The sequence below is a fragment of the Mustela nivalis genome (assembly GCF_964662115.1).
Source record: "Mustela nivalis genome assembly, chromosome: 5".
NCBI lineage: Eukaryota > Metazoa > Chordata > Mammalia > Carnivora > Mustelidae > Mustela > Mustela nivalis.
This window is the reverse complement of record NC_139024.1, coordinates 122,348,517-122,492,695: the sequence shown is the minus strand read 5'-3', so window position 1 is coordinate 122,492,695 and position 144,179 is coordinate 122,348,517. Positions and strand designations below refer to the sequence as shown.

The following is a 144,179-nucleotide window of genomic DNA, read 5'->3' as shown; positions in this document are numbered from 1 at the left end:
TCAGGGTTTATTTTTTATAAAAAGGTAACCAGGCAACTTTAATCCTTTTAACATCTCTATCAATAACTCCTTCAATGGTTTACCTCCTTTTTAGGGTCTTATTATTCTTTTTTGGTTACAAGTGATTATCATAGAGACACCCATCCCACATGACCCACCCCATACACCTAGGGCAGGGTGGTTCTCCATCCCACATGCCTAGATCAGGGTGCTCTTCCCTGGGGTAGGGTGGTCCAATTTATCTATTTACTCTGGTTTTCCCACACCACATTTTGGGGATTTCTGAGAGCCTGTTCACAAAGTTCCCTATGGATCTCTTCCTCCCTAGCCCCTCCTGTCTGTTACTCATTTTGAGAGTTGATATTACCATAGTACTATAATTCTAAAAATTTCTGAATTAGCTGTATTATTTCTTTTTAGGTATGAAGTTAACTTCCAATTATATGAATTTAATATTTTTGTCATTGTTTTCTATTTTATTGCCTTATTCTTGGAAAATATAGCCTGATATTTAACTCTAGGAATTTATTGGCATATACTTCTGGCCTAAATAATGGCCTGTTTGTGTAAATGTTCAACTTATGCTTATATACTTACTGAAGAATATTGTTTTAGGGTCAGGATGGCTACATTTATTAATAGATCAGAACTATTATATTCTCTAAATTTGGATGTCTCTTAATTTAATCTAATTAAATTATCAGTTAATGAAAGAAGTTAAATTTTTTATGTACTACTGCATCTAAACATATCAAAGTCTTTTGCTATAATTAGACAAGTATGTCATCCTGTTTTTATACCAAGTCTTACATTTAAAAAAATCATACTATCTGAAATATTATTTCTTTATTATTATTTTTTTTTTTTTATTTTTAAAGATTGTATTCATGGGGGTACCTGAGTGGCTCAGTTAAGTGTCTACCTATAGCTCAGGTCATAATACCCGGGTCCTGGGATAGAGCCCCACAGGAGGTTCCCTGCTCAGTAGGGTGCTTCTCCCTCTCCCTCTGTTATTCCCCCTGCTGTGTGCATGTTTTTCTTTTCTCACTCTCTCTCAAATAAATAAGTAAAATTTAAAGATTATCTCTCTCAAATAAATAAGTCAAACTTTTTTTCTCAATGGGAGGGAGAAGCAGACTCTCCACTGAGCAGGGAGCCTGATGCAGGGATCAATACCAGGACCCTGGGATCATCACCTGAGCTGAAGGCAGACACTTGAACCGACTAAGTAACCCAGGCACTCCAGTTGCTCATTTATTTATTTATTTTTATTATGCATATGTTTTATCTCTCTTTTCTTCAAGTCTTTTTTTCAATCTTTTTACTTTTTTCATAAAACTGAATTATTTCAAGATGACTTGGTCATCCTCTTTTCCCCCACCCCATAGGTCATACAGTTCATTTTAATTGTTAAAATAATATTCATATTTAAGTGCTGCCTACACAAATTAAGGCAAATTATCTGTGGTCTGCATTCCTGAAAATATTTTTTTTATTATGCCTTCCTATTCCAATGACATTTTATAAGGATCTAAAAGTTAACAATTGTGATTATTTTTTTCAAAATAATAAAGCTATTTATTCTTTTTTATATCTGATGTTATTTAAAACTTTTCTGTCAGTCTGATTCTTGTTTCTTTATTAATGAATTGTTTTTCTCTCTAACACTTATGATTTTTTTTTGTCTTTGGTATGTATGCCCTAGTTTGGGATTCATAGAGTCAACTATAGTTATGAATATTTTCTTTCTTTTCTTGTATGTAAGTTTTAATCCAGTGTCTTGACTATTTTATGCTTGAGAAATAGATGTACATTAATATTCAAATATTTCTTTCCTTTTTCTTCTTTCATTTAAAAAAAGTCATTTATTTTATTTTATTTAAAAAATATTTATTTATTTATTTGGAGTAGAGAGAGAGGGTCATGAAGAGTGGCTGATTATATACTTTCAATTTGGGAGGAGGTTAGGGATAGCACAAGCCTCCAAGGTATTTTATAAACAAGGTTTCCAGGACCTTGAGGGGGCTAGCTATTGTTAGGGAAAGGTCATTTATTACTATTTAGTAAAAACTTAGGGAAGAGACTCTTCTGATGTCTATCAGTGGGTATATGCTTTGGAGATAATTGCCAATGTATATCTTGAGGGCAGGGGTGGGAAGTAGAGATAAATAAGTTTCCAAAGTAAGTTTTACATGTGAAAGTAGATTTTCAGTATCCTGCGGGGTGGACTAAGAATCCTTTTTGCCCTGAGTGGACGTGTCCACATTGAAGCAGATGAGTCCCCAGAGGAACTTCAAGGACTTGTCAACAGGCTATGAGTAGTAAGGAAATCTAATTTTTTCTCTAGCTTTTGTTCCACACACATCACCTACATCTTACACCTCTTTTATATTGATAATTTTAATGCTTTGCTGGTATCCAGATGACTATATCCTTAAGTGACTTCTTATCTCTATTGAATCCATTATGTATTCTATCCATTGTATTCTTAATTCAACTAGATTACATATATTTAATCTATTAGTACCACTAGGATCTTACTCTTGATTTTATTTCAAAATATTTCCTTATTTCCTTACACTATTTATTGGGTATATTTTAAATCCCTGGTATACTCACTTATTATATATAAGCTGTCAACCTTATTCTTATTTTGAGGTAGCTATATCTTTTTGGGTTTTAGGACATCATACCAACAATGCCAAATAATTTTCAGACAACAGCAGGATCTCCAAGAATTCAACTAAATTCTGACACTATCTACCTGAACATAGCATAAGATTTCATCAGTAAAGGGATCAGTCCTCCAAGACTATCTCCAACCCCACCTCAGATGCCAGTCTCACTGTAGGCCCCAGGTTATTACCCGTGCTTGTGACTGAGCAACTACAGGTTGGAGGTCCCAGTGGCCTACTTCTTACGTTCTTTTGATTTGCTACAGGGACTCACAAAACTCAGAAAAATACTTAATTTATGTTTGCCAGCTTATTAAAAGATATAATAGAAGATTTAAATCAATAGATAGATAAAGAAGTGCACAGGACAAGGTATGGAGAATGGGCACAGAGCTTCTATTACCTTCTGTAAGACTGCCACTCTTCCTGCCTTTTCATACATTTAACAAACTAAAAGCTTTCTGAATCCAGTCCTTTCAGGTTTTCTGTGGAGGCTACATGACATAGTCATGACTGACTAAATCATTGTCATTTGCTGATCTAATCTCCAGCTCCTCTTCCCTCCCCAGATAATCCTGAATTCGGGGGAAGGGGAGGCATGTTGGGCAAAAAGTTATAAAGGCTTTCACCAAGTGGTTGGTCCTTCAGGCAAACAGCCCTTGCCCTTGAGTGAGGGCTGAAGGTCACTTCATTAACATAACAAAACACACCTCTCTCACCCTTATCACAGGAAATTCCAAGAGTTTTAGGATCTGTGAGTCAGTAGCCATGGTTGAAAACCAAATATTCAGATGACCAAAATATATTTCTTGTAAACCACTATATTACACTACATGCTTAAGTATTTAATTATGTGATCTTTTAAACTCATATTTTTCTAAGAGTATAAACTGTTCTGTCAGTAATCTGGATTGGGGAGTGATGTATTGCCAAATTTCTGTTGTTTTAGTCCAGGAAGTCAAAGAGAAACAACAGGAGAGCCCCTTAGGGCAGGAAGTTCAAAGTAACAATGTTGACTACTACAACCTTTTCTTGTTTCTTTTTTTTTTTAACAAGCAAATCATCTCTTCAGAGTTGCAGTTTAAAGCCAAGAACATGCGAAATTGGAGAAGAAAATAGTTAAATTTGGAGACTTGCAGAGGTAGAATCAGAGTAGTGAAAGCCATTACAGTAACGGAACTAACTGAGGTCAGTCTTTGGTGAATCACAGAAACAGGTTGAGTTGTCAAACAAAGGAATCTTTGTTTACAACATACAAGGAGATCACAGGGAATAAGTTCCAAAGCCTTGACTGTTTAAACAGGAGAGAGATTTTTATTTAGTATTTAAGATGAATACTCAGAAGGGAGAGTTTTATTATCCCGTGTATGGTTGGTCATAAGTTGTGGATGCATGCACATCCACATATGTATTTGTGCAATATGTATTGCATGTTCACCTGAATGAAGCTTGTATTCCACCGAGGGCAGAAACTTCAACGTTAGAATAAAGTAGAGGTAACTGTTGGACAAGGGAAAGGGACTCTGCAGGCTTCAAGAGCAGATAGAAACTAGATGGGGTCCTGGGCTCATTTTCTGGGACAAGGAATGCAAGGCCTTGATTACTTTTGAAATAGCACTAGGAGTTTTACCACTGATTTATTGTCTCAATAGCTTAGGCTATTTCCTGGTCTGGTGGTGACTGTTAGTTTTCCCATTGCCTTGTTCCCTCAAAATCCTTAACTAGTGAGATTTTTGCATTTCTTTTTAAGAACCTCCCAGGAAGTTTTGGAAGAAGTGTGCTTGGGCAAGTACACAGGTGGGGTATAGATCATTGAAAATAGCTGGGGACCAAAAAATGACTTTTCTTATGTCAGGAAAACTATATCTCATCTTTAATTTTCTGGGAACCTCTAACTCTTTCTGCTGATGTTACCAGCAGGCATCTGAGATATTACTGATTGTTCTCTTGAACCTAAGGAAAAGGAAATGTAGAAAGCAAAAGACAAAACTTTAAAATCTATCCTGCAACTCATCAATTCACAGCAGCCACCTCTCTGTCTTTCCCTTTCTCCTTTTCTCTCTTTCTCTTTCTCTCTCACTTTCTCTCTCACATACGCACAACACACGCAAATCAACTTAAAACAATTTTTAATTTTCCCTATTCCATTTTAATATACTTGAGGCATGATCATTTTCGTAGTAAATACAAGAAAAAAAAATCTAGGTTTCCATCATTCTGTGTGATTAAATTATTGAGGAATTTACTTCCAATAGCACTTATAAAAACCTATTTTATTTAAGTAATATTATATAATCAGGTGCCTCCATTTTTCTTATTCTCCAACTAGTGTTATTTGTCAATTAATATTTTGTCAATCAATATTCCCCTATATCTGAATGTGTGGACAGTGAGAGATGAGTTAGAGGCAAGGATGGTGAAAAATGGGTTACATATTAGAAGACTGAGGGCACAACCTTCCGACTTTGTGACTTCTGAGACCCTGGGCCTAGCAAACCAGGAGACACTGGTACTGAAAATGTTCTCTCCTCTTCTACCTCTACCCCAGAGTAACCCCTAGATCTATCATAATGCATTTGTATTGCCATCCCCATGGAAAAGAGTTGCCATGATGATTCCAGAACAAACCTTTTAAGGTAAAAAAACAACTCTTCCCACCAGGCTCCCTCAAAAAAATTGAAAACTCCAGAATAAACCAGCTCTCTTTACACCTTAAAGACCTGGAGAATCAACAGAAACTAAGTCAAACCCACATGCAAGAAGGGAAATAATCAAGATTAAAGCTGAGATCAATGAGATAGAAACTAGAGATACAGTAGAACACATCAATGAAACTAGAAGCTGAATTTTGAAAGAATCAATGAGATTGATAAACTATTGGCCAAACTAATCCAAAGGAAAAGAGAGAATACCCAAATTAATAAAATTATGAATGAAGAGAGAAAGATCATGACTAATCGCAAGGAAATAGAAACAATCATCAGAAATTATTATCAACGGTTTTAACAGTTATATGACAATAAGTTAGGCAACCTAGACAAAATAGATGCATTCCTAGGAACCTATAAACTTCCAAAACTGAATCAGGAAGAAATTGACAACCTGAATAGACCAATATCTAGTTAGGAGATCGAAGCAGTCATCAAAGACCTCCCAAAAAACAAGAGCCCAGGACCTGGTGAATTCCCTGGAGAATTCTACTAAACTTTCAAAAAAGAAATAACACCTATTCTTCTGAAGCTGCTTCCAAAAATAGAAACAGAAGGAAAACTTCCAGACTCTTTCTATGAAGCCAGCATTACTCTGATCCCCAAACCAGGCAAAGACACCATCCAAAAGGAGAATTTCAGACCCATACCCCTGATGCATATGGATGCCAAGATTCTCAACAAGATCCTAGCTAATAGGATCCAACAGTACACTAAAAAGATTATCCATCATGACCAGGTGGGATTTATCCATGGGATACAAGGATATTTCAACATTCACACATCAGTAAATGTGATAGAATAAATCAATAAAAGAAGAGAGAATAACCACATGGTCCTCTCAATTGATGCAGAAAAAGCATTTGGCAAGATACAGCATCCACTCCTTGATTAAAACACTTCAAAGTACAGGGATAGAGGGAACATTCCTCAACTTCATAAAAGCTATCTATGAAAAACCCACAGTGAATATCATCCTCAAACGGGAAAAGCTGACAGCCTACCAATTGAAATCAGGAACACGACAAGGATGTCCACTCTAAACCCTGTTATTCAACACAGTACTAAAAGACCTAGAAACAATAATCAGACAACACAAAGAAATAAAAGGTATTCGAATTGGCAAAAAATAAGTCAAACTCTTTCTCTTTGCAGATGACATGATACCTTATATAGAAAACCCAAAATACTCCACCCCCCAGCTACTAGAAGTCATAACAGCAATTCAGTAATGTGGCAGGATACAAAATTAATGTACAGAAATCAGTTGATTTCCATAGAAAGGGAAATTAGAGAATTGATTCCATTTCCTATAGCACCAAGAACCATAAAATACCTTGGAATAAACGTAACCAAAGAGGTAAAGTATCTGTACTTGAGGAACTACAGAATACTCATGAAAGAAACTGAAGAAGACATAAAAAGAATGAAGATCATTCCACGTGCATGGATTGGAAGAATAAACATTGTGAAAATGTCTATACTGCCTAGAGCCATCTATACTTTCAGTGCTATCCTGATCAAAATTCCACTGGCACTTTTCAAAGAGCTGGAACAAACAACAACAAACAATTCCAAACAATTTGTATGGAACCAGAAGAGACCCTGAAATGCTAAGGGAATGTTGAAAAAGAAAAAGCAAAACTGGGGGCTTAATGTTGCCTAATTTCAAGCTTTACTACAAAGCTGTGTTCACCAAGACAGCATGATACTGGCATAAAAACAGACATGTAGACCAGTGGAACAGAGTAGAGTGCCCAGATATGGACCATCAACTCTATGGTCAAAAAATCTTTGACAAAGCAGAGAAAATTATACAGTGGAAAAAAGACAGCCTCTTCAATCAATGGTGCTGGAAAAATTGGACAGCTATGTATGGAAGAATGACACTCAACCATTCTCTTATACCATACATAAAGATAAATTTGAAATGGACAAAAGACCTCAACGTGAGGCAGGAATCTATCAAAATCCTAGAGGAGAACATAGGCAGTAACCTCTTGGACACTGGCCACAGCAAATTCTTTCAAGACATGTCCCCCCAAAGACAAAGGAAACAAAAGCAAAAATGAACTTTTGGGACTTCATCAAGATCAAAAGTTTTTGCACAGTAAAGGAAACAGTCAACAAAATGAAGAGACAACCCACGGAATGGGAGAAGATTTTCACAAATGACATTACAGATAAAGGGCTGATATTCAAGATCTATCAAGAACTCCTCAAACTCAACACACACAAAACAGATAATCATGTCAAAAAATGGGCAGAAGACATGAACAGAAACTTCTCCAAAGAAGACATACAAATGGCAAACAGATGCATGAAAAAATGTTCATCATCATTAGCCATCAGGGAGATTCAAATCAAAAGCACATTGGGATACCACCTTACACAGTTAGAATGGCCAAAATTAACAAGGCAATAAACAACAAGTGTTAGAGAGGATGTGGAGAATGGGGAACCCTCTTACACTATTGGTGAGAATGCCAGTTGGTGCAGCTACTTTGGGATACAGTGTGGAGACTCCTTAAGAAATTAAAATTAGAGCTACCCTATGACCCTGCAATTGCACTACTGAGTATTTACCTCTAAGATACAGATGCAGTGAAAAGAAGGGACATCTGTACCCTAATGTTTATAGCAGCAATGACCACAGTCATTAAACTTTGGAGAGAACCAAGATGACCTTCAATGGATGAACGGATAAAGAAGATATGATCCATTTTTACAATGGAGTATTATGCTTCCTTCTGAAAGGAAGGATACCCAACTTTTGTATCAACATGGACGGGACTGGAGGATATAATCCTGAGTGAAATAATTCAAGCAGAGATTGTCAATTTTCATATGGTTTCACTTAATTGTGGAGCATAAAGAATAACACGGAAGACACTGGGTGATCAAGAGGAGAAGTGAGTGGGGGGAAATTGGAGGGGGAGACAAACCATGAGAGACTGTGGACTCGGAGAAACAAACAGAGTTTTGAGGGGAGGGGGCAGAGGCTTGGGTAACCCTGTTAATGGGAGTTATGGAGGGCACATATTGCATGGAGCACTGGGTGTGGTGCATAAACAATGAATTTTGGAACCCTGAAAAAAATAAAATAAAAATGGCAACAACAACTCCCCTTCCCAAACTGTGGTAGGAGTTCCCCAAATGATTGGAAGCAGCCTCCATTAGAGATCACTCCACTGCACGTCGAAGCTCCTCCCACATCAAAAAGACCAAGAAATATCCAATCCCAAAACAAAGTAAGGGCCAGCTCCACCTCATGGAATATCACCTGCTCTCCCTTAGATAGTGTGCTGTTGCTTTAATAAACCTGCCTTCTGCTTTCACTTTGGGCATTGATCTATAATTCTCACGTGCCAACAATAACAATAATGATGGGTTACCATTACAATTCATAGAAAAGGAGGTACAGGGAAATTGAATGAAAGGAAATAACAAAGTAGGTTCATAAGTCCATCCTCCTTGTAAAAAAATTAACCTGAAAGTGTGTTTCTGCCACCTCTCTCCTGTTTGATATGATAAAGAATGAACACGATACATGAATTATAGTCGTGGTTTTGAAAAGCATAATAGCTTTATACCAACACTTGAGCTTTTATTTATTTATTTATTTATTTATTGCTAAAAAGGTAGCTTGATTTGATATGCGGTTCCTGACAACCAACCTCAGAAGTAATTCCACCTTCATGAGAAGTCAGAAAGAACCACAAACCAAACCTCAAAATAGATTCAAAGAGAAAATACACTTAAAAAAATTTCCCTTCCTGGGGCACCGGAGTGGCTCAGTGAGTTAAAGCCTCTGCGTTCTGCTCAGGTCATGATCCTAGGGTCCTGGGATTGAGCCCCATGTCTGGCTCTCTGCTCAGCGGGGAGCCTGCTTCCACCTCTCTCTCTGCCTGCTCTCTGCCTACTTGTGATTTCTGTCTGTCAAATAAATAAATAAAATCTTTTTAAAAAAATTTCCCTTCCTATCAGAAGCAGACCAAACCACTAACAAATTCCCCAGAAAGCTTCATCTAAAAGGTTGTACTTTCTTCAGACACCCAGCAGGACCTTCTTCTCTGGGCCTGGTATTTCTTCAGTGGCCTATTCCAGAGAATAAGACACTAAACTACTGAGCGCCATGGGCCTCAGAACCACGAAAGAGATGATGAGGTGCACAAAGCATGCCTCTGGTCACCAAGAGGGTATGGAAACGTTTGCTGCTTTTCTGCATTTTTCAAAGCTGAGTTTTTAGCTGGAGGCCGCTCCTTTATGATAAATTGCTGATACCATATAGTAAAAGCTATTATATGATCTTTTACAAACCATTTCCTATCTTTGCATTCTCATGTGCCAAGACAGACAGGGATTATTTAAAACCCTGAAGAGAGTGCTATTGCATTTAAATTGCCTGTAACCTTCGTGTAATAGATTTATGATTGATGATAGATTTAGTTAAAATGTAACTATTTTACATATTTATTCTCAGTAAACGATTTCAATCTATGCTCATTTAAGGAACTTGGTGCATAATCCCTTTTCAATTAAACCTTAGTGCAAGGACCAATGCCGCGCTTCCGAGAGAACCCCAAGCTCTTTTTCTAGAATGGCCATATGCGTATGTATCAGGCGTCCTCTTTTCACTCCCTTTGTGGAGCACCTACCATGGAGGTCATGTAATAACCAAAGACCAAAAAAACAAACAAAAAACCCAAACATCCAGGTCGAAGTGATTCGGGGGTGCCATCATGCAAGGGCGGACCCTGCCTGGAGACGAGGAGACTGCTCAAACAGATCACAGGCAGGCAACTCCCCCTGTGCTGGGGAAGCTGGTTCCCGGCTTCAGGCGCAATCAGGAAGCCAGCGAAGTGACCCGAGAATGCAGTCGGGGATTAGGGCTGATGATCTTTTCGCAGCCAGGCCGCGCGCAGACACCCGCTCCGGGAGCCAGGCTAGGAGGCCGCCCAGCGCAGGCGCTGGCCACGCTCGCAGGCCCCCGGGGCTTCCGGGGCCTGCGCCTCAGGAGAGAGGGGGGCGGGGGTGGGGGCAGGGGCGGGGGCAGAAATGGCCGGGTGAAGGGGCTTTCCTAATTGCCTAAGCGGGAAGTGAGCTCCCGGAGGACGCGGCTGAGAGTCTGGGAGGAGGTGGATGGGCTGGCGGAGGAGAGGCGCGCAGCGCCGCGTTGCTGTGCTGCGGCCCAGTCGGGACTGCAGGACCCACCAAACTCGCGGCCCCTGCGCTCCCGCGCTCCAGCCCAGCCCTGAGGCCGCGCTGCCCCTCCCCGCCCCATGCTTCTCCGGACGACCCTCTGCGCGCAGGTAAAGTGACACCGCGCCGCGCCCTCACCTGGAGCAGAAAGCGCGGGCCGCGAGCCCGCGGGGGTGTGGGTACCCAGCCTCCCGCAACCCCCGGGGCACCGGGACCACCCCGGACTCCGTGCCGCACCCGGGTCCCCACGGGGTCGGGCTGTGGACGGCGCCGCGCGAGGTGCCCCCTGCCAGCAAGCGCGCTATCACCCCCATGCGCTTGTGCCGAGGACCTCCTTTCCTGTCCCGCGCCGTGGCCCCGCCGCTTTTGTTCTGGACTTGGGATCCCAGGTGGAAACTAGTCCCTCAGACCTCCCTGGCAGCAAGGAGCCCAGGGAGGGATTCTCAGGTTTTCCGCCCTGGCTCTTCCTCTGTCCCCATTCACATGCCTTCTCGGGTCCCTTTCCTCTCCTCATTGTCACTTTTATTAAATGCTTTTGTTCTGCATGTTGACCCCCAGAGCGATTTCATGAATGAATATACAGGAAACTAAGTCGGAACCCACCTGTGGAGGCCTTTCATTAGAATGGTCTCTGGTTCTAGCCTCAGTTCAGAATACTGCGTGTACCTGAGGGCCGAGTCCAGATGTTTCTTTCCTCTCTGACTTGAATTTGAAATCCTCCTCAGACTTCAGCTTCCAGGATTGCTCCCGTCCTTGCTCTTCCACTGTCTTGGTGGGGATCCGCCATGAGTGTTCAACACAGGAATGAATGAATGATATATACCCCCAGGTCGCTGGGGCTTTTTCTTGTTTTGCTGAGGTTGGAAAGGCTTGGGAGAGACCCCCTGTATTCAGATACAGAGCTGCATGCAATTGCTTAGATAAACGTGTTCCCCACTTAATTGCTTGGGCATTGAACATTTCGCCCTTAACCTGTGGCTTGAGCAGTTAGGAGGAGACAATCTGGAGTTGAATCAGAAGATGGCTGAATCCACATGGTGGTGGGCAGGTTTGGGAGATTTTCCTGGAGATTCAAAAGAAAGATCTAAATTCTTCCAGTGGGGAGTGGTAAACATTTTATCAATGGGAGATGGAAAATAAATTGTCTGGTTAACCTTTCCCTCCCCCTCAAAACCCATTATTTGAAAAAAACAAAAAGGGAGGTGAAGGGAGAAATCCTCCCACTCCCGTCACCACTCACCTCCATAGCCACCTCCTCTTCCAAGAACCTAACACACAAGGTGCCAAGAAGTGTTAGGTACCAGCAGTGGTCTCAGAGCTCATTTAAAGATCATGGTGAAAGGCATTCAAAGAGATTGTGGGGGTACAGGGATCCAATTAAGGGGGACAAGTTTAAGGTTTACCTGGTCCCCTAAAAATTAATGGCACTAGAGAAGATGAGCTTTGGGAACTATAGCTTAATGGATACAATGTGTAAAAAGCTTCAGTGAGTCATGGTGGGAAGAGGCCATGAGGGCAGCAAATACAGTCTTAGATGATGTTATTAATAGCACTACAGGCTCTAGATTTCCTGTGGTGGTGTTCTTGGCAAGACCAGCCCGGCCAAAGTGGATACCCACAACCTGGAACAGAGGGTCTTGGAGATCCCAGCACCTGAGGTACGATGAGAGGGTAAAATGATTGGAGATGTCCTTTGGAAGGACTGTCTCCTTGACTTTAAAAGGGAGAACCCAAATCTGTAGGTGAAATCTTTTTGGCTACAAAGAGGGCCGAGGCCTCCTAAGGTCAAGGTCTCCTCGTCCCTTGCAAAGATGTCGAAGAACATATTCAGACATTTCAGAGATGTCCTCATGTCCATCCGTTCCCACTCTGGAATTCTATCAATAAGGTGAGAGTTCCTCTAGTTGAAAAAAAGATCTAAAAAGACTTCCCTTTCTCATGTAATTTCTGTAACCTCCAGGACACACCCACCTCTACCTCTTCCAGCTCTGTAATGAAGCCACAGCTGGTGCCAATTTGTGGAACTCGTTAAAGGCTATTTTCCCTTATATACCCCTGGACCAAGTTCCCATGCTCCCTCACCTGATTTCCTGCACTCACATCCAACTTGGTGTGTTCACACCTGCCCGTGCCTTCTATCAACCCCTTTGCCAAAAGGCAGCCAGAGTGACCTTTCAAAGACCTATCAGTTCCTGGCATTTATCTTCATAGAAATCTGCACTTATCTTCTAACAAATTCTCAGTCCTCCAAAGGCACCCATAATCCTCCCACCGGTCTCTTCCTACCCCTCCAACTGACTGATGTCTGTTCTGCCCCATCTCTCTGCCCTTCAACCACGCTGCCTCCCTCTTCCTGTGGAGACCCCTCATGGAGCCTGCCTCCAAGCACAGGTGATTCGCATTGATGGGAAGACCCTCTTCCTCTCCCCCGTCTCCCCACTCCAGTTACTCCCGCTTATTCGTGAGCTCACAAGCCCCATGGTACACACTCTCCATGCAGCCTGCTCTCTCTTTTCTAGCACTGGCCTCCGTTTCTAGCTGTGGTTGTGTCATGGATGTCCCTCCCCAGCCAGCCTCCAAGCTCTCCTTCCCTTTAGCTCCAACACCTGACACAGTGCCTGGCATGTAGTAAGCCCTGGCTAGCTTCTAAGAGCCTCACTGAGGGACTGAAAGCATTTTAAAAATGTCACCACGTAGGCTCCACACTGTAGGCAGAAAAAGCTTTGCCTGGATTGACATTTTAGAAACATATTCGTCAAGTTAGATGTGTTCACTGACTTTACCTTGTAAAATTAAAAAAAAAAAAAGGACCTCTGTATACAAAGATAGGAAATGGTTTGTAAAAGATCATATAATAGCTTTTACTATACAGTATCAGCAATTTATCATAAAGGAGTGGCCTCCAGCTAAAAACTCAGCTTTGAAAAATGCAGAAAAGCAGCAAACGTTTCCATACCCTCTTGGTGACCAGAGGCATGCTTTGTGCACCTCATCATCTCTTTCGTGGTTCTTTTTTTTTTTTTTAAAGATTTTATTTATTTATTTGACAGAGAGAGAGATCACAAGCAGGCAGAGAGAGAGAGGAGGAAGCAGGCTCCCCGCTGAGCAGAGAGCCCGATGTGGGACTCGATCCCAGGACCCTGAGATCATGACCTGAGCCGAAGGCAGCGGCTTAACCCACTGAGCCACCCAGGCGCCCCTCTTTCTTGGTTCTGAGGCCCATGGCGCTCAGTAGTTTAGTGTCTTATTCTCTGGAATAGGCCACTGAAGAAATACCAGGCCCAGAGAAGAAGGTCCTGCTGGGTGTCTGAAGAAAGTACAACCTTTTAGATGAAGCTTTCTGGGGAATTTGTTAGTGGTTTGGTCTGCTTCTGATAGGAAGGGAAATTTTTTTAAAAAGATTTTATTTATTTATTTGACAGACAGAAATCACAAGTAGGCAGAGAGCAGGCAGAGAGAGAGGTGGAAGCAGGCTCCCCGCTGAGCAGAGAGCCAGACATGGGGCTCAATCCCAGGACCCTAGGATCATGACCTGAGCAGAACGCAGAGGCTTTAACTCACTGAGCCACTCCGGTGCCCCAGGAAGGGAAATTTTTTTAAGAGTATTTTCTCTTTGAATCTATTTTGAGGTTTGGTTTGTGGTTCTTTCTGACTTCTCATGAAGGTGGAATTACTTCTGAGGTTGGGAACCGCATATCAAATTGAGCTATCTTGTTAGCAATAAATAAATAAATAAATAAATAAATAAAAGCTCAAGTGTTGGTATAAAGCTATTATGCTTTTCAAAACCACGACTATAATTCATGTATCGTGTTCATTCTTTATCATATCAAACAGGAGAGAGGTGGCAGAAACACACTTTCAGGTTAATTTTTTTAAAAGGAAGATGGACTTATGAACCTACTTTGTTATTTCCTTTTATTCAATTTCCCTGTACCTCCTTTTCTATGAATTGTAATGGTAACCCATCATTATTTTTATTGTTGGCACGTGCTTTGTGAACCATAAAGTGTACGCTATAAATGGGAGTGCTTTTCTTTTTTTGCAGTTTACGAAAAACTAATTTTTTTAAATTTATTTTTTATTTATTTTCCGCATAACAGTACTCATTCTTTTTGCACCACACCCAGTGCTCCATGCAAGCAGTGCCCTCTATAATACCCACCACCTGGTACCCCAACCTCCCAAACCCCCGCCCTTTCAAATCCCTCAGATTGTTTTTCAGAGTCCTTAGTCTCTCATGGTTTGGCTCCCCTTCCAATTTCCCCCAGCTCCCTTCTCCTCTCTAACTCCCCATGTCCATGAAAAACTAATTTAAAAACATTCATCCACCAGAGTACCCAAAGGGTTCCCATATAAACTATCTGTCGTTACATTATGCCATTCTGCTTTCGCTTTTATTGCTGTCCAAACAATGTTTTAAAACATTCTTTAAAATGGGCCTTTAACAAGATTTTTACAAAAGATTTTATTTATTCATTTGTCAGAGAGATAGCACAAGCAGAGGGAGAGGCAGGCAGAGTGGTAAGCAGGCTCCTGGTAAGCAAGAAGCCTGATGGGGGACTCAATCCCAGGATGCTGGGATTATGACCTGAGCTGGAGGTAGACAATTAACCAACTGAGCCATCCTTGTCTCCCTGAAATGGGCATTTTTGACATTTCCTGATAGCACCTACACACTCATGAATCTCAGACTCATGATATATGGGGCTAGTGGACTTGACAATCATGGAGTCAAGCATGCTGGATTTGACTCACGGGCCTGTCACTGTGAATTTGGGTGGATTACTAAACTTGCTACATATAAACCCAAGCATGTAAGAATTTGCAGGATTGTGACAGTTCAGTGGTATAATGTATACATAAAAATACCTAAACCAGTGTCTCTCACAAAGTAGGTACAAATATACCAGCTCCCTTCCTGCCTTCATTCTGTCCTTGGAATTCCGTCTCTTGGGAGAAGTTCCTACTGCCTTTGTTACAAGAAATGAACAATATTTACTACACTGTTGGTGCATAGCATGGATCAATACATTGAGTAATAGTATTAACATACTTCTTGCCCCCCAAGCACCAAATAAAATGTCATGCTCTGGGGAAACTAAAGTGAGAGTTCCCCAACTTTTAGGAGTTATGGACAGGAGAGAGATGCAAATACTGTGTCAGTGTAGAACTAGTGTAACTAATGTTTAAAGCAGGAAGAGAATGTGTGTGGAAGAAAGGCAGTGATGATGTATAAAGCCATTTGGCTGGGTGGTGACTACCCTCAGATTGACAATTTGCCATGAAAGCTTCCAGGCAAATTTGAGATCTTTATTAGTGACAATATGGCTATAGCCTTAAGGGGAAGAAAAAAACAAAAAGCCAAAAACCAAAACACACATACACACAAACTGTTGGTCTTGTGTCTTTTCACAAATAATGACAGTTATCAGAAATTTTATCTTTAAATGGCGAAAACAGCAACTGAAAATGTATTTCATTTGATTCATCACAGAATATGGTGTTTTTGTTCATTTCACACCATTTTTGCTAAGTTTTATTTAAATTAATGCAATCTGAGATAAAATGTTAATATTCCTGAGGGTATGGACATTGTATACAAATGAACCCAGCTAAGTGGGCTCCTGGACAGGGTCTGATCTATTTCTAGAAGTAGCTGGAGCTAAGTGGTTTGTTCCAGAAGAAGAAAACTCCTTCCCTCCATTGCATTTGCCTTCTACAGCCTAAGTGGGAGTTAATACGTTCACTTGTCTCCTTAAATTTTGTCCAGAGTGTGTTAAAGCAGTCATAGGGGACCTGGGTGGTTTTGGCGTCTGCCTTCTCATAACAATGCCCCAGTTTTCTCCTGGAGAATCAACGTTCCCGCTTTCAGTCCATGCAGTTAGGCGGCGGCAACTTCACCCTGGCTCCTGACTCTAGCAGTTGGCATGTCACCCACTAATGGCCTTTGAGAACATCACTGAGTGAGCTGTGAGTTTAGTAGATAGATGCACGAGACCTTTGCTGGGTCGGTGAGGAGGTGGGTCTCTGAATAACTAGCCCGAGATCCACTTGTGTGTGGTGGATCAAATGAGCAGAGTGATGTGTTGGCCAGAGTGCCCATCCTAGAGAGCCCTGAATGCCAGACAAAAGCATTTGAGACTATTTTTTTCAGGCAACAGGAAGCCAGGAAGATAGTTTTGAAAAGCAGCACATGAAAATTGGTTTTTTTGAAGGATTAGTCGGGCAGCTGTGTGTAGGATAGGGTGGAGGGAGGAGAGAACGCAATCCCTGAGTGCATTTAATCTTTATGATGCACTGTAATTTATTATGAAGTTGAATTTGCATCCTTATCCAAATGTGAGGACACTCCTGTCCAAAACTGTAAATTTTTTTGGTTGCCTTTTTTTTTAAAAGATTGTATTTATTTATATGACACAGAGAGTGATCACAAGCAGGCAGAGAGGGAGGCAGAAAGAGAGAGAGAGATTCAGGCTCCCGGCTGAGCAGAGAGACTGATGCAGGGCTCGATCCCAAGACCATGAGATCATGACCTGAGCCAAAGGCAGAGGCTTAACCCACTTGTGATCTTGACAGACAGAGATCACAAGTACACAGAGAGGCAGGCAGAGAGAGAGGGAGAAGTAGGTTCCCCCCTGAGCAGAGAGGCTCCAATGCAGGGCTTGATCCCAGAACCCTGGATCATGACCTGAGTCGAAGGCAGACACCCACTAAGCCAGGTGCCCCTGGACTTGCTATATTAAAACCTGAACCCCAACTATCTAAAGTCCGCCAGAGGAGATTTTGTTGTTTCTGCTGTTAGAAGAGAATAGAGAAGAAAACCCGGTGTTATCAGTGACAAGCTAAAGCTTGTATGGTAAGCACCTCACAGTTTAGTTTCCTGCGTTGTGTACCCCCAGAATGTGGAACACAGGCTGAGGTTGCTGACTTGGATATCTACAAGGTCATCCATCATTAAATAAGTTATTTTAACTACTTGTCGTTTAGAATTTATTCTGAGCTTAGACAATAAGGTAGGCTTAGATCCACGTGAGTCAACTGAGAAACTATTAGAACATAAGTGAGTTCATTTTGGAGGAGAGAGAAAGCTCAACAAATGGAACCCCAACAGCTTTCTTATAGACCAGCCATAACCAAGGGGGGAGGGGAAACAATCCCATTTACAGTAGCAAATAAAGGGGTTCCTGGGTGGCTCAGTGGGTTAGGCCTCTGTCTTCAGCTCAGGTCATGGTCTCAGGGTCATGGTCTCAGGGTCCTGGGATTGAGCCCTGCATCAGGCTCTCTGCTCAGCAGGGAGCCTGCTTCTCCCTCTCCCTCTTTCTCTGCCTATTTGTGATTTCTCTCTCCATTAAATAAATAAGATTTATTAAAAAAATTTATACAGTAGCAAATAAAGCTATAAATTTATTGGAGATAGATTCAATAACATTGTTTAAAAATTGCAAGAACTGAGATGCCTGGGTGGTGCTGTTGGTAAGCGCCTGACTCTTGGTTTTTGGCACCAGTCGTGATCTTGGGGTCGTGAGATTTACCCCCACAAAGGGCTCTGTGCTCAGCATGGAGTGTGCTTGGGACTCTTTCTCCCTCTGCCTCTGCCTTTAAAATAATAAGTAAATCTTAAAACAAAAATTGCATGAACTACAGAGCTTTCCTGAAAGCCATAAAAAGGAAATCTGACTAAAGAGAAAGCTATACCAGTTTCATAGGCAAGAAGCATCAATACTGGGGCCCCAGGGTGGCTCAGTATATTAAGCATCTGCCTTTGGCTCAGGTCATGATCCCAGTGCCCTGGGATCTAGCCCGGGAGCAGGCACCTGGATCAGTCTGCTTCTGCCTCTCCCTCTTACCCCCAACCCCCAGCTCATGTTCTCACTCTCTCTCTCAAACTAATAAATAAAAATCTTTTTTTTTAAAAAGAGGCTTCAATATTATAAAGACACTCATGATTCCCTAATGAATCTATCGAGTTAATAAAACACAACCAAACTAATAAGATTTTCTTAGAGCATGAAACTGTTTGCAAATGTATATGAGAGTGTGAATAAAAGAATTTTGAGGAAGAATAACAAAAAGGGGGGATTTGCCCTACAAGATAGCAAGATATTATAAAGCAACAGTAATTAAAACAGTTGGTGTAAAAAATAGATTAATGGGAGCAGAAAAAATTTCAAGCACAGACTCTTGTATCTTTTGGGAATTTGCTGTATGACAGATATTTAAATGGTGAGGGGCACCTGGGTGGTTCAGCTGGTTAAGAGACCAACTCTTGGTTTCTCCTCAGGTCATGACCTCATGGGTCTGTGTGGTAAGCCCCACCTCAGGCTCTGTGCTCAGCAAGGATTCTGCCTGGGTTTCTCTCTTTCTGCTCCTTGTCCCACTCACATGCATGCAGGTGCACGCTTTCTCTCTCAAAAATAAATAAATGTTTTTTTTAAAAAAAAGTGGTGAGAAGATGGATAATCCAAAAATAGTATTAGAATATTTGGATTGAGATGAACAATGCAAATTATATCCCTCCCTCACCTTATGCACTAAAGTAAGTTTCAAACAGATTAAATATCTAACTGTAAAGCATTTAATTTTAAAATTACTAAGAAAGACTAAAATTACTAAGAAGGAGAGAATGTCTTCAGGAGCAGGAAAGGCTTTCTTTTAAAAAAAAATTATTTTTTTTTTGAGAGAGAAAAAGAAGGGTGGGTGGGGAGAGGGAGAGAGAGTCTTAACCAGACTCTGTACTGAGAGTTGAGCCCAACGTGGGGCTGGATCTCTTGACCCTGAGAACCAAAGCAAGAGTCAGTTGCTTAACTGACTGAGCCACTCCGCTGCCCCAGAAAGGCTTTCTTAAAGCCAAAAAATAAGCAGACATAAAGTCTAACTGAATATAAATTCAAATTCTGCACCAGAAAACAATAAAAAATTATAAAATGAGGATGTTTTTAGGAAAAAGTTTCTATGTCTGGGGTTGAAGAGGTTGCTGCCTGTTTTCTCTTCAAGGATTTTGATGGATTCCTGTCTCACACTGAGGTCTTTCATCCATTAACTAAGGGGTTTCTTGGGAGCTGGGAGGGGAGAGATAGGGTGGCTGGGTTATTTATACTGGGTAGGGTATGTGCTGTGGTAAGTGATGTGAATCATATAAGTCTAATGATTCACAGACCTGTTCCCCTGAAACAAATAATATGTTACATGTTAATGAAAAAAAACAAAAACAAAAACAAAAAATTTTAAAAAATTTATACAATAAGGGCAAACTTAGAGAAATTAACTATGTAATATTCTATTTTATAATTAAGTAAAATATAAAATAAATTTTTTTTATTTATTTATTTGACAGACAGAGATCACAAGTAGGCAGAGAGGCAGGCAGAGAGAGGAGGAAGCAGGCTCCCTGCAGAGCAGAAAGCCCGATGCGGGGCTCGATCCCAGGACCCTGGGATCATGACCTGAGCTGAAGGCAGAGGCTTAACCCACTGAGCCACCCAGGCGCCCCATAAAATAAAATTTAAATATAAAACACATTTCTTTTCTAAAATTTTTTTAAAAGATTTTATTTATTTATTTGACACAGAGAGAGAGAGATAGAATTCGCAAGCAGGCAGACAGGCAAGCAGAGAAAGAGAGGGGGAAGCAGGCTCCCTGCTGAGCAGAGAGCCCAATGAGGGGCTGGATCCCAGGAACCTGAGATCATGACCTGGACCAAAGGCAGAGGCTTAACCCACTGAGCCACCCAGGTGCCCCTAAAATATTATATTTCTAATTATAAAATAGAATAGTATATAATATATATTTATGTATATAAAATGAAAGGCGAGGATCAAAAGTTTTCAGCATTCATTTAAACAAATTAAAGTATGTTAAAAAATAATATAAGATTAGATAAAAATTAAGTAGAAAATACCTAGGAGAAACCAAAATGACCAATAAAAATATGATAAGGTGCTCAACCTTGTAAAAATAAGAGAAATACTGGGGCGCCTGTGTGGCTCAGTGGGTTAAAATGTCTGCCTTTGGCTCAGCGCATGTTCCCAGGGTCCTGGAATTGAGCCCCACATTGGGCTCTCTGCTCAGCGGGGAGCCTGGTTCCCTTCCTCTCTCTCTGACTGCCTCTTGGCCTACTTGTGATCTCTGTCAAATAAATAAATAAAATCTTTAAAGTAAATGAATAAATAAATAAAATCTTTTTAAAAAGTAAGAGAGATACAAATTAAAGTATTAGTGAGCTAGCAGACTGGCAAAACGTTAAAAGCTTGGCAATATCAAATATGAGCAAAATTGCAAAGAAACAGGTCTTCTTACAGTGTGGGAATGTAAAGTGATAATGGTCACATGGGAGAGCATTGGCCTAAAATTGCTAAGTTTGCTAAAATTGACCTAAGATATCTGTTACATGTGATACAAGGAGGAACACATAAGAATGTTGTTTGCAGCATTGTTTGTAACAGCAAATATTAGAAACAACATAAATGGCAACCAATAGGAGGATGAATAAATATATAATATAATCATGCAAGATAATATTTTACAGAAGTTAGCAAAAATAAGCTAAAAATTTTTTAAATAAAAAAAAAAAACCAAGTTGCACAGGGATATGAGGGGTAGACACAAGCCAATCTATGTTCTCTATAACTACATGTACGATTTTTTATAAAATGGATGTATGTCAACTTTGCCTTATGACCAAGGTAGAGTAACAGGAAGCAGATTTACCCTTTTACCTGAAATAAGAACAAAAACCCCAAGTAAAATATATGAAACAAGAGTTTTTAAGGCACTACACAACAGATAAAAAATGTCAATGATTTCTAAGAGCCAGGATATAAGCAAGATGATTCTTATAATTGTCCCAGCTTACTGTCTTAAGGGAATTTCCCAGTTGCAGTGCAGAGAACGGGAATGCAGACAAATCCCTATGACTCCCTAATGTGAAGAGATGAAGCTAGAAGTCACAGGACAGAATGCTATAGAGACTTCACAGAAGGTTCCTCAGAGATCCATGGAATGTCCCTCTTGACTACTCAGCATAACATTTACTGATGGAGGCATTCATGTTGGAAATGACCCAGAGTTGGAGAAAGGATGATTAGAGGGATGATGTCAGACAGTTAGAGGGGACAATGAGTGGTGCTCACTCAGAGCCATGAATAGTGCTTAGTCCTACCAACAGGACTAGAAAAACCTTCTATTTCATAGGAATTTGGCAGAGTTCACACAAGAGTCTTGCCTCAGTGGTAGAGAAGATTTAGGAGAATAATTATCCCTGGACTGATGGAGCACTGCCCCATTTCCACCCAACAAATCTTAAAAGCAAGACCCAAAAGGATCAAACTCTTTTCAAGTAACATAGCTGCATCCTGAAAAACTCAATAAACACAAATATAAAATATAGAAATACAAAAATATCCAATACCCAACAAGGGACATGCACAGACTATGACATAAATATGAATGTAATAATTGATTTTGTTTATCCATTTTACACAATTAACTGGTGGTTAGCATATTTGAAATAGATATGAGACTTTTCCTGTCTGAGGTTATATAGCAACCATTCCTTTGTGTCACACTGTTTTGATCTCCTTTAAAAGGAAAATAGTTTCATGCTATTGTCAATTATTTTTTATCCAATCAGGTTTTCTTTGGGGAACTGGGGAGCATTAGGAAGAGAGGAAATAATGAAGAGGAACAAGGAAGTGCACCAAGAGGGAAGGTAGAGGGCACCAAAGGCAAACACAAGTACAGAGGACCTGTGCATGAGCCATCTCAAACCAACATCTGTTCCAGCAGTTTCAGGGGAAGAAACGTCTACTTTTTTTTTAATTGAAAAGCCAATTTTATTTCTATGATAGACAAAACATTATACATAATAGGATAATATAAGGCAAAAGCTGCCTTTTGATAGTTTTGCTGACATTTATGTGTCTGAAACGTATACTTTTTTATCACTAAGTTACAGTTGACACAATTAGCATGGAGAAAAATTTAATTCAGTTGAAACAAAATTTAATTAAGTTGCACATTGTAGAATATAATTTCTCATGGATTAACAGAATTTAATTGACCTTCCGTTTGTGATTATTAAGAACTTGCATTTTAGAAATGCATATCACCAGCATTTCCATACAAAATTTCTCAGTTTCAGGACTCCTTACTTCTTCTTCTTCTTTTTTTTTAAAGATTTTATTTATTTATTTGACAGACACAACACAACTAGGCAGAGAGACAAGCAGAAGGAGAGAGAGAAACAGGCTCACCGCTGAGCAGAGAGTCTGATGTGTGACTCAATCCCAGGACCCTGGGATCATGACCTGAGCTGAAGGCAGTGGCTTAACTGACTGAGCCACCCAGGAGCCCCAAGGACTCCTTACTATTCAGTTGAGAGAAATGGGTGTCACTTAACTTGTTTCAACAGGCAACTCCTTATGATACTCAGACATTTTCCATTTCAATCAGTGCAAAGACTTGGAAGTGTTGAAATAGGACTAGTAATCCTCATGTACCTCCTCCCCCAACCTCCTTTCCCAACCAAAAGATCCAATCAGTCATGAATATTATAGTCATTTTCTTAATCGATTTTGGGAGTAGGGGTTTATAGATGTGAACTTGGATATAAAAAGAAAATAATCCAAAGAAGAATAATTTCAAGTGCGTGAAGATAATCATTTCAGCTGAAGTATAACTAAGAAATAAAGGAAGAGTAGATGCACCTTCATGTTCAATAATAGAGTGGTTGAATTATGATACCTTAATGATGATCACAAAAGTATACTGATACAACAATAAAATCATTATTTTGCTTTCAAATACTTAAAGCTTTATAATGGCCAGCATGGAGCCTGAAAGTCATCCCCACTCCTCTCTGACAACAAGTAAGAAGCTCAACAAACTGGAAAGTCAACAGCCCTCCTTAGATCCATCAGGGAAGTGGGGTCACAGGGCAAAGCACTGCCTTCAAACATTGGAGAAATCAACAGGCCCGTATAGAAGATTACAATCAACCAGAACAGAAAGCCACACACAGAATCCTTCACTGGAATTCGTAGGAAGGCAGGAAAACCTGGACTGTAATTGTTCAATTGCTGAAGGCTCAGTGTGGGTTTCTGAGAAATGAAAACTCCAGGGGGCTGGGGGATGGGGAACCACAAATTTTTTGGAATTTTACCTCATGAGTTTGACCAGGTTCTCACAGTGACTATCAGTAGCAAGAAGTGAATTGGAATCATTTTGAAATACTCAGAGCATTCTGTTATTAAAAAGGCTTCCCTCTCAGAGGAACTATTCTACCAGAGTCTAAACTACTGGTGTTTTATCACAGCCTAATCAACCCAAAGGAAGGAAATGTCCTATCTCAGCTGGCTCTCACCTTCCACATGGGGGAAAGGAAAGACCCAAGTCCAACCTACTCTAGCAATTTTGTCTCATCTCAGGGCAAAAGTGGACTGAGAAGCATTTGTGAGGTTCACAGTCCAGAGACACAGACTCACCAAAAGACTGAAACCAAATAATAGGACTACAGAATGCTTCCTCACCCCAACACTCACCACCACATTGCTAAAGGCTGGTGTATGAGAGGCCTATGTGCCACAGTTCCTTTTACCTGGTACATCATGTCGGGCTCTCAAGAAAAAGTTACAAGACATACTAAAAAGGCAACACAATTTGAAGAAAGACCAATGGCAAGATTGTTGGAATTATCAACCAGAGAACTGAAAACTCTGAGCAATATGGTATGGGCTCCAATGGATACAGTAGACATCAGGCAAGAGTGGATTGACAACTTAAGTAGGAAGAAGTAAGTCCTCAAAAGAAAAATTTTTTAAATGCTAGGGGGAAAAAAAACAATGTAGCAGAAATAAAGAATGCCTCTGATGGGCTCATTAGCATATGGGCTATGCCTGAGGAGAAAAATTCAGAGCTCAGGATAAGACAGTAGAAAATTCCAAAATGGAAGAGAAAAGGTAAACAAGATAGAAAAAGAAACTAGAACAAAATATTCTGGAACTGAGATGTAGCTACAAAAGTTTTAACATACATTAATGGGAATATCAGAAGAAGAGGGAAAGAAACAAAAGAAATATTTGAAGTGAGGGGCACCTGGGTGGCTCAGCGGGTTAAAGCCTCTGCCTTCAGCCCAGGTCATGATCCCAGGACCCTGGGATCAAGCCCCGCATCGGGCTCTCTGCTCAGTGCAGAGCCTGCTTCTCTCTCTCTCTCTGCCTGCCTCTCTGCTACTTGTGTTCTCTGTTAAATGTATACATAAAATCTTAAAAAAAGAAATATTTGAAGTGATAATGATTGAGAATTTTCCAAAATTAATTTCAGAGACCAAACCACAGATCCAGGACTCTCAGAGAACACCAAGCAGGATAAATGACAAAAACCAAAACCAAGCAAGACAAACAAAACTATACTAAAGCATAATATATTCAAACTTCAGAAAAGCAATGATAAAGGAACAATAAGCCAGAGAATAAAAACACCTTAGTATAGAGGAATAAAGGTAAGAATTACATCAAACTTCTGCTCAAGAACCAGGCAAACGAGAAGACAGTGAAGTGAAATATTTAGTGTTGAGAGGGGAATAAAAATGCCAACCTAGAATTCTGCACCCTGAAAACTTAAACTTTGAAAGTGAAAGAAAAGTAAATATTTTCTCATTTTAACAAAAATTGAGGCAATTAATTGCCAGTGGACCTGCCTTACAAGAAGTGTTAAAAGAAGTTCTTTAGAAGGAAAAAATAGAGGTCAAAAACTCAGACCTCCATAAAGAAAGGAAGACCATCAAAGAAGCAATACATCAAGGTAAAATAAAAGCTTTTATTTTTCTTACTTTTAGTTTATCTAACAATAATTTGTTCAAAATAATAATAGCAACAATGTACTTAATTATGTGTGTTTATATACCTATCTATGCTTAGTATGCTTATTGTATAAGTGAAATGAGCAATGATACAAGGGATATATTGGAGGAATTACGATTACTTATGTTATTATATGGTACTTGCACTACTTGCACTATTTGACAATGGCTTGTATTATTATATTGCGCAAGTCTAGGACAGCCACTAAAAAAGTTTTGGTTTTTTTTTTTTTAAGTAATATAACTGATATGCCACAAAAGTAAATAAAATGGAATCCCATAAAATTCTCAATTGAAACTACAAAAGGAAAAAATAAAAATAAAAGAATAAAACTACAAAAGGTGGGGCACCTGGGTGGCTCAGTTGGTTAAGCATCTGTCTTTGGCTCAGGTCGTGATCCCAAGGTCCTGGGATGAAGACTCACATCAGGCCCCTTGCTGAGCAGGGAACCTGCTTCTCCCTCTGCCTGCTCTGCCTGCTGCTGATCTCCCTGCTTGTGCTCTCTCTCTGACATAAAATATTTTTTAAAAACTACAAAAGTGAGAGGAAGATAAAAACAGGAACAAAGAACAAAGGCACTAAATGGAAAATAGTAACAACTATGGTAGGTATCAATCCAAAAATATCAATAATCACTTTAAATGTTAATTGTCTAAATATACCAACTAAAAGAGATTATTAGAGAGGATCAATAAACAAGATCTAACTATATTTTATCTATAAGAAACTTATTTTAGGGGTACCTAGGTAGCTCAGTCGGTTAAGTTTCTGCCTTCAGTTCAGGTCATGATATTGGGGTAATGGCATTGAGCCCTGCATCAGGCTCCCTGCTCAGTGGGTGGTCTGCTTTTCCTTCTCCCTCAGCTCCTCCCACCATTCATCTCTCTCTCAAATAAATAAAACCTTAAAAAAAAGAAACTTATTTTAAATATAAAGACACTTATAGAAATTAAAAGTAAAGGGATGGAGAGATATATACCATGTTAACACTAATAAAAAGAAAGCAGGAATAGCTACATTAATTTCTGACAAAGCAGACTCCAGAGCAAAGAAAGTTGTCAGAGATAAAGAGGGGCATTACATAATAATGAAGCAGTCAATTTTCCAAGAAGACTTAACAACTCTTAAAATATATGTGTCTAACAACAGATGTCAAAATGCCTGAGGCAAAAACTACTAGAACTACAGGGAGAAATAGGTGAATTCATTATTACAGCTGAAGAATTCAACACCCTCTTCAGAAATCAGAGGATCTGGGTGCCTGGATGGTTCAGTTGGTTAAGCAACTGCCTTCGGCTCAGGGCATGATCCTGGAGTCCCAGGATAGAATCCAAGGATCGAGTCCTATATGGGGCTCCCTGCTCAGTAGGGAGTCTGCTTCTCCCTCTCAATTCTCCATTCTCATTCTTTCTCTCAAGTAAATAAATACAAATAAAATCAGAAAAAAAAAAAAAGAAATGGACAGAGCCAGTAGAAAACCAATAAGGACATAGTTGAACACCATTAGTCAAGTAGACCTAGTCAACATTTATCAACTATTTCATTCAAACACAACAGAATACACATTCTGGATAAAGAACATATACAAAAAATCCCCCATAATTAACATTACACTTAATGGTGAGAAACTATAAGTTGTCCTGCTAGATTAGGAACAAGACAAGAGTGTCCCTTCTCAACACCATATTGGAGGTCGTAGGTAATGCAATAAGACAATAAAAGGAAATAAAAATTATACTGATTGATAAGGATGAAATAAAACTGTCTTTGTTTGTAAGTGACATGATCATTTATGTAGGGAACAAAACTGTCAAAAAATTCCTGGAAATAATAAGCAATTATTGCAAAGTTCCAGTATACAAGGTTAATATACAAAAGTCAATCACTCTCCTGTATACTAGCATGAAAAAATGGAATTCGAAATTAAAAGTACAATACCATTTACATTAGCACTCCCTAAAATGAAATGCTTAGGTATAAATCTAACAAAATATTTATAACATCTATATGAGGAAAATTATAAAGCCCAAAGGTAATATGTCAGAACAACTAAATAAATGAAGAGATATTCCATGTTTATGGATAGGAAGACTCAATATTGTCACAATGTCAGTTATTCTCAGCTTGATCTATAGACTCAACAAGATCCCAATAAAAGTTCCAAAAAGTTATTTTGTGGATATCAACAACTGATTCTATAATTCATATAGAGATGTCAAAGACTCAGAAAAACCAACACAATACTGAAGAAGAGCAAAGTCTTACTGATAAAAATCAACTTCAAGACTTACTACAAAGCTACAGCAATCAAGACAGTACGATTAGCAAAAAATAGACAAGTAGATCAATGAAACAGAATAAACAGCCCATAAATATACCTACATAAATATAGTCATATAGTCAACTAATCTTTGACAAAGAAGCAAAAATATTCTTTTCAACAAATGGTGCTGGAACAACTGGATAACCACATATATTAAAAAAAAAAAATCTGGGGCGCCTGGGTGGCTCAGTGGGTTAAAGCCTCTGCCTTCGGCTCAGGTCATGATCCCAGGGTCCTGGGATCGAGCCCCATATCGGGCTCTCTGCTCAGCAGGGAGCCTGCTTCCTCCTCTCTCTCTACCTGCTTCTCTACCTACTTGTGATCTCTCTCTGTCAAATAAATAAATAAAATAAAATAAAAAAATCTAAGGGCACCTTGGTGGCTCAGTGGATTAAGCCTCTGCCTTCAGCTCAGGTCATGATCTCAAGGTCTTGGGATTGAGCATCAGACTCTCTGCTCAGCAAGGAGTCTGCTTCCCCCTCTCTCTCTGCCTGCCTCCGCCTACTTGTGATCTCTCTCTCTGTCAAATAAATAAATAGAGTCTTAAAAAAATTAATCTAGACAGAGCCCTTACACCCTTCAAAATTAACTCAAAATGGATCATAGACCTAAATATAAATCCAATTATAAAACAGATGACAACATTGGAGAAAACCTAAATGACCTTGGATATGACAAAGATTTTTTTTTCTTTTACATATACACCACAGGCACACGCCATGAAAGAAAATATCAATAAGCTGGGCTTCATTAAAACTGAAGGCTTCTGCTTCACAAAAGACATTGTCAAGAAGATAAAAAGATAAGCCACACACTGGGAGAAAAAAAATTGCAGAAGACATATCTGATAGAGGACTGTTATTAAAAATATATAAGAGATTGGGGAGGAGTCAAGATGGCAGAGAAGTAGCAATCTGAGGGGTTTGAAGGGGAGAGGGGTGGGAGGTTGGGGGAACCAGGTGGTGAGTATTAGAGAGGGCACGGATTGCATGGAGCACTGGGTGTGGTGTAAAAACAAGGAATACTGTTATGCTGAAAATAAAAATTTTAAAAAAGAATATAAATTGACAAAAACATAAATAAAAACATTTAAAGTAAAAAATGTATTTTTAAAAAGGGATCTGTTAGGGCTGTGAATTGTGTAAACCTGGTGAATCACAGACCTGTACCCCTGAGGATAATAATATACTATATATTTATTTAAAAAAATAAATGAAATAAAATAAAAAATAAATTAATTAATTAATAAAATAAATAATGATCTAAAAAGGGATGAAGCAAACAAAATGCAAGATAATGGGCAAAAATTGAGGGGCTCAGTCATTTAATGAAATGTCAATGGTTTCTATACTCTAAGGAAAAGATGAAATTGGTTAGATTGCATCAATACCCACATACACACAGAATGATGTGCTGCTTCGAGGAGATACAGAATCAGCTCAAGAAGGCAGAAACAACATTCCGTAGTATTGAACACCTAAAATTGAAGAACTCTTCTATCAACCTAGAAGGGGACGTCCTAGCGAGTCTAAGAAGGGATGGAGGAAACACTGAAGGTACAAGAACTGGAAATAATGAGTGAAATTCGTATAGAAAATCATCAGCCAAGAAACACATGTAAAGATTCCTAAAATCCTCAGTGATCCCAAAAAACCAAAGGAAAACACAATATGTTACTGTTAATCCAGAGGAGGCAGACCCCAAAGAGTGTTGCTTCATCCAACGGATTGAATCGTGAAAAACGGATTGAATCATGAAGTGGGGCACCTGGGTGGCTGCTTTCTGCTAGGGTCCTGAGGCCAGTGTCTTAGGATCAAGCCCTGCCTGGGGCTCACTGCTCAGCAGGTAGACTGCTTCTTCCTCTCCCAATTCTACTGCTTGTACTCCCTAACTCACTGTCTCTGTCTTTCTGTCAAATCCGTCAATCAATCAAACAATTCCATAAATTCAAGAAGTAAAAATCAAATGTTGACGCATGGGGTCCTAATAAACGACAAGAGTATGGAAGGTTGTTTGAGGGCAAGAGCACTCTTGAGTGGGGGAGGGGGCAAGGGCAGGACCCAAAGAGAGACCTAGTGGACTCTGCCCTGAGCCCACAGCTTGCCTCAGGGCTCAATCTCAAGAGCCTGAGATCACCACCTGAGCCAGAACCCAGAGTTGGGCACTTGACTGAGGGTGCCGACCATGTGCTCCTCAGCTGTTGTTGACCAATTTCTGGAGACGGGCACCTGCGTGGCTCTGTTAGTTCAGCCACTGCCTTGGGTTCAGGTCATGACCCTGGACAGGCAGGATCTCATCCCTCCTCGGGCTCCCAGCTCCTTCGGTAGTCGGATTCTCCCACGGATCTTCTCCTCTCTCATATTCTTTCTCACTCATTCTCTCTCAAGGAAAGAAAGACAAGCTTTCCACTAATTAGTCTTGAGCCTTCTTTGATGGGCTTGAATGTGGTTGATCTCCATGAGTTTTCTCATCGCATGCAGACACCTTGAGGATAGCCATGTCTTTCTAAAAGGATCCTTTGTCATTCAGAAATGTCTTCTTTCTCTGTTCATGGATCGGGTGTCCTTCCATTGTCCCTTCTCAAGACCTGGGAAAAGCAGCCTTTGAGGATTCGTTTGGGTACGATATAGCCCTTTTCATACTTTTTCTTTCCACAAAATCTATACTACCCTCTGCTTCCTTCTATGTAGAGTGTATTTTTTACTGACCTATTGAGGTCTTTTCTTTCAATAGAATTTCAGTCATTCACTCTGAAGGTCATTGTTGAAATGTTAAAGTTGATGTCTACAATCTCGCTAGGTGTAATTTCTTTTTCCCATCTATTCCTTCTTCCCTTTCCCTTTGGAACTGCCTTCCTTTCCATGACCTGAGTCCTTTGGAAGCTACTCTCTGCCTTCTTTTACTGGCGGTCACATAGGCAGTGGGAGATTAGGAGGTAATTCTGACCCTTTATACAATTGTTCTCCTCCTTGTTTAGGGAATCTGTAGAGTCAGCTTTCTTTGAGGGATCATTTCATCCCGCTCCGAACACATGCTCCTTACGGCGTCTCTACTGAATATTCTGACTTAGCCAGAAGAACTCTTCCCTCCAATGACCTCTAGTCTTGTAGGAGTCTTGGCAACCATCTTGTTCCATTGCCTTGACTCTCTGTTACAACCTGGAGCATTTTCTTAGACACACACTGCTTCCTATGTCAAATGAGAGCAGTGAAAGTGGACACACTTGTCTTTTTTCTGATCTTTGAGGGAAAAACTTTCAAACTTTTTTGATTGAATATAAGATTAGCTCTGGGCTTGCAATATGTGTGTTTTTTTTAATGGATTTTTAAAATTATTTTTTTAATTATTTTTATAAACATATAATGTGTTTTTATCCCTAGGGGTACAGGTCTGTGAATCACCAGGTTTACACATTTCACAGCACTCACCATCACTCACCATAGCACATGCCCTCCCCAATGTCCATTGTCCATTGTTTATTTACCATTACCAAGTCTAATTTTATTTACCATTTAAAAAACTTTCTAGTTTTTTAATTCTATTTTTCATTTATTTCTGCCCTAATTTTTATTTTTTTCCTTCCTTTTGCTACTTTTAAGTTTACTTTGTTCTTTTTGTAGTTTTTTTGAGCTGTTATATTAAGTTCTTTATTTGAAATCTTTTTTATATATACATTTATAGCTATAAAATTTCCTTTTATAACTGCTTTGCCTCTTCTCATAATTTTTTGGTATATATATTTTTTATTTTCCTCAAGATGTATTTTTATTCCTACTTTGTCTTCTTTTTTTGATTTTTTGTTTGTTTAAAAATGTGTATGTTTGTGTATTTGTAAATTTTCCAAATTTCCTTCTGTATTGATTTCTAGTTTCATATTATTTTGGCTGGAAATATATTCGATATGCTTTCTATATTATTGATTTGGGGGGGACTCTTGTTTTGTGGTTTAAAATGTGATCTATCCTAGAAAATTTTCCACATGTGTTTGAGAAGAATATCTATTATGATACTATTGGATGGAATATCTTGTAAATATGTTAGGTTCATTTGACATAGTTCTTGTTTGTTTGTTTTGTTTTGTTTGTTTGTTTGAGAGAGAGCAGGGCAGAGAGAATGAGCAAGGGGTAAGGGCAGAGACAGAGTGAGAAGACCCCCTCCTGAGCAGGGAGCCCAATGTGGGACTCTATCTCAGGACCCTGGGATCACGACCTGAGCCAAAGGCAAAGGCTTAACTGACTGAGCCACCCAGTTGTCCAGGCATAGTGTTTAAATTCACTATTTTCTTATTGATTTTCTGTCTGGATGATCTATCCATAGGTAAGAGTGGGGTATTATTGTCCCCGGATACTATTGTATTGCTATTTTTTTCTCCTTTTTGTTTTGTTATTATTTGTTTTATATATTTATGTGGCTCAATATTAGGTGCATGATATTTACAATTACTGTATTGATGAATTGATGACACTTTTCTTATTGTATAATGACTTTCTTTGAGTCCTGTGGTGATTTTTAGCTTATATAAACCCTATTTTGTCTGTTATAGTTATTGCCACCCTTGTTTTCTTTTGTTATCATTAGCTTGGAATATCTTTTTCCATCCCTTTACTCTCTGCCCATGTGTGTCCTTAAAGCTAAAGTGATTCTTTTATACGCAACATATTGCTGGATCTTGTATTTTTTGTTTGTTTTTTTAATCTATTCTAGCCTTTCTATGTCTTCCAACTGGATGATTCCATTCACTTACAGTTAAAGTAATTATTGATAGGTAAGGACTTAACTATTGCCTTTCATTCTTTTTATATTTCATAATTTATTTAAATTTTAGTTAATATATAGTGTAATATTAGTTTCAGGAGTAGAATTTAGTAATTCACCATTTACATATAACATTCAATGCTCATCACAAGTGACCTCCTAATAATTATTACTGACTTAGCCCATTCCCCTGCCCATCTCCCCTCCAGAAACAGTTTGTTACTTATAGTTAAGTGTATTATGGTTTGCCTTGCCCTCCCTTTTTTTTTAAATTTTTTCTTTCCCCAGTGTTTATCTGTTTTGTTTCTCTGTTAATTGTCTGCTCTTTTGTAGATGCTCTGCTTTTTATTTCCTGTCTTGTTCTTTTTGTTTGTAATCTGATGACTTTTTGTGGCAGTATGTTTTAACTTCTTTATCAAAATCTTTTGTGTATCTACTACATATTTTTTATATTTACCATTAAGCTTATATAAAATACATTAGTTATAACATTCCATTTTATGTTGAAAACAACTTAACTTCTCCTATAACAACAGTTTATTGATGTTTTTACATTTTAGATCATTTTTATATTGTACTTTCAATAACAAATGATTGCAGTTATAGTTATTTTTAATAGGCTTGTTTTTTTAACATTTAAACTAACCTAGTAAATGATTTATATATCACCATTACAATATTAGAGAATCTGGTTTTGACTATACATTTACCTTTTGCAATAAATTAGGAGCCATCCATACATCCATGTTGCCATCTTGATGACATCACCGTCCCCAAATCTCCAGTAAGTGTTACTTTATATTTATCTTTTTTTTTTTAAGATTTGATTTGTTTATTTGACAGAGAGAGAGAGAGCTCAAGTTGGCAGAGTGGCAGGCAGAGGAAGATCAAGAGGCAGGCTTATTACCCAGCAGTGAGCCCGATGCAGGTCTTAATCCCAGGACCCTGGGATCATGACCTGAGCCAAAGGCAGCTGCTTAACTGATTGAGTCACCCAGGGACCCCTAAATTTTACTTTAGTTAATATATGACTATTTTTTATTTCTACTAATAGACATATCAATTTTATTGCTTTTAAAATTAAGGTCTTCTTCACATCATCAATTTTATAAGTGTTGTTTACATTTGTGGTGGTAAGTATGTAATTCATGTATGTGGTGGTATGTAAGTAATTCAAATGTGAATTTTAAACTCTAGATCATATGCTCCATTGTGGAAGATATTTGTCTTATTCATCACACCCACAAAAAATTAGTACTAAATAGGTCTTTGTTGATTGACTGAATGAATTAAGTGTTCTGACACTAGCATAGCTGACCAAACCAGAGAAAAAGGAGAAAATATAATGATTGTCAAATGGGTGAACCTGAGATAAAAAGACACTTTTAGCTTAGTTAGTTTGATATACACTCTGGATAACATTCCAATTTTGCATGGATTTTTGGAAAGCAAACAACTGCTCTCCTAAATAATAAATTTATTAATTGCCTTCTTTATGAGTCCTGACAGCAGTCAGCTTTGTGGGTTTCTGATTCCATTCCAAGAGGTTGAATGTTTGTTTGGTTTATGTAATAGGCAACAGTGTCATGAGGAAAGACTTGTAGGATAAAATTTCTTAAAGATGGGAACACAGATGGCTGCCTATGGACTGTGAGGTGGGTGTTAATGAAAATGCATTGAGCAGTAAGGGAAGGGCAGTTCACAACCATAGGAAAGGTGCCCTGTGTTTTTGTTTTGTTTTGTTTTGTTTTACAAACAGATACCATTTCCCCTCTCCATGGAAATTTTCAAATTTACTTTGCTCTAACAACCACAAATACTTAGGATATTATGAACACAATATGGGCATTAAAGGATAAAAATAAACAAAAATTTAAGTAAATGTTATGTGTTTATCATTATTTCAGCCATGTTTTTCTATGCTTAACTGCTCAAAGAAATTACACAGGTTTCTAAATATTATACCAGGCTGTTAAACTAATGCAAAGGGTTTTATGGAATTTTCTATAACACCATCTCGATTTTCTACATTGGCTGTCACTCCTGAAAATTCTCAGTTTATAAATGTGCATATATTTACTATAATAATATTCACTGGTTATTTACCTGGTTTATTACTGTATTTTGATCCTTTCTAATTGTTCACTTTCTTCCATGTTTCCTTCTTATTTCTACAAATGTCAATCCATCACATGTTATGTAAAGTGAAACAAAGAGGAACAGCTGTTAGTAGAAAGGATTAATAGATGATTTGATGTTACTCTGTGAGATATTAAGTACTAGGCAAGGTATTTCCATATCATCATTTTAATATATTTCAGGAATACAGCATAGTTGTTATGCTTTAATTAAACCTTCATTAAGTCTTTATATATATATTTTTTCCTAACTCACAAGTCCGCCCTTCATGTCCCATTCCAAACCCACTCATTTTATGGAATAATTGTTTTATCTTCCCAGTACAATCTTCATTTAACTTATTGCTCTGGTGTGCTCCTTTGGCAGCACATATATTAACTTATTATTCTGGGTATACAAAAGGATAGGAATGGAATATTTTGTAATATGATATTTTGTCCTTTCTACACTACAGAGTCTGTGTAAGCATTCTTTGATCAGAGACCTAAGGAGGAGGTCCAAACTGAAGAAAAACAAATAGAAAAAAATAAAATGTTCTCAGTCCTTTCTTGTAGTTTTATTTGCAGGAACCACAAGGGCAAAGACATTAAAATGTTTTTTTTCTTATTTTTTAAAATTAATTTTAAATTTTTTATTGGATTATGCTCCCTTAAACTCATCTGATACCATGAATAGAAAATCAAAGCAATCCACCAAACCGTGGGCTTGCCACCAGGCGCCCGGCCCTGAACTCGCAGAAACAGCTCCTGGAGGAATGGGCAGTCAGATGCCATCTTCCTCCAGGATGTGGAAGCATTCGCGGAGGCACGGGGTGTCCGGGGATGGAGTGGGGACAGTGCCCCACAGCTTCCCATCCCAGTGCAAGGGCGGTGTGCAGGGATCCTGTCGCCTCTCCTCTCTTTTGGGGAAGGCATTGGCCTAGTCCCGAGTCCGCCTGAGCGCCAGAGCAAAAGGCCAAGCCTTGCCTACACCAGGAGATGATATATATTGCTGATCCACTTAAATAGACTTAAGATTCCAGCTTCTTTTCTATGTTAGAACTTCTCAAATGATGCTTCTCAGAGTTATCCTGATCTGAGCATACCACGGAAACAAGCTTCTTTAGCCATTTTAATGCAAGTTGAAATTAATTTTGTTTTACAATGCTATTGCCTTTTGGATAATTCAGTTTGATTCTGACATTAGCAACATCACCGTATAGCCAGTAACTCTGCAAAAGATGGTTTTCTTAGCATGATTCAAATAATATAAAAAAACAAAGGGAAGGAATGTGGTTTGTTACATAATTTAGAATCTGAATCATTTTCTTCATCCTTGGAAAGTGGTAATTCCCATAGAATTGATTTACGGATTCAGGTCCCCCATGTCAAAGAGGAATATGTGAAACAGCCTTTGGAATAGAATGTGTTATTCTAAATGAGTACAGTTAAGCCAAATGCCTGTGCTGCATGGTTTTGCCTGGATGCATAGACTTTAGGCTTAAATAGGCATGAAATTTACATGGACATTTTACATCAAGCTTTCCATTTAATAACCACATTGCTGGTTTATAGAAACTGCTTTCTTTGGAGTTCTAGTTCTGTAGAATAAAGGAGGTAAAGTGTTTTCTTTTTGCTAATATGACAGGCAGAAGAATTTATATGAGAAAAGGTCTTTGAGGTCCAGTCTTACACTCAGTGTATCTAGAGCCATGTTATAGATTGTAATACTGCTGTCCATTAAGTAGTCTGCTTTCCATCCCTGCAGCCCTCCTCTCTGTGGCAGCTCAGGGGTTACTTCTGCATAATTTAAACTACTCTGCCAGATACAAGACAAAAATGCCATACTAAAACTTTTATAAAGTTAAAGGAATACTTTATCAATTTGAATGGCTCCCCCCGAACTCAAACTTTTATCTAACTCAAATTTCTCACTTTCTTTTATAAACTTATATTTTATTTATTTAGCTTTTTAAATGTAGACTTCACACCCAACATGGGCTTGAATTCACAACTCTGAGAATCAAGAGTTGCATGCTCTACCAACTAAGCCACCCAGGCGCCCCTTATAAACTTATTTTTAAAACTGTTTAGGATTTACAGAATGATTGAGAAGTTAATTCCTATATGGCCCACATCAGTTTCCCTTATTATGAATACATATTCGTCCCTACTACATTTTTACATGCATTTTCCTTCCAGCTAACCTTACATGTTTTATTAATCAACATATAAACTGTGCGTGCCAAGCATTGTTTTTTAAACAAGATTTTATTTATTTATTTATTTGACAGAGAGATTGTGAGAGAGAGCACAAGCAGGGAGAGCGGCAGGCAGAGGGAGAGTGAGAAGTAGACTCCCCGCTGAGCAAGGAGGCTGGTGCTGGACTCCATCCCAGAACCCTGGGATTGTGACCTGAGTGGAAGGCAGACACTTAACTGACTGAGCCACCCCGGTACTCCTAGGCCAAGCATTTTGAACTTACTAATTTTATGTTGATAGTCTTCAAAAGTTTTGGAAAGAATACACAATGGAATTAAAAGATGTAGGGAGCCACATTCTATCTTCCTCCAAAAATCGTCTGGATCTTTTTTTTTTCCAGTCAAAATACCCTACATTTTTTCATCATGGTCCTCTTATTAACCATCTTACAAGTTATCACTGATAATAACATTTTCTAGATCACTGAAGCTCTAAAACCCTCGATATTTCATTTTTTCCTCCTCCTGTTCAGTCACTATGAAATTTTTCTTTAAATTACAGTTCAAATACATCACTTTTTAATTATTCTTATGGTGATGTCCATAATATCTAAAATGCTATTTAGGTTTTTTAATTAAACACACACAGAGGTAATGTGTAAGTGCTCAGGCTGCCATAACAAAATACTACAGTCTGGGTGGCAAGCGAAATTTCTCACAGTTTTGGAGGCTAAGAAGTTCAAGATCAAGGTGCCCATCAGCTCTCCCCTTGCCTAAGAAGGCTGCCTTTTAGCTGTATCCTCAAGAAATGGAGAAATAGAGGTCTCTACTGTTTCTTCTTATGAGGGAATTAATCCCATCATGAGGGCCTCACCCTCGTGACCTCATCTAAACCTAATACCTTCCACAGGCTCTATTTTCAAACACCATCACATTGGAGGTTAAGGCTTTAACACAAGAATTTTAGAGGGACAGTATTCAGTCCACAGGAGGCAGCAATGCCCAACCTCAGCACTAGAGAAAGTGCTGCATTAAGAGGAATTGTGAGGCCTGAGCTTAGATTTGTCTTATGGAGGACGAATGCTAGCCTAAAGGGCCACTGGGTGTTTCATCAAGGCAGTGCAGTGGTGAAAATTGTGTTTTAGGAGAGCAAATCTGGTGGTTGCTTATGGGATGAATTTTACTGGAAGAAATCACAAGTAGGAAAACCATTTGGGAGAGTAATGTAACAATCTCTGAATAAAGACCCACATTATGATGACAGCACCTTAAATGCACCAGACATGAAGTTCTCCTGATGCTTCTACAAGAGGGGATCTCTTCCTTAAATCTACATTTTTCTTATGTTTAGGGGTTGCTCTTGGAACTCTTAAATTCCGCACTATATTGTGCTTGTTTCTGTACTTAGCCCTTCCACTTGGCAGTTCCTCTGGTAGGTAGCAAAGAGGCGTCAGAGCAATGCAAAACCCAAGCCAGAAGGTAGCCATCGTCGCGATGGGCCCGGAGACCCAGACTCCTACCCAGCAGGATATGCTGCAAAAACTTCGTGGACTTGACCACATCGTTTGACGTCCAGGGGGTTTGCTCAGCACTGAAAGACCCCCCCCCCGTCGTTAACTAATTAACTGCTCTTTTGTTGTGTAAAAGTACCCCTCCTCCCCTTGCAATGAAAAGACCTTTCCCCCAGGGTTGAATTCAATGTAACTGCTCTTTTGCCTTTCTGTAACCGCTTGGCTTTTAGGGCATGACACTTGACTCCTGTTTGAACAAGATACCCTCTCCTAATAGCCGGGGCATGGTCCCGTAGGTCACGTAGGCAAGGGGGCTGCATGGTCATGTAGGTCACGTAGACAGGGGGCTGCATAGTCAGGTAGGCAGGATGTCTTTCTGCTGAGTAATAAGGTCAAACTTCCCCTCTTTGTTTCCCCTTCCCGCCTTTCTCTTCGCGCGAGGGGGTCTTCCAAAGCCAATCCTCTAACACCAAGTATGCCTTTTTTTAAATGTTCAAATTGTCAGCCAATCGGCCCTGTCCCATCCGGGACTTGTTTGTACCTGTCTATAAAAATCCTGCACCACCCCAGCCAGGTGTGCTCAGCTAGCAGGAGCTGCTGACCACCCGCAGGCGCGCGCTGACCACCCGCAGGTGCCTGCGTAACAATAAAGAACCTCTTGCTGTTTGCATCCTGTGGAACTGTTGAATTCTTGGGTAAGGGGATCCGCGGGTCTTTCAGCACCACCAACGGGATCGGCCACCCCCCACCAAAGGACGCTCTCTGAGCTTCCTGGGTGGCAACTCTCAATGACTGCGCTTAGCGGGCTCCAAAAGCTGTGGAGCGGATGAATAAATTGCTATCAGTTCATTTCCAAACTGTCAGGGAAAGACAAGCTACCCGTCCTTCTCCGGGAAGGGATGGCAGCCTACCGACGACTGAGCGCGCCTCCTTTTCTCTAACAGGGCTTGGACTGCTCAGTAGGGCCCTCCCCACCTTGGGATTCCACGCATCCTTTTAGCAGTAAGGAAAGACATAAGCAATAATATTCAACAGCCTTGGAGGACAGATTACATCAACACATATGCAAATACAGAACTAAAGGAAATGGTTTTGTTGTTGAATGCCAGGCGCCTACCCTTTAAGAACTGGAGTCCCATCCGGTGCAGCCCGCCCCCTCCCAGGATGCCCTGCGCGGTCGTGAATCTCGCCCCCCATACCAGGGTGCCTTGCCCGTGGGCTCGCTCCCGGTGGGATGGAGGATCGCAGCGGGAGCCCGAACGTGCTCTCGGGTGGTTGCCCCACCCACCTCGGCCTTGTCTTTTCAGCCTCTAGGGCTTGAAGTTCCCGCCAGGTCGCGGTTGGGCAAGAGCAATGCTACCTGGCCCTCCTTGGCTTTGAGGAGAGAGGAACGTCCAGAACCCCAGCAGCTTCCTTTCGGCGCTGAGCCCTGGCAGCCATGTCCACGGGGTTCTCCTTCGGGACTGGCATGCTGGGCTCCACCACCGAAGCCCCTGGCGGGACCCGCGCAGGCGGCGGTTTCTCCTTCCGGACGGGGGCATCTAGGTAACAGCGCTTCTGCACCTTCCCGGCGCTGGTCCTCTCCGTGAGACTCCGGTGGGTGGGCCCGTCCCTCTCCCTTCACGCTGGGTTCCTTTCTAGTGGGTCTGGGAAAAAGACAAACTTGCACAGCATCAGCCTCATAGTCCTGCCTTTGGGGGTCTTGTCGGGAGGATGGTCATAGGGTTGTGAGGTCCCAGAATCCGCAATGGTTCACCCAGTGTCCCTGTCCAGTGGGGTCTGGCTGGGTGAAAGGGCCTGGGATTTCACGCTGAGCCCTAGCAGTGTGGCAGTCTGAGGCAGAACGAATGAACGACATTGTGGGTCATTCTGGGGTTTCAGAAAAAGACAATAGAAAAATGTTAAGGGGGACAATTAGAGTTTTATCGCTGATAATTCAGAATTCATTGAAGGATATACGGTTTTGGACTTTCCACTGCTTTAATGATTTCGTGGTATTTTAAACGAGCTCACCTCTTGATACCTCATGGAACCCTGTCCTTTGTTACTGTAGTTTTTTGTTTTAAATAGGTGTTGCAGCATTTCTTGGTCGTCATTTTGAACAGTGTGCGTATTAGTATACGTGAGTGTTATGGTGAAATGAATCACATTGTCTTCTAGTTACACTGAAAAATGTTGGTAGCGTATTTATCGTTTTTGTGCAACCTGCTAAACCACCGCTTCAGGCGATGACGAAATACAGCCAGCAGAGGTTTAGAAAGAGACATTAATAATAGTCAAAGGTCATTTTCATGGTGAGAGATTTAATTTTTAGAACTCAGTCTTTTTAAGGTAAAAGGGGAGGAGTTCATTACATCAAGAAGTGTGCATAGAAAATGTTACAAGGTATCTCCTGAAGCTTGAGGGATGTCATTGTAGAGTAAAAAGCCAAAAGTATCTTCCTTATATTAAAAAGGGGAGGTACAGGGGCGCCTGGGTGGCTCAGTGGGTTAAGCCTCTGCCTTCAGCTCAGGTCATGATCCGAGGATCCTGGGGTTGATCCATGGGGCTCTCTGCTTAGCAAGGGGCCTACCTCCCCCCCCCTTCTCTGCCTACTTGAGAGCTCTCTCTCTCTCTCTCTGTCAAATAATAAATAAAATCTTAAAAAAAATAAAAAATGTAATTTACCAAGAAGAGGGGGGAGGTACAGACTACATAGTCAAGGAAAAAGTCTGGGAATTTCCCTTAATACCTCCTTTTCTCTCTGCACCCTTAATCAGAAAGGCCTGCTAATTTTAATTACCTAGTTTCCATTTGCTTCACTTCCAGTGCCACCGCCCTGTTGCAAGCTCTTGTCATTCATGGAACAAATATTTATTGAACACAGTCCCATATAATGGACTCTGTTTTAGATGGTGAAATAAATAAGGGTACTGGCTCTTTCTTCCAGGTTTTCAACCAGTAACCCCTTCTCATATTTGGCGAAAACTATTCCTATCATCCCCTACTTAGATTAGTTCAATGGAATCGCAATTGCTGTGTCAAAAATATACTTTGATGCCAATCTTTTTAAAAAAGATATAGTCAGAGTCATTTTTAAAATTCCCATTGACTGACTGTAATGATTTTTCATTATCCTTGGAATGAAGTAAAAATAAATCTTACCATGATCCACAAGCAAATAATCTGGAACCTTGTCAGATTCATCCTGAGCCCATCTCCTCATTTCAGTTTGTTCCAATTCAGTAATACAGACTTACTGGGAAAGGAATTATTTCATTTCAGGTACAGGCAAAGAAATAACTGAAACAAAGTTTCAAAGAAAGATACTTGCCCTTAATTTATGTGATGCACTTTGATATTTTCTGTTCTGTTCCATTTCATTTTTAAGATGGCAGTTATGATCTGCTAAGTTGATTTTATACTCCTGATGACTCCTAATCTTATTTTGAAAAATACTGCTGTATCAACTTTGGCATCTTCTCAGTTCCTCAGGGAGGCTTGGCCAAACCCTTTCCTGCTTGGGGGCATTTCCCTCTCATTAGAATTACCCTCCCACCTCCTTCCTCATATGCCAAGCTAGTGTCTTTTAGGACTCAAATGTTGGCATCTCCAGAGAGGACTTTTTATTTTTATTTTTATTTTTTTTAAGATTTTATTTATTTATTTGACAGAGAGAGATGACAAGCAGGCAGAGAGGCAAGCAGAGAGAGAGGGGGAAGCAGGCTCCCCAACGAGCAGAGAGCCCAATGCGGGGCTCGATCCCAGGACCCTGAGATCATGACCTGAGCCGAAGGCAGCGGCTTAACCCACTGAGCCACCCAGGCGCCCTGAGAGGACTTTTTAGATCTGCCAGTGTGGAGGAGGTTTCCATCTTTATTGTACCCTGTAACATAGCACTTATCACAGTTGTGATCAGTTCATTGCATTTTTTTTACTTATTTTCTGATCCCAGCAGTAGAATGGAAGCTCCACGAAGCGACGACCTTTTCATACTTTTTTTTTTTATCTCCAGTAGACAGTGGAGCTCTATACATTTTTTGAATGAATGAATGTTTGATTAATCCCTTTCTTTCACTGATTAGAAACTTCCTGAAGACAGGATCTGAGTCTTAAATTTACCACTCCATCCTCTGTCCCTGTGACAGTTCCTGGCACATAAAGAGGGCTTTAATAAATATTTGTTGAATTACTGAGTAAAATAATTACAGTGATCAGCTAGAAACATGGACACAGTCTTTAGAAGGGCCTAGATAAAGGGCCCTTGGTTGGTTCAGTCAGAACAGCATGACTCTTGATCTTGGGATGGTGAAAGCCCCACACTGGGTGGAGAGATTACTTTTTAAAAAAAAAAGGAAAGAAAGAAAGAAGCTTGGATTATTGAATGAAAGGGAGACACTGTCTTAACATTTGTCTGGTGGAGTACTGGTTTGGAGACCTGAATTCCCCTAGTGCCATCTGATGATTTGGTCTCTATTTTTTTTAAAGATTTTTATTTATTTATTTGACAGACAGAGATCACAAGTAGGCAGAGAGGCAGGCATAGAGAGAGGAGGAAGCAGGCTCCCTCCTGAGCAGAGAGCCTGATGCGGGACTCGATCCCAGGACCCTGGCATCATGACCTGAGCCGAAGGCAGAGGCTTTAACCCCCTGAGCCACCCAGGCATCCCGATTTGGTCTCTTTAGGTAAGTCATTTTAGGGAAGTCACTCTCCAAGCCTCAGTTCCCGCATCTGGAACAGAGTTGCTGATGAGTCAAGTACTTAACATCATATCAGGCACTTGGTAAGTGCTCCCTAAATGCCACTTTCTAAGTCCACATTAGGGCATGCTGGAGAAGTGAAAACAATATTCCTGACCTGTTGGAGTCAACTGTAACACATTCTGATGAGCCATTGGCAGATAATAGTGGGTTGACGCAAAACTTGGTCCTGTTTGGGGTAGCTTTTAAATAAATTTCTCTCCTGCAGAGAAATTTCTTTTTTGCTTTCTTGAGTAAGAAGATACCACTTTGATGTATTTCTTCAGTAATGTTTTCACATCTAATTATGAAACAGTGCCTTGTGTCTTCAGTTATCTTAAGTTGTCAAGTAATTTTAAATATTTTGTCTAAAAATACATAATTTCAGGAAAAATAAAAATACATAATTTCATTGTGCATCTTTATATGTTTATGGAATAGCAGTAAAACCAACTGGGATTACTGAATTATTTGGGAGGGAGGAGAGCATAATTACCATTTCCTTAATTTGAGGTCTTCAAATTTTGCCAATAACATTTATTAAAATACCTTTTTAGCTCAGTTGATTAAGTGTTCAAAGCTTTGTGCTTTGTTGGTGAGACCTGGCAACCCTGTTTTGCCAACCTTCTGTAGTTCACATAACTATGTTCCTAGAGATCATTTTAAAATCAGTGATAAACTAAGACACAGGGCCTGCTCCCTTTTTTTTTTTGCCCCCCCCCCACTCAGTGTTGATGACTGGTTTCAAGTTCTATTCCCCTCACAGTGATTGGGTGGTGTAATACATTGTATAAAATGTGTTTAGTTGAATTTATTAAGTTCCTGATGATGACAGTAATAACATTTATTAAGTGAAGTTAATTCACCATGCATAATCTCTTACTCTTGCAAAAAATCTGTTAAGTGGGCACAGTTATTAACATTTTGCATATGAGGAAACAGAGGATCAAGAAGGGTAAGTTATGTCACACAAGTCCCAGGACATTGGAGAGCTGCTACTGGAACCCAGCCATAACACTGCTACCTCCTTAAATTGCAGTGTCCCAGATGTAAGCTTTTTAAAACTGACCTTGACTTATCTTGTGATTATGTCTGTTTGGAAGGGGCAGACAAGACAGAATAAAGATACCTATATAGGATGAATGGGAGCTCCCATTATGTTATGTGTTATAATCTCTTTTAACTCTCCTGTACAATTTTTGGAAGTGTCAGGTTGTCAAGACATTTTGTTTATTTTAATAATTTGTTCTCCCACTATAGATAGCAAATATGAGCCCCTGAGTTTTGATAAGAACAGTTGAAAGTTGTGAACTTTGTTCACATCACTTGCTATTACCAGCTGTTCTTTTTAAGCTTTCAGAAACTCTGAAGAGAATTTATGCTTATGAACACATAATCTGGATAGAGGGTAATTTTACTTTGTATTTTACTCTTGCCAGGTTATGTTTAGTCCTTTTCCTCTTCTCACCCCTACCCCAGTTCTTTTTTTTTTTTTTTTTTTTTAAGATTTTATTTATTTATTTGACAGAGAGAGAAATCACAAGTAGGCAGAGAGTCAGGCAGAGAGAGAGAGGGAAGCAGGCTCCCGCTGAGCAAAGAGCCCGATGCGGGGCTCGATCCCAGAACACCGAGATCATGACCTGAGCCGAAGGCAGCGGCTTAATCCACTGAGCCACCCAGGCGCCCCTCCTACCCCAGTTCTTGATGCTGTTTTGGTGACAAGAAAAGTAACTGTATCCCCCTGTCCCTGCCTAAATCCATGAATATGGTGATAAAGCAACAGAGAGGTGGCCAAGATCACTTAAAATAACTTTTCTGAGTATGTTTTATTTTTCTTTATTTAGTAGTTGGGAAAGAACAAATGTATTTAGAAATGTAAACTATACGTGAGTCATTCAAGAGGAAAATGATCCACATTCATAGGATTTCTCTGTGGCCATTTTAAAATATGCTAACTGTCAATAAAACTTAGAAAAGGAGAATATGTGATAATGTGTATGATTTCCTGGGATCTGAAATCTTTTGTATGTGACTTATTTTTAAAGAGAACAGGAGAATATTTGAATTTGGTTGGTTAAAAATAAATTGTTAGTTCTTTTTGTATTTTATGGGAATATATTGAATATGTGAAAAGAAAGGTGTTTAACCTTGAAGAGTTAATTTTTATTTTTCTTAAGGAAATACTGGCTCTAGTAGACTTTATTTTGTGTTTTTTATAAATAAGCAACCCTTCAGTGGGGCTCAATTTTGGAACTCTTGGAAGCACTGCAACTCCTGCAACAACATCTGCTCCTTCAGGTGGTTTTGGAACCAGGCTCTTTGGATCAAAACCTAGCACTGGTTTCACTCTGGGAGGAACATATACAGGTAAGGAGCATTGTCACATTTCAGGGAATAGGTATGGGATATTCTTTTTAAGGTTCTGCTTTAGATCTCTTCCCTTTATAGGGATTGTCATTGGTGTCAGACCTAAAAATTGGTAGATATTAAGATGTAAAAATATATAGGGATGTGGAATTAAGGGCCAGTGATAGGCCTAACATTGGTTATGATCTATTCTAGTGTAAAGGAAAACACACATTTAGGGGTTGTTGGATGGCTCTGTTGGTTAAGGGTCTAACTCTTGATTTCCACTCGGGTCATGATCTCATGCTTGCAGAATGAGACCTTCTTTGGGCTTTTAGCTCCTTGGGGAGTCTGCTTGAGATTCTCTCTCTCTTTCCCTATCCTCCTGTTGCATACTGCACCCTCCCTCCCCCAAGCTCTTTCTCAAAATTAAATAAATCCTAAAAATAGAAGAGGCACAAATTTAAAGAAAGGAGATTTTTTTTTAAGAAAGATTTTATTTATTCATCAGAGAGAGTGAGAATAAGCAGGGGGAGTAGGAGGCAGAGGGAGAGGCAGGCTCCCACCGAGCAAGGAGCCCATTGCAGAACTTGATCCCAAGACCCTGGGATCATGATCTGAGCTGAAGGCAGCCACTTAATAACCAACTGAGCCACTCAGGCATCCCAAGATATCTCTTTTCAAAATAACTTCTTTTTTGGCATACTTGATACAAAGAAGATATACCTCTTTAAATATAAAGAATTAATTTAATTTTTACATTAGAGTATATAATGCAGTGTTTCACCTTAGTGAAGATAAGTCAAGTTTACCAATTTGGATGCTAATTTAATTTAGCATATGTGGGGCAGTCAGCATCCTTTCTTGCTGTAACATTATAATTTACCTTCCTAAGAGGCGTTTTAAGTTTTTATATTATTAAAACAGTTGTTTTGATGGGAAAAGGGCAAGAGGTCAAGGTTTCTGGTAGACATTTCGATAATAAAAATCTGTTTTTTAATACTTAAAGATATTTGGTTATTAAAAATATGTTTCAGTAATGCTGCCATTTCAAAAGCTTATTTCTTTATTTACTCTTTATTCTGTACCCTCAGGGCCTCTTGGTCTCTGTTACCACTTTATGCATTGACATTCCAGCTTTGATTGCAACTTTTCACAGCCACACATAGAAAATGTAAGAACTGGGGGTGCCTGGGTGGCTCAGTGGGTTGATCCGCTGCCTTCGGCTCAGGCCATGATCTCAGGGTCTTGGGATCGAGTCCCGCATCTGGCTCCCTGCTGAGCAGGGAGCCTGCTTCTTTCTCTCTCTCTCTCTCTGCCTGCCTCTCTGTCTACTGTGATCTCTCTCTGTCAAATCAATAAATAAAATCTTTTAAAAAAATGTAAGAACTACAGGAATGCGGGAGCCTCCAGTGAGCTTCTTGAAATGACTTTGTGTGCCAGTGTTTGCTTAGAGTAGATTTTTTTCTCCTTGCCTAATGTTGTTATAAGCAGTAGTTGTTTGCATTTATAAATCTTATTCCCTATATAATTATATATAGCCTATAATTTGAAAACCAGTGCTATAGGAAGAACGTTTCTATTAGCGGTTATGGTAGAAGATACTGGTTGTTGTAGTATCATATCCTGAGGATGACTCTAAGTCTTGCCCTTGTAATAAACCCCCCAAAATGTCATCTGCCATTGATGATTAAATTTTATTTCTCTTTTTGTCCCCAGGAATAGCAACTGCTATAACTACAGGATTAACTCTGGGTAAGAATTTTTTTTTAATTTTTTATTTCTTATAAACATATATTTTTATCCCCAGGGGTACAGGTCTGTGAATCGCCAGGTTTACACACTTCACAGCACTCACCAAAGCACATATCCTCCCCAATGTCCATAACCCCACCCCCCTTCTCCCAACCCCCCTCCCCCCAGCAACCCTCAGTTTGTTTTGTGAGATTAAGAGTCACTTATGGTTTGTCTCCCTCCCAATCCCATCTTGTTTCATTGATTCTTCTCCTACCCACTTAAGCCCCCATGTTGCATCACCACTTCCTCATATCAGTGAGATCATACGATAGTTGTCTTTCTCCGCTTGACTTATTTCACTGGGTAAGAATTTTTGAGGAAAGATCCCAGATCTGTGGTTTTTTTCTCTTCTCTTTCTTATTATCTCACAGAGCTGGGGTATAGAAGGAAGCATGTAAGGAACCTAATAGATCACAGACACCGACTCATTATACAGCCTTTCAGTACTGGAGTTTTTAAAAAAGTCAATGACTTTTTAATTCAGAAAAAAACCTTTAAATACAGAAATGGTTTTATTCTCTGGAGGTTTATTTTACATTGTATTTTTATAGTCACTTGAACCCTTTTAGTGAAAAAAAAAAAGGCAACAAACTCTAGACCAGAAGTCTTAGAATTAAGCCCTGGTTGTACCTCCAAATCATTGTGAGGTCTTAGGTATTCATGTAGTATCTGTCAGCTTTTGGTTATCTGGAAAACAAGGGTAGGACTGAAAGGTTTATGGATTTCTTTCCAGCTCAAAAACACCATGGTTCTCTGTAGCGGTATGCCAAAGGGAATGTGAGTAAGTAGGATGACAGTTAATAATGTCAAAGGAAATGACTGAATGAAAGGACAGTGAGGAAACTCAGTTAGTTAAATTTATTAATTTAATTAACATTTGAAGTAAACTACAGATTGGTGGACTTCTTCATTTGGATGCTACTCATCTGTTACCAGCAGAAAGTGTAACCCATCTATTCACTTCCAGAGTTTTGGACAGGATTGGCTTCGAGGCAAGCAGTTGGATTCTCTTCTTTTCTGAGATTTTAGGACCCATACAGGATTCCAAAGCACTGTACCCTGGCAGGAATTTCTGGTTGTGGTAAGGGCAATCCAGAAGTTTAATTTCTGGCAGCTGCTTCTCTCAGTGCCTTTAGGGAAAGCCAAAATGCAGGTCATTATGTATTTCCTCGTTTAATAGTTTGGAGCAGCTACTACTTCCTAACTCTGTTGCCTTGAGTATACATAATGCTTTGAACATTTAGTATTAGCTGTTGGTGTGGTGATGATACTGGTGGTGCAGGTGGTACTAATGATGTCAAGAGCATGAGCATGAGTATGAGTAAGGCATTCAGTGGGTGATGAGGTGAAGGTGACTGGCAGGTATAGTAACATGTTCTTGTATGAACTGATAAGTGCTCTAACATGTATGAAAGGCACCAAGGGAAGTAGAGGAAGATAAGAGTAGAAGTTTATTTTGGGGGCAGGAAACATTATTCCTGATGGAGAAGTGCAACAGCCCAGTCATAAGGGGATTCAGGGAAGTAGGAAAAGTACTTGGTTAGAATTTAGGATTCAGAAGTGGGAATGGTAGGGAAAGAGGGGGTGTGAAGAGCAGATTGGAAGTAGATAGGAAAGGTGGTTGTGTGCCACGCCTTTTGACTCTAGGGTAGAGATAGTATAGAGCTAATAAGAGCCTTCAGTCAGAGAGAATCACCAGGGTATTATTTTTTGTTGGTGTTCTCACTTCTTCTTTTTTAAAGTAACTGAAATAATTCCAAGAATAGATTAAAGTTTAGAGGGACTGATAGCACAGAAACAAATTAAGAGTTTATAATTGTTCTTGAGAGGAAGATGACCTGAGCTAAGGGTTTTGAGGATGCTTGTAATCCAGAGCTATTTCTGCAGTAGAATCAGCAGGATTCGTGGCTAATAGAATGCAGGAGAGAGAAGGGCTGTCAGGGGTGATTATGGTTTCTGGCTTGAGCAACTGAGTGGACCATGGCAGGGGGTTTAGGAAATGTTTTGTGTAGGGAGGCATAGAGGTGCAAAGTTAAGGGACATCCCGGTAGAACTAACCAGTGGAGGTGTAGGTGTAGATTTAGACCCATGTTCCCCTAGCTGAGATTCTGTAGTTGGGAAGTATGGGAGCAGGCCTGGAGCCATAGGCAGTATCATTTAAGAACTGAACAGAGGAAGGAGATGGACAAAAGCAGACTGGAAGGAGTAGCCAGAGTTGACAGAAGTAAAGGAAGAGGAAACAGTAGACAATGGTGGTTTAAATAGCGTTGGAGGGGAGGAATATTTTTCTGTTGAGTATAGAGCAAAGGAGGGGTAAGTGCTGTTTCAGGTAAATCCAGGGGTAGAACTGAAATTGGATTTCAATATTACCACATTGATGGGACTTTTTCTTGCTTTTCCTAAGGTCATAGCATCCTCTTTTTTAATTATTCACCATGATTTGGTTCCAACTTCTGTATTTTCCTTTTTTATACCTACCCACGTATCCTTCTAGCTACAAAAGTAGGGTCACGAACTTTTAGGGATCCTGATTGAAACCGATGTAATACATATACAGTTATGGTAAAATAGGATTTGTTTGCTTGTTTGACATAGGAACGCCAGCTACTACATCTGCATCTACAACAGGTTTCAGTTTAGGATTCAGTAAACCTGCCGCATCTGCCACACCATTTGCTCTCCCTATTACTTCTACCTCAACTAGTGGTCTAACTCTTTCATCTGCTCTGACGTCAACTCCAGCAGGTGAGGCAGAATGGAAAAAGTCACGTTTTGTGGTTGAATTTTGTTTTGTTTTTGGCTAGTGAGTACAGGTATCCACCTTATTAAAGATAACTTCAGTTTTGGAAAGTTTTTATTTTAATCACTCAGCAATTATGATCCTACAAAGATCATCATTGGCTTTAAAGCAGCAGGGGCCATCCTGGAAGTTGATCTCTGTTTACAGAGCAAGGCAGGGACAGGGTGAGAGGTAGAATGTAAAACTATTAATATTCACTTTGTTTTCAAGGAGCATATTGGTGACAAGAAAGGATAAAGAATTTGCATCAGCCTTGCCTGCCTTAGGATTCATTCCATTTTGAAGGCGAATTTGGTGTCCTGGATTGAAAACTCTTTATTATTCTCTGGAATCAGTTACCTTATACCATTCTAGTGTTACCTAGAACTCTTATTTGTATCACTAGCATTTGCCATACGGTCTTCTTTCTCTTTATTCTTGAGTATATGTAATTTTATCTTTAGCAAGTATTTTTTTAGGAAAAACTAGAGGGAATTTTGTCATGGATGTGAGGGCTGTCTTTTTCGGTGGTGGTGGGGAATGTTTTATATTTTCTCCAGTGTTCTTAGAAATGATGTTTCCTTTTGACGCCTTACAGTTTTACTTTTTATAGCATCTACAGGATTTACCCTAAGTAATTTGGGTGGAACAACAGCTACAACTACTATGCCATCAACAAGCCTTTCCTTAGGGGGAGCCTTAGCTGATTTGGGAGGTTCACTTTTCCAGAGTTCAAATACAGCCACATCAGGTAATTAATGGTATTCATTTTCTGAAATAGTGAATATTTATATTTAAATTTACTTTATCTGTATTTTGACCTTTTGAGCAGACCACTTTGTCTCTTTAACCTGAATGTTTTGTTAGTATGAAAACTGAATTATAAAATAATGGTTTTCATGCATAATTGGATATCATAGCCATATTGTAGAAAAAAAATTTTCTGCTTCTCAGTATTGACTGACTATATAAAGAAACAAAGAAGGGCCTGTTTAAGGAGCCTATAAACTATTCTAGAGAAATTTATCAATAAATGGTAGTTGTAGAGTCTTGGATCATTTGGTATCTTAAGTTCATTGTGAAACAACTTGACCTTTCAAACCCAGGTTTTAAGAATGGCTTTCCAGGGGCGCCTGGGTGGCTCAGTGGGTTAAGCCACTGCCTTGGGCTCAGGTCATGATCTCAGGGTCCTGGGATCGAGTCCAGCATCGGGCTCTCTGCTCAGCAGGGAGCCTGTTTCCCTCTCTCTCTCTGCCTGCCTCTCCGTCTACTTGTGATTTCTCTCTGTCAAATAAATAAATAAAATCTTTAAAAAAAAAAAAAAAAGAATGGCTTTCCATTACAGGCATCAGGAAAGGGTATTAGCGTGCTTCGAAGAAAAGGTTTTAGAACACAAGTATTAAATTTATTATAGTCAAGCAAAATACTAAAGTATCAATTCAATTGGCAGAGAATACTTAATATTTTCCATCTTGGATTGATTTTTCATTTCTTTCTTATTTTGAAATTACCTTCATGTTAAGGATTCTGTCGATGTTTTGAGTATTCAAATATACTATAAATATATTTATATATAAATATAAATGAATGAATAATAGAGGAAACATGATACTATATATAATGTAATATAATACCATGTAGGAGTGAGAAGAGCTTTCCTCTGATTTGAAATCATTGTATAATTATCTCACATAGCAATATAATATCAAGAATTTCTCTTTAACAATTTATGAGTTAGGAAAAACATATTTTTTGGCATTGAAACATGTTAAAATCATAGCATTTCCAGTAATACATATGTTCATGTATAATGGCTATTTGATTTCAGAAGTTTTACTCAACACCTCATAGGTGTCTAATACTTGGTCGTGTGGGAGAGATGAAGGAGTATGACCTAGTGTTTTCTATTAAACAGCTCTTTCATGTCCTCTGTTCAGGTACTAAATTTAGTGAAGAAACTCTGGGTCAGTGGAAGGGGAAAAAAGGAGTTGGTGAATATAATCTGTAAAAATTTGTAGCATTCAGGTTTGCATTATCTTTCAGATACTTGTCTTTGTCACTGTAGTCTCACCTTGTAGGAATTCAAAATATATCCTAATAACTAAATCACTGGATGACTGTAACATACATTTCTTTGTAGGATAAGTATTTAAACATCTCTCCTAAAGAATCCTATGAGAGCAAAACACAAAAATAACAGAAAGGGGAGGTGGAGGATGTTTTTGTGTCTTGCTAATGAGTTTTTAGGCCTGCTACAATTTTTATTAGGCTCTAGACACATGTCAGTGCTTGATTTATGGTTGCGCTAACTAAAGATACCCGTTTTTTTTTAATGGACATTTATTTAGCTGTATATTTTTTTCACACATTGTCGGTATTTATTTTTTTTTAATATAATTTTTTATTTTTTATAAACATATATTTTTATCCCCAGGGGTACAGGTCTGTGAATCACCAGGTTTACACACTTCACAGTACTCACCAAAACACATACCCTCCCCAATGTCCATAATCCCACCCCCTTCTCCTAAACCCCCTCCCCGCCAGCAACCCTCAGTTTGTTTTGTGAGATTAAGAGTCACTTATGGTTTGTCTCCCTCCCAATCCCATCTTGTTTCATTGATTCTTCTCCTACCCACTTAAGCCCCCATGTTGCATCACCACTTCCTCATATCAGGGAGATCATATGATAGTTGTCTTTCTCCGCTTGACTTATTTCGCTAAGCATGATACGCTCTAGTTCCATCCATGTTGTCGCAAATGGCAAGATTTCATTTCTTTTGATGGCTGCATAGTATTCCATTGTGTATATATACCACATCTTCTTGATCCATTCATCTGTTGATGGACATCTAGGTTCTTTCCATAGTTTGGCTATTGTGGACATTGCTGCTATAAACATTAGAGTACACGTGCCCCTTTGGATCACTACGTTTGTATCTTTAGGGTAAATACCCAATAGTGCAATTGCTGGGTCATAGGGCAGTTCTATTTTCAACATTTTGAGGAACCTCCATGCTGTTTTCCAGAGAGGTTGCACCAGCTTGCATTCCCACCAACAGTGTAGGAGGGTTCCCCTTTCTCCGCATCCTCGCCAGCATCTGTCATTTCCTGACTTGTTGATTTTAGCCATTCTGACTGGTGTGAGGTGATATCTCATTGTGGTTTTGATTTGTATTTCCCTGATGCCGAGTGATATGGAGCACTTTTTCATGTGTCTGTTGGCCATCTGGATGTCTTCTTTGTAGAAATGTCTGTTCATGTCCTCTGCCCATTTCTTGATTGGATTATTTGTTCTTTGGGTGTTGAGTTTGCTAAGTTCTTTATAGATTCTGGACACTAGTCCTTTATCTGATATGTCGTTTGCGAATATCTTCTCCCATTCTGTCAGTTGTCTTTTGATTTTGTTAACTGTTTCCTTTGCTGTGCAAAAGCTTTTGATCTTGATGAAATCCCAATAGTTCATTTTTGCCCTTGCTTCCCTTGCCTTTTGCGTTGTTCCTAGGAAGATGTTGCTGCGGCTGAGGTCGAAGAGGTTGCTGCCTGTGTTCTCCTCAAGGATTTTGATGGATTTCTTTCGCACATTGAGGTCCTTCATCCATTTTGAGTCTATTTTTGTGTGTGGTGTAAGGAAATGGTCCAATTTCATTTTTCTGCATGTGGCTGTCCAATTTTCCCAGCACCATTTATTGAAGAGGCTGTCTTTTTTCCATTGGACATTCTTTCCTGCTTTGTCGAAGATTAGTTGACTATAGAGTTGAGCGTCTATTTCTGGGCTCTCTATTCTGTTCCATTGATCTATGGGTCTGTTTTTGTGCCAGTACCATGCTGTCTTGATGATGACAGCTTTGTAATAGAGCTTGAAGTCCGGGATTGTGATGCCACCAACGTTGGGTTTCTTTTTCAATATCCCTTTAGCTATTCGAGGTCTTTTCTGGTTCCATATAAATTTTAGAATTATTTGTTCCATTTCTTTGAAAAAGATGGATGGTACTTTGATAGGAATTGCATTAAATGTGTAGATTGCTTTAGGTAACATAGACATTTTCACAATATTTATTCTTCCAATCCAGGAGCATGGAACATTTTTCCATTTCTTTGTGTCTTCCTTAATTTCTTTCATGAGTACTTTATAGTTTTCTGAGTATAGATTCTGTGCCTCTTTGGTTAGGTTTATTCCTAGGTATCTTATGGTTTTGGGTGCAATTGTAAATGGGATTGACTCCTTAATTTCTGTTTCTTCTGTATTGCTGTTGGTGTAGAGAAATGCAACTGATTTCTGTGCATTGATTTTATATCCTGACACTTTACTGAATTCCTGTATAAGTTCTAGCAGTTTTGGAGTGGAGTCTTTTGGGTTTTCCACATATAGTATCATATCATCTGCGAAGAGTGATAATTTGACTTCTTTTTTGCCGATTTGGATGCCTTTAATTTCCTTTTGTTGTCTGATTGCTGAGGCTAGGCCCTCTAGTACTATGTTGAATAGCAGTGGTGATAAGGGACATCCCTGCCGTGTTCCTGACCTTAGCGGAAAAGCTTTCAGTTTTTCTCCATTGAGAATGATATTTGCGGTGGGTTTTTCATAGATGGCTTTGATGATATTGAGGTATGTGCCCTCTATCCCTACACTTTGAAGAGTTTTGATCAGGAAGGGATGCTGTACTTTGTCAAATGCTTTTTCAGCATCTATTGAGAGTATCATATGGTTCTTGTTCTTACTTTTATTGATGTGTTGTATCACATTGACTGATTTGCGGATGTTCAACCAACCTTGCAGCCCTGGAATAAATCCCACTTGGTCGTGGTGAATAATCTTTTTAATGTACTGTTGAATCCTATTGGCTAGTATTTTGTTGAGTATTTTCGCATCTGTGTTCATCAAGGATATTGGTCTATAGCTCTCTTTTTTGGTGGGATCCTTGCCTGGTTTTGGGATCAAGGTGATGCTGGCCTCATAAAATGACTTTGGAAGTTTTCCTTCCATTTCTATTTTTTGGAACAGTTTCAGGAGAATAGGAATTAGTTCTTCTTTAAATGTTTGGTAGAATTCCCCCGGGAAGCCGTCTGGCCCTGGGCTTTTGTTTGTTTGGAGATTTTTAATGACTGTTTCAATCTCCTTACTGGTTATGGGTCTGTTCAGGCTTTCTATTTCTTCCTGGTTCAATTGTGGTAGTTTATATGTTTCTAGGAATGCATCCATTTCTTCCAGATTGTCAAATTTATTGCCGTAGAGTTGCTCATAGTATGTTCTTATAATAGTTTGTATTTCTTTGGTGTTAGTTGTGATCTCTCCTCTTTCATTCATGATTTTATTTATTTGGGTCCTTTCTCTTTTCTTTTTGATAAGTCGGGCCAGGGGTTTATCAATTTTATTAATTCTTTCAAAGAACCAGCTCCTACTTTCGTTGATTTGTTCTATTGTTTTTTTGGTTTCTATTTCATTGATTTCTGCTCTGATCTTTATGATTTCTCTTCTCCTGCTAGGCTTAGGGTTTCTTTATTGTTCTTTTTCCAGCTCCTTTAGGTGTAGGGTTAGATTGTGTACCTGAGACCTTTCTTGTTTCTTAAGAAAGGCTTGTACTGCTATATATTTTCCTCTCAGGACTGCCTTTGTTGTGTCCCACAGATTTTGAACCGTTGTATTTTCATTATCATTTGTTTCCATGATTTTTTTCAATTCTTCTTTAATTTCCCGGTTGACCCATTCATTCTTTAGAAGGATGCTGTTTAGTCTCCATGTATTTTGGTTCTTTTCAAACTTCCTTTTGTGGTTGAGTTCTAGCTTTAGAGCATTGTGGTCTGAAAATATGCAGGGAATGATCCCAATCTTTTGATACCGGTTGAGTTCTGATTTAGGACCGAGGATGTGATCTATTCTGGAGAATGTTCCATGTGCACTAGAGAAGAATGTGTATTCTGTTGCTTTGGGATGAAATGTTCTGAATATATCTGTGATGTCCATCTGGTCCAGTGTGTCGTTTAAGGCCTTTATTTCCTTGCTGATCTTTTGCTTGGATGACCTGTCCATTTCAGTGAGGGGAGTGTTAAAGTCCCCTACTATTATTGTATTATTGTTGATGTGTTTCTTTGATTTTGTTATTAATTGGTTTATATAGTTGGCTGCTCCCACGTTGGGGGCATAGATATTTAAAATTGTTAAATCTTCTTGTTGGACAGACCCTTTGAGTATGATATAGTGTCCTTCCTCATCTCTTATTATAGTTTTTGGCTTAAAATCTAATTGATCTGATATAAGGATTGCCACTCCTGCTTTCTTCTGATGTCCATTAGCATGGTAAATTCTTTTCTACCCCCTCACTTTAAATCTGGAGGTGTCTTTGGGCTTAAAATGTGTTTCTTGGAGGCAAGATATAGATGGGTTTTGTTTTTTTATCCATTCTGATAGCCTGTGTCTTTTGACAGGGGCATTTAGCCCATTAACATTCAGGGTAACTATTGAGAGATATGAATTTAGGGCCATTGTATTGCCTGTAAGGTGGCTGTTACTGTATATGGTCTCTGTTCCTTTCTGATCTACCACTTGTAGGATCTCTCTTTGCTTAGAGGACCCCTTTCAAGATTTCCTGTAGAGCTGGTTTGGTGTTTGCAAATTCTTTCAGTTGTTGTTTGTCCTGGAAGCTTTTAATCTCTCCTTCTATTTTCAATGATAGCCTAGCTGGATATAGTATTCTGGGCTGCATGTTTTTCTCATTCAGTGCTCTGAAAATACCATGCCAGCTCTTTCTGGCCTGCCAGGTCTCTGTGGATAAGTCAGCTGCCAATCTAATATTTTTACCATTGTATGTTACAGACTTCTTTTCCCGGGCTGCTTTCAGGATTTTCTCTTTGTCACTGAGACTTGTAAATTTTACTATTAGGTGACGGGGTGTGGGCCTATTCTTATTGATTTTGAGGGGCGTTCTCTGAACCTCCTGAATTTTGATGCTCGTTCCCTTTGCCATATTGGGGAAATTCTCCCCAATAATTCTCTCTAGTATACCTTCTGCTCCCCTCTCTCTTTCTTCTTCTTCTGGAATCCCAATTATTCTAATGTTGTTTCGTCTTATGGTGTCACTTATCTCTCGAATTCTCCCCTCGTGGTCCAGTAGCTGTTTGTCCCTCTTTTGCTCAGCTTCTTTATTCTCTGTCATTTGGTCTTCTATATCACTAATTCTTTCTTCTGCCTCATTTATCCTAGCAGTGAGAGCCTCCATTTTTGATTGCACCTCATTAATAGCTTTTTTGATTTCAACTTGGTTAGATTTTAGTTCTTTTATTTCTCCAGAAAGGGCTTTTATATCTCTCGAGAGGGTTTCTCTAATATCTTCCATGCCTTTTTTCGAGCCCGGCTAGAACCTTGAGAATTGTCATTCTGAACTCTAGATCTGACATATTACCAATGTCTGTATTGATTAAGTCCCTAGCCTTCGGTACTGCCTCTTGTTCTTTTTTTTGTGTTGAATTTTTACGTCTTGTCATTTTGTCCAGATAAGAGTATATGAAGGGGCAAGTAAAATACTAAAAGGGTGGCAACAACCCCAGGAAAATATGCTTTAAGCAAATTAGAAGAGATCCAAAATCGTGAGGGAGGAGAAAGGGGATAAAAAGAGGTTCAAAAAGGAAGCAATAAAAAAAAAAAAGAAAAGAATTTAAAAAAAAAAAGAAAACACCTAAGAAAAATATAAAAAAGAAAAAATATATGTATTAGATAAACTAGTAAAAAGTCGTTAAAAAAGAAAAAGGTAACATATAAAAAAAAATTTTTACCCGAAGGCAAAAAAAAAAAAAGAAAAAGAAAAAAATTAAATTAAGCGCAAGACTAAAAAAAAGTCACAGGGAAAAAGCCATGAGTTCCGTGCTTTGCTTTCTCCTCCTCTAGAATTCTGCTGCTCTCCTTGGTATTGAAACCGCACTCCTTGGTAGGTGAACTTGGTCTCGGCTGGAGTTCTTGTTGATCTTCTGGGGGAGGGGCCTGTTGTAGTGATTCTCAAGTGTCTTTGCCCCAGGCGGAATTGCACCGCTTTTCCCCGGGGCCGGGGTGAGTAATCCCCTTGGGTTTGCTTTCAGGAGCTTTTGTTCCCTGAGCGCTTTCCGTAGAGTTCCGGAGAACGGGAATACAATTGGCGGCCTCCTGGTCTCCGGCCCAGAGGAGCCGAGAGCCCAGGGCCGCACTCCTCAGTGCGTGCTCAGAGAACCGCGCTCAGTTACTCCCGTCTGCCTGACCTCCGGCCGTGCTCCGAGCTCACCGAGCCTGCGACCAGTTCAAGGTCACCCCGAGCTGCGAGCTTACTGTCGGCTCTGTCTCTGTAGCCGGCTTTCCCGTTCCAATACCCGCAAGCTCTGTGACACTCAGACACCCCCGATCCTTCTGTGACCCTGCGGGACCTGAGGCCACGCTGACCCCGTGTGGGCTTTGCCCCGGGTAGCCTCTGGAGCGATGTCCCTCAGCGGAACAGACTTTTAAAAGTCCTGATTTTGTGCGCAGTTGCTCCGCTGCTTGCTGGGAGCCGGCCCCTTCCCCCGAGCCGCCCCCTTCCCCCGGGGTCTATCTTCCCGTCGCTTTGGATTCACTTCTCCGCCGGTCCTACCTTTCAGAAAGTGGTTGTTTTTCTGTTTCCAGAATTGCTGTTCTTCTTCTCTTCGATCTGCTGATGGATTTGCAGGTGTTTGCAATCTTTAGATAAGCTATCTAGCTGATCTCCGGCTAGCTGGAGTAGTCTCGGCCTGCTACTTCTCCGCCATCTTGACTCCTCCTCACATTGTCGGTATTTAAATCCACTCTTCATATATCCCCTGCTTTTATTCAATATATCTACTGTTTCCTCTGTTTAAAGTAAATAGCATCTGTCCAAAAAGAACCACAGTTATGTGAGCTTGGTAATGGATGGACTTAGATGATTTACCAATGCATGGTCTTTAAAATTTTGCTACTTGATTTACAAGCATACATTCATGACTTAAGATTAACTGTAGTTTAGCCCCTTCAATTCCTTTTGTCAGTGAGGTAGTATTTAAATAAATGAAGTCTATTTCTTTCATTAAATTTTTTTTAAAAAAGCTTGGGAGTATGAAATTTGATGTTTGAACTGTAAGGCTTCTAACTCTCAGTTCTTTAAATTTTATGAATAATGAAACTATTTGCTTTATAAGATTTATAAGATTTGCTGAAATCTTATAAATCATTACCGGATTATTTTATTTATGTAATTTATTTATCTGTTACCAGCTTTCCTGAGGTATAATTGAGAAGTAAAATTGTAAAATACTTAAAGTGTAGAGCATAGTAATTTCATATATACATGCACATTGTAAATGCTCAAGAAGTATTCACCTGGAAATATACAAACTAAAACTGCTTTTTCAGGAGGATTTAAAAAAAAAACAAGTAGTATATTCACATTTATTGAATTAACAGATAAACTCTGACCTTTTTAGTAAAGAAAAATTAATAGACCCGTAAATATAGAGAACTGGTGGTTGCCCGAAAGGGTAGGGAGGAAAGGCAAAATGGCTGAGGGGGAGTTGGTACAACCTTCCAGTTATGGAATAAGTCACAGGGATGGATATAATCAGTCGTACTGCAATAAGGTTGTATGGTGACAGATAGGGTAGTGACACTTGTGGTGAACATAGCATGTATAGACTTTTCAAGTCACTTTTGTACACTAATGTGACATTGTGTGTCTATACTTTAAAAAATTACCTAAAAAGTAAAGAAGTTAAAATTATATTATCCAGACTACATACACCATTAAAATCCCAGCTTTAGACTTATTCCATGTTATTTGCTTAAACCAATTATGAAGAAAAATGGGATCCAGCTTGAAAGCATTTGAGAATTTTGTCCATTGAGGGAAAATCATTGTAAAGACTTTGTAAATTATATTTGGTTTATTTGTAGGACTTGGACAGAATGCTTTAGGCTTGACTTTGGGAACCACAGCAGCTACTTCAGCTGCAGGCAATGAAGGTCTTGGTGGTATAGATTTTAGTACCTCATCAGATAAAAAGAGTAAGTAATGTTCTGTTGTAACTGTAACTTAAATTTCTATGTCAGTAAGATTTTTAGTTATATGCTCAGTAGTAAAGTTTTTACTTTTAAAATTTACTTTATATCTCACAAATTTTTTGTGTATTATGTATTTAAGATTTTATTTTCATAGAAAACTGAGTTTTGTTTATGCATATGGTTATGTACCTATCAGTGTGTGTATTAATATATGTTCTTAAGTTGGGATCATGAACACATATATGGTATATAAGTTGATACTTGAGCAACATGCTTTGAACTGGTTAGGTCCACTTATATGTGAATTTTTTCCAGTAACAGTGGAGTACTGTAAATGTGTTTTCCTTATGATTTTCTTAATATTTTCTTTTCTCTATCTTATTTTATTGTAAGAATGCAGTATGTAGTACATATAACATACAAAGAGTGTGTTAATAGACTTTATATTGTCAGCAAACATTCTGGTCAGCAGGAAGCTATTAGTAAAGATTTTGGGGAGTCAAATTATGTACAGATTTTCAACTGCCTGGGTGTTTAGGACCCTTAATCCCGGCATTGTTCAAAGGTCAACTGTATTGCTTTGTAACCTGTTCTTTCTCATATGCTATATCACCAATATTTGTCAGTCCAGTAATTCTTTAGGAGTGTTTTATTGCTGCTTAAATCAGCTTTATAAATCGATACATCATTAATCAGCCGTCATTCCATTATTAGTGTTTGTATTCAGTTCATATATTCTAGGAAGTATCAACATATTGAGCATCTTTATGGGGAGAGGCAATGTGGTATTATAGCTCAAGGGGATAGACTTGAGCTGAAATCTGGCCTCAAATCCCCTCAACTGTTGATAAGCTCTGTGACCTTGTTCAAGTTATTTATCCCTCTGTGCTTTAGTTTCTTTATCTGTAAAGTGGGGAGAAAAAACAGTAACTACTTGACGTTGTTGGTCCAAGGATTACAGTTTATAAGACTTCATTAGAGCCAGGCACATAGTAAATGCTCTCTATGTGTTTGTTTTTATTATAAATTTTCCGTTCATATTTTTGATTATTTTTTTAAGACAAATACCTAGAAACTGAATCACTGGCTTAAAGAGAGGGAGAGTTTTGGAGACTCTTGGTAAATATTGTAAAATTACTTTCTAGAAAGATTTTACCAATTTATTACCCACCAGCCAGTATGAAAATGCTGTTCTCACTGTGCTCTTGCAATGCTGAATATTCTTTTTAAAAAATTACCAGTCCAGATTCATTTTGAAAGATGTTTTAGTTTTGTTGATTCCCTGTGCATGATTTTTTGTTTTGTCTTGCAATGTCTCTTCTGCCTCTGATGAAAGCATGTTTCACATATTGCTTTGAATCCTCTGAAGAACTTAGAATGAGTAACAGATAAAGGTGTCCATATATCTGTGTAAGAATTTTTATTTGAATGTGGTTTTTATTATGTAGACGATTCTAGGGTGAAGTACTGTTTTAAAAGCTGGCTATCCTAAAATCCTTTTAAACTTAGAAAATTTAGGATAACTTTGAATGAAAATTGATTTTTATTTTATTTTACTTTTTTTTTAATTTTATTTGACAGAGAAGAAGAGACATCTAGAGAGGGAATACAAGTGGGGAGTGGGAGAGGGAGAAGCAGGCTTCCTGCTGAGCCAGGAGCCTGATGCAGGGCTTGATCCCAGGACCTGAGCTGAAGGCAGATGCTTAACAACTGAGCCACTCAGGTGCTCCGAAAATTGATTTTTAAACATAGGGGTCTGTCTCTTGTTTTTACTTAGTTTTCTTTGTAGCTGCATCAAAATTAGAAGAAATTATCTTAGATGTTTTAGCAGCTTATTTTTTTAATCAGCTGAAGCAGTCTGGTACCCTTGAACTACTTTGATTTTTATTATGAAACTGGTTCTCTACTGTAATTGCTTTTAGGCTCCACTTGAAAGACTTGATTGAGACAAAGGAGTAAGAGAAATATATGGAGTTAATCTCCCTTCATTCCCCCTGCCCCCCCACCACTCCACCTTCCCCCATTGTATTCCTCTTGTGTTGTGCCTCAGAGTTGAACAAAAGGAGTATGTAGAATAAGTGCACATGACCTGATATACCACATCCAGTTCCTTTTAACCTGCTATACGTGTCAAGGGGTTCTTTATTAATCTAAATGATTTCTCTGTTTCCCTAGCAGCTGCATCAGTTAGCCTGGACCTGCTGTATTAGGTTTGATAGATGAAGAGGGGTAGGAAGCAGTGGTCTATAAGTGGGGGCAGCATGGAGTAAGATCTAGAGACAAGGATGATCTTTACTCTTTTGAAGAACTGCTGGAAAACTAGCAAGCTGCAGCATGGGAAGATCAGATTCCAGATGTCATAAAGGGAAGGGCCGTGTATGTCATCTTAAAGAGTTTTGTAATTACATGGAGGGCAGTTGAGACCCATTAGGGTTTTGATGTGAATAATATGACATGAGATACGTGTTTGGCACATATCTGACAGCCATGTGGAAGATAATGTGCAGGAGGGCAGGAACAGAGATGGAGTGCTGACAGTGAGCTTTCACAGCAGTCCACAGTATTACAGATGCCAAGCTAGATGGACTAGTCAGGGCTCACGGTAGGCCAAAAACAGGCCTATGTTTTATATATGCAGGTTTGTGTGTATATAAACTTCTGTAAATATAATAAAAATGGAATATCAGAGAGAGCAAAATAGTACGTTAATGAATAAAAAGTTGAAGTCTGTGGGAAAAAAATTAAATCCCTCCTTTATCTTACTGTGTCTCATCCAGTCAAAGGCTTGCATCTGTAGAACATGGATATCAATTTCAGAAATGTTAAACTATGAAAGAGAAATATCAAAATACAAAGTAAGGAAAAATAAATTGTAGTTAGATTAAAAAGGTAAACAAAAGAAACCCTATGGACAAAGGCAAAAGGTAAAGGACAGGTTGGAAGTAAAATACTTGATGTTTAGATGCTTTTTTTCCTTCACATTTTAACATCTGAAATTGAGATGTATCTTAAAATTAAGGTCTCATTTTAGAAATAGACACATAAAGTATATGTATGAGATAATTAATATGCTTAATGTTGAAATAGCTCTTAGAAGTCAGTGAGAAACATACCTCAGATATACCTCAAATAGCCTGAATAGACCATTCACTAAAGGAGAAATAGACTTGTCTAATTAATATTTGAAATGTTTTACTTAGTACTGTCAGAAATATGAATTTAGATTATAATGAAGTGGCATTTCTCACCTATGTACTGGCAGTGATTGTTTTAGAAAAATGTACATTGTTGTTGAGGGTGTGACGGAAAAATTACTTATTCGTAGTAGGTGGGAAGATAAATTGGAACAGTTGTTTTAAAGGATCAGTTTGATAATACGTCAGTTTTCCTTGATGTAATCTTTGACCTATAAATTCCTCTTTTTTTGGAATACAAATAAAGTCATGCACAAGTATTTGGAGATAAAGGCATTGACTGTAGCAGCATTGTTTATATAGTAAATGCGTATATGTTAAGAAGAGGGTTGGGCATAAAGGTTCTGATACAGCTATGTCATCAGTATTCTGGGGTCATTTAAAATCATGTTAAGTGACATGAAAAAGACTTAATTTCAACATCCTGAGAAAATACGTGAACATAACTTACGGTCATCCTGATCACGTTTAAAAATGTGTGTGTAAGTGCCAAAACAGGTTGAAAGAGGAACCATTAAGGTTCTCTGATGGGATGAAGTTTTGTGTGTTCCTGTATTTTCTTCATTAAGCAGGTCTTATTTTGCAGTGTGAAGTAAATTCTGGAAAAGCAGAAAGTGAGTCACTGTATTTTGCTGACGGATCATTTTTACTTTTCTACTTTTAGACATACACTAATAATGATAACCACTAAATAAGTGTTCATGAGAAAGCTGTTGATCTATCTGCACACATTAAAAACATCATCTTAAAAAATTGCTGCTTTTGTAAAATATTTAGAGACATCCAGGTAGTCTGACATATTTTAGTATTCTAAACTGATAGAACCTAAGAAAGCATACAGTAGAACTTGCAGGAGGTCAACTGTGCTAAGCAAGAATATTTTTCATAGAAGATAGTTGAAAGAGGAAGAATCTTGCCCTTGAAAGAAATAGATACAAATCAGCTACATAACTATCTGTTTATGTGTATACAAACATGTCCCCATAGTATGTTGTTTGGAGTTTGTGACAAGTGACCTCACATGATGTCTATGAGTCTGTCCATAAAATGCTTAGAAGTTTCTATTTATACCTAAGTTTGTGTTAAATTAAAACTTGAATTTGGAATACATTGTTAAATGACCTGTTTTTACATAAAGCTTCTTGAATTTTCTAGGAACAAGACCAGAGTAAGTTTACAATTTAACTTTTAAAGTATTTTATTTGAAGAATTTTATTTGTTAATTTATAGGCAGGTGGTATCATTGGAAGTAAATGAAACTATATAGATATTTAGAAGAAAAATTCTTTGAATCAGTTTTTGTCTAAAATAAAATAATAAACATGCTCTGGAAAGATTTTGGAAGGTCAGATCTTTAATTTTTAATCATTAGGAAAGTTTCTAACCAATTCTTTCTGGAATACTTTATGCTCAGTTTTACGTATATATACCTTTTCTATATAAACTACTATACTAGTCCCATTTATTTTCTGATGATGAAGAGGGAGAAAAGCCTCTATCTATATACATCATATAGGTTAGAAGATCACTATTTTTACTAGCAATTACATTTTCTCACCTAATTTGTATTACATTAGATAAAACATTTGTAAATAAGTGATCAAGTTCATGCCTCCAAAATATCTTCTGTATACTTTAGCCCTATTACATAAATGAGAAAGCTGGAAGAGACTGAGGTTTGCTTCAGGTTCTATCAAGGAAGTAGTAGCAGATCTGTGACTGAATTTTAACTCATAATTGCATTACAGCATGCCACATTTCACCTATTCCTATTCTCATTAAATATTTATGATTCCCTTAGTCTATCCCTAGGTTTTATTTTGTTGAAGAATAAGTTGAAATTATAAAAATCAAGTAAAATATAATGAGAATCTCATTATGAGAAGTTTGTAGACTTTCTTTAATGAATGCTTTGATATTTTTGAACAAAATAAAAGGTCAGTCATAGAGTTTTTGAGCCAAGGGAACCTAGTTCAATATTTAATCTCTTGTATTTTCTAATTTTTTTTAAACATTTGGTCAGATGCATTTATGTGTACTTATGATAGTTGCCAGTCCTTTTAGAAGAGAAATCTCCCTGTCAGATGAATTATTAAAGCTATTTTAAAGGTCAGGAAACAACAGTTTTTTATAAAGAGATTTGAAATCAACCATAAGAGCTATAAATGGGGAATATTTGTTTTACCTCCTCCCCTTTAACACTTACGTAGTGGAACTCAGCTGTCAGCTTTTTATAACCTCAATAACTTTAATATATCTGTGGCATTTTTCTTAGGGATAGTAAAGCACGGAAGGATGAAAATCTCCCTCCTGTCATCTGCCAGGATGTTGAAAACCTCCAGTAAGTGGGTCAAATGTAATTAGATATATCATGTTGAAGAATGTTAGAATCTATTTTAAGGGGAACATCTCTTCTTCCTCTTAAACATTTTAACTTGGGTTTGGATAAAAATGTTAGTATTTTTATAAACAAAACAGAATAATGGGAATTAAAATTCTGTTATTGTTAATCTGAAAAAAGCATGTGAACTGTGGATGAATTTTTAATATTTCTTTTTTAAAAAACACTAGGACTCTGACCAGCCTATAGTAAATATACTTTTTTCCTATAGGAAACCAAAGGTGTATTTTTTTAGAATTCAGTTTTATGTATCTTTTTAGGAAATTTGTGAAGGAACAGAAACAGGTACAAGAAGAAATTAGTAGAATGTCTTCAAAAGCCATGCTTAAAGTACAAAAAGATATTAAAACTCTGAAGCAGCTTCTGTCACTGGCTGCCAGTAGATTACAGAGGAACACCCTCAGTATTGACAAGTTGAAAATAGAAACTGCTCAGGTAAACTAACTTAAAGTAATTTTATTGTAGGGTTTTGTTTTGTTTTATTTAAGTAGAAGTTAACTGTTTTATAGGTTATAAGACTTGATACAGATGTACTGTAAGAAAACTGTTTAGCATGTGTGCTTTTTAAAAAAAGATTTTATTTATTTGAGAGAGAGAGAAAGAGAGCATGAGAGGGGGGAAGGTCAAAGGGAGAAGCTGACCCCTTGCTGAGCAGGGAGTCAGTTGCAGGACTCGGTCTTGGGTTTCAGGATCATGACCTGAGCTGAAGGCAGTCGCTTGACCAACTGAGCCACCCAGGAGCCCTAGCTTGAGTACTTTTAAGTTGCTATGATAATAGTAGTCACTAGTTTGTATTGAGTTATTATTTGTGAGGCAGTATTTTAAGCAATTTATATTAGTCCAGTTTAGTTTTCATGACAGCTCTATGAGTTAGGCCGTCTTATCTTTGTTATATAAATAAGAATATGGGCAGAGAGGTTGTTAATAAATTGAAGAGGTTGTCAATACTCTTAACTAGTTTGTTTCCTAAGAGTGCTTGCTGGCTAAATTGCTATATCGTACAAGCAAGGCAGAAAAATATGTTTTTAAAAATCTGTCATCTATTAAATAAAAAATATATTATGCTTTTTAAGTATTAAAAATTCTGATGACTTGCCAGTGTTATGTCTTAGTTAAAAATGTCAATGAGGCTCATGTTTTTTGCCATTCATATGTACTTGTTTTTTTCTTTATATGGTATAATCTATGTCATTTTTTCTTTGTTGACACTCTTGCCTCCCTTGTGTAGTTTGAAGTCTTTCATCTTCTCCTCCTGGCTAGTTGTTCCGTCTCTGTGTGCCCAGCTCCCCATCTGTTTAAAGGTGGGTGTTGCACAGTCCTCTGTAAACTTCCTGAGTGCTAGATGAATGCGTTCTTCCATATTTCTCTGTGATATCACACAAAATACCTGTATTTAGTCCCTCTTAGCAATTTGCTGTCCCATTGGGATGTAAGTATACCTGGTTCTTTACCTCTCTAACAGCTTCAGGTTTCCAGTTTTAAATTTATTCTTGGGGACACCTGGGTGACTCAGTTGGTTAAGAGGCTGCCTTCCACTCAGGTAATGATCCCAGAGTCCTGGGATCGAGTCCCATATCAGGCTCCTTGCTCAGCAGGAGGCCTGCTTCTCCTTCTGCCTCTGCCTGTGCTCACTCTCTCTGACAAAAAAAAAAAAAGAAAGAAAAGAAAAAAAAATTATTCTTGGATAAGATAAGAGGGGCTTTACAGTTACTTAGTTTGTAGGATTTTGTAGTTGTTAGCTAGGCTCTTTCCCAGCTGTGCACATTCTGCTTATGTTTCCTTCCCACTTCCTGTTCCTAGTCTGTTTCCCCATCGAAGACTGGCTGTTACGCATATGGATACCAGTGTGTGATATGCATTTGGAGAATTGAATCTTTACCTATATTTTTAGTCTCAAGTATTGTTTTATGATCCACTTTTTGTCACCATTTTTTTATTGAATGAAATAGTTTTAAAATGCATTTCTCATGAAATCTACTTACTTGACAAAAATCATTTTTCTCAGTGATACAATTTTCCAAGTTACTTGTCAGGTCCTTGCAGGAACATTTCCTGGAGTGCGGCACAACAATGCAGAAGGAAAATCATTTGTCCTCTTTCTTAATAAGGTGATGAGGAAACCGGGAATGAGAAAAAGCTGAATAAAGAAATTCCATAGCAATCTTTTTCAAGAACTTGAAACCCACAACTTATCTTTAGTTTGTGAGGGGAAATTCATTACTTTTACAGCTAAGGGATAGCTTCCAGTTTTCAATAAATTTATCCTATACTTGATTTTTAATGGAATTTGAGATTTTAAAAAATACTATCCTTGAATGAAGTCTGCAGCCCTAGACATAAGACCGCCACCCACCATACACAGCCTCTTGAGCCTTTTCTCTGCTTTTCTGCAAGTGGCAGAGCCTCAGATGTATTGCTTCTCACTAATAAATGAATGTGTACCCTTGGCCCTGAAATTGGAAAGGAACAGTGTCAGTCAAGGTCCAAGTCTGGATGCAGGAGCACATTGTGGAAGAAGACTGCTGTTTCCACTCCTGTTAAGGAGTTAAGCCATCCCTGTGAAAAGGGGGTTATGCAATCAGGATCTCAGAATAGTATTTGCAGTGTACCATCAACTGTGCTGGTGTATTTCTGGGACTAGCAAATATCTGAATACAGGTATTTATTGAAGTATTTTTTGAGACGTGCACGAAGCCACTATTTGTGCCAACGCCTGTTTTAAGTATGCTACACAGTGTGGTAGGAACTTAGTTTAAGCAGAGGTTAAAATCATAATTACATACAAATTGTGGATTACCTCTAGGTGAGTTTGGCATTGAAGCAGTGGCTATTCTGTTGTTGGGGCACAAGCTGTCAATCATTTTTCCTTTCAAATCATCTGGGAACCCCCTAATGCTCTCTCTCTAGATGTCCTGGAGCTTCTCATCAGAGACTTGCCCTAGAAAGGAGGAAAACTGATAAAGCTCAGACAGAGATTGAGAACGAAAATGGAACCACTGTAATAGATCTTCCAGGTACTTTATCCCTCAAAATGGACTGTTCAGGGACAGGCACAGCGCCTGCTGAGCGCAGCTTGACATCAGCATCTCTGCCCGCGTGGCCTGAGGAGCCTGGCCTGGACAATGCCGCCTTCGAGGACAACACGGCCACTGACAGTATGTGCTCTTCACCTTGCTTTTGCTTTTCATCTGTTTTCAAATCAGATATTTCCTTTCTTCTCACTACTCCCTATTACTTTCCCTATATGGGGTGTTGTTGTTGTTGTTTTTTCCTCTTCAACAAATAGTTTTACTGAGATATGCTTCACATATCACATAGTCACCCGTTAAGTGTACAAGTCTAAGGGTTTGCAGTTTAGGAACAGAAAGCAAGTCTTACCTTGAGGCTTATCCTTCCCCCTCCCCCTCTTCTGTTGTAGTCCACAAATTCACTGGTCATCAACAGGCTCCTTTGTTTGTTTGTTTTGAAGCCTATTGCTTCTTGACTAAGAAATCCACAGCATCAAGAAGAACAAAAATAATACCTCAGCCTAAGTGCTTATTCTGTGTCAGCACTGTGTCAAGCACTTTACATATATTAACTTATTAAATGCTTGTACCAATACTGGATTTTTTTTTAAGATTTTATTTATTTATTTGACAGAGAGAAATCACAAGTAGATGGAGAGGCAGGCAGAGAGAGAGAGAGAAGCAGGCTCCCTGCTGAGCAGAGAGTCCGATGCGGGACTTAATCCCAGGACCCTGAGATCATGACCTGAGCCGAAGGCAGCAGCTTAACCCACTGAGCCACCCAGGCGCCCCTGGATTTTTTTTTTAATGATGAGGAAACTTAGTCAGAGAGTCATTGGTCAAAGTCTGAGAGCCACGAAATGGCTGGGTATGTATCTGACTCCCAAAGCCATGTGTCTGACTATTGCTGTCCTCTGGTAGCAGCCACTGATCTGTCTACATGACCCACCAGGAAACAGGCAGAAAACAGAGGATGATCTTGGGCATATCTTAGTAGTTGGCCCTTTGTCTTACTTTTAAATAGGTTTATCTCTTATGAAAATTCCAATTTTTCTACAAATCCCAGTTTTCCCAGCCATGGCTATAACAATTCTTCTATCTCCTACTGCTCAGATCAAGACCCTCCTCTTCTTGCTTAATGTGGTTATTTTGTCAACCACTATGGTGATTGTATGTCACAGAGTTTGTCTTTTATATTTCATATGTACAGCCTTGCACTGTTTACAGCTGTTTCATGGGTCAGACTTTCTCTGATCAATTAGGACAAGATGATATTGTCTGTATATTTCTTTATCAGATCACTGTGTGGTCCCTAGTGATCTGATGCATAGTAGTTATTTGTTGATTATTTACTGATCACCTTTCGAAGAGGAAGTGTTTTGCTAATCTTAACTATTGGTGTTTTGGTCATTCTATTTTTCTTATCCCGTGGTATTGCTTTGTTATGAATCATCTATTAACATAAGGTCATCACTAATGATAGACAATAACTTACTTACCTAAAGATAATCAAAATATAAAACGTTTTTCTTTCCACCTGTTTTTCTCCCTCTCGTTTTTAACTTGGCAGCTATGCAACAGCCGGTTAGTTTTCTGGAAGGCAAAATTACTGCAATTGAAATTCTCCGGTCTGATTCTTATATTCAGCTAGGAATTAGCATTGTGGGCGGCAATGAAACACCACGGATCAACATTGTTATCCAGGAAGTCTATCAGGATGGGGTGATTGCCAAAGATGGAAGACTTCTTGCTGGAGACCAAATTCTTCAGGTATCAATTTTTTTAATTATTTTGTTAACTTGCCTCATTTTTTGCTCTTATTCATTGATTTAAAACTTAGGAAATTATGGTACTCTGGAATCTGACTTATAAAAAGCTAAGTTTTACTGTTTTTTAATGCAAAACAGATCAGAATTTATCTGTAATTTTTCTGATTTCCCCCAAAGTCATGGAATGTATTTTTACCCCCATCTTAAATTTGATCCCACATGTGCCTCAGTGCGTGGCTTTCCAGGCCAGCTGAATTCCTCCTGGCTTGTACTCCATGGTTGGCTATTTCGGGGCCACCTTCACTGCTAAATTCTCTTGTCCTATTGTCTGTATCCCTAGTCCCAGGGTACCATCCATCAGTTACCTTCATTGTCTGATTTATCCTTCTCTACACTGATTACTATAATCTAGAAAAGACAGGTCACACAGCACAAATTACTTAAAACTTATACCATTGAATTTAAGATAGAATTCGGAAATCATGACCACCTCTTGTTGGCTCTCAAATGCACTCTCATCCACAAACAGCCTGACTCTGCACTAATCCTTGGTGCTACCCTCTCCCTCTTCTCTTTAAAGAGAAATAGCTACTCCAACAAACGAACTACCTTCGGGCAAGATGATATTATATTAGAGGGCATACTGATGAGCATTAGATGGCCAGAATTCCACTGTTCATGTGAATTCTAAAGTTCATGTGAAAATTGACCTGGATATATGACCCATACTAGTGTAAGTGGTACTTGAAGCTAAAAGAATGGATATTTAGGAGAGAAGAAATAGGCATGAATGAGAAAAGGTGTCTTCTAGGAACCCAAGCTCAAGGACCCTTGCCTCCTCGATTTCACTGCTCGGTCCTTCCCCACGGTCTGTTGGTATTCACCCCTTCCCTTTTCCCTGCCACCTCTCTGGTCTGTGCCCTCACTGATTCACATCTAACCCAGTAGAATCAATACCCCTGCCTCCTTACTCTGCTCTGAAATCCAGTACGACCATTGTCAGTTTAATTCACCTGTGATTCTGCTTTCCCTGGGAAGATTGGACCAGAGAATCAAGTCCATACTGATTAATAGTCAGGGTCCTCTGTGGACTCTTACACAACCTGTCCCCTCAGCCTTAACCCTTGCTTTTTCTTTCAGCTGTAGCCATTGGTGTATTACTGAAACATCATAGGCATGGTGGTCAGTGCTGAGGGTATAATTAAGAGCAAAAAGCAACCCCTGCCCTCATAGAATGTATAATGTAGCAGAAAAGCCAGACATAGCAATCTCCTTGCTTCCCTCCACATTCCAGCCTGTCCCCATTGTGCTACAGCTTCCCCACCTTCATTCAGAAAGCCCTGCCCTGCCATTTTCACCCATTCAGACCTCTTCTCACACTAAGTGCTGAAGACATTCCTTCTCTTTACCACTTAATACATAATTGGTCACAGAGAGTTATTCAAATGCAGTGTCTTCCTTTGGGGATGGCAGCCACCATTAGTACGTACTGTGGGACAGGCTTCTCACAGAGCTGTGCCTGGAGTCGATACCCAGGACATACTTGCTGAGTCAATAAAAGAGTGGATTTGGTTATGATATCCTGTTGGGAATAGCTGTCTTCTTCATTAAAACAAAACTTAGAACCTCTAGGATTTTTAGTTCTTCAAGAGAAATGTCCAGAGGAGAAGACAGACAAACTAGGCTCCAAGAGCAGCAAGGATTGACCTTTCCACTAGGGGTTCCTGGCTTTGGTTTCCACACCCATCCATATTCTGCCTCTTGTAGTTTGTGATTTCCACTTCAACACTTGGGCCCAAAACCCCTCCTTCATTGCACTTGGCCTGGCTGACACAGACTGAACTTCCAGTGTTTTGTTCTTGACTAAATCCGAAGAGGAAATAGGAGAATACAGGAAGCATAACTAATCCAGCTTATGTAAAATCCAGTTTCTGATCCTACCATAGCTAGCTATTTACCGCATTCCTGTGTTTGCTGTCCTTTTATGATATTAGTAGTACTCTGGTTGCATGAGGTTGGCACAGCTCTCTGGACACCTTACCCTATATTCCTTCTACCCCAGCTCCTAAACTGATTCTCCATGGAGGAACTCTTGTAGCTGGTTTTGACATTTTGTTTTTTAAAGATTTTATTTATTTATTTGACAGAGAGAAATCGCAAGTAGATGGAGAGGCAGGCAGAGAGAGAGAGAGAGGGAAGCAGGCTCCCTGCTGAGCAGAGAGCCCGATGCGGGGCTCGATCCCAGGACCCTGAGATCATGACCTGAGCCGAAGGCAGCGGCTTAACCCACTGAGCCACCCAGGCGCCCCTGGTTTTGACATTTTGACACCTTTGGGGCCAAGACCAAAAGAGCCAGATGGCCCTTTCCTACAGCTTACACAGTGTTCTTTTCTTCTCCACTTCTGGCCTTTCTAGCTATAATTGAGTATACATTTATTTTCATCTTTTGTTCTTTGCTACCAGCAGTGTGCCAGCTTTGGATATTAAATTTTTTACATATTTTACATATTTCATATTTTTTACATATTTTTATTTTACATATTTCTCATGCTTTTTCTAAATTTTCAAGGTAAAAACAAATGCTTTGTTCTTATTTGCATTTCTTTGAGTATAATTGAGGTTAAGTCTGTAACCTCAGATTTACTAATATATTAGATTTGCTAATACATTAGCAAAAATACAAAAATGTATAAAAATATATTTAATATATAGTTTTGTTTGATATAGGGTTTTGTTTGCTAATATATTTCATCTATAGGCTTTTTTACTGGTCTGCTTTGGAGAATTGTTTAATAACATAATTGAATCTGTATACATCAAATAAAAAGCTAATTATCTGAAATACTGGCTATAATTTGGGGAATATAACTTAAAGCTATAAATCATCATTGTAGACATTCCAGTGCATTACTATTATTTATGGAGGCATACCTATTAATAACCCTAATAATGGCAATCTTAAATGCAGTTTAATGATTTCAAATTGATACAAAAACTATGAGCACATAACCTGATTATTGAATTCACAAAGGGTCTCTCCTCTTGTGGGCCTGACTTCCTCATTGGCCTTTGGCTGGTATGCTGGAGGCAGTAAGTAAAGCCACACTACTTGCCCAAATACAGAGTAGTATTTATGGCCATACAAAAGGAAACACTTGGAAAGAAGGCTCCTTAGTATATATATATATTTTTAAAGATTTTATTTATTTATCAGAGAGAGAGGGGGGGAGAGAGCGAGCACAGGCACACAGAATGGCAGGCAGAGGCAGAGGGAGAAGCAGGCTCCCTGCTGAGCAAGGAGCCCGATGTGGGACTCCATCCCAGGACGCTGGGATCATGACCCGAGCCGAAGGCAGCTGCCCAACCAACTGAGCCACCCAAGCGTCCCTCCTTAGTATATTTTTACTACCTGGTTATCTTCCACTTTTTGTGAGCTGCATAAATAATACCGTGAGCCAATTTGAAAATACTTTGGAGTCGTTAAGATGGTTTATTTACAGACCAAAGGGCTAGCTAGCCTGTGTTTTTAGTTTAGCAAACTAGATGTAGTAACAGTGCATGGCTTGGGTTTTCCCACACTGATTATGTATGTGTGTGTGTGCGTGTGTTTTATATATATACCCACACATCCATGTTATTCTATTAAATAACCTATTTGAAAAGGAGAACCATATACACTCAGGGCCTTTCACAGTGCAGCATTTTGAGCAGTTTGAAGAATAAAATAGTGTAAGAAATTACATCAATATTACTATTAAAAATAATACAAATTTCAGAACATGATTAGGAGTACGAATTTACAGTGCGATCTGAGTCGTCAGTGATTTATTCACTTTTGGTTTTGAAGGAAAATAATTGCAGTCATATCTTGACTGCATTGGTCCAAAATATATTTAGCTAAAGATGTGGTAAAGTTTACTCTGTTGGTGCTATTTCTACAACATCTAGCAACAGTATTTTATTTGGTCTCTGTTTTCTCTGTGTTTCACTGGCAACCACACTTTTGTGAAGGGAAAGATTGTAGGCTATTCCACAACCCACATCATGAAGATGGTGTGAGGCTACATAATTGCACGTGGCTAGCACTGGATTCCAGCCAGATGTTTGTAAAGTCATTTGTGATAGATGTGAATTTAAGACGGAAAAATAAGAACCTAGAGATAAGTGGATTTTTAGCTGAATAGCCAGAAATGATGAGTTTTGACTAACAAATCCATGTCAGGCTGGTTTTTTAGAAGCTGCCTTAAAGTTCTGTTCTTTTTTTTTTTTTTTAATATTTTATTTATTTATTTGACAGAGAGAGAAATCACAAGTAGATGGAGAGGCAGGCAGAGAGAGAGAGAGGGAAGCAGGCTCCCTGCTGAGCAGAGAGCCCGATGCGGGACTCGATCCCAGGACTCTGAGATCATGACCTGAGCCGAAGGCAGCGGCTTAACCCACTGAGCCACCCAGGCGCCCAAAGTTCTGTTCTTGACCCTATGTTACTCAACTTTTTCATCAAGGATCTGGATGGCAACCAAATGCACAGATGTTGCAAAACTGGGAGAAGAGCAAGTTTATGTGTGAGATCTATTGCATTTGATGCCTGAATTTTAAAAGATGTCAACAGGCCCAAATTAATAAAATTCAAGATAGTGGTGCTCAAAACTGTCAACCCGAGATGAGTAGGAAGGGGGAAGGCTTTCCTTAAGATAGACTCACGTGAAAAAAATCGAAGGGTTTGGGTAATCACAAGCACCTAACCCAGAGCCTGCCACATAACGCATCCAAGAGAATGTCGATTTCCCACTTGCTGTTGGTGCAGACTGATGAGGAGAGGAATTCTAATTGTGATAAATACTCAGAATTGCGCCAAACTCTTCCTCTGACTAGGTGAATAACTGAAGCTGGGTGTATTTTCTTAGTCCTGTTCATGTCCCAGGATCAGTCACTATACTCCTTTTCAGGGCCATAAGGTTTAGTAAATAAATGTTCCGTGAGTACTGAGTTAAGCTTGTTGTATTAGATAGATGTTACACTTGAGTGCTAAACAGAGTGAAACTGTAATTACCTGCTTTTCTTTAAAGTAAAAATGACTGATCTGAGATCAGGTTGTGTATCTGGAATGTGTCCCTTTTCTTAGATTAAAACTCTGTGTATTTTTTCCAGGGTAAGTGTTTTTCATTTGGAAAAGCCACATCAATCCAGTAGATCTTCAGTTTCTGTTCCACTAGAACTAGTATTTTGTTGGCACTTGCCATATGCTGCTGCTTTCTCTGCATTCTCCTCCTGGTCCCGTGAAGCGGAGAGTAAACCCATCTCACCACTCAGGGGACACACTCAGACATCCCGCTACTGGCAGGACCAGGGACTCTGATTCAGCACCCTCGCTGAAGCCTGAGATCCTAACTGCCATTCTCTACTTCGTGCTAGTCATTGTGAGTGAAGCTTAGGAACTGTGCATTTTAAAACATCTTCAGAGGGCTTTTCTTTGTAAATAATGACTGTACATCATTTTCCAAAGTCAGTTTCTTTTGGAAATAGCATATAAATGTTTACCAGTTGAGAGGATAAAAGATTGTCCCACCTTGGTCATAACTCTTTTCTTCCAGTTGTGTCTCACAACTATGCCAGAGCCGCCCTTTGCCAGCCCTGTACCACGCTGCATGTAACTGTGCTGCGAGAGCCGTACTTTGGGGGCCGGACCTACAGCCACTTCGACTGTAGCTCTCCCGGGGAAGAGGTCTTCCACGTAGTCTTTCACAAATGGGACTCTGGTGAACAACTTGGCATTAAACTCATTCGAAAGACCAATGAAGCAGGTGTTTTTATCCTTGATCTGTTGGAAGACGGCCTGGCTGCACAGGATGGAAGGCTGAGCAGCAATGACTGAGTGCTTGCCATCAATGGACATGACCTGAAGCACGGAACCCCTGAGCTTGCCGCCCAGATCATTCATGTACACGCGGATATTCATTTCACGTGCTCAGCCTTTATGTCGATGTTTTTGTAACATGAGAACCTGAGGGATATTTGATATTTCATGGGGGAAATCAAACATGGCTCCCCAAATCCTTCAAAATGCACAAGAGATTATTTTATCATTACAGATAAAATCCTGTCTGGAAAACTGTATCCCTGTGAACATTTAGCCTTGCTCTTTATAGAGTGAAGGCTCTATATTTTCACATGGGTTTTTCATTTGCTCCATGGGCTCCACCTAAGCTCATACATAAAAAACACATTTATGTCCACATTTAACAGGTGAGACAATCAAAGCTTGAAGGAGATGTGGTTCCAAAGTTGTGATTTCCCTGCTCTTGTAACTTTCACTCTCTGCTTCAGCTGTATACAAGTGGGGAAAATCAATTTTTATTGAGAATAACTCATTATCTCTGTAGTGCCTTTTTTTAAGATTTTATTTATTTATCAGAGAGAGAGGGTGAGAGAGCAAGCACAGGCAGACAGAATGGCAGGCAGAGGGAGAAGCAGGCTCCCTGCCGGGCAAGGAGCCCGATGTGGGACTCGATCCCAGGACGCTGGGATCATGACCTGAGCCAAAGGCAGCTGCTTAACCAACTGAGCCACAAGGCGTCGCTGTAGTGCCTTTTTTATAAAGCATTCAGAGCATTTCAAACACATCATAACTTGTGTTCTTACAGTATCCCTGTGAAGTAAAGATGGTTATTATTAGAGAAAAAAAAATTTCAATAAGAGCATTAAAATAGGTAAAGTAGAGGGGTACCTGGGTGGCTCAGTCATTAAGCATCTGCCTTCGGCTCAGGCATGATCCCAGGGTCCTGGCATCCAGTCTCACATCAGGGCTCTCTGCTCAGCCAGGAATCTGCTTCTCCTTCTCCCACTCCCTCTGCTTGTGTTCCTTCTCTTGCTCTCTGTCAAATAAATAAATAAATACATAATAAATAAAATCTTTAAAAAAAGAAACCAGCTTGAAAATTTTTTTTTAAAAATAAGATAGAAAAAGTAGAAAATCATCCAGAGCAGACCTTCCGGTTCTATAACCTACCAGAGCATTTAATGATATGGGTATATCCTACAGTGATAGGGGTGAAACAAAGATGTGTATGGTGTTTTATTTTGTTTTGTTTTAAGTAAGCACAATAAAACACTCTGACATAAAGGAAACCAAGCAGTAACATAATCAAGCATCAGGAATTAAAGTAGGTTGATAGTCACTGAGAAATGTGTATAGTAAACAGAATTAACAATGAAGATTTAAGCTACTGTGTAAGAAAACCCAAATTTAAATCCCATTTAAGTTACTCCTTTTCACAAATGTTTGGTTCATTATAACTATGGGAACACACACACCCAGTAGCCATCTTGCATTAGGAGGGAGATTCAGGCGTTGGTCTCTTGTCCCAGACTTGAGGTTTAAAAAAATTGGATACACGGGGCACGCGGGTGCGGCTGGCGGCTGTGGGGCGGCGGTTCCCCGACGCGGCGGCGGTCTCCCGTGAGGGCCGCTGCTGCCGGCCCGGCGCCTCCGGAGACACACCGCCGGCCCGGGGTTCCCGCGCCCGTCACCGCCGTGCGGACGCGCCCGGCCGCCCGTCTCCTCACGGCGGCGTTTGCCCCCGGTAGTCGGAGGAACGTCCCCGCCGCCGCGCGCGCTTGCGGCCGGCTCCGCGGGCTCGGTGTGCGGGGACCCGGCGGACCACGGCTGCGCTGACCCGGCGGCCTCGGGCGCTCGCTGCGCCTTCCTGGGCGCCGGCGCGCGCGGGGACGGAGCGGCCCGGGGTGGCTGCGGTCGAGGCGCGGCCGTTGCGGGGTCTCGGCGGGTCTCCCCAGGCTCTGCAGACCGGAGCGAGGGGCCCCGAGGCCGAGCGATCCCTGCCGTCGGGTTCTAGCCTGTCGGAGTCTGTGCGGTTGGCGCGCGGCCGTGGGACGTGCCGGGGCTGCGAACCCGCCGCCCGCGGTAGCGCCGCGCCCCTGCGTGAGCTGAGAGGCCGCTGTCGGGGGAGCCGCTTGGCGCCGTGTCCTCGTGCGCCTCACGTGGCCGCACCTTCTCGGCCCCGCCGGGCGGTCCGGCTCCGCGGCGGGTGGGAAGCGCGCGACGTGCGGGTGGCCCGAGCGGCCGCGGGTCCGGGCCGAGGGAACGGGGCGTTGCTCGCGGGCATCCGCCGGGGTCGGGCTGTGGGCGGCGACGGGCCACCGCGACGCTTCCGGGACGCCAGAGTGACGCGCGTGCGCGGCGCTGGGCCGGCGACCCTTCGCGGGGGCGGGCGCCGGGGTCGCCGAGCGGACGTGCGGGGCGCCGAGGGGCGGCCTCGGCCGGGCGTGGGCTCGCCGGAGTGTCCCCCGCGGAGCCACGCGGGCGGCCCGGCGGGGGACTCGTCGGGTGCGGCATGACGCCGGGGTGTGCAGGGCAGTGTCTTCTTCCCGCGGAGATCTGAGGGGTCTGGGCCGTGGGGGCGCCCGGGGCTCCGTGGCCACAGCCGCTGCCTTCCGCTCGGGTCGTGCTCTGGGGTCCTGGGCCCGAGCCCCGCGCCGGGCTCCCTGCTCGGCTTCTGTTTCCGGAGGCTGTACAGTCGGGGCGCACTGTCTATTGTTTTATCTTTCTCTTGTTGTGATTAACGTGCAGGCTGTTGCCCGAGGGGTCGGGGTCGCGCTTCACGGGCCTCCCCAGTGCCCGTCACCCCACGGCCCAGCCCTCCCACCCCCGCCCCTGGCGACCCTCCGTTCTTTTCCTGAGACTAAAGGTCTCTTAGGGTTTGGTTCCCTCTGGTTCCGAGGGACGTCCCGTTGCGGGGTAGTCTCGTCTTTCTGATGAGCGGGACCCTCTGCGGCTGTAGAACGTCCGTCGTTTTATCTCCACGTCTGCTTTGCTTGGTGCGGAGACAGATGAACCAGCTTCCTTTGGGTTTTTTGACTTTTTACTTGCAGGTAGGATTTGTCTCTTGAAGACCACACCCGTGCGAGCGCCTCCTCGGGGAAATGCCCGCGAGGGCCACCGCGAGGGCCCCGGGGCCCTGGGGGCGCTGGGCGGGGGCCTGGGGGCGAGGAGGAAGCGGGAGGCGGCGCCCGCAGACCTTCTCATCCTCCGAGGGTCTCCAGCGGGGCTGCGGCCCATGCCCTTCCTGCCCGCTGCGGCAACCGCCCACCTGCCCCTCCGGGATGGACTCCGGCTCTCTGGTGGGATTCGTTCCGCGGGGGTCTCTTGCGCCGGGGTCTGAGGGGGCTGGAGGCGCCGGGGCGGCCGCGTCTGTCTGGGTCACCCGCTCGGGTGATTGCGGAGCTGCACCCGCGGGAGGTGCCCGGGGCCAGAACCGGCCCCTGCTGCCCCTGCTGCTCCTGCTCTAAGGTTTTGAGAAACCAGGACTCTCTTTTCTAAAGTGGACACGAGTTAGAAATTTTGTATTTCTGTCGTTTATTTCCACTGGCAAAGTGTGAGGGTTCCTGTCTCCCCACGCCCTCCCCAACTTGCGCTTTGGCCGCCCCGGGGCTGGGCCGTGGCCTCTCACCCTGCTTGGGATCTCGTGGTCCCCAACGCCAGGGACGCAGAGCTGCGCGCAGACTGTCCGAAACGTCCACTCAGTTCGTTCACCGACTTGTACACTCTCTTCTCTCACCGATGAGGGATAGTTGTTTATTCTGATAGACAGATGAACTACAGATCTATTCTCCCAGTCTGTAGCTTTTCCTCATTTTCTCAATAATATCTTTTGAAAAATAAAAATTTTAGATTTTGATTGTCTGCTCTATCAAATTTTCTTGTATGGACCAGCTCTTTGACATTACATAGAAGAAATTTTTGTCTAATGAAATGTCATGAAGATTTTGTAGTCATTTATAATCTGTTTCTTTCTTTTTTTTTTTTTTAAACATACACTGTGCACCCAAGGTGGGGCTCAAACTCATGACCCTGAGATCAAGAGTTCAAGGCCCTACTGACCCAGATTTCGGTAACGGAAGTTGCTTCTAGAAGAGGAGGAGGAAAGGAGGCAATACCCGCGACTCGCGCGTCTCTGTGCTCTGAACGTGGCTGAGCGGCAGGGACGAAGGCGCAGGGAAGCCGCCCAGCGAGCCGCTGCAGGCTGAGGGTGACCAGCCGACCTCAGGGAGGACTGGGTCAGGGCAAGGGTCGGGTTCTGAGGGAGCCGTGCGGGCGGCCTCGCGTGGGGAAGCGCACTGTGCGGGAACGTGCTGATGCACGTCCACGGACCATCCCGGCCGTGGCCGCTCCCCAGCTAAAGCGCTACGGCATCAGGCCCTGCGGGGTAGCGGCTGCCCACGCGTGAGGCGCTTTACACCCACCGTGGGGGTCAGTGCTCACCAAGCCCCGGACCTTCCAGGTCAGAGGACACCAGCGGGCTGGGGGCTGCGGGGCCTGGAGGCGGCCAGTGAGCGCGGACGCGAGTCCTCCGATGGGGGTGGGTCCGGGAACGCAGGGCCACAGCTGACCGGAGTCACTGTTTCCTCAAATCCCCGCCGGCTGGCGCACACGAGCGTGGGCAGGACAGCATCCCTCCTGCCCTCCGTCCGCGCGGCGCCAGGTCCTCGGAGGGAGAACGTCGGGGCGGATCTCAGTCTCCTGACCTGAATTCGGTCTGGAAGGTAGAACCAGTGGACTAGTGGACGTTTCTGCAGTCCGGCCGCTGCGGACCCCTCACAAGCAGAACACTGGAGAAACTCGATTTGGCCGACTGAAGGCTCCTTCCGTCTTACAAATCTCACACAACACTTTAAGAAAGATACTTATTTAACGGAAAGACCGTAATTACTTACAATCTGAGAACCCCACCTAATAAACTGGTTTCAGGAACAAGAGGACACTGCAGGGCACTAATGTCCGTCTCCACTGGAGGCCGGAGCGGACTCGTCCCAGCAGCGTCGGGTCTGGCAGCGTCCGGGACGGGCAGCACCCCCCATCCTCCGTGAGGTCTGGGACGTGGCTTAAAGGTAGGCGCAGAGCCGCTCCAGCTGCCCGGGGTTGGCGTCACTCAGGAACAGCAGCTCCTTTTTCCCTTCTTCTGTATGAGCTAGAGCGGGGGAGACACACAGCTGGCAGTGCTGTCGGCAGTGCCGTGCGCCCCAGAAGATTCTGTGCGCAGAGGCTACGTGCTCCAGACGGTGTTGGAATGTGACGACCGCTCCCGGAGACCCCGCTTCTAGATCCTTTCTCTCAGCAAGCGACTATTCTGTCCGTCTCTGTTCCTCTGCACTCCAGCACGTCTCCCTCTGCTCCAAGAACCTCACCCGGCCTTTCAGACTTTGTCGCACGCCGACCCCCTCAGAAATCTCCGCGCCGTGGCCCCCGGCCCACCGATGCTGCAGCTGCCCTTCCCTCCAGTCCCTGGTGATGTCCTCCACGGCCGCTGGCTCACTCTCGCCCAGGGACAGGACCACCACGGCCTCTGCTCCGCTTGCCTGTGCCTGGGCCGGGGTCAAGGCTGCGGTGTGCGGCCGAAGGCGCCGCGTCCACAGAGCAGGATGGGCGGAGCGTGGATCTGGCCTGGCGCCGGCGGGCCTCACTCACATCCAGGGCTGGGCTTCGAGCCCGAGCCTCTTATTCTAGACTGACGTGAGGTGGTGGGAAGAAACGCACCGTCTAGTAACTGCCCCCCCCCCACCGCCACCTTTCTTGCCGTCTGATAGGCCAGAGAGAAGTCGAGAAAAAGGGAGAAAGACCACGCAGGCCGCTGCCGTGGGAAGACATCAAGGCTCTGACTTGAGGGAGCTCCGTGAGCAGAAACTCGAGAACCAACCTTTCTCATGCTGCAGCCAGCTGTTCTCCAGGTAGTACTGAATGCAGAGCTCAAACTCCTCTGGGCTGTAGTTGGAGACCAGGATGGGAACAAAGGGGTCCAAGGCATCAAATCCTTCCTGGAGAAGGAAGAACCGTTCAGTGACGAGTCATCAGAGTGACCTGACCTCAGCGCGTCCAAGGTGCCCGCTTTCCTTCTCTGCTCCTTGCTCTTGGCCACCCCGCCGCACACAGGCGCCACGCACGGCAGCTGGCCACTGTCGTGCGTGGCCTCCTGCATGGTCCTTGTGCCAGGGTGATGATGCCCACGGGGGAGCTGCCACCTGCTGTGCAGACATAGTGACAACTCCTTTGTTTACAGTTCTGCCTTTAGTAGTCAAGCCACTTAGTTCACAAACAAAACAAGGGCAGTGATAAGCCACTAAACGGCCCCCACTGAAACTAGTCCGTCACCAAACCGCAGTGCAGCTTGCAAGCACAACAACGAAGGGACCAGGGACCGAGCTCACTCCTGAGCAGAGCACCTGGACCAACGACCCCGCCCAGGACGACAAAAGCCCGGAGCTCGGGCTGCGCCCCAGGGCCAGGCCGAACCCGGAGAGGTGATGGCTGAGCCGGGATGCGGCTCACGCACGCAGAATGGGGCAGAGGGGAGGCTGCGCTGCGGGCGGTATCACCCGAACTCAAGGGGGTTTCACAGGAATCAGGGAATGTAGAGTCGTGCGTGGGTGTGCATGTGAGGACGCGTGCCCAGAGCATGCGCGTGCATGTGTGAAGGCGGGAATCCTGTGTCCTGGGTTCTCACACTGCCCTGGGGGCATCGAGGAGGGGACCGCCCAGACGTAGGAAGCACACAGCACTCGGGTCTTGGAGTCTAAATCCAGCCCATGCTCAAGACAGTGGGGGGAATTCAGTTCTACCTCCTGAAGAAGGCAGCCTATTTTATTTTTTCTAAGACTTAACTTATTTGATAGAGAGAGAGATCACAAGCGGGCGGGTAGAGGGAGAGGGGGGGAAGCGGGCTCTCTGCTGATGTGGGGCTCGATCCCCAGGACCCCGAAATCATGACCTGAGCTGAAGACCTTAACCCACTGAGCAACCCAGGTGCCCTAAAGGGGCCCTATTTTAAACATTTTGTTTTAAGGTATGCTCTATGGGGGCCTGGGTGACTCAGTTGGTTCGTGGGTCCGGGGTCCTGGGATCGAGCCCCCATATCGGGTTCCCTGCTCAGCGGGGAGCCCGCTTCCCCCTCTCCCTGCTGCTCTGCCTGCTTTTGCTCTGTATCTCTCTGTCAAATAAATAAAATCTTTTCAAAAATATAAAAAATAAAAGTAGCCTCCAGGGGTGCCTGGGTGGTTCAGTCGGTGAAGCGTCTACCTTTGGCTCAAGTCATGATCCCGGGGTCCCTCCTGGCCACAGTCGGCCTGATGGGCCCCGCCCTCCTAGTCTGTGCCTGCTCTGTCAATTAAATACATAAAATCTTTAAATGAATAAAGGTTCAATACCCAAGGAAAAAAAAATTGGATACAGATACTTATATATGGATATCAAATATAATATATTGTTCAAGTTGTTTCTTTGTGAAAAACATCTTAATGTTTTGGATTCTGAGAATAACATGTATTCCATGTCTGAAAAGGAGATTAAGGAAGACAAAATACAGAAAATGAAGAAGGAAGTCAAAATCACAGTCAGTCTAAAGTCCATAAGATAGTGACATTAAAGTTTTGAAGAACATCGTTACAAACATTTTTCTGTATATGCCTACAAATAAATAGGTACATATTTACGTTGGTACTTACACATGCAGTCAGCTTGCAAATTCTGAGTTTGCCACCCTTTCTTTACGTCAGCTGTATGTTGTGGACTTCTTACCCTGAAAATAGATGCACCATGATATAGCTGTATAGTAGGCATGTTGTGCTAAAACTTACGTAAACACTCCCCTGTCAACAGACTTTAATGTTTTGTTTTCAAGTTTAGACATTTTGCTAAACTTCCCTCTAGAAAGATCATACTGATATATACTCCCAGCAATAGGGCATGCCACTTTTTTATGAAATACAGGTATTGTCATTTAGGCATCCTGCATTTTTAAAAATCTTGACTTCAACAGAATTCTTTTGTTGTGCTTGAAACCCTGAAGTGTTAGATAGGCATTTAGCTTAAACCTAAATGTTGGCCCATCGTTTAAAGCTTATATGTCCACTTCCATCACACACCCAGAATTTTGTCTTTTAAGAAATCAAAAAAGATCAGGGATTTGTTTGTTAATAGGTTTGCATGAGCAGGGGTCTTCCCATAAAGCTACATTACTGGTTATAGAGTATTTGGTAGTGGTGAGGGTTAGGCAGTAAAGCAAACAATTCTTAATATTGAAATGAGATCACAGAGGGGCTTCTCACCCTTCACATTGTGTGATCTAATACTCAGAAGTGTCAGAATCTCAAATATCTGGATTGTAAGTGTTCTACTTTGGCATTTACCTGTTATATCAAATCCCCAGACTCTGGCCACATGAGAAGTGTTATTCTTTCAGTTATTTTGTAGAATTGTCTGAAACTAGTTTAATGAAATACTTGAATAAGTAAATGACTTTAATAGGGCCTTAAAATTGGTTATCACTCAGGCACTTGGGTGGCTCCGCGGTTCAGCATCTGCCTTCGGCTCAGATCCTACATCGGGCTCCCTGCTCTGCAAGGAGTCTGCTTCTCCCTCTTCCTTTGCCCCTCCACCCTGCCCTCTCGCTTTCACTCTCAAATAAATAAATAAAATCTTTTTTTAAAAGATTATGGTTTTCACTCCTTTTCCAACTTGAGAACTGAAACTGGAGTGATTTCTTAACATTACTGACTGCAGTCATAGGGGAGGGTTCTACTTTCCACCACAGCTTCTTGAAAGCAGGCTGTCAAATTTTCCCATTGAAATGATAGTATACTTGGAAAGTTGTAGTCATGACCAAGAATCAGCATCAAGTAGACCAGGCCTGTACATTAAAAGCAAAGATAAAATAGCTTTAAATAGGATAATAGATGTGAATCGGTGTTTCAGATCTAGGTCTATAAATACATATAATGGACCTCTAAATTCAACGTGGTTGTCCTCACCTCTAAAATTACATTTATGTGTGAGTGCACGTATGACATATATACGCACACAATATGTAATGTATATAAATACTAATCCTGTTTTACAGGACCTTTGTTATCATTCTTCTCAGGACTGTTTAGGCTCATCCCTATTTTCTTTTTTTTTTTTTTTTTTTTTTTTTTTTTTAAGATTTTATTTATTTATTTGACAGAGAGAGGGATCACAAATAGGCAGAGAGACAGACAGAGAGAGAGATGAGGCGAAGCAGGCTCCCTGCTGAGCAGAGAGCCCAATATGGGACTCGATCCCAGGCCCCTGGGATCATGACCTGAGCCGAAGGCAGAGGCTTAACCCACTGAGCCACCCAGGTGCCCCTCATCCCTATTTTCGATTCGAACCTGTAGTGTGTGGAAACAGAGCTACACATAGTTTTATTAATTATTACTCTCAAAGTAGCCATCTTGGAATTTATTTCAGAAATCACAAAGGATTGTAATCCAGTTTTAAATCCGTTCATCCTTTTATCTTCTTTGCTCTCTTTCTCTCAGTTCCAAGGCCAATTTTGCAGGGGAGGGAAGTATAAAAAGACAGTTAGCCTTCAAGATATCATGGGGAGATCAGAACCCAGGCTTTGCTTTGGTTATGTCCTTGGTATTTCCAGGGTTAGGGAAGGTTTACCCAAGAGGTCTGTGTGTGGCTCTTTTACCTGCAGAAGTTTTAAAGTATTAGCTCCTGAAATGAACTCCCTCATCTGCCCCACCCCCAGCAGGGGCCTGCAGTCCCCACTCAGGTGAAGCTCTGATACAGCGATGATAAGTGCATTGAAAATGACCCTCCCTATAATTTTTTTAAGTGAGAAGCATCATTAATGACTGGTGGTTATATATATGTGTTTTCTCCAGCCTAGTGGTGAGAGGGTGGATTTAACAATTGCTAGGCCGGGGAAATCCCAGCCTGGTAACCCTGTCCAAGACGCAGGAGCTCAGAGTACCAGCCTTCACCATGCACAGCCGCTGTACCACAACAGACCCAGCTCACACAAGGTGAGGCCTTGAGTTTGCATGTTTTCATTCATCTGCCCTCAGGGAATCCTTGTTACAAACTGGTAAGATTTAAATGAGGGCTGTTACTCTGTTGGAAAAGGTGAACACAGGTGTTTGGGGGTGTGGAATGTGTGTTTGGCTACCTTGAGGGTCCCTGTACAGTCTGTTCCTCAGCCAGTAGGGGTGGTTTCTTAGTAAGAAGGTCCCTCTGCCAGATTGATGAGAAGTGTTTGATCTTCTAGAAAGACTTCTTTGTTTGTTTCTGCTTGAAAGTGGGATTTATCTTGGTTTGCTCATTCAGTTGTAACAGGAGGTTATGTAACTGAAAAAAAGACAATGACCAACAAGTCCATACTTAGCGGTTGGGCAGGTTGCCTACAACAACAGAATTCTCTATGTGAATATGAAGCATAAATCATACTTTCTAATAGGTACATGCAAAACACATAAAGCATTTCTTTTTATGTTACAGTTTATAGGAATACTACCCTAGATTGTTTTAAATTCCCATATGTTGAGCTTTTTGCTGCATCTTTCATATTTCAGTGCTTTTATAATATATTCCTGGGTCATTTATCTGTGCCAGAAATTCTGATGCTGTCTCACTTTGGATGCAGAAATCAGTAGAAATCAAAAAACAGTGACACTTTACTGTGTTCTCAGTATTATTTACTTCATTTGATCTTTCATTTGAACTCAACTTCTAGTAGGCCAGAATTTTTAAAACGATGCTATTTACCAACTGTGTGAAAAATCACACATCGGAAACTTCCTATAGTTTTTTTGTTCGTTTGTTTGTTTTTACTTCCTATAGTTTTTAAGTAGACCAGTAAATAAGTTTTTATTTAGCAAAGCAATTTAATTTTACTTAAGGAGAAACACATGACTTGAGAAACACATGTTTAAGCTAAACACGTGTTTAGCTTAAAGTGGCTTCTTTTTTTTTTTTAAGATTTTATTTATTTATTTGACAGAGAGAGATTACAAGTAGGCAGAGAGGCAGGCAGAGAGAGAGGAAGGGAAGCAGGCTCCCCAGCGATCAGAGAGCCAGATGTGGGACTCGATCCCAGGACCCTGAGATTATGACCTGAGCCGAAGGCAGTGGCTTAACCCACTGAGCCACCCAGGCGCCCTTAAAGTGGCTTCTTAATGTAAGTACAATTTGAGAGAATAACTCTGTAATGTCACAGGAGCCCAAGAAAGCATCATTTAAAGGCACAAGTATTTTTGGCCCATCAGGTTTATCTGGTTTTCTGAGCTGAAGTATAGACTTGTCACTGGTCTTTGGTCAGTTAAAACTTTTAAGAAATTATAAGCACAAACTTATTCTTATTTTTGAACAGAAAACAAAATGTGTGAAGGGAACCTATAATTTTGCTTTCACAATGATGACTACAAAAAGCAGTTATTGTTTCGAAAAGGAATTTGAATAGGAGTTGTTCATATCGCTGGTCCTTGCTTTACAAGTTACATATATATACATATTCCTAAAGAATCATAATTAAGGCAAAAGTTGGTAACTGAATCCATGAATTCTACAGAAAGTTGAAATATGGGTGCTCAAAGACAACACTACAATTTTAAGACTGTTTTAAGAACTACCTAACCGGGGCGCCTGGGTGGCTCAGTGGGTTAAGCCGCTGCCTTTGGCTCAGGTCATGATCTCAGGGTCCTGGGATCGAGTCCCGCATCAGGCTCTCTGCTCAGTATTCTTTAAATACTCCTTATTTAAAGAACTACCTAACCATTTCAGCATTCATATAGAGGACTATTTATGTCCTTTTGTTTGTTTGGGGCACATATATTTTTCTTTTTACTAGTTCCTATTCCTTAATTTTAAGTGGTGGTGTTTTAAATAGCAATGCTGAATTCGTACTCTAGGTGCTCTGTAAACCTGATTGTTAGAACAGCCACATGAAATGTAATTTTAAGCATTAATTTAGCAATTTACCATTAACATACAGCATTTGTGATGTCAAATCCTAATTAAAAAAAATAAAGGTCTCCTAGGGAAAACAGATACAAATTATCAAAACAACCTGTTCAGAGGATAATCATTGTTAAAAATTAAAGCACACATTACTCTATTACTAAGCCCCTGCATAGCCCCTGCTTGGAAACATTCATACAGTGTTAAGCCCTTAGAAGTTTCCATGAAGTATACCAAGAGTAATCTGTGAAGTTTGGCTAAAATGCATACATCTCAGCCATATAGAGGAATAAAACAACCACCTCTAATTGACTCGATACCTGACAGACACAAGCATTGAAGTCAGTGTGCTCCCAGCTGAGTTTACCTGGATTGTCTTCATAATAATGTGGGTCTTGCCCAGTTTTGAAGGATGAGAACATAGATGCCATATGCTACAATACCACCTGTAGACATTTACAGGTTTTCTATGAGGTCAAAATTCTAGGAACTCTAGGCTATTTAAGTAGTGCTCTCAAGAAAATTTCAGAGTGTGGGTTTCAGGAGCAGAGAAGAGCAGACACCCCTGCAGGTCCAGGGCTTGACTGACACGTCATACCTGTCCACTCTGAAGCAGTGTCACTAAAGGAAATGTTACAGTTCTAGCAAAAGAATTCATCTAGTTCTACTGTTGATATTGTTAGTCGTGGTAATAGTTATCTTGTTATCTATAGTATGCTCTTATAGTATATGTGTTAAGGAACCTTTTGAGATAGGAGCTTCCATTATTACACTTAATGGGATAGCACCCTTGTAGTGTGGATGCATATAGCATCATGCTGTATGTATGTATATACACTATGTGTGTATATGTGTATTTTTTTTAAACTTGAATTATTTCAAATCCCAGTGTGATCATGCATAGCTATATAATTTGGAGCAAATTACATGACCTTTCTAATAAGGCTATTCCCTTGTTTATAAAATGGGGCCAACCATAGGATTTACACTCAGGACCATTGTAATGAAATGTAATGAAACCATTAAAATGAAATAATACATGTGAAGCCATTTGCTTTACACATAGTAAATCTTCAATAACTGTTAGTTACTATTGCTATTTTAATATTAATATTGCATAGGTACACCTTGTTTTTTATAGCATTCTAATTTTTAAAAAAGGTGATGTTTTAAATTTTCCTTTTCTTCTAGCAGTGTCCCCATAAATAGAAACAAAAAATATCGGTAAAAATTGCTTTTTCCTAAGAACACAGTTTGTTGGAAATTTTTCCTCTTCCTTAACTTTTTCAAAAATTCAGTTATTTCATATCCTTATAGCTTTCCGTGAAGGTTTTGAAGATCAGTTTGCACCCGTTTCATGACCGAGCATTCTCATGAGTAAGAAACAGATCTATAGCTTTTTTCTGACAGTTAACAAAATCTACACTTTACTTTTGTACTATTCTGTCACCATTTCTTTCAAAGAATAGAGGAGAGAGAGAGAAATAAAATTAATTAGCTTGTCTTCAGAATCTTAAAACTCAAATGCATTATTTACTTTTGTAGAATTGGTCTTATTTTGACTTCCATATGTCAACAGTCCTGAGTTTTTTCTGTTCCATACATAGTCATATGAAAATACAGCAGTCAACAGTCTGACATTGTGATCCCCAGTGTTCGGTGTCATGTTTGTACCATGAAGAACTGTGTATTATTTCTACAGTAACTGATTTTAACAGTGACTTTATCATTGCCATGGTATTTTTTCCTTCAGTCTCCTTACTTTACTTCAGCTATGTATTATTTATTTTCCAATAAATTTTCTTCTCATGTGTTAAACACATTACTGTAAAGAAGGAACCACATGAGACCCTGGCAATGACAGTGGCGGGGGACAGAGGAAGCAAGAGTGGTGAACTGCCCATCTTTGTAACCAGTGTGCCAGCTCATGGCTGTCTGGCACGTGATGGCCACATCAAAAGAGGTAAGATAGGGAGGGCTGGGAACAGTGAAACTGTTCCCATCTTCTCCCTGCATGCAACTCATGTTTGAACAAAATAACAAATATTCCCCAAATTTTCTATTAAATATGATTTTTTAAAAATCTTTTAAAATGTCCCTTCCATATATAAGTGTAAAACCTCTCTCTAAGGTTAGAAAAATGCCTAATGGGAAGGAAAATTGCTGCAGTTTGATGATGTTTCTGGGTTTTTTTTAAGATTTTATTTATTTATTTGACAGACAGAGATTACAAGTAGGCAGAGAGCCAGGTGGGGGGGGGGGGGGGGGAAGCAGGCTTCCGGCTGAGCAGAGCCCGATGCAGGCTGGATCCTAGGACCCTGGAATCATGACCTGAGCTATAGGCAGAGGCTTTAACCCACTGAGCCAACCAGGAGCCCTTTCCGTTATTTTCTTTTTTTTTTTTTTTAAAGATTTTATTTATTTATTTGACAGAGAGAAATCACAAGTAGACGGAGAGGCAGGCAGAGAGAGAGAGGGAAGCAGGCTCCCTGCCAAGCAGAAAGCCCGATGTGGGACTCGATCCCAGGACCCCGAGATCATGACCTGAGCCGAAGGCAGCGGCTTAACCCACTGAGCCACCCAGGCGCCCCCTTTCCGTTATTTTCTAATGTTTTTTTAGATCATTGGATTATTTTATGTTGAAAAAGTCCCTCTAAAAAATAGAACACTCATCTTTTCCTTCCTAACCTTTTATATAATCCTTGTTGCCCCTTTTTTTATTATTATTAAATTACTTGGCAGGGAAAAAAGCACATTTTTTTCTTCCTTAAGCAAAAGATGCTCAAATCACAAGTTTCATTTCTTTGTGTAGACCCACGGATCTCTTCTCTTTAAGTATTTTGATACATTCATGCTGAGCAAACTCTGTAGGACTATCTTTATCTATAAAACTGTCTAACTCTAAAACAGGATATGTTAAAAATTCATTTCTAAGAGCAAAAGATCAAATAATTTTTGAACAGGAAAGAACTATAGAAATCACTGAAGCCCAAAGAAGAGAAATGAACATGCCCAGGTCCTACACATTAGCATAATGAGGTCTAATGACTTGGACTTCCAGTCGAATCACAGTGCCTCAAGCCACATTTTTTCCTATATATGATGAAATTATCTTAAAGTTTTGAGTTGTTATGGAATGTTTTCCATGAATTGGATTTTCCCCTCGATATCGTAAGAATGACAGAGATGTGAAAAAATTACAAATAACAGAATGTATAGGGAAGATAATGACTTGGTAGCTCATCTTATTTTTCTTGTTTATTCCTTTGGACAGGTGATATATTGCTGAATATCAATGGCATTGATTTGACCAATTGAAGTCACAGTGAGGCCATGGCTATGCTAAAAGCCAGCGCCGTGTCCCCTGCTGTTGTCCTGAAAGCACTTGAGGTCCAGATTGTTGAGGAGGCAGCCCAGGCTACCGAAGAGCAGCCAGGTCCCTTCAGCGAGAATGAGTATGACTCTAGCTGGTCCCCGTCATAGGTCATGTGGCTTGGGCTTCCAAGGTACTGACAGCGTTTCAGCAGTTTCATGGAATAATCGTAGTGACATTTCTCAGTATGGAACACAGTTAATTCATTCGTCCAGGTTGTGAGGGGGAAGGTCCTGTCCTGGTCAGAGATGAAAGTGGCAATGGCATATCAAGTTATAGAAGAAAAGGGTATTTTTTTCCTTCGGTTATTATATTTTAAAAGATAAATTTAAGGGGCATCTAGGTGGCTCAGTCGGTTAAGCATCCAACTCTGATCTCAGCTCAGGTCTTGATCTCTGGGCCATGAGTTTGTAAAAAAGATTTTTTTTAATTTTTTAAAAATTAAAACATTCTTAAAAAATAAACCATTTACCTTATTAAAGGTAAATTTAATAGTAAGAACTAAGCTAAAAAGACTTGGTGTATCTGTTTATAAAAATGAATAAAGCCATTCTGTCCATTACTATTAACAAGGTTCTCAAGTGGACCAGCCATGAGATTTGGATGTTCATGCTCTTGCTTTAGAAAAGCTGTCATTTACCACCACGTGTACATGCTGAGACTTCATGTGCATTTTTCACTAGAAAAAAACAGGTCAAAGTGTGGGGCCTTTTGAGAAGCTTTTCTAAAACCCCTTTCTTAATCTTGTTAACTCTCTCTAAAAAGGCAGGATGTCAAAACTCAGTTTTTACTGGACATGAGAGACTCTTTCAGCCAAACCACTGGTGTCCGAGAGTAGGTCTTCTCACCACCTTCAGGACTGTAACCCACCAGGACATTCTGTAGTTGGTCATTGTCTGGTCATGAAAGTGTTTCAGCTCCTGATGAGTGTTGTATATACTTTGGTATTGAAGTTGGAAGAATGTGTATTACTGTCTTTGTTTCTAGATCACTTTAGAGGAATCCTAAACCTGAACTATGAGGAAACATTCTGATTCTGAGCCAAGTAGGAAAATGACTGATTTTTTTAATTAAAAATAAAAAGGAGGAATGCCAGTTTCTGAGACATCTAGTTTCATTTGGATGTAATTTGTAATAACTAGCATTTTTATAGTGCTATGTGATATATATATATATATATATATATATATATATATATAGTATAAAAGTATTAAAAGTAATTTCACATAAGAATAGCAGAAAAAGTCAGGATGAATGGAATTCATCTGTCTACCATCTAACTAACTGACTTGTCCTTATGGTAGTGAAAAAGACCAAAAAGGCCTGAAACAGTAACAGAATTCATATCTCAGGGCCCTGTAGGCATAGATTAGAATGGTTGCTATGAAACCATGGCCATTCTACCTAATGGTGAGGGGTCAGCCAGCAGAGGGAACTCATTTATCCTCTGGAGTACTCTGCCTGATACACTGACCTGTCACTTGAAACCCAGCATGTCAGAAAGGCCCCGTCCCACACCAGTGGGGGAAAAGTTGTCTCCTCAGCGATGCAGGAGCTGAGCGTGTGCACACCACTGCTGGTGGCCAGGCCGTGCTGGCCCTCCTTTAGTTCTTGTTACCTCGTGTTCTGGGCCAGCTCTGCAGTCAGCTCTTTACCACTTGTGTTCAGAGCATTTTCAGGTGAATCACGAAGAACAATGATATTTCAGATGAACAGTACACGGGATAATGAAATCTATTTGGGGGGTCTGCCTGTATCGAAAGAGTGTCTATCAGTCCAAGGTCACTATTCTGTGGACTCCTGGGGGTCGTGTGTTGTGTGCAGACCGGTATACACAACCAGGTATTAGGAGGGCCACTGCTCTGTGGGTACCGGCGGCTCTTTCCAGCACATCACAAAACACACAGGGTAGCAGCTCTGCTCTTTCTCAAAAGGGAGGGTCTTTCTCTGCAGTTGGCTGGCGGTGTACCAGACAAAACAGTTATTTGTTTTGTGTTGTGCTGTTTTGTTGTTTGTTTTGGCAGAAGATTCAGAATAACGAAAATAACCTATATGGTCTCTAAAAAAGTTTGAAAAGCGGGGAATCACTCTTATGTTCTGCAGACACACACAGAAGGCCATGTTGTAGGATTCCAGGCAGAGGAAAATCCAAGTCGAGCTAAAGTGGCTGAGACAGAGAGAAGAGCAACGGTTGCAGGGACTGGGGGGAGGGACAGAGCAGTGAGAGATGAGGAGCGCGGGTGTTTCTGTGATGGAAACGTCGTAGAATGACATGGTTGTGCAACACTCTGGATGGACCTAATGAGACCTCCATATCCCACTGCAAAGGATGTGAGTAAAATTTTATGTAAACTCAAATTCTATTTTATTTAATAAATAAATCTATGAAGTAATTATAGAGGTGAACACAGAACACAAATATGATAAAGTAGGAAATGACAGGGGAGGGGGAGCCATGCTCTGGAGCTGCAGCCAGCACGAGCTGCTGCTCGGGGGCCAAGCCTGCTTGCTCCACAGAGGCAGGGGGCAGCAGCTCGGGGGCAGGACCCTGCTGGTCATCCAGGAAAGGCAAAAGGCCAGGTGGCTCTTCTGTTGCAGAGAAGTGAACGAGGGCCCTGACGACCATCTGCCCTGGCCCCAATGTGGTGGGGGGGGTCACTGGTCATCCTGACCCATGGTGAGCTGCCGCAGCAGGGATGGTGGGGACCAGCTCAGGCCCCAGAGGGGCAGCGGGTGCCAGAGTGGCTGCTGGAATGACTTCCTGAGGCACATCCTGATCTTGCTGTGGGGCCGGTGCTGTAGCTCCAAGAAGAGAAAGCATCATTAGCTTGATTGACTTCCCTTTTGCCTTTCCCTTTCCCCACCACTCAGCGTGGCCTGCGTTCAAGACCCAGCCCCTGGAAGGTGTCCCCAACGGAAGCCCATGGGGACAGGGATCTGAGACAACTCACTCTCCTCGGCCCAACTCAATCTACAGAGTCTTCCTCAGGGTGGCCCACCCTGCCTCCTCCTCAGGCCCATATCAGTCACCCCCAGTCCTCCTCACCCCCAGCCTCTGGCTCCGTGGCCTTTCTGGGAGCGTGTTGCCTTTCTGGAAGCAGAAGCTGGGCATGGCGCTGAAGGTCCGAGCCCGGCACAATGACCTGCATGTAGGCCAGCAGCGCATGCAAGCTGGGAAACTCTGGAGGCTGCACAAAATCCCCTGGATACTTTTCCACCCAGGTGTTAAGGATGGCATAGGCGGCCCTGGGGACAGACATGGAGGCAGAGAAGTCAGAGGTCAGGGTACCCATCCAAACCAAAATCCCAGGGAACCCATGTGGGAACCTGGGCCCCTGGGCTTCCAGCTCCTGTCCGAGACCAGTTGGACTCCTTGTCCACCTGCGACCTGGCAGTCCTGCCCGAGACAGGCCTGCTCCCACACCACAGGCTGGCCAAAAGCCACTAGGAGTGGGAGTCCTTGATCAATGGGGTGAGCATTTCTGGACTTCTTAGGGGAGCTGGACACACTCCTCATTCTGTCTCCTTGCCAACGAGCCACTTGAATTCAACTGCAGGTGCCCAGGGAGGGGTGGTGTCTGGCCTCTTAATTACCCTCCCTGCTCTCTTGCCTCTGCTCCATGAAGATCCAACAGAGGACAGAACAAAGGGACTCTGTCTCTAGCAAGGCCTTCACAAGAACCTCCGCATACCTCCACCGTTACCTCCTCTGCCCATTCACTAGGTGCCATGAGAGTGGGTCTGTTTCCACTGAAACTCATCTCCTACAGGGTGTGGGATGTCTGCTCCCTGAGCTCTACTGGGTCACCACTCTCCCTGAGCCCCCTCTGAGCACCCAGTGTGTAGGTGCAACAGACTGCTGTGTGATGGCTCCTAAATCCTGCCTTATGCGTCCCAGAATTGGGGTAGAGAGAGGGCAGGGAGGGGGCAGGGATGGAGCATGACCCTCTCAGGGGTTGAAGCTGTCCTCCATCCCCCTCTGCTCTCCCACAGTGCTCACACACCTACACCAGCTCCCCAAGGCACCTTCCCAGTTTCCAGTAGAAGCTCTCAGACATTTACCATAAAGCAAGAATAACGAGGTGAGTGTGAAGGTCTGGCAGCCCCTCGAACTCACAGTACCCTCTCTACCCTGGTGGAGAGTGAAGGCCCTCCTAAAGCAGCCAAAGCTTACTCACATGTTGCGCTGCTCCTGGGGTCCACCAACCTCGCCATAGCTAGAATAAACGCATCCGAATCAGGAGGAGGCCAGGAGGCATTGCATGAGATGTCTGTGGATGTTGGCTCTCACCGCCTGACCCTCGACTAGCCTGCAGCCCTGGGGTGCTCTCTGTTCTGTGCAGGGATCCCATCCAGCTCCTAGATAATCGCCTCCACCTACTGGGGCTTCCTGAATGCTTGCTGAATAAAAGGGCCCCAACCAGCCCATCACCGACATCTGAGTGGGCCTGGCCCCTGCTCACCCCCAAGGATGCTTGCTCTGGATTCACCCAGACACAGGCCCCAGAAGGAGTCTCAGATCTCCCTTTCAGTGGCAAAGGAGCCCAGCTCAAGATCATAGTGAGAGTCAGGGATGAGGCAGAGGCTTCATCATGAGGGGCACAGGAATGAGCAAAGAGCATGCCCACAGGCCCTCTAGCAGAATTTTCCACTGGCGCAGGCTCCCAGGTGTCCTTTCCCTACAAGACCCCACTGAGTCCCTATAATACCTCTGCCCCAGTTAGGAGCAAGGGAAGCTTGGGGACCTGCCAAAGTCTCACAACCAGGAATTGGCCAAATCCCACAGAGCAGTTAGGGGCAGGGGAGGGTGCTCACCTTGCAAAGAGGAGGTCCAGCACCTCCTGGGTGGTGGCAAAGTGACGGTATGTGTCCAGAAAGATGTGGACACTGTAGATCTTGTCTGATGATGGCAGGCACCAGGTGATCTATTGCGGCCTACAGCTTGTCGGCCTGCTTGACCATCAGCACCGAGGTCTTCCTCCTCTTCCTGGTTGAACGATTTTTCCCCTGAGGTGAATCAGAAGAGACATGAGTCAGTGCTGTGGCCACCAAGAGGGTTGGGGCTTGGAGGGCAGAATGAGCCCCCAGATCTCAGGAAATTCTGCAAGAGGTGGGACAAGAGAGCCCAGAGTCTGAAAAAGAATCGGGTGACTCAGTGTCTCATTGGGTTCAGCCTAAGGCTCTTGGGTTTGCTTCAGGTCATGGTCTCCGTGTCCTGAGGCTGCGCTCCTCATAGGGCTGTGTCCATAGGGCAGTGTCTGCTTGAGGATTCTGTCTCTCCCTCTGCTTCTCCCCACTCTCCCCCTGTCTCTCTCTCAAATCCATCAATCAGCCAATCAGTTAAGAAGCCTTTAAGGCAAAGAGAAAATGTTCTTGGTATCCATACAAAGAATTGAAAGAAATGACGTCTGAACTTGCTAGTATCTCGGGTCTCTTTGTGAGCGGAGTATGGATAGCATGTCCCTGCATGAGTGGCATGGATCCTGTGATTTCTGATAACATAGCCATTTTTTTTTAATTTTTCTGAAAGACTTGTTATTTATTTATTTGACAGAGAGAGAGGTCACAAGTAGGCAGAGAGGCAGCCAGACATAAAGGGGGAAGCAGGCTCCCTGCTGAGCAGAGGACCCCCCACCCCCCGAAGTGGGCCTCGATCCCAGGACTGTGAGACCCAGGACCCATGACCTGAGCTGCAGGCAGAGGCTGAAACCCCTGAGCCACCCCGGCACCCAACATAACCCATTCTTGAGACGAGAACACAGAGATGTTTAAGGCGAGAGGGCTTAGGATAAGAAGGCATGGAGGCTGTAGGATGCAGCACTGTGCCTTGGCCAGAGAAGGGGATTACATCCAGTCCTGCCCCAGTAAAGGGCTCCATGACTGTGATCAATGACTGGCTTTCCGGACTGCCGTGCAGTGCAGTGCAGTGAGGCCCCTGTTCCTTTTCCTTGGGGAGGGTCTCAACAATGTGTTCCATCAATACAAAAGCGCAGAGCAAGAGACAGAGTACCATGGGCCCCATGTCCCTTTGGATCAAAGTCTCCCAACTCACTCTTGCAAATGATCATTTGCAAGACTTGCAGAAGCTGAGGAAGGACTGTTGGGCCAATGGGGACACCTGGGAGCACGAGTTAGGAAAATGCCTAGGCCAGGGCAAAAGGAGTCTAGATCAACAGGATGAGACCTGGTCTAAAGTCTCTTTAATGATACTCCTATAAGTATGTGGACAATGGCTCTGCTTCTGTCCAAGGCGTGGGCAGGACCATGAGGGCCAGTTTGGGGAAGAGATGGGATGCAGATTCATGGGAGTACAGGACTCTAGGAGGCCAGGCTGGCTTCTAGAAAGTGGGGCCCTTGGTGCTGCATCGGCACCCCAGGGATCGGGTCTCCCCAGCACCTGCACTCACCCTGAGCCAGCACCAGACTCTGTTGGCCATGTGCAGCTTCTTGTCCTTCGAGAAAGGAGAGCAGGGGATCTCCTCGTTCACCTCCTGCACCATGTCCTCTGGAGCATTCTGTAAAGACAGTGCCCGGCAGCCAGGCAGGAGGCCTTAGAGCCCTGTCTGGAGGCCTTTGCTAGTCTTCAGACCCAGGGCGCTCCATTCCAGACACACCACAGCCCAGGTGGCAGACCCCTCCCCCAAAAAGAGAAACATGGCCCAGTTTCAGGGCCTTGGATGTGCTCTGGCACAGCTAAGAGACACCTCAGGAATCCCCTGTGCACCCGGCCCACCATGACATTGGTGTGAACAAGAAGGGATCACCAGGGTATCCACTGTGCTCACCCTCCTCCAGCCCATGGGCGGGAACCCCCACATATCCCTCCTCCCCTCAAACTCCAGAGGAAGGGATGTGGCTTCCCTAGGACGGTTCAGAGGGGTGGGCATCGCCTAGTTTCCTCAGTAGTAAGTACCTTATGGTGTCTCCCTCAATGTCCTAAGGCATTGGGGGCTGGTTTCAGCCAATGTCTGCAACATGGAAACAAGCCATTTTCCTGGGGTTTCTGATACCCAGAGCCCCGGAAACTAGGTACACAACAGGAAAACATCTTTCTGTGTCAGATATCCTGAGTCCAGTAACCCTGCTACCGGACTAGAATGTGGGTACCTGGTTGCAGGGGTTCCAAGTTCTGCAGGCCTTTGTGGTCAAGGCAGTGACATCACTGCCTTAGGTCCCCTACCAGGGCCCACTCCTGGTTAGACCCCTACACGAACAGTGCTCCCGTCTGCCATCTCCTCATCCCCCTTCTGCATGCAAGGACACATCTTATCTGTACACAGTGACCCCAACACACCCCTCTCCACAGGCCCCCAGGGAAGGTCTGGGAACAGCCAGGGCCCCAACTTGCAAACACACCTGGTTTCAGACACAAGTCTCTATTCTTACCTGGTTCGGACCCTAGATAAGCCATTGTGGTGACAGGGATGGTCCCTTCTCTGCAAAATATGGATGATTCCAGCATGTCTTTCTATCAGATGTCCACAGGCATAGGTCGGATAATAGCTATGATGTTAGAGGAGTGCTGTCACATGTAGGAAATACCTCCCACCCAATTTCCTCCCTCCTATAAACTTCTTGGAATCTGCTACTAATCAGATCCCACCCCACAGTCCCTCCTGGGGTGTGTGTGTTTGTGTTCACCAGCACACTCGCTCCTGTGTGCATACATGTGTTAATCGGTGCTCACATTCTGGAGTCCCAGAAGAGAACAGCCCCACTTACAGAGGGCTGGGTAATAGCTTCCCAAGGTCTTAGGCTTTGCATTTTCAATGCAAACCCTAAAGAACGGACTGGTGCCTTGGCCCTTGATGGTCAGAATGTACCATAACCCCTTGTCCTGGGATGAAGGCCATTCCCTCCTTTCCAAAGGGTGTGATGTAGATAGGGGTCCATTCAGTGGGTTGCCATGACCCGGGATTCTCCTCAGACAAGAACCTGGGGACATGTCTCCTATCTAGGAGATCAATGATCACCCTCAGCCTGATAACATTTCCAGGCCGACAGCCACTTCCTTCCAGAAAAACTTTTCCAGAGCCCCCAGTGAATGGCTAGGTTGCATCCAGGACCCCAACTTTGAGGACACTCAAAGAGCTTGGTTCAAGCCTGCTAAGCCTCCCTACCAGTCTGATTCTGGGCAAGGCCTGGACCCTTCAGGGATCTTCACAGTCTCCCTTTGGGGGCTCCATTGGTTCCCCAACTCCTCTGTAGACATGTTTGTGTGACCCCCCTCCCCTGAGTGTGGTCCGGACTTGGTGATTCACTTCCATGTCACAGTACGTGGCAACGTGACCCAAAGACCCTTCTGAGATTTCTTTCCAAAAGCTCACTGGCCAGCCCCATGTTGACTCGGACCCATATTCTCTCTCTGATCTTCACACTGGAGCAGAAGCCCCTAGGTTGAACCATGACACAGACATACGCACATGGCCCAGCCCTGTGGGTCCACAGCAGACAGAAGAACTGGGAATTGGAAAGGCTTTCTTGGGTGAGTGCTTTGAGTTGAAACATGAACAAATTCCACGTGTATCATGGAGGAGATTGAGGTGGTAGCACCGTAGGCAGCAGAAAGAAGGAAGCACAGATGAAGTAGATGAACAATCTGTCTGGAATGGAGAGAGTGCAGAGTGAAACCTGTTTCATCAGACTACACTGGGTGACCTATCTTGATAACAAAAGTGCTTCTAACTCAGGGCGGGGGAGTTTAGTAAGATAGAGAATGGAGATAATGTGCTGCCTCTAAACTCGCTGTGGGAAATGGTCCTGCCTTTGTTCCATTCATTTTTCTTTTACATTTTCCCCTTCAGAGGCCCGTTGCACTGAAGTACTTGTTTCTAGGACTCAAATTAAGCAAGTGGGTCTAAATAGCATGAAGAGAGGACTCTTGGTTCTTGCTTCACTGTGTAAGCTACATAGCATACCTTCCTCCCACACAGGACTGAGAGATTTGTTATTCTTCCTCAAAAGAAAATCATCATCTGAGAATTCAGTCTCCTTCAGTAGTTGTTTTCACTAAAGAGATTCACCTCCTTTTTGTCTATGTCTCATTCTCCAATCAAACTATGTTTAGTGATGACCAACACAGGGCCATAGAGTCTTAGTCTTCTCCCTGAAATCAGGGCAGCTCTTTAGGGCTCCCTCACCTTCAAAGATGCTTTCAGTGTTGGTGAGAGAATCTTCCACCCAGTATCTCCTTCTGATCAGTCGTTTATTCTACTGCTTTCCCCCAAACATTGATCACAGGAGTGTTCACCAAATAAATGACCTAAGCACGCATGTCCATCTCAGTACCTGCTTTGGGGAGAACATGTGATACTTTTCAAATGAATATCTTCTTGTTGATCAGCTATCACAGCGTGCATCAAAATAGATGCTTATTATTCTGGAATGTGTGTTTAAAGCTGATCCATATAGGATGGCATGGAGATCAATGCCGGGATTTATCTAACTGTACTGAAAATAAAAAGGCAAAAGTTTAAGTCTGCATGCTGGACCAGGCTCACCCTGACAGATATGAGAGATGAATAGTTACCAGATATATTTATCCCTACCTTTCATCCTCCTAATGACTAAAATTAATTAACCCCACCAGTATGATGATTTATTATCTTGCTGGCTGATTCCACAGCACAAAGTGCATAAAATGCTCAGAAAACAGCTGTAACTTAAAATCCACTAGGACTTCCTCTTTCTTTGTACCTTAGTGGAAATGTTCCCCTTTTGGGAAATAGGAATCGAATTCTACAAAATACTGAGTTATGAGCATGGAACCATAAACTCTTCCAGTGAGTCATGGGAAGTGTTGGTAAAGTCGGATATTCCAGCTTCCGTCCCTTAGTTCTACATATCTGTACATACCTATTGCAAAAATAGGAGTGTGTAATGGTAACTGATTTAGCATATATACAGCATTCTGGAAAAGGGTGACCATCTTGTCAGAACACTAACTTCAACCTGATACTTCAGCTATGCATTCACAAGGCTATCCCATCATTCTCTTTGGTTGGTCCATTAATTCTATGTTCTTTCTTCCACTTCATGCCAGGACATTTCAGAATTATTTGTACTATTATCATGACCCTTAGGAAATTCTCATTCATATTGTCACATATTGAATATTTGAAATTATCTAGTATGTCTCACTTGAATATTCTCTTGAATCCACTTTAAACTTTAAACACTTGAACTTATAAACTTTTTTTGAGTTTCCAACAAACAAAAAACTCTCTCTGCTTACATCACAGAAAATGTATATCTTTGCTCAAATGCATGATACATCATTTTGGGGTAGTTCAAATTCATGAGAAGAACTATTTGAAGAGCTATGCTTAAATAACTACACTAGGGGCATCTGGGTGGCTCAGTCAGTTAAGTGACTGACTCTTGATTTTAGCTCAGCTTATGATGTCACAGTTGTGAGATGGAGCCCTACATCGGGCTCCACACTCAGCAAGGAATCTCCTTGAGGTTCTATCTCTCATTTTTTCTCTTTTTGCTCCTACCTCCACTTCCCCTCTCTCAAATAAATAAATTAAACTATATATATATATATAGTTTAATTTATATATATATATATATATATATATATATATATATATATAAATTAAACTATATATATATATATATACCCTAGAGGAAATTTATCTACACCTGGACCTGACTAACTGAAACAATTCTAGGCTTTGAATTGATACGAAAATGGATAGAACTTGTGGTTTATTGGAAAGAGATAATGTATTCTTATGTGGAAGAGATGTTAATGTTGGGGCCCAAAAATCAAACTACAGTTGTCAGCTCCCAAGATGGTCCCAATGATCTCTTCTTGGTATTTATGTAGTTCTGTGAGTAGTACCATCTCAAATTGTATCAGACACGTTGTATTCTATGAAACCAGTAGAGTATGGCAGAAATGGAGATGTGCAACTTCCAAGAGTCATATATAAAAATACCCTAACACCTTCTCTTGGATCATTCATTTTGATGAAAGGCACCTACTATGTCATGAGGATATTCAAGAATCTTACAGAGAACCTCATATGGTTAGGTATAACAACTCCTGACCACATATGGAACTAAATTTGCCAGGAAGTGTAAGTGAGTGATCACGGGGTGGATTTTCCAGTCCATGTTAAGCTTTCAGATTACTTCAACTCTGGCTAACATCTTGAATGCAATTTTCTGAAAGACCCCAATCCCAAACCACCTAGCTTAACCTTCTGTTTAGTGACCCTAATAAATAATAAATGAAATGATAAATGCTTGATATTTTAAGTTTTGGGGGTTTAGAATAATTTATTGTGCAGCAATAGATAACTGAAGTAGATGTGGAAGTTCTAAAAAGGCTGAGGATGTGGGAATACTGGAATGAATACAGTATATCTTTAGAGGATGCCCGTCACCTCCATCATCAGGAATACACTGGTGAGAGGTACACTACTTCTTAGCATCACTAAGAAATTTAGTACCATATCTTCTCTTGAGTCAAAGCTGGCAGTAGGTCACAAATATTGGCTTGTTCATATCCATGGATAATTATGCACCACTTTCCTCCTCTACCCCAAAAATAATAGCAGCCCAGTGTAGTTGCTTAAATGCCAAAAGACAGATGCTACAGTGATCATAGAGACTAGTGAGACTAGAGGAAAAGCCAAAACATCTTGATCCACAGGGAGTCTTGAAGACAATTAATAGAGCATAATACATCGAGGGACCAAAAATGACAACAACAACAACAAAAAAGCAATAAGATTTATGCTTAACATTTCTAACAGGGAAAAAACATATATAGAATCAGGAGGCTGACAGTAGTCACCCAAATAACAAATCAAGATCCCTTGCTCAGTTCCTGGACTCAACCCAATTTTTAGTTGCAATACTCATTAACTAAAGAGATCAGGTTCCTAGGAAGTACAAACCAGTAGCATTGTGATTAGTATTACTTCATTGTGTAAAACCTTCAAATACTTCTCCAACGTAATTTACCACCATTTACTTGAGGAATGTAAGCATCTTCTTGACACTTCTTCCCCATTAGAGTGGTGACTTATGCGGGGAGATAGGTAATAATGGTTTTGTGTCTAAAGTTTGGTTCATAGTGCTTGCATAGCATAAGTAGAATCACCAAGTGATGTAGGTAATTAAGGTTGATATACTTGTTAGTTGGAGTAACCTCCACATTGCAGTTATACATTGTATCAATTACAAATTGCTGATTACACAGAATGAGGAGCAAGGGGAGGCTAGGATATCCATGACCTCTGCAAGCATTATCATGGAAGGAGTAGAAAACCAATAAGTAGACAAAATGACTTGGTCAGTGGTCTTTGGTTTTTACCATTGGCCACTCTAGAACCAGCATGATTATCACACAAACAAGGTGCCAAAATTGTAAAAGTGAACCCTATGCATGAGCCCAAAAAGATGAACTCCTACTTTCCAATACTTACTTACTGCTTAATATTAAATTATCCAACAACAGAGAACAACAAGTACACTTGTACACTATTCTTTGGAAGACTACTTGATTACCCAATAAGTTAACTATGTTGGTACCTTTCTATCCTGCAAAGTCCAGCAACTTATCCTCATCGGGAGAGATATTTATCTGTAGTAAGTGTCAAACTTCCTGTACAAAGATCCTCATTCAATACCACTATCTATATGCTCCCTGAAAAACTGATCCACCAGCATGGAATCTGACACAACAAATCATCAGACCATTAGACCCTCCTCACAGTGAACTCCAGGATCCACCTGTGATATCACTTACCATACCATTCTGAAGCTTTTGGTCTCATAGCATGTTGGATTGGGCTTCTAATGGCATAACTCACATGCCACTTGGAGATAGAATCTGAAAGAGTGTGTTGGCATCCTTCATGGTGTAACCAAACATTAAATCAGACACCTGTATATGGAACAGTGTGTCTAATGAAAATAATACAAAACAAAACCAACAAACAGACAACAAACATTGGTTCAAGAACAAAGAGAAGGAAGCAGGAGTGGATTTATTTATTACCTCTCCCAAAAGCCAATTGGGAGATGTTTGTGTATGAATTCCCTGTAATTCTGGGATATGAATGATTTGAGTTTTTAGTTTACAAACAAAAACCCTCTTGCCATAGGATGTAACAAGGATAACATTAAGATACAAACTATGGCTATTTTCAGGACTATTTAAATTTCTCAAGAGCAGGATCCAGCAGACAAGAATTAGAACCACTCTTTTGGTAAGGCAATTGACTCTGAGGAAGAAGAGGAGGGAAGACTGCTTATTTCAATGAGAGTAGTGAGGGATTCGTGTGGAACCCTGGTTATCCATTTTTCCATGTCTTGATACTCCCTTTTGCTATTGCTATTGTGAGTGAACCTATGTGGCAAGTCTGCCCTGAGATATAGAATCCTTCAGTAAGTTATTTGGGCTTGCAGACTAGTCATAGATATGGCTGAAACATTCTGGCAACTTCACTGCAATATGAATCTCTTTCTTTTCTCAGTTTTTTCCACTCTTGTTTCTCAAGTTGTCAGACTGTCATTGTAGTTTGAAAGTTCTATCTGACATCTAATAATTTACTTTTTTAAACTACATCTTATGAGCACATCATCCCTCACTGGTCACTACTCTTCTGAATTCTTACAGGAAAACCTATCTAAAACTTTCTTTTCACAATTATCAACTATTGCTTCATAATTTTATATCCCTGACTTTTCATGCAAATATCCTCTCTGCAACTTGATTATAATATTAGTAAGGAAGGAAAAATGATACTCAAACTAGTTCCCTAGGTATAGTAGTTATGCAACTAATGATTTTTGATGTTGCTACTGAATTTATGCAGTGGTAGTATCATAGCCAAAGAGGGTTATCTGAAGTGTGATTATTGCTAATTGAAAGGAATATTATACATCATTACCTTGTCTTAACCATTAAAATCAAACTTCATTTGTGCCTGTGTTTATCCATATTGTAAAATACCAACTTTAATAGCATACCATGCATATGAAGTAAAAGTGGTACATTTGAAAATAGCATACATTATTAATTCCACAAGTATCATTCAGAAAGTTCTTGGTAATAAAATCAACTCATTAGCTATTTGCATTGAATGCAATATCATGAGCCATAAGAAAAATGAGATTAAACAGACATGGGGTAACATGCATCTACTCAAAAAGCTGTATGTTTTAATGACTGGTGAAACACTTGGAAAATATATTTATACAAGGCAATAAATTAAATAACTTAGAGCTGGAACAAATAAGCACCTATATAATTACTTTGTCATTTATTTTCTTTTGGCAGATATCTACAAAATTAAAAACTTACCATGGTCATAATGCTGACATACATCCCAATATCATGTCCAATATTATGTCTCGTGGGCAATCCATCAGCCAAGACCAAGGTCTTAATAATACATCTTGACCCATTTTACAAACGAAGACTTAACATTCATAACATATTAATGAAAAGGAGATAGACTTTCAAGCCAGATGAACTGAAACTTATTATATACTAATTTCATAATCTTGGTTAAGGCAAGTAAACTTTCTTAAGCACATAGTCATCATCTATAAGATAATAGGAATGCCCATCTTAGACAGCTGGGTGAAAAATAAGTATAATGCTTCTGGCACGCAGCAAGCTCTTAAGTGATTATCATTTGTCTCTATTGCTCTTGTTAACCCAGCCATAAACAATAATGTAGAAATGATATTTATAGGACCTTACAAAAGTACATTCTTTAAGAAAGATCGACCTCTATCTTTAGGAAATTAAAGTCTGGGAAAAGATAATGTTAAATATATAATGATATGACACTTCCAACTTTTTTTTTGTAAACAATTCAAGTTTAAATGTCAAAGAAGAAAATTATTTGTCCCAGGTGTTTAGGACATAGCTTATAGTAAAATATAATTTTGTTCATATATGAAACTTTCAGACTTCTCACAAACCATGGATAAACTTCTATTAACATAGAACTAGTGGTACTTGATCTCTGGCTTTTTTTTTTTTTTTTAGAGAAAAAAAGTATAAGCCACCTTTGTATGTTTTTTAGTAGAATGAGAAAGTTTACTAAAAATAATAATTTTTAAGTATTAGATGATAAAATAGAAAATATATTTCAATTGAATTATGCATTTCACATTTTTCTTATTTAAATAAAATAGGTTTACAATTTTATAAGTTTATTACCATAAATAATACATCTAACATGAGGCAAGATTGGCTAAAAAAAAAAAAGCAGTGGAGGATTATCAAAACCACTGACTCACAAAACCACAGCATATGTTCTGTGATGCCTCTTAGGAAAATGTTTCAAAGTGTTCTTGTTTGATTTGTATATCATCTCTCTTTGGAGAAATGATGCCATTCTGCATATGTTTGTCTTTGCTTTAGTAATTTATGATTACAAAAAGAAAGTTTTGACTTGGAACAACAACAAATAAGTTAAAGCACTTTTTCTGTGTCATGGCAGTTTTCTTTTATCTATTTGGAAGGTAGAATGACCTCGACAATAATAAGAGATTTTAATTATTTGAAAATGTTTGAACACAAGAAAGTGTGACAAACAAAGACAATGTGAAAAACACATTGACAATTCACTTATGGTTGGAGACATCAATGTTTATTTGTGATCATTTATCAGTGAAATGATGTCAAAATTCACACTTTCATATTACACAATTTTGCAGGTTTCAATTGTAGTGTCAGAATAGTTGTGCATGTTACTTTTTGAATTAGAATGTTTAATTACACCATGATTTTTTAGAATTATTTTAAGGTACTGTGTTACTTTATATTCATTTCTATGTAAGCAGGTAATAGAGCCTGAGATTTAAAGTCAGTAGAATGCACTTGGATTCTGGCAATGATATTTAAACTTGAAATACATGGATGTCATAAAGTTAGTTATTTTAACATATATTCTCACAAACAGAACTTAGTGCATTCAGTGAAAATATTATCCTAAGAGGGAATCCATATTTACATGCCTGAGAAATAATGATGTGGTATAGTTTAACAAGCTTATGAAAAGTAGTATTCATACAAATGTGTATATATATATATATCACAGAGGAGGGACTAGAACAAATTAATACTATTTCAAAGTTGGAGAAATTTTAGAAGATGATCCAGGAGAGCTCTCTAAGTTGAGTTGACCAATCTATAGTGTTAAAGCCCATGTCAAGAGGAGAAACTAACACTCTAAATGTACAAAAATCTTCTATTTATAGCATATTTTCAAAAAATATGCTTAATTGTATCAAGCCATTTGCATTTAACTCAAATATTATTGAAATATACTGGGAAACATATGTGTATATATGCATGTGTTTATATATGTATATATATATATATGGGTGCATTTGTGTATGTGTATAAATTTATTGCTAAGATTCATGTATTCAGCTAATATGTAGAAAATAAATACACTAAGTTTCAGCTTCTAAAAAAAGAACAAAAATGTAATTTTTATTACATGGAAAAATAAATGATCAATTTAGTGCAGTTTGTATATAGAGAATCTGGCAGAATCAAGGGAGATTAAAAAATGTACACTCAACCTTTGGAAAGACTCACATGCCTACTATGTGTGGAGTCTCAGTTTGGGTATTTCAGCATACCAGTATACCTTGTTTTTACACCACACCCAGTGCTCCATGCAATCCGGGCCCTCTCTAATACCCACCACCTGGTTCCCCCAACCTCCAAGCCCATGCCTCTTTAAACACCTCAGATTGATTTTCAGAGTCCTTAGTCTCTCATGTTTCGCCTCCCCTTCCAATGTATTTAATTTACATTTTTAATTTTAAATTTTCATTTGTATTTTCAAGTTTCAATTGAATTAAATATATTTCATTTAACTTCATTTAAATTTAATTTAATTTTTTTTTCTTCTAAAGGCTGATACATGCTGTCAGCCCCAAATCTGTGGTCCCATAAAGTACACAAAAAATGGGGAAAGGGTGGGGCGCCTGGGTGGCTCAGTGGTTTGGGCTGCTGCCTTCGGCTCAGGTCATGATCTCAGGGTCCTGGGATCGAGCCCCGCATCGGGCTCCCTGCTCCGCGGGAAGCCTGCTTCCCTCCCCCTCTCTCTCTCTCTCTCTGCCTGCCTCTCTGCCTACTTGTGATCTCTGTCTGTCAAATAAATAAATAAAAAATAAAAACTTAAAAAAAAAAAAATGGGGAAAGGGAATGTAGACTTACAAAGAAGAACCATTTTACTTTTCTAGGTCCTTCTTTTTAAAGAGTAGAAAATACACTTTCCCAGAAAGAAACAAACTCAGAAGGAAAGAGTAGGATGAAAGTTACCTTTATTAGCCTATAAACAGATACTCAAACCAAAAACACTGGAAACTGCAAAAAGATGCCAACTGTTTTTAAAGAAATGGCAGAGGACTTTAGGTAAGAATAACTTTCATGCAAATTGAAGAGGTAGACGTGGTCAGATTGTTCAGGAGGCACCAAAAGAATGCGAATAACATTCTATTGAAAGGAAAGAAGACTGAGATTCTGAACAAAAATGTTTTATGAGGTAAAAGAATGTATTTATATATATATATATAAATGCCTAAGAGGCATCACAGAACATATGCTGTGGTTTTGTGAGCCAGTGGTTTTGATAATCCTCCACTGCTTTTTTTTTTTAGCCAATCTTGCCTCATGTTAGATGTATTATTTATGATGATAAACTTATAAACAGAAATGTGACAGGCCCCTTTCCCAGCTTGAAGTATTGCCCTGGCTTTGGACTTCTTCACATGGCCTTCTCCCTCAGTGCATATCTGTGTATCCGCACTCTCCCTTCTTAGAAGCACACAAGTCTTCCTGAATTAGGGGCCCAGTATACTCAAATATGACCTCATTCTAGTTAGTTACATCTCCAGGGACCCTATTTCCAAATAAGGTCATGCTCCCAGGTGCTGGGGTTTAGGACTGGAATAGTTTATATGCATAAACAAACACACACATACACACACAAACACGTGTGTGTGTATATGTATTCTTATATATATCTATGTGTATAGATAGAAAGGGAGGAAGGAATAGACGGGAAAAAGAAAATACACCTAGCGAGTTAGTAGACTTCCCCTTTAACATTTCAACAATGACCTTCAGAATGAACGACTGAAATTCTATTGAAATAAAAGACCTGGATAGGTGAGTGAAAAATAAACTCTACATAGGAGGATGCAGAGGCTAGTATAGATTTTGTGGAAAGAGGAAGGATGAAAAGGGCTAGACTGTACCCAAAGGAATCCTCAAAGGCTGCTTTTCTGAGGTCTTGAGAAGAGACAATGGAAAGACACCAGATCCATGAACAGAGAAAGAAACCATTTCAGAACAACAAGGGATCTTTTTAGAAAGACATGGCTATCCTCAAGGTGTCTTCCTGCGGTGAGAAAACTCACTGAGATCCACCACATTCAAGCCCATCCAACAAGGCTCCAAACACTTTGTGGAAAGCTTGTCTTTCTTTCATGGAAAGAGAATGAGTGAGAGAGAGCATGAGAGAGGATAAGGTCAGTGGGAGAAGCCAACTCCCCAAGGAGCTTGGAGCCCGAGGCGGGACGAGATCCTGCCAGTCTGGGGTCATGACCTGAGCCCAAGGCAGTCTCTGAACTAACCGAGCCATGCAGGCGCCCGTCTCCAGAAATGGGTCAACAACAGCCAAGGAGCGGCACCCTCAGTGAAGTGCCCAACTCTGGGTTCTGGCTCAGGGGGTGATCTCAGGCTCTTGAGATTGAGCCCTGAGGTTAGCTCTGGGCTCAGGGCAGAGTCCACTAGGTCTCTCTTCGGGTCCTGCCCTTCCCCCTCCCCCATCAAAAGTGCTCTTGTCCTGAAACAAACTAGGGAAAGCCTTCACAGAAATAAACAATAGTTGAGAGGGGGAGGGGTGGGGAGAGAAGCAACTGGCCCAGGCGGAGAGGGAGGTGCCGGAGATGCTGCCCGCACTGCCAGGGCTGGGCTCCCTCAGCAGCCACCGCCCCCGCCACGCGATGCTGTTGCTGACGCCGCCCCCGCCGCAGCCCCCACCGCAGGGAACAGCTGAGCCCCAGGAGCCTTGGCACAAGCCTCCAGGAGTGCCTCAAGCGCACTCTGAGCGCGCTCGCTTGGGGGTGCGGAGCCAAAGACCGGTCGAGGGAGGAGGCGAGGGGGGCGCCCAGGCCTCCCCTGTGGGGGAGGGGCAGTCAAGACCTGCAGGGAGAGCCCCATGGGACTGTTGGAGCTGCTGCAGGGCTTCACGCTGCACTTGGCGACGCACCTGTCTGCGGACCCTGCCCTGCATCTGGCTCTTTCCTTAGCAGGGAGCCTGTTTGGCCCTCTCTCTCGACCTGTCTCTCTCCCTCCTCCTCTCTGTCTGTCCAAGGAAGGAAGAAAACCTTCCAGTAAATCATCAAACAACCCTCCTGATTCTTGTCATTCATTAGGACCCCATGGGTCAACATTTGATTTTTACTTGAATGAAAGGAATTGTTTGTTTGATAGACGCATTTGACAGAAAGACAGAGACAGTGAGAGAGGGAGCCCAATTGGAGAGGGAGTCCAAGCAGTGCAAGTGGGAGAGGGAGACACGGGCTTCCTGCTGAGCAGAGAGACCCAGGCAGGGCTTGATCCCAAGACCCTGGCATCAGGACCCCAGCAGAAAGCAGCCACCCAGGTGCCCCACTCCATGATTAAAACCGTTTTTCATGATTCAGTCCATTGCATTAGGCAACACGCTTTGAGGTCCTCCTCCACTGGGTTAACACTAACCCAGAGGTTGTGTTTTCCTTGGCACTTTTGTGATCGGTGAGCATTTTAGGAATCTTCATGTGTTTCTTGGCTGATGATTTTCTCCTTGGCATATTTCTGTGCAAGGATTTTCATTATTTTGAAGGTACCTACCTATCCTTCTTGATTCCTAGTTATCCTATCTCGAGTTGTATACAGTTCTTAGGTGATATCTCCATACAACATTTCATAGTTTTTGTCTTGTCCTTTGCTGGGCAAGATTTTGTGTTTGGAACCTTGGATTCGTAGAGTCCAAATTCCCAACCCTTCTTGGGCTTCCCGTTTTTGGTGGTGTGCTCCACTCATCTCTGCCACCTCCCCCAGATCCTCAAAAGGCTTTCATATTGTATCTTCCAGACAACTTCTGATGTCTTCTTTCGTATGCAGTCTCCATCAGTCTGGAATAGCGTTCAGACCTCTTATGTTCCAAGTGGATATTCACGTCGTTGAGCACCACTTGGTCAAAGTCTGCCCGTTCGTCTTGGTCTGTTTCCTCGGGTCATTTCAAGAGTCCTTTTGTAAGAAAGCCTATCCCATCAGATTCTCCTCTCACTCTCTTTCTCCCTCACTCTTGCTCTCACTTATTTCTTCAGATTTGCCGGGGAATGACGAGCCCTTTTCGTGTCCATGGCAATAGGAGAACTGGCTTATCCACAGACACAGGCTCTTGCTAGATCAGAAACTGGATTGCATTGAATCCCTCCATCCAGTTGGGGTCCATTGAAACTGTACACTACCGTTCATCCAATCTCTGTACATGTTCTCTTCACCTAGGTAACCTATGAACTTATTGGACATCCCATGGATTGAGATCCTAAATTCCCCTCAGTCATCTTGGATGGTATTCTGGGTGGAGCCTTGCTGGGTAGAGACGGTATAAAATTTTTGGAGAGACGAAGTCCTCCTTTTGGTGTTCTCATCAATAGGATTTTCAAGCTTTGTTCATATGTCCCAGGAGTCCAATGAATTTTCCTGAATTTTTAACTTCTATCTGATGACTTGGAGGCATTTATTTCCTGATTCTCATACTTTGTCATCCATTCTCTTAGAATATCTTTCTATACACATTTCACGCTTTGTTTTTTATCCAGTTGTTGTACCTTCAGTGTTTCCTCCGTCCCTTCTTATACTCGCTATGATGTCCCCTTCTAGGATGGTAGAAGTCTTGTTCAATTTTAGGTGTTCAATACTACCGAATTTTGTTTCTGCCTTCATGAGCTCTGTACCTCCTCGAAGCAGCACATTGTTCTGTGTGGATGTGGGTACTGATGCAATCTAACCAATTTCATCTTTTCATTAGAGTAGAAAAACCATTGACATTTCATGAAATGACTGAGCCCCTCAAATGATGCCCATTGTCTTGCATTGTCATTGCTTCATCACTTTTTAGATCCGCATTTATTTATTTATTATTTTATTTCAATTATTTTTTAAATAAACATAGAGTATATTTTTATCCCCAGGGGTACAGGTCTGTGATTCACCAGGTTTACCCAACTCAAAACCCTCATAGATCCCTTTTTAAAAATCCCTGTTTTTTTCTATAAATGTTTTTATTTATGTTTTTATCATTTTTTTCTTTTGTTTTTAATTTTTATTTCAGCATACCTGTGTTCCTTGTTTTTACACCACACCCAGTGCTCCATGCAATCTGGGCCCTCTCTAATACCCACCACCTGTTTCCCCCATCCTCGCAGACCTCGCCCCTTCAAACCCCTCAGATTGATTTTCAGAGTCCTTAGTCTTTCACGTTTCACCTCCCCTACCAATGTATTTAACTTACATTCTTAATTTTAAATTTTCATTTGTATTTTCAAGTTTCAATTGAATTAAATATATTTAATTTAAATTCATTTAAATTTAATTTAATTTTTTTTCTTTTAAATGCTGATACATGCTGTCAGCCACCAAATCTCTGTTCACATAAACTACATACAAATTGAGAACAAGGAATGTAGACTTACAAAGAAGAACCATTTCGCTTTTCTAGGTCCTTCTTTTGAAAGATAGAAGATTTACTTTCCCAAGAAGAAACAAACTCAGAAGGAAAGCGTGGGACCGAAGTCACCTTCATCAGCATATAAACAGATACTCAAACCAAAAACATTGTAAACTGCAAAAAGATGCCAACTGTTTTTAACAAAATGGCAGACGACTTTAGGTAAGAATAACTTTCTTGGAAATTGAGGAGGTAGAGATGGTCACATTGTTCAGGAGGCACCAAAAGGAAGAGAATAACATTCTATTGAAAGGAAAGAAGACTGAGATTCTGAACAAAAATGCTTTATTAGGTAAAAAATAAATAAAAATCTATATGTATATATACATATATATACATATACACATGTGTGTGTGTGTGTGTGTGTTTGTTGTGTGTTTATGCATAGAAACTATCCCAGTCCTAAACCCCAGCACCTGAGAGCATGACCTTATTTGAAAAAAGGGTCCCTGGTGATGTAACTAGCTAGGATGAGGTCATATTTGTATAGACTGGGCCCCTAATTCAGGAGGACGTGTGACCTTCTAAGAAGGGAGACTGCGGAAACACAGATATGCACTGAGGGAGAAGGCCATGTGAAGAATTCCAAAGCCAGGGCAATACTACAACCTGGGAAAGGGGCCTGGAACAGATCCTTCCATAATACCTACAAAAGGAGCATGTCTTACCAACAGGGTAGTCTCTAGAACTGTAATCCTGTCCACTTGTGTTGTTTGAGCATCTAGGCTTGTGGTATCTTGTAATAGCACCCCTTCAAAACTAATCCAAAACTTGTTAGGGGAAATGAAACGAACCAGAAGCCCATGGAAAATTGGAAAAGAAATAAACTAATCTATCAATAGATATATAGATGTAGATATGTCCATATCTACATCTATATATCTAACTCTTTAAAACATTGAAAAGGAATGCACATTTGTGAATAAACCTGTTTAAAAGAAAACAAACAAACAAACAAACAAAAACTGAGCCCCAGGATTCACTCGGCTTTTCACCTTGAGGAGTTCTGGATGGTGGGGGGAGGGAGGAGATTCCAAGGAAATGATGGGAGTCTCCCTGCTGTGAGGAAAGAGAGATTGGAATTCAGGAAGGCTGGAGTGATGAAAAGGCCATGGGTTCCAGAGAGAAGCACGTCAAATAGAAAACAAGCTCTTGGAAATACACACTGGAGTCCTCTTGAGTCCTCGCTCCACAGGAAGCAGTGTGTGTCAAAGAAAATGCTCCAGGTTGTAACAGAGAGTCAAGGCAACGGAACAAGATGGTTGCCAAGACTCCTATCAGGCTAGAGGTCATTGGAGGGAAGAGTTCTTCTGGCTAAGTCAGAATATTCAGTAGAGACACCGTAAGGAGCATGCATTTGGAGCAGGATGAAATGATCCCTCAAAGAAAGCTGACTCTACAGATTCCCTAAACAAGGAGGAGAACAATTGTATAAAGGGTCAGAATTACCTCCTAATCTCTCACTGCCTGTGTGACCACCAGTAAAAGAAGGCAGAGAGTAGCTTCCAAAGGATTCAGGTCATGGAAAGGAAGGCAGTTCCAAAGGGAAAGGGAAGAAGGAATAGATGGGAAAAAGAAAATACGCCTAGCGAGGTTGTAGACGTCAACTTTAACATTTCAACAATGACCTTCAGAGTGAACGACTGAAATTCTATTGAAAGAAAAGACCTCAATAGGTCAGTAAAAAACACACTCTACATAGAAGGAAGCAGAGGGTAGTATAGATTTTGTGGAAAGAAAAAGGATAAAAAGGGCTAGACCATATCCAAACGAATCCTCAAAGGCTGCTTTTCCCAGGTTTTGAGGAGGGACAATGGAAGGACACCCGATCAATGAACAGAGAAAGAAGACATTTCTGAACAACAAAGGATCCTTTTAGAAAGACATGGCTATCCTCAAGGTGTCCGCATGTGATGAGAAAACTCATGGAGATCAACCACATTCAAGCCCATCAAAGAAGGCTCAAGACTATTTAGTGGAAAGCTTGTCTTTCTTTCCTTGAGAGAGAATAAGTGAGAAAGAATATGAGAGAGGAGAAGATCCGTGGGAGAATCCGACTCCCCAAGGAGCTGGGAGCCCAAGGCGGGATGAGATCCTGCCTGTCCGGGGTCATGACCTGAACCCAAGGCAGTGGCTGAACTAACAGAGCCACGCAGGGGCCTCTCTCCAGAAATTGGTCAACAACAGCTGAGGAGCACCTGGGCGGCACCCTCAGTGAAGTGCCCAACTCTGGGTTCTGGCTCAGGTGGTGATCTGGGGCTCTTGAGATTGAGCCCTGAGGCAAGCTGTGGGCTCAGGGCAGAGTCCACTAGGTCTCTCTTTGGGTCCTGCCCTTGCCCCCTCTCCCACTCAAGAGTGCTCTTGCCCTAAAACACACTAGGAAAACACTTCACAGAAATGAACAATGGTTGAGTGTGGGAGGGGTGGGGAGAGAAGAGACCGGCCAGGGACTATGGGAGGTTCCCGGGATGCTGCCCGCCCTCCCAGGGCCAGGCTCTCTCAGCCTTGGTCGCCACCGCCGCCACCTCTGGGAGCAGCTGAGCCCTGGGAACCTTGGCGCAAACCTCCAGGAGCACCTCCACCATACTCTGAACTCGCTTGCGGGGGTGGGGTGGGTGGGGCCGCAATTGGTCCAGGGAGGAGGCAAGGGCGGCGCCCAGGCGACCCCGGCGGGGGAAGAGCAGGCAACACCTGCAAGGAAATCCCCATGGGACTGTTGGAGCCACTGCAGGGCTTCATGCTGCACTTGGCGAGGCACCAGCCTGCAGATCATGCCCTGCATCTGGTTCTTTCCTTAGCAGGGAGCCTGTTTGCCTCTCTCTCTCTCTCTGCCTGTCTCTCTCTTTCCTTCTACTCTCTGTCTGTCAAAGGAAGAAGGAAAACCTTTAAAAAAATCATAAAACAACCCTCCATATTCTTGTCGTTCATGAGGACCCCATGCATCAACATTTGATTTTTACTTCTTGAATGGAAGGAATTGCTTGATTGATGTATGCATTTGACAGAAAGGCAGAGACAGTGACAGAGGGAGCCCAATTGGAGAGGGGGTCCAAGCAGTGGAAGTGGGAGAGGGAGAAGCAGGCTTCCTGCTGAGCAGAGAGACCCAGGCAGGGCTTGATCCAAAGACCCTGGCATCAGGACCCCAGCAGAAAGCAGCCACCCAGGTGCCCCACTCCATGATTAAAACCGTTTTTCATGATTCAGTCCAGTGGATTAAGTGTGTGTGTGTGTATCCATATGAACTAGTCAAGTCCTAAACCCCAGCTCCTGGGAGCATGACCTTATTTGCATATAGGGTCCCTGGAGATGTAACTAGCTAGGATGAGGTCATATTTGAAAAGACTGGGCCCCTAATTCAGGATGACTGTGTCCTTCTAAGAAGGGAGAGTGCGGATACACAGATATGCACTGAGGGAGAAGGCCATGTGAAGAAGTCCAAAGCCAGGGCAATACTTCAAGCTAGGAAACGTGCCTGGAACACATCCTTTCATAATACCTACAAAAGGAGCATGGCCTACCAGCCCTGTAGCCTCTAGAACTGAGACACTGTCCACATCTGTTGTTTAAGTTTCTAGACTTGTGGTATCTTGTAATTGTACCCCAACATATCTATATCTATATATCTAACTCTTGAAAACATTGAAAATGAACGCACATCTGTGAACCCTGTGCAAAGGAAAACAAGCAACAAAAACAAAACAAAACAAAAACTGAGCCCCAGGATTCACTCGGCTTTTCACCTGGAGGAGTTCTGGATGGTGGGGGTAGGGAGGAGATTCCAAGGAAAAGAATGGAGTCACCCTGCTGTGAGGAAAGAGAGATTGGAATTCAGGAAGGCTGGAGTGATGAAAAGTCCATGGGTTCCAGAGAGAATGAAGGCAAGTAGGAAACAAGCTCTTGGAAATACACACTGGAGTCCTCTTGAGTCCTGGCTCCTTAGGAAGCAGTGTGTGTCTTAGAAAATGCTCCAGGTTCTAATAAGGAGTCAAGGCAACGGAACCAGATGGTTGCCAAGTCTCCTCCAAAACTAGAGGTCATTGGAGTTCCAACCAGCCAGAGGGAAGAGTTCTTTTGGCTAAGTCAGAATATTCAGTAGAAACACGGTAATGAGCATGAGTTAGGAGCGGGATGAAATGATCCCTCCAAGAAAGCTGACTCTACAGATTCCCTAAACAAGGGGGAGAACAATTGTTAAAAGGGTCAGAATTACCTACCAATCTCTCACTGCCCGTGTGACAGCCAATAAAAGAAGGAAGAGAGTATCCTTCAAAGGACTCAAGTCATGAAAAGGAAGGCAGTGCAAAAGGGAAAGGGAAGAAGGAATAGACAGGAAAAAGAAAATACACCTAGCGAGGTAGTAGACTTCAACTTCAACATTTCAGCAATGACCTTCAGAGTGAACGAATCAAATTCTATTGAAAGAAAAGACCTCAAGGTCAGTGAAAAATAAACTCTACATAGAAGGATGCAGAGGCCAGTATAGATTTTGTGGAAAGAAAAAGGATGAAAAGGACTAGACCATATCCAAACGAATCCTCAAAGTCTGCTTTTCCTAGGTCTTGAGAAGAGACAATGGAAAGACACCCGATAAGTGAACATAGAAGCCATTTCAGAACAACAAAGGATCCTTTTAGAAAGACATGGCTATCCTCAAGGTGTCTGCATGCGATGAGAAAACTCATTGAGATCAACCGCATTCAAGCCCATAAAACAAGGCTCAAGACATTTTTGGGGAAAGCTTTTCTTTCTTTCTTTGAGAGAGAATGAGTGAGAGAGAACATGAGAGAGGAGATCAGTGGGAGAAGCCGACTCCCCAAAGAGCTGGGAGCCCGAAGCGGGAAGAGAACCTGCAAGTCCGGGGTCATGACCTGAGCCCAAGGCAGTCCCTGAATTAACACAGCCACGCAGGGGCCTCTCTCCAGAAATTGGTCAACAACAGCTGAGGAGCACCTGGGCGGCACCCTCAGTGAAGTGCCCAACTCTTGGTTCTGGCTCAGGTGGTGATCTCAGGCTCTTGAGATTGAGCCCTGAGGCAAGCTGTAGGCTCAGGGCAGAGACCACTAGGTCTCTCTTTGGGTCTCGCCCTTCCACTCCCCCACTCAAGTGTGCTCTTGCCCTAAAACAAACTAGGAAAACCCTTCACAGAAATGAACAATGGTTGAGAGTGAGAGGGGTGGGGAAAGAAGCGACCGGCCCCCGGGCCGAGCGGGAGGTAGCCAAGATGCTGCCCGCCCTCCCAGGGCCGGGCTCTCTCAGCCCAAGCTGCTGCCGCTGCCCCTGCTGCCTCTACCACCCCCGCTGAATCCACAGCCACAGGGAGCAGCTGAGCCCCAGGAGCCTGGGCACAAGCCTCCAGGAGGGCCTCCAGAGCCCTCTGAGCACACTTGCTTGGGGGGGCGGGGCCGCAGATGGGTCCAGGGAGGAGGCGGGGGCGATGCCCAGGCTCCACTGGCAGGGTAAAGGCAGGCAAGACCTGCAGGGAGATTCCCATGGGACTGTTGGAGATGCTGCAGGGTTTCAGGCTGCACTTGGCGAGGCACCAGCCTGCGAACCCTGCCCTGCATCTGGCTTTTTCCTTAGCAGGAAGCCTGTTTGCCCCTCTCTCTCTGCCTTTCTGTCTTCCTCCTTCCCCTCTCTGTCTGTCAAATGAAGAACGAAAATCTTAAAAAAATCATCAAACAACTCTCCATACTCTTGTCGTTCATTAGGACTTCATGCGTCAACATTTGATTTTTACTTCTTGAATTTATGGAATTGTTTGATTGATTGACGGATTTGACAGAAAGACAGAGACAGTGAGAGAGGGAGTAGAGCAGTAGAATTGGGAGAGGGAGAAGCAGGCTTCCTGCTGAGCAGAGAGCCCCAGGCAGGGCTTGATCCCAAGACACTGGCCTCAGGACCCCAGCAGAAAGCAGCCACCCAGGTGCCCCACTTCATGATTCAATCCGTTTTTCACGATTCAATCTGTTGGATGAAGCAACACTCTTTGGGGTCTGCATACTCTGGATTAACAGTAACACATTGTGTTTTCCTTTGCTCTTTTGGGATCACTGAGGATTTTAGGAATCTTTACATGTGTTTCTTGGCTGATGATTTTCTATACGAATTTCACTCATTGTTTCCAGTTGTTGTACCTTCAGTGTTTCCTCCATCCCTTCTTAGACTCGCTAGGACGTCCCCTTCTAGGTTGGTAGAAGAGTTCTTCAATTTTAGGTGTTCAATACTACGGAATGTTGTTTCTGCCTTCGTGAGCTGATTCTGTATCTTCTCGAAGCAGCACATCATTCTGTGTGTATGTGGGTATTGATGCAATCTAACCAATTTCATCTTTTCCTTAGAGTATAGAAACCATTGACATTTCATTAAATGACGGAGCCCCTCAATTTTTTTCCCATTATCTTGCATTTTGTTTGCTTCATCCCTTTTTAGATCATTAATTAATTAATTAATTAATTAATTTTTATTTTATTTCATTTATTTTTTTAAATAAATATATAGTATATTTTTATCCTCAGGGGTAAAAGTCTGTGATTCACCAGGTTTACACAATGCACAGCCCTAACAGATCCCTTTTTAAAAATACATTTTTTACTTTAAATGTTTTTATTGATGTTTTTGTCAATTTATATTCTTTTTTTTTAATTTTTATTTTCAGCATAACAGTATTCCTTGTTTTTACACCACACCCAGTGCTCCATGCAATCCGTGCCCTCTCTAATACCCACCACCTGGTTCCCCCAACCTCCCACCCCTCTCCCCTTCAAACCCCTCAGATTGCTACTTCTCTGCCATCTTGACTCCTCCCCAATCTATTATATATTTTTAATAACAGTCCCTAACAGATATGTCTTCTGCAATTTTTTTCTCCCAGTGTGTGGCTTATCTTTTTATCTTCTTGACAATGTCTTTTGTGAAGCAGAAGCCTGCATTTTTAATGAAGCCCAGCTTATGGATATTTTCTTTCATGGAGCGTGCCTGTGGCGTATATGTAAAAGAAAAAAAATCTTTGTCATATCCAAGGTCATTTAGGTTTTCTCCAATGTTGTCATCTGTTTTATAATTGGATTTATATTTAGGTCTATGATCCATTTTGAGTTAATTTTGAAGGGTGTAAGGGCTCTGTCTAGATTATTTTTTTTCAGATTCTATTTATTTATTTGACAGAGAGAGAGATCACAAGTAGGCGGAGGCAGGCAGAGAGAGAGGGGGAAGCAGACTCCCTGCCGAGCAGAGAGCCTGATGCTTGATCCAAGGACCTTGAGATCATGACCTGAGATGAAGGCAGAGGCTTAACCCACCGAGCCACCAAGGTGCCCCTAGATTTTTTTTTTAACATATGTGGTTATCCAGTTGTTCCAGCACCATTTGTTGAAAAGAATATTTTTGCTTCTTTGTCAAAGATCAGTTGACTATATGACTATATTTATGTAGGTATATTTATGGGCTGTTTATTCTGTTTCATTGATCTACTTGTCTATTTTTTGCCAGTCGTACTGTCTTGATTGCTGTAGCTTTGTAGTAAGTCTTGAAGTTGATTTTTATCAGTAAGACTTTGCTCTTCTTCAGTATTGTGTTGGTTTTTCTGAGTCTTTGACATCTCTACATGAAATATAGAATCAGTTGTTGATATCCACAAAATAACTTTTTGGAACTTTTATTGGGATTTTGTTGAGTCTATAGATCAAGCTGAGAATAACTGACATTGTGACAATATTGAGTCTTCCTATCCATAAACATGGAATATCTCTTCATTTATTTAGTTGTTCTGACATATTACCTTTGGGCTTTATAATTTTCCTCATATAGATGTTATAAATATTTTGTTAGATTTATACCTAAGCATTTCATTTTAGGGGGTGCTAATGTAAATGGTATTGTGTTTTTAATTTCAAATTCCATTTTTTCATTGCTAGTATACAGGAGAGTGATTGACTTTTGTATATTAACCTTGTATACTGAAACTTTGCAATAATTGCTTATTATTTCCAAGAATTTTTTGACAGTTTTGTTCCCTACATAAATGATCATGTCACTTACAAACAAAGACAGTTTTATTTCATCCTTCCCAATCAGTATAATTTTTATTTCCTTTTACTGTCTTATTGCATTACCTAAGACCTCCAATATGGTGTTGAGAAGAGACACTCTTGTCTTGTTCCTAATCTAGCAGGACAACTTATAGTTTCTCACCTTTAAGTGTAATGTTAATTATGGGGGATTTTTTTTTTGTATATGTTCTTTATCCAGAATGTGTATTCTGTTGTGTTTGAATGAAATAGTTGATAAATGTTGACTAGGTCCACTTGACTAATGGTGTTCAACTATGTCCTTACTGGTTTTCTACTGGCTCTGCCCATTTCTTTTTTTTTTTTTTCTGATTTTATTTATATTTATTTATTTAAGAGAAAGAAGGAGAATGGAGAAGTCAGAGGGAGAATCAGACATCCTACTGAGCAGGGAGCCCCATATGGGACTCGATCCTTGGACTCTATCCTGGGACTCCAGGATCATGCCCTGAGCCGAAGGCAGTTGCTTAACCAACTGAACCATCCAGGCACCCAGATCCTCCGATTTCTGAAGAGGGTGTTGAATTCTTCAGCTGTAATAATGAATTCACCTATTTCTCCCTGTAGTTCTAGTAGTTTTTGCCTCAGGCATTTTGACATCTGTTGTTAGACACATATATTTTAAGAGTTGTTAAGTCTTCTTGGAAAATTGACTGCTTCATTATTATGTAATGCCCCTCTTTATCTCTGAAAACTTTCTTTGCTCTGTCAGAAATTAATGTAGCTATTCCTGCTTTCTTTTTATTAGTGTTAACATGGTATATATCTCTCCATCCCTTTACTTTTAATTTCTATAAGTGTCTTTATATTTAAAATAAGTTTCTTTTTTCTTAAGATTTTATTCATTTGAGAGAGAGATGAATGGGGGGAGGAGCTGAAGGAGAAAGAAAAGCAGACCACCCACTGAGCAGGGAGCCTGATGCCGGGCTCAATGCCATTACCCCAAGATCATGTTCTGAAGTGAAGGCAGATACTTAACCGACTGAGCTACCTAGGCACCCCTAAAATAAGTTTCTTATAGATAAAATATAGTTAGATCTTGTTTTCTGATCCCCTCTAATAATCTCTTTTAGTTGGTATATTTAGACAATTAACATTTAAAGTGATTATTGATATTTTTGGATTGATACCTACCATAATTGCTACTATTTTCCATTTAGTGCCTTTGTTCTTTCTTTCTGTTTTTATCTTCCTCTCACTTTTGTAGTTTTTCAAAAATATTTTATTTATTTATTTGTCAGAGAGAGAGCACAAGCAGGGGGAGTAGCAGCAGGCAGAGCAGGCAGAGGGAGAAGCAGGTTCCTTGCTCAGCAAGGAGCCTGATGTGGGTCTTCATTCCAGGACCCTGGGATCACGACCTGAGCCAAAGTCAGATGCTTAACCAACTGAGCCACCTAGGTGCCCCACCTTTTGTAGTTTTATTCTATTTTTATTTTTCCTTTTGTAGTTTCAATTGATCATTTTATGGGATTCCATTTTATTTTCTTTTGTAGCATATCAGTTATATTACTTTAAAAAAAAACTTTTTTAGTGGCTGTCCTAGACTTGTGCAATATAATAATACAAGCCATTTTCAAATAGTGCACGTAGTGCAAGTGCCTTATAATAACATAAGTAATCCTAATTCCTCCAATATATCCCTTGTATCATTGCTCATTTCATTTATACAATAAGCATACTAAACATATATATGTATATAAACACACATAATTAAGTACATTGTTGCTATTATTATTTTGAACAAATTATTGTTAGATCAACTAAAAGTAAGAAAAATAAAAGCTTTTATTTTACCTTGATTTATTGCTTCTTTGATGGTCTTCCTTTCTTTATGGAGGTCTGAGTTTTTGACCTCTATTTTTTTCCTTCTAAAGAACTTCTTTTAACATTTCTTGTAAGGCAGGTCCACTGGCAATTAATTCCCTCAATTCTTGTTAAGTTGAGAAAATATTAATTTTCTTTCACTTTCAAAGTTTAAGTTTTCAGGGTGCAGAATTCTAGGTTGGCATTTATTTTCCCTCTAAACACTAAATATTTCACTTCACTGTCTTCTCATTTGCCTGGTTCTTGAGCAGAAGTTGGATGTAATTCTTACCTTTATTCCTCTATAGTAAGGTGTTTTTATTCTCTGGCTTATTTTTCCGTTATCATTGCTTTTCTGAAGTTTGAATATATTATGCCTTAGTATAATTTTGTTTGTCTTGCTTGGTTTTGGTTTTTGTCATTTATCCTGCTTAGTGTCCTCTGAGAGTCCTGGATCTGTGGTTTGGTCTCTGATATTAATTTAGGAAAATTCTCAATCATTATCACTTCAAATATTTCTTTTGTTTCTTTCCCTCTTCTTCTGATATTCCCATTACATGTATGTTAAAACATTTGTAGCTACATCTCAGTTCCAGAATATTTTGTTCTAGTTTCTTTTTCTATCTTCTTTACCTTTTCTCTTCCATTTTGGAATTTTCTACTGTCTTATCCTGAAGCTCTGAATTTTTCTCCTCAGCCATATCCCATATGCTGATGAGCCTATCAGAGGCATTCTTTATTTCTGCTACAGTGTTTATTCTCCCCTAGCATTAAAAAAAATTTTTCTTTTGAGGACTTACTTCTTCCTACTTAAGTTGTCAATCCACTCTTGCCTGATATCCATTAGAGCCCATACCATATTGATCAGAGTTTTCCTTTCTCTGGTTGATAATTCCAACAATCTTGCCATTGCTGTTTCTTCAAATTGTGTTGCCTTTTTAGTATGCCTTGTAACTTTTTCTTGAGAGCCCGACATGATGTACCAGGTAAAAGGAACTGTGGCATATAGGCCTCTCATACGCAAGCCTTTAGTAATGTGGTGGTGAGTGTTGGGGTGAGGAAGCATTCTTTAGTCCCATTATTTGGTTTCAGTCTTCTGGTGAGTCTTTGTCTCTGGTATGTGAACCTCACAAATGCTTCTCAGTCCACTTTTGCCCCGAGATGAGACAAAATTGCTAGAGTAGGTTGGACTTGGGTCTTTCCTTTCCCCCATGTGGAAGGTGAGAGCCAGCTGAGGTTGGACATTTTCTTCCTTTGGGTTGATTAGGCTGTGATAAAATATCAGTAGTTTAGCTCTGGTAGAATAGTTCCTCTGAGAGGGAAGCCTTTTTAATAACAGAATGCTCTGAGTATTTCAAAATGATTCCAATTCACTTCTTGCTACTGATAGTCACTGTAAGAACCTGGTCAAACTCATGAGGTAAAATTCCTAAAAATGTGTGGTTCCCCATCCCCCTGCTCCCTGGAGTTTTCATTTCTCAGAAATCCACACTGAGCCTTCAGCAATTGAACAATTACAGTCCAGGTTTTCCTGCCTTCCCACGAATTCCAGTGAAGGATTCTGTGTGTGGCTTTCTGTTCTGGTAGATTGTAATCTTCTATACAGGCCTGTTGATTTCTCCAATGTTTGAAGGCAGTGCTTTGCCCTGTGACCCCACTTCCCTGATGGATCTAAGGAGGGCTGTTGACTTTCCAGTTTGTTGAGCTTTTTACTTGTTGTCAGGGAGGAGTGGGGATGACCTTCAGGCTCCATGCTGGCCATTATAAAGCTTTAAGTATTTGAAAGCAAAATAATGATTTTATTTTGTGATCATCATTAAGGTATTATAATTCAACCACTCTATTATTGAACACGAAGGTGCATCTACTCTTCCTTTATTTCTTAGTTATACTTCAGCTGAAATGATTATCTTCACGCACTTGAAATTATTCTTCTTTGGATTATTTTCTTTTTATATCCAAGTTCACATCTATAAACCCCTACTCCCAAAATCGATTAAGAAAATGAATATAATATTCATGACTGATTGGATCTTTTGGTTGGGAAAGGAGGTTGGGGGAGGAGGTACATGAGGATTACTAGTCCTATTTCAACACTTCCAAGTCTTTGCACTGATTGAAATGGAAAATGTCTGAGTATCATAAGGAGTTGCCTGTTGAAACAAGTTAAGTGACACCCAATTCTCTCAACTGAATAGTAAGGAGTCCTTGGGGCTCCTGGGCAGCTTAGTCAGTTAAGCGACTGTCTTCGGCTCAGGTCATGATCCCAGGGTCCTGGGATTGAGTCACACGTCAGACTCTCTGCTCAGCGGTGAGCCGGTTTCTCTCTCTCCTTCTGCTTGTCTCTCTGCCTAGTTGTGTTCTGTCTGTAAAATAAATAAATAAAATCTTTAAAAAGAAGAAGAAGAAGAAGAAGAAGAAGAAGAAGTAGAAGAAGAAGAAGAAAAAGAAGTAAGGAGTCCTGAAACTGAGAAAGTTTGTATGGAAATGCTGGTGATATGCATTTCTAATGCAAGTTCTTAATAATCACAAATGGAAGGTCAATTGAATTCTGTTAATCCATGAGAAATTATATTGTACAATGTGCAACTTAATTAAATTTTCTGTTTCAACTGAATTAAATTTTTCTGTTTCAACTGAATTAAATTTTTCTCCATCCTAATTGTGTCAACTGTAACTTAGTGATAAAAAAGTACACGTTTCAGACACATAAATGTCACCAAAACGATCAAAAGGAAGCTTTTGCCTTATATTATCCTGTTATGTATAATGTTTCATCTATCATAGAAATAAAATTGGCTTTTCAATTAAAAAAAAAAAGTACACGTTTCTTCCCCTGAAACTGCTGGAACAGATGTTGGTTTGAGATGGCTCATGCACAGGTCCTCTGTACTTGTGTTTGCCTTTGGTGCCCTCTACCTTCCCTCTCGGTGCACTTCCTTGTTCCTCTTCATTATTTCCTCTGTTCCTAATGCTCCCCAGTTCCCCAAAGAAAGCCTGATTGGATAAAAATAATTGACAATAGCATGAAACTATTTTCCTTTTAAAGGAGATCAAAACAGTGTGACACAAAGGAATGGTTGCTATATAACCTCAGACAGGAAAAGTCTCATATCTATTTCAAATATGCTAACCACCAGTTAATTGTGTAAAATGGATAAACAAAATCAATTATTATGTTCATATTTATGTCATAGTCTGTGCATGTCCCTTGTTGGGTATTGGATATTTTTGTATTTCTATATTTTATATTTGTGTTTATTGAGTTTTTCAGGATGCAGCTAAGTTACTTGAAAAGAGTTTGATCCTTTTGGGTCTTGCTTTTAAGATTTGTTGGGTGGAAATGGGGCAGTGCTCCATCAGTCCAGGGATAATTATTCTCCTAAATCTTCTCTACCACTGAGGCAAGACTCTTGTGTGAACTCTGCCAAATTCCTATGAAATAGAAGGTTTTTCTAGTCCTGTTGGTAGGACTAAGCACTATTCATGGCTCTGAGTGAGCACCACTCATTGTCCCCTCTAACTGTCTGACATCATCCCTCTAATCATCCTTTCTCCAACTCTGGGTCATTTCCAACATGAATGCCTCCATCAGTAAATGTTATGCTGAGTAGTCAAGAGGGACATTCCATGGATCTCTGAGGAACCTTCTGTGAAGTCTCTATAGCATTCTGTCCTGTGACTTCTAGCTTCATCTCTTCACATTAGGGAGTCATAGGGATTTGTCTGCATTCCCGTTCTCTGCACTGCAACTGGGAAATTCCCTTAAGACAGTAAGCTGGGACAATTATAAGAATCATCTTGCTTATATCCTGGCTCTTAGAAATCATTGACATTTTTTATCTGTTGTGTAGTGCCTTAAAAACTCTTGTTTCATATATTTTACTTGGGGTTTTTGTTCTTATTTCAGGTAAAAGGGTAAATCTGCTTCCTGTTACTCTACCTTGGTCATAAGGCAAAGTTGACATACATCCATTTTATAAAAAATCGTACATGTAGTTATAGAGAACATAGATTGGCTTGTGTCTACCCCTCATATCCCTGTGCAACTTGGTTTTTTTTTTTATTTAAAAAATTTTTAGCTTATTTTTGCTAACTTCTGTAAAATATTATCTTGCATGATTATATTATATATTTATTCATCCTCCTATTGGTTGCCATTTATGTTGTTTCTAATATTTGCTGTTACAAACAATGCTGCAAACAACATTCTTATGTGTTCCTCCTTGTATCACATGTAACAGATATCTTAGGTCAATTTTAGCAAACTTAGCAATTTTAGGCCAACGCTCTCCCATGTGACCATTATCACTTTACATTCCCACACTGTAAGAAGACCTGTTTCTTTGCAATTTTGCCCATATTTGATATTGCCAAGCTTTTAACGTTTTGCCAGTCTGCTAGCTCACTAATACTTTAATTTGTATCTCTCTTACTTTTTTAAAAGATTTTATTTATTTATTTTTAAAGTTTTTATTTATTTATTTGACAGAGATCACAAGTAGGCAGAGAGGCAGGCAGAGAGAGAGGAAGGAACCAGGCTCCCCGCTGAGCAGAGAGCCGGATGTGGGGCTCATTTCCAGGACTCTGGGAACATGAGCTGAGCCAAAGGCAGACGTTTTAAACCAATGTGCCACCAAGGCGCCCCACTATTTCTCTTATTTTTACAAGGTTGAGCACCTTATCATATTTTTATTGGTCATTTTGGTTTCTCCTAGGAATTTTCTACTTAGTTTTTATCTAACCTTATATTATTTTTTAACATACTTTAATTTGTTTAAATGAATGCTCAAAACTTTTGATCCTCGCCTTTTATTTTATATACATAAATATATATTATATACTATTCTATTTTATAATTAGAAATATAAATATTATAGGGGTACCTGGGTGGCTCAGTGGATTAAGCCTCTGCCTTTGGCCCAGGTCATGATCTCAGGTTCCTGGGATCCAGCCCCACATTGGGCTCTCTGCTCAGCAGGGAGCCTGCTTCCCCCTCTCTCTCTCTGCTTGCCTGTCTGCCTGCTTGCGAACTCTATCTCTCTCTCTCTGTGTCAAATAAATAAATAAAATCTTTTAAAAATATTTTAGAAAAAAAATATGCTTTGTAGTTAAATTTTATTTTATATTTTACTTAGTTATAAAATAGAATATTACATAGTTAATTTCTCTAAGTTTGCCCTTATTGTATAAATTTTTTAAAATTTTTTGTTTTTGTTTTTGTTCTTTTTCATTAACATGTAATGTATTATTTGTTTCAGGGATACAGGTCTGTGAATCATTAGTCTTATATAATTCACATCACTCACCACAGCACATACCCTACCCAGTTTCCATAACCCAGCCACCCTATCTATCCCCTCCCAACTCCCCAGAAACCCCTCAGTTAATGGATGAAAGACCTCAGTGTGAGACAGGAATCCATCAAAATCCTTGAAGAGAAAACAGGCAGCAACCTCTTCAACCCCAGACATAGAAACTTTTTCCTAGAAACATCCCCATTTTATAATTTTTTATTGTTTTCTGGTGCATAATTTGAATTTATATTCAGTTAGACTTTATGTCTGCTTATTTTTTGGCCTTAAGAAAGCCTTTCTGGGGCAGCGGAGTGGCTCAATCAGTTAAGCAACTGACTCTTGCTTTGGTCTCAGGGTCAAGAGATCCAGCCCCACGTTGGACTCAACACTCAGTACAGAGTCTGGTTAAGACTCTCTCTCTCCCTCTCCCCACCCACCCTTCTTTCTCTCTCTCTCTCTCACATAAATAAATAAATAAATAATTTTTTTAAAAAAGAAAGCCTTTACGGCTCCTGAAGTTATTAAGACATTCTCTCCTTCTTAGTAATTTTAGTCTTTCTTAGTAATTTTAAAATTAAATGCTTTACAGTTAGATATTTAATCTGTTTGAAACTTACTTTTGTGTATAAGGTGAGGGAGGGATATAATTTGCATTGATCATCTCAATCCAAATATTCCAATACTATTTTTGGACTATCCATCTTCTCACCACTTTTTTTTTTAAAGATGTATTTATTTGAGGGAGAGAGAGTGTGCACCTGCATGCATGTGAGTGGGACAAGGAGCAGAAAGAGAGAAACCCAGGCAGAAACCTTGCTGAGCACAGAGCCTGAGGTGGGGGTTACCACACAGACCCATGAGGTCATGACCTGAGGAGACACCAAGAGTTGGTCCCTTAACGAGCTGAACCACCCAGGTGCACCTCATCATTTAAATATCTGTCATACAGCAAAATCCCGAAGGATGCAAGAGCCTATGCTTGAAATTTTTTCTGCTCCCATTAATCTTTTTTTTTTACACCAACTGCTTTACTTACTGTTGCTTTATAATATCTTGCTATCTTGTAGGGCAATCCCCGCTTTTTGTTATTCTTCCTCAAAATTCTTTTATTCACCCTCTCATATACATTTGCAAACAGTTTCATGTTCTAAGAAAATCTTATTAGCTTGGTTGTGTTTTATTAACTCGATAGATTCATTAGGGAATCATGAGTGTCGTTATAATATTGAAACATCTTTTTTTTTTTAAATTTTATTTATTTGTTTGAGAGAGAGAGAGAGATAGAGCATGAGCTGGGGGTAAGAGGGAGAGGGAGAAGCAGACTGAGCCAGGTGCCTATTCCCGGGCTAGATCTTAGGGCACTGGGATCATGACCTGAGCCAAAGGCAGATGCTTAATATACTGAGCCACCCCAGGGCCCCAGTATTGATGCTTCTTGACTATTAACCTGGTATAGCATTCTCTTTAGTCAGATTTTCTTTTTATGGCTTTCAGGAAAGCTCTGTAGCTCATGCAATTTTTGTTTTAAGATTTACTTATTATTTTAAAGGCAGAGGCAGAGGGAGAAAGAGTCCCAAGCACACTCCATGCTGAGCACAGAGCCCTTTGTGGGGGTCAATCTCACGACCCCAAGATCACAACTGGTGCCAAAAACCAAGAGTCAGGCGCTTACCAACGGCACCACCCAGGCATCTCAGTTCTTGCAATTTTTAAACAATGTTATTGAATTTATCTCCAATAAATTTATAGCTTTCTTTGCTACTGTATAAATTTTTTAATAAATCTTATTTATTTAATGGAGAGAGAAATCACAAATAGGCAGAGAAAGAGGGAGAGGGAGAAGCAGGCTCCCTGCTGAGCAGAGAGCCTGATGCAGGGCTCAATCCCAGGACCCTGAGACCATGACCCTGAGACCATGACCTGAGCCGAAGACAGAGGCCTAACCCACTGAGCCACCCAGGAACCCCTTTATTTGCTACTGTAAATGGGATTGTTTCCCCTCCCCCCTTGGTTATGGCTGGTCTATAAGAAAGCTGTTGGGGTTCCATTTGTTGAGCTTTCTCTCTCCTCCAAAATGAACTCACTTATGTTCTAATAGTTTCTCAGTTGACTCACTTGGATCTAAGCTACCTTATTGTCTAAGCTCAGAATAAATTCTAAATGACAAGTAGTTAAAATAACTTATTTAATGATGGATGACCTTGTAGATATCCAAGTCAGCAACCTCAGCCTGTGTTCCACATTCTGGGGGTACACAACGCAGGAAACTAAACTGTGGGGTGCTTACCATACAAGCTTTAGCTTGTCACTGATAACACCGGGTTTTCTTCTCTATTCTCTTCTAACAGCAGAAACAACAAAATCTCGTCTGGCGGACTTTAGATAGTTGGAGTTCAGGTTTTAATATAACAAGTCCAGGGGCACCTGGGTGGCTCAGTGGGTCTCTGCCTTTGACTCAGGTTATGATCCCAGGGTTCTGGGATCAAGCCCTGCATCGGAGCCTCTCTGCTCAGGGGGGAACCTGCTTCTCCCTCTCTCTCTGCCTGCCTCTCTCTATATATATATTATCTTATATATATATAATTAAATATATATATATATATATACATATATATGTATATGTATATATATATATATAAAGTCCATCGCTCTGAACAGATTTTTCTCTCAAAGTCCGGGGCAAGAAATCAATTGTTACATATGTATTCACTAAAAAAGCAGCTGGAAGATGCTGAGCACTGTGGTCCATGAGATCAAGGCACCACCACACACTTGTGAGTGGTGAGCTCCCAAGGCTGGAGGAAATTTCTAGAATAAAGTGCTCATTACAGAGCCATACCTTTTCTCCTGTTTCCTTACCTCTCTGTACTGCCCTCTTGTATCCACAGCATTGAAAATGCTTTTAGCAACACACCACATGGAATCACCACAGATTATGTGATTCTCTTGGTGGAAAAACCAAACACTGTAAAAACTGTGGTTTTCTAATTCATGCTTCTGGATGGAAAATAATTCAAAATAAGCTGATAGGAGTAGCCAAGAGAGATTTAATCTTCTGTTTATAAAAGGGCTTCTATATAAGTGAGTAGAGAAATCTTTAAGAATTATTCATGTTTAGGGGCACCAGGGTTGCTCAGCGGGTTAAGCCTCTGCCTTTAGCTCAGGTCATGATCTCAGGGTCCTGGGATCAAGCCCCACATCAGGTTCTCTGCTCAGCAGGGAACCTGCTTCCCCCTCCCTCTTTCTGCCTGCCTCTGCCTACTTGTGATCTCTGCAAATAAGTAAATAAAGATATTTTTTTAAATAATTATTCATGTTTACATATATGCACCAGAATACTATGTCCCTTGTCAAATGGGCTTCAAATCAACAAAAATGATAATATTTTACTTAATTTTTTAATTCCTCTGTTAACATTTTGGAATACATTATTTTAATGCACATCTGCAAATTTGTAATCACTTCATGTGAGACAAGGAATGCTTAAAAAGGCAACCAGGGGCACCGGGGTAGCTCAGTGTGTTAAGGCTCTGCCTTTGGCTCAGGTCATGATCTCAGGGTCCTGGGATCGAGCCCTGCATCAGTCTCTCCGCTCAGCCGGGAGTCTGCATCTCTCTCTCTTTTTGCCTGGCTCTCTGCCTGCCTGTGATCTCTCTCTGTGTCATATAAATAAATACAATCTTAAAAAAAAAAAGGCAACCAAAATGCATTTACAGTTTTGGACAGGAGTTTCCCTCACGTTTGGATAAGGATGCAAATTCAACTTCATAATAAATTACAGTGCATCATAAAGATTAAATGCACTCAGGGATTGCACTCTCTCCTCCCTCCACCCTATCCTACACACAGCTGCCTGATTAATCCTCCAAAAGCACCAATTTTCATGTGCTGCTTTTCAAAACTAGCTTCCTGGCTTCCTGTTGCCTGAAAAAATTGTCTCAAATGCTTTTGTCTAGCATTCAGGGCTCTCTAGGATGGGCACTCTGGCCAAAACATCACTCTGCTCATTTGTTCCACCACACACAAGTGGATCTCGGGCTAGTTATTCAGAGAACCACATCCTCACCAACCCAGCAAAGGTCTCGTGCATCTACTAAACTCACGGCTCACTCAGTGATGTTCTCAAAGGCCATTAGTGGGTGACATGCCAACTGCTAGAGTCAGGAGCCAGGGTGAAGTTGCTGCCACCTAACTGCATGGACTGAAAGCAGGAATGTTGATTCTCCAGGAGAAAACTGGGGCATTGTTATGAGAAGGCAGACGCCAAAACCACCCAGGTTCCCTATGACTGCTTTAACACACTCTGGACAAAATTTAAGGAGACAAGTGAACGTATTAACTCCCACTTGGGCTGTAACAAGCAAATGCAACTGAGGGAAGGCATTGTCTTGTTCTGTAACAAACCACTTAGCTCAAGCTACTTTTATAAATAGATCAGACCCTGTCCAGGAGCCCACTTAGCTGGGTTCATTTGTATACAATGTCCATACCCTCAGGAATATTAACATTTTATCTCAGAGTGCATTAATTTAAATAAAACTTAACAAAAATGGTGTGAAATGAACAAAAACACCATATTCTGTGATGAATCAAATGAAATACATTTTCAGTTGCTGTTTTCCCCCATTTAAAGATAAAATTTCTGATAACTGTCATTATTTGTGAAAAGACACAAGACCAACAGTTTGTGTGTATGTGTGTTTTGGTTTTTGGTTTTTTTCTTCCCCTTAAGGCTATAGCCATATTGTCACTAATAAAGATCTCAAATTTGCCTGGAAGCTTTCATGGCAAATTGTCAGTCTGAGGGTAGTCACCACCCAGCCAAATGGCTTTATACATCATCACTGCCTTTCTTCCACACACATTCTCTTCCTGCTTTAAACTTTAGTTACCCTGGTTCTACACTGACACAGTATTTGCATCTCTCTCCTGTTTATAACCCCTAAAAGTTGGAGACCTCTCACTTTGGTTTCCCCAGAGCATGACATTTTATTTGGTGCTTGGGGGGCAATGGGCAGTTCAAGATGTATGTTAATACTATCACTCAATGTATTGATCCATGCTATGCACCAACAGTGTAGTAAATATCATTCATTTCTTGTAACAAAGGCAGTAGGAACTTCTCCCAAGAGACGGTATTCCAAGGACAGAATGAAGGCAGGAAGGGAGCAGGTATATTTGTTCCTACTTTGTGAGACACTGGTTTAGGTATTTTTATGTATACATTATACCACTGAACTGTCACAATCCTGCAAATTCTTACATGCTTGGGTTTATATGTAGCAAGTTTAGTAATCCACCCAAATTCACAGTGACAGGCCCATGAGTCAAATACAGCATGCTTGACTCCATGATTGTCAAGTCCACTAGCCCCATATATCATGAGCCTGAGATTCATGAGTGTATAGGTGCTATCAGGAAATGTCAAAAATGCCCATTTCAGGGACACATGGATGGCTCAGTTGGTTAATTGTCTACCTCTGGCTCAGGTCATAATCCCAGCATCCTGGGATCGAGTCCCCCATCAGGCTTTTTGCTTACCAGGAGCCTGCTTACCACTCTGCCTGCCTCTCCCTCTGCTTGTGCTATCTCTCTGACAAATGAATAAATAAAATCTTTTGTAAAAATCTTGTTAAAGGCCCATTTTAAAGAATGTTTTAAAACATTGTTTGGACAGCAATAAAAGTGAAAGCAGAATGACATAATGTAATGACAGATAGTTTATATGGGAACCCTTTGGGTACTCGGGTGGGTGAATGTTTTTAAATTAGCTTTTTGTGGACATGGGATGGGGAGTTAGAGAGGAGAAGGGAGTTGAGGGAAATTGGAAGGGGAGCTGAACCATGAGAGACTATGGACTCTGAAAAACAATCTGAGGGTTTTGAAGGGGCAGGGGGTTGGGAGGTTGGGGTACCAGGTGGTGGGTATTGTAGCTTGCATTGAGCACTGAGTGTGGTGCAAAAATAATGAATACTGTTATGCTGAAAATAAATAATAAGTAAATTTATTTAAAAAATTAGTTTTTTGTAAATTGCAAAAAATGAAAAGCACTCCCATTTATAGCGTACACTTTATGGTTCACAAAGCACGTTGCCAACAATAAAAATAATGATGGGTTACCGTTACAATTCATAGAAAAGGAGGTACAGGGAAGTTGAATGAAAGGGAATAACAAAGTAGGTTCATAAGTCCATCTTCCTTGTAAAAAAATTAACCTGAAAGTGCGTTTCTGCCACCTCTCTCCTGTTTGATATGATAAAGAATGACCACGATACATGAATTATCATTCAGGGGTTTGAAAAGCATAATAGCTTTATACCAACACTTGAGCTTTTATTTATTTATTTTTTGCTAACAAGATAGCTCGATTTGATATGCGGTTCCTGACAACCAACCTCAGAAATAATTCCACCTTCATGAGAAGTCAGAAAGAACCACAAACCAAACCTCAAAATAGATTCAAAGAGAAAATACTCTTAAAAAAATTTCCCTTCCTGGGGCACCGGAGTGGCTCAGTGAGTTAAAGTCTCTGCGTTCAGCTCAGGTCATGATCCTAGGGTCCTGGGATTGAGCCCCATGTCTGGCTCTCTGCTCAGTGAGGAGCCTGCTTCCACCTCTCTCTCTGCCTGCTCTCTGCCTACTTGTGATCTCTGTCAGTCAAATAAATAAATAAAATCTTAAAAAAAAATGTCCCTTCCTATCAGAAGCAGACCAAAGAGAAGTGTATCCTCCCAGTAACAAATTCCCCAGAAAGCTTCATCTAAAAGGTTGTACTTTCTTCAGACACCCAGCAAGATCTTCTTCTCTGGGCCTGGTATTTCTTCAATGGCCTATTCCAGAGAATAAGACACTAAACTACTGAGCGCCATGCGCCTCAGAACCACGAAAGAGATGATGAGGGGCACTAAGCACGCGTCTGGTTACCAAGAGGATATGTAAACGTTTGCTGCTTTTCTGCATTTTTCAAAGCTGAGTTTTTAGCTGGAGGCCGCTCCTTTAGGATAAATTGCTGATACCGTATAGTAAAAGCTATTATATGATCTTTTACAAACCATTTCCTATCTTTGCATTCTCATGTGCCAAGACAGACACGGATTATTTAAAACCCTGAAGAGAGTGCTATTGCATTTAAATTGCCTGTAACCTTCATGTAATAGATTTATGATTGATGATAGATTTAGTTAAAATATAACTATTTTAAATATTTATTCTCAGTAAACCATTTCAACCTATGCTCATTTAAGTATCTTGGTGCATAATCCCTTTTCTATTAAACCATAGTGCAAGGACCAATGCCACGCTTCCCAGAGAACCCCAAGCTCTTTTTCTAGAATGGCCATATGCGTATATATCAGGCGTCCTCTTTTCACTCCCTTTGTGGAGCACCTACCAAGTAGGTCATGTAATAACCAGTGACCAAAAAACAAACAAAAAACCCAAACATCCAGGTCGAAGTTGCCCCGCAACCGGGGACCATGCCTGGAGACCAGGAGACTGCTCAAACAGATCGCGGGCAGGCAAATCCCCCTGTGCTGGGAAGGCTGGTTCCCGGCTTCCGTCGCAACCAGGAAGCCAGCGAAGTGACCTGAGAGTGCAGCCGGGGTTTAGGGCTGATGATCTTTTCGCAGCCAAGCCGCGCCCGGACACCCGCTGGGGGAGCTAGGCCTTCGCCCGGACACCCGCTGGGGGAGCTAGGCTAGAAGGCCGCCCAGAGTCCGCGCTGGCCAGGCTCGCAGGCCCCCCGAGCTTCGCCCCCTGCCCTGGCCGGGGCCTGCGCCACAAGAGGGAGGGGCTGAGGCAGAGACGGCCGGACAAGGGGCTTTGCTAATTGCCCAAGCGGGAAGTGAGCTCCCGGTGGACACCGTGGAGAGTCTGGGAGGAGGTGGAGGGGCCGGCGGAGGAGGGGCGCGCAGCGCCCGGGGGCTGTCCTGCGGCCCAGTCCGGACTGCAGGACCCAACAGACTCGCTGCCCATGCGTTCCTGCGCTCCAGCCCAACCCCTGAGACCGCGCTGTCCCGCTCCCGCCCACCCGCTGCCCCTCCCCGCTGCCCCTCCTCGCCCCATTGCTTCTCTGGACGACCCTCTGCGCACAGGTAAAGTGACACCGCGCCACGTCCTCACCTGGAGCATAAAAGCCCGGGCCTCGAGCTCGCGGGGGTGTCAAGACCCAGCCTCCCGCGACCCCCGAGGCACCAGGACCACCACGGGTCCGCACGCGATGGGGCCAGGGACAGCGCCGCGGGAGATGCCCCCCGCCAGCAGGCTCGCTAGCCCCCATCGTTTGGCAACCCCACGAGTGCAAGCCGAGGACCCCCTTCCCTCGTCCCGCTCCGTGGCCCCGCCGCTTTTGTTCTGGACTTGGGATCCCAGGTGGAATCTAGTCCCTCAGACCTCCCTGGCAGCAAGGAGCGCAGGGAGGGATTCTCGGTTTTTCCGCCCTGGCTCTTCCTCTCTCCCCATTTACATGCCTTCTCGGGTCCCTTTCCTCTCCTCATTGTCAGATTTATTAAATGGTTTTCTTCTGCATGTTGACCCGCAGAGCGATTTCATGAATGAATATACACGAAACTGAGTTGGAGCCCACCTGTAGAGGCCTTTCATTAGAATGGTCTCTGGTTCTAGCCTCAGTTCAGAATACTGCGTGTACCTGAGGACAGAGTCCAGATCTTTCTTCCACCTCTGACTTGAATTTGAATTCCTCCTCAGACTTCAGCTTCCAGGATTTCTACCGTCCTTGCTCTCCCACTGTCTCGGTGGGGATCCGCCATGAGTGTTGAACATAGGAATGAATGAATGATATATACCCCCAGATCGCTGGGGCTTTTTCTTGTTTTGCTGAGGTTGTAAAGGCTTGGGAGAGACCCCCTGTATGCAGATACAGAGCTGCATGCAATTGCTTAGATAAACGTGTTCCCCACTTAATTGATTGGGCATTGAACATTTCGCCCTTAACCTGTGGCTTGAGCAGTTAGGAGGAGACAATCTGGAGGTGAATCAGATGGCTGAATCCACATGGTGGTGGGCTGGGTTTGGGAGATTTTCCTGGAGATTCAAAAGAAAGATCTAACTTCTTCCAGTGGGGAGTGGTAAACATTTTATCAATGGGAGATGGAAAATAAATTGTCTGGTTAACCTTTCCCTCCCCCTCAAAACCCATTATTTGAAAAAACAAAAAGGGAAGTGAAGGGAGAAATCCTCCCACTCCCATCCCCACTCACCTCCATAGCCACCTCCTCTTCCAAGAACCTAACAGACAAGGTGCCAAGAAGTGTTAGGTACCAGCAGTGGTCTCAGATCTCATTCAAGGATCATGGTGAAAGGCATTCAAAGAGATTGTGGGGGTACAGGGATCCAATTAAGGGGGACAAGTTTAAGGTTTGCCTGGTCCCCTAAAAATTAATGGCACTAGAGAAGATGAGCTTTGGGAACTATAGCTTAATGGATACAATGTGTAAAAAGCTTCAGTGAGTCATGGTGGGAAGAGGCCATGAGGGCAGCAAATACAGTCTTAGATGATGTTATTAATAGCACTACAGGCTCTAGATTTCCTGTGGTGGTGTTCTTGGCAAGACCAGCCCAGCCAAAGTGGACCTGGAACAGAGGGTCTTGGAGATCCCAGCACGTGAGGTATGATAAGAGGGTAAAATGATAGGACGTGTCCTTTGGAAGGACTGTCTCCTTGACTTTAAAAGGGAGAACCCAAATCTGTAGGTGGAATCTTTTTGGCTACAAAGAGGGCCGAGGCCTCCTAAGGTCAAGGTCTCCTCGTCACTTGCAAAGATGTCGAAGAACATATTCAGACATTTCAAAGATGTCCTCATGTCCATCGGTTCCCACTCTGGAATTCTATCAATAAGGTGAGAGTTCCTCTAGTTGAAAAAAAGATCTAAAATGACTTCCCTTTCTCATGTAATTTCTGTAACCTCCAGGACACACCCACCTCCCCCTTCCAGCTCTGTAATGAAGCCACAGCTGGTGCCAATTTGTGGAACTAGTTAAACGCTATTTTCCCTTATATACCCCAGGACCAAGTTCCCATGCTCCCTCACCTGGTTTCCTGCACTCACCTCCCACCTGGTGTGTTCACACCTGCAAGTGCCTTTTACCAACCCCTTTGCCAAAAGGCAGCCAGAGTGACCTTTCAAAGACCTATCAGTTCCTGGCTTTTGTCTCCATAGAGATCTGCACTGATCTTCTAACAAATTCTCAGTCCTCCAAAGGCATCCATAATCCTCCCATCCATCTCTTCCTACCCCTCCAACTGACTGATGCCTGTTCTGCCCCATCTCTCTGCCCTTCAACCACGCTGCCTCCCTCTTCCTGTGGAGACCCCTCATGGCGCCCGCCTCCAAGCACAGGTGATTCCCATTGATGGGAAGACCCTCTTCCTCTCCCCCATCTCCCCACTCTAGTTACTCCCACTTATCCGTGAGCTCACAAGCCCCATGGTACACACTCTCCATGCAGCCTGCTCTCTCTTTTCTAGCACTGGCCTCTGTTTCTAGCTGTGGTTGTGTCATGGATGTCCCTCCCCAGCCTGCCTCCAAGCTCTCCTTCCCTTTAGCTCCAACACCTGACACAGTGCCTGGCACGTAGTAAGCCCTGGCTAGCTTCTAAGAGCCTCACTGAGGGACTGAAAGCATTTTAAAAATGTTACACATAGGCTCCAAACTGTAGGCAGAAAAAGCTTTGCCTGGATTTACATTTTAGAGACGTATTCGTCAAGTTAGATGTGTTCACTGACTTTACCTTGTAAAATAAAAAAAAAAAAAGGACCTCTGTATCGCTTCACATCTAAGGAAGGCACATGTATACTATTAGACCACGTTATGAGCTTAATGGAAGGAGACAAGATGTTTTCACTAAGAAAATGTATAAGACTGTTGAGGTCACGTGGGAGGAAACAGTCCGTTTGTTGGAGCATTGCTATCTTACTCTATCACAGCCATTAATAAAAATCTGACACGGGGTGAGTCAGAATTGTCTGTCAGAGATGAGTTAGATCTCGCTCATGTTCGTACAGACATGAAAGCCAGGAACGAAGAAAGAGGCTTTGAAAGCCTGGGTTGAGGAGGTGGTGTGGTTCACTGCGATGAGCTAAGTGCCCAGGGCCACCGGCAGACATGCGGGCCTGTGTCCTTCCTTTGTTCTGGGGTCCCTCTTGCACCATGTGGTGAGGTTGGCAGCTGGGAGCAGCTCAGGACAGGACCCGGTGGCATCTTACCTCCTCCACCCTCCTGTGGGCTCCAGTGGGCTCCAGTGGGTCCCAGGGGACAGCCTGCCTTCCTTGAAAAGCCCAGTAGCACTGGGAGCAGAAACTGGGACCAAAGAGTGAGCACCCTGTTTGACAAGCCGGACCAGCCTCCTCTTCTTCAGATGCAGGGGGAGCCCTGGCATGCTGACTCCTCCCTTCTCCCTTTCCCCTTTCCGCTCTTCCTCCCTCTTCCCTTCCCCTCTCTCATTCCCTGGTGGTGCCCTTTCCCAATGCCCACTTCATCCCTTTTCCTTTCTTACATGCCTGTCTTCTAGAGTTTCTTCTTTTTCCTCCCCATTACTTCCCTCCATCTGAATCTCCTCTTTGGTCCCTTTGTCCCCGCTCTCTGCTCCTCCTCCCCTTCCCTGGCCCCTGTTCAGCTCCATCCCAACTGCAGGCAGAGCTGGACTAACACGCTCACTCGCTAGCTCAGCCACCCTCCAGAGAAGTCACTCTTCGGTGGCCACCTTCCTGACCCCCTGGTCCTTTCTCCACTTGTTCAGATATTGCTCTGAAGTCTGAGGAGGACAGAGCAGGGCTGCCACAGTATCAGGCCAGAAGAGAAACCAAACCATGTGTCCACACTGTCCCCCAGCACTGCTGCTCTGAGAGATTTCAGAGTCCTCAACAGGGTTAGGATTTAGGGGCTTCTTCAGAACCGGGAGTGAAAACAGCCATAGGTCAAAAGAAAAGCTATGGCCCCCCCCACAAAAATAGTAATCACAAATGAAAACTAAGTTAACTCTGAAGTCCCAAAGTCAAAGAATTGCCTTGAATATGTCACTAGAAAGCACCAAGGCCTCACTCTCTAGGTTCTGGGTGCCCTGGGAATGGCAGGAGGCTCTGACCCTCTTCCCTCTTCATTCACTCCCAAAGAACATCCTCTGAGGTGGTCTTCAAACTTCCTCTGAGAAACTGTCTCTGGGAACTATAGGCCCACGGCTGCTGGGATGAATGAGGGTGATGTCAGGACCTGATGGGCAGCTTTACCAGGAGATTGTGGCTTCTGGATGCAGTCCTCAGGTCCCATGGTCTGGGTGAGATCTGGGTCTTTAAGTGGAGGAGGACAGATGAGATTTCAGATTTTGAGTTGATTCTGGAATGATTAGTGCTTTGGGGGGCATTGGGTGAAGGTATTTTGCACATGGGAAGGACAAGAATTTGGGGAGCCAGAGAGTGGACTGTTAAGAGCTGACCTGCATTTCCCCCAGAAACCTTGCTGCTGTCCTTATCTCTGGTACCACAGAACGTGACCTTATTTGGAACTAGAGTCCTTACAGATGCAATCGCATTACAATGAGGTCGTTAGAGTGGGCCCTAATCTCCTGTAACTGACCTCCTTATGCAAAGGGAAAATCTGGACAGAGAGATGCCCCTACTGTCAGTGGTGGGCAGTGCATGAACTTCTAGAACCCTGACAGTAGTGGAAAACAGACACAGGCTGGGCACTAGGTAAATGGGAGCTCTAGCGGAATTTCAGATGAAGATGCTGTGGACCTCGGCTTCCCATGTCATAGTGACGTTAGCCTGAAGATGCTCTTTTGACCCTGTGAACCCCGCTTTTCACCATTCACTGACTTTTAAAGCTGTAAGGACACGTGGAGGCTCTCTGTTCACCCCTGAATATTACAGATTAGGGACAGGAGCCCTAGAGAAACAACTGACTGTACAGCCCGCCTAGTAGGCTCTCACCTGTGGTCTCCCAGAGCGAGGCTGGGTGCCCTCTCCAAGGGCCACTGTGTGAGTTTACCCTGGGCCTTTCTCATGCCTTTGAGAACTGTCCAGAAGATGTGCATATAAATTAAACATCACTTTTTTTTTTAAATATCTGACTCACCATCAGGCAGTAATAGCTACGTCTATTTTTTTGCCCATCATAGTAGCCACAATACCTGATTTCTAATAGGTACCTCTTGTATAGTTATTTATTTTTTAATTTTTTTAAATTTATTTTCAGCATAGCAGTATTCATTATTTTTGCACTACACCCAGTGCTCCATGCAATCTGTGCCCTCTATAATACCCACCACCTGGTACCCCAACCTCCCACCCCCAGCCCCTTCAAAACCCTCAGTTTGTTTTTCAGAGTCCATAGTCTCTCATGGTTCACTTCCCCTTTCAATTTCCCCCAACTCCCTTCTCCTCTCTATTTCCCCATATCCTCCATGCTATTTGTTATGCTCCACAAATAAGTCAAACCATATGATAATTGACTCTCTCTGCTTATTTCACTCAGCATCATTCTTGCTACCATCAGTGAGATCCTTGTTGGTTAATTGCCAGCTAATTTGGGGTGGCCTGTGCCTTGCTTGGAGTCCCCAGTCCAGGAGAGGTGAGGTGGCTTTGGGAGGAAGGGACCTCCTGGGACAGTATAGCCCTGCCTGCTGTTCCCTGGGGCCTGTAAAAATAAACATTTTAATGCTTCCAAATGATTTGACTTCAGACTTAATAATATTATACCGTGCAGCTCCAAGAGCTCTCAGAAATCCTTTAGGACAACTTCCTCCTTCCAGACCAGTATCAAATAACCAGGGTGAGCCCTCTTCCAAATGATCTCTTCGGTACACAGCCATCTGGGCCTCGAAAACAAAGGTGATTGAGTACGAACCACGAGGAAGGCTCAGGGTCAGGCAGAGCACATCGGGCATCACCTTGGTCTGGGTCGGTGAGCAAACTTGGCAATGATGTGGGTGGAAGAACTTCCTCCAGGGTCTGATCCCCATCGGAGGCTCCAGCAAACATGATTCAAAGTCCTGAAGGTGCCTCCCTGGCTGGTCATGAATCTGTTTCTTTTCCCAATTGCCCTTTGGCTTTGCGGCCGTGACTTAGAAAATGAGAAGCCGGAATTCATTGTCCCTTTCCCATCAGAACTTCCATCTATTATCAGAGATTTCAGACAAAGCGAGAAACTTTGGGCGGACAGATAGGTGCTGTCATTGGCTTGGCTCTTCCTGTTCGCCTGACAGGAGACATGCTCAGGTGTGATCCAGAGTGGGGTCAGGGTCAGAGGGTCAGAGCAGAGAAGATAGGGTTCCCACTCCCGGCCTCACCAGAACATCTCTCCTAGGTCCCCTGGACTGTAGGTTACAGGGGAAGGAGCTTGAAGCAGCAAACACTTAGGTGAGTCATCCAAGGTCACACCCTTGGACTTGTTCAAGGTCAGACCCCTGCTCTCCATAGTGGCATGTCAGGGAGAGCCAAGGCCTTCTGCATCCAAGCCCACTGTGCCTTCCTTTTGACTTCCTTTTGACTCCACTGCCCTATGAATGCGCAGGCTTGGGTGGGCGGGGCCGCAGATCGGTCTAGGGAGGAGGCAAGGGTGGAACCCAGGTGCCTCTGGTGCCTGAGGGCAGGAAAGACCTGCAGGGAGATCCCCATGGGACTGCTGGAGCTGCTGCAGGGCTTCAGGCTGCACTTGCGAGGCACCAGCCTGTGGGCCCTCTCCTGCATCTGGCTCTTTCCTTAGCAGGGAGCCTGTTTTCCCATCTCTCTCTCTGCCCGTCTTCTCCATGTTCTCCTCTCTGCTTGTCAAAGTTATAATGAAAAACTTTAAAAAATCATCAAACAACCCACCATATTCTTGTCGTTCATTAGGACCCCATGCATCAAAAATTGATTTTTACTTCTTGAATTGAAGGATTTGGTTGACTGACGGTTTTGACAGAAAGAGACAGTGAGAGAAGGAGCCCAATTGGAGAGGGAGTACAAGCAGTTGAAGTGGGAGAGGGAGAAGCAGGCTTCCTGCTGAGCAGAGCCCCAGGAAGGGCTTGATCCCAAGACCCTGGCATCAGGACTCCAGCAGAAAGCAGATGCTTCACAATGAAGCCACCCAAGTGCCCCACTCTGTGATTCAATCAGTTTTTCACTATTCAGTCCCTTGGATTTAGCAACACTTCTTTGGGTCAGCCTTCTCTGTGCTAACACTAACACATTTTGTTTTCCTTGGCTCTTTTGGGATCCCTGAGGAATCTTTTCATGTGTTTATTGGCTGATGGCTTTCTCCTTGGATATTGCTGTTCAAGGATTTTCATTGTTTGAAAGTGACCTACCTTTCTTTCTGGATTCCTAGTTATCATATCTCGATTTGTATCCAGTTCCTTAGCTGGGATCTCGATAGATCCTTTCATCGTTTTAGTCTTGTCATTTGGTGGGCAAGATCTTTGGTTTTTAAACTGGGAATGAGTAGAGTCCAACTTCCCAACCTTTCTTGTGCTTCCTGTTTTTGGTGTCCTGTTCCACTCATCTCTGCCACCTCCCCCACATCCTAAAAATGTTTTCCTTTTGTATCTTCCAGAGAACTTCTGATGTCCTCTTTCGTATTTAGGCAACATCAGTCTGGAATAGTGTTTTAGTCTCTAAGGTTCCATGTGGATATTCACGCCGTTGAGCACAGCTTGGTCAAAGTCTGCCCTTGTTGGTTTGTCTGTTTTCTCCAGTCCTTTCAAGAGTCCTTTTGTAA

At 41.6% G+C, this 144,179-nt stretch overlaps 1 protein-coding gene and 2 long non-coding RNA genes across 7 annotated transcripts; 2 read left to right on the top strand and 1 right to left on the bottom strand.

Annotated features, from left to right (window-relative positions):
* The first annotated feature begins 38,440 nt into the window (after positions 1-38,440).
* Positions 38,441-39,023, top strand: LOC309864610. The gene is made up of 2 exons (XR_014311649.1): positions 38,441-38,640; positions 38,684-39,023. It is a non-coding gene; the product is annotated as an uncharacterized lncRNA (long non-coding RNA).
* Positions 39,024-39,566: 543 nt separating this feature from the next.
* LOC309865929 (nucleoporin p58/p45-like) lies at positions 39,567-97,847 on the top strand. Of its 5 annotated transcripts, XM_082732944.1 has the most exons (15): positions 39,567-39,898; positions 45,297-45,439; positions 47,138-47,173; positions 49,811-49,960; positions 50,608-50,745; positions 59,899-60,009; positions 65,476-65,541; positions 65,862-66,036; positions 66,830-66,902; positions 68,509-68,756; positions 70,180-70,379; positions 86,078-86,218; positions 91,423-91,654; positions 95,515-95,603; positions 97,076-97,847. In XM_082732944.1, the coding sequence occupies exons 1-8, from the start codon at positions 39,792-39,794 to the stop codon at positions 65,870-65,872; spliced, it is 762 nt and encodes a 253-aa protein (XP_082589070.1). In that variant the 5' UTR covers positions 39,567-39,791; the 3' UTR covers positions 65,873-66,036; positions 66,830-66,902; positions 68,509-68,756; positions 70,180-70,379; positions 86,078-86,218; positions 91,423-91,654; positions 95,515-95,603; positions 97,076-97,847. The 5 variants fall into 5 exon arrangements, with proteins under 5 accessions (XP_082589070.1, XP_082589068.1, XP_082589072.1 ...); XM_082732942.1 differs by lacking the exons at positions 91,423-91,654; positions 95,515-95,603; positions 97,076-97,847 and having other exon boundaries at positions 86,078-86,471; XM_082732946.1 differs by lacking the exons at positions 50,608-50,745; positions 91,423-91,654; positions 95,515-95,603; positions 97,076-97,847 and having other exon boundaries at positions 86,078-86,471.
* Positions 81,063-83,091, bottom strand: LOC309864256. The gene is made up of 2 exons (XR_014311417.1): positions 82,087-83,091; positions 81,063-81,360 (listed from the first exon to the last, which is right to left on the bottom strand). It is a non-coding gene; the product is annotated as an uncharacterized lncRNA (long non-coding RNA).
* Positions 97,848-144,179: the final 46,332 nt, after the last annotated feature.

What these genes read in the sequence shown, in the direction of transcription:
- LOC309865929 (XM_082732944.1), top strand. Translation starts at nt 39,792, where the DNA reads ATGTCCACGGGGTTCTCCTTCGGGACTGGCATGCTGGGCTCCACCACC. An exon ending in TTCCGGACGGGGGCATCTAG is followed by an intron (nt 39,899 to 45,296) that starts GTAACAGCGCTT and finishes TTTATAAATAAG; the next exon opens with CAACCCTTCAGTGGGGCTCA. An exon ending in TCTGACGTCAACTCCAGCAG is followed by an intron (nt 49,961 to 50,607) that starts GTGAGGCAGAAT and finishes TACTTTTTATAG; the next exon opens with CATCTACAGGATTTACCCTA.